Source organism: Cryptomeria japonica, chromosome 1 (assembly GCF_030272615.1).
Source record: "Cryptomeria japonica chromosome 1, Sugi_1.0, whole genome shotgun sequence".
Lineage (NCBI taxonomy): Eukaryota > Viridiplantae > Streptophyta > Pinopsida > Cupressales > Cupressaceae > Cryptomeria > Cryptomeria japonica.
In genome coordinates, this window is record NC_081405.1 from 561,678,242 (window position 1) to 561,822,420 (window position 144,179).

General features: G+C 36.1%; 1 protein-coding gene across 1 annotated transcript; it reads left to right on the forward strand.

The window, feature by feature from the left end:
• Positions 1-10,450: 10,450 nt before the first annotated feature.
• On the forward strand, positions 10,451-106,597 carry LOC131029161 (elongation factor Ts, mitochondrial). Its single transcript, XM_057959557.2, has 8 exons — positions 10,451-10,980; positions 13,020-13,192; positions 14,534-14,623; positions 19,380-19,551; positions 48,659-48,843; positions 49,179-49,304; positions 61,797-61,885; positions 106,210-106,597. Exons 1-8 carry the CDS (start codon positions 10,668-10,670, stop codon positions 106,253-106,255), a joined length of 1,194 nt encoding a protein of 397 aa, XP_057815540.2. The 5' UTR covers positions 10,451-10,667; the 3' UTR covers positions 106,256-106,597.
• The last annotated feature ends 37,582 nt before the right edge of the window (positions 106,598-144,179 follow it).

A 144,179-nucleotide genomic window follows, 5' to 3' on the forward strand; every position in this document is an offset into this window, starting at 1 on the left:
CAGATTTTTTTTCGATGAATGAATGCAAGGACTGTATGCTTTACTAATTAGATCTAAGAACTCTACATGACTTATATTACATGAATTTATGGACTTCCTAAGATGATATTGTAAATAATATCTAGCTCAATGACATATTACTAGTTTTATCATAGGATAGATTATATTTCAAGTGGTAGATGTCTTGTTCCAACTAGCAAACAACTCTTACAAGCTAAGACATGGACAAATTTTTGGTTAGTGAAATTTGTTTTGTATTTTTTCAAAAAGAGTTTTTGATTATGTACAATGAGGTTATAAATCTTCGAATATGTGGTGAGAAAATGTGCCATTCGAATAGAGTGGTTGTTATTGAAGAATTAAAATAGAAAGAAATAAATGGAGAAATGGAGGAAGGTACAATGGGATTTACACTATCGAAATTGAGATAGTAAGGGAAGACAAAATAAGTTTGTGTGATAACCCACCAAATTTGATTTCCACAAAAATTGAGTATTATTTTTTTTTCATTATGTTTTAAATTCAATTGCATACTCTGGGCATCCATCCAATTAGGATTAGGCATTCATCCATCCGGGATGAGCTTCTAACCGTACGGGTTAGGCAATTGTCCATACGGGACGTAAATTTCCATCTATCCAATACGGGATAGGCATCTACCCATACGGGGTAGGCATCCATCCAAACGGGATAGGAGATGCTCTGGCCAGAGACTTAGACTCATCGGGACCATTCGGGTCCTGAGCCACTCACTAAGTACTACACTCTTCTAACAAGAATGCACCGAGGTCGCCGTCCTTAGGAGTAATTAAAAATAACACAAGCTTGAATTCCGCCTCGGAATTTGGCTTAAAGCCTCGGGAAGTCAAGCGAATCCATACGGGATTCCTTCCGAGTATGCATTGAATTAAATTGATTATCTTATTTTTCAATTAGGATTCTTACTCAACCAAGCCTAGACCCCACCCACGAACGCCTGAGTACGAGGGACAACTCCGTCCCAAGACTGCCTACATACCCGCTTCGGCACGGGATCAAGGCGTAAAGTATGTAGTTCTATTTTCTAATCTATGGTTTGATGTAAACTGATTTGTGGGTACGCAACCCTTTCTAGGGTCAGTGTCCCAGACAGTTTCTCTGCGGTTGCTACCCACGATGGTAGCACTTAAGCGAAGGCTCAAGATGGCCTATTGCTTGTGGCCTAAAGAAAAGAAAATAACTAGGTCCTAATACTTATCATGAACGTCACCCAATTGCAAAACGCCAATATCCCTTCAAAAAAAAAAAAGAAATCAATTTCATGAGAGCTTTTAACTTGACCATCCCTAAAAGGGGTTTACTATGGTTTATCTCAACGGATGTGAAAATCATTTAAAAGTTATCTTATTAAATTATCGATCCAAGGGGGATTACCCGCCCCTTGGATTTTAACTTCCAAATGTCCCTTATTACTCCCCGACGATTTATAGGGACGATGCCACAGACGTCGTTAATGCAGCTTTATTAGGCGTTAAGTGCAGTAGTTCAACACGACGACATTACCCGTAAGCGTGACCCAGAGGCACCATATATACCGAACGCTGCTAGTTTTGGTTTTCCAACTTCCTTTGTTTAGTTTTCTAACTACGGAAAACAAAAATGAAAGCGTAAATAATTGAAATAACTACTTGAAGTGTAATTTGCATAATAATGACCATCACGAAACTTGCATAATAGTAATTGTATGAAAGATGTAATTATTCCATAAATAATTCGCATGCTATGAACCATCAATGAAAGCAATTAATCTATGAGAAATTTGCATGACGTAAGAAGATTTAACGAGTCCAAAATAACGATTAAATTTAAGCATTCGTATTAATGTAAGTTAACCTCTAAAGACCAAATCAAGTGTCCCAATGATTCTTAATGGGTTGAGTAACTTAATTTTAAGAGAATATAGCCTACAATTTTAAAACTTACTAAGGATAATTTAATCATGAACTTGCTACATATTAGCCCAATTTTTCTAAGTCGAAATACGATATCTTAAAGTTTACACTGAAAAGAAAATCATTATTTCCTAAATGCCATTACTATCCAACAACAAAAAAAATTTAACTAAATAACCAATAGTAATTAACATAGAGTATTAATTTATATATAAAAGAAAACCCCAAATTAAAATTTCAATTTACAAATTAGAAAGAAAGAAAAAAAAACTTTAATTAAATAACTGGTTTTACTTTGGGTATTATATAGGGTGCGGGGTGGGGACCACGGGTCCCATCACCCCTGCGGCCCTACATGCGCAGGTTCGCAGGGATGAGGGGATACCGCGGGCCCCTCCGTACCCCTGCGACGGTTTTGATGTAACCGATGCATGCTGCCGTCCATTTACGTTAAACGCCGTGCGTTACGGAGTTCAAGGGGGATTTTTCTTAAAGTTCGAAATGATTTCTTTTTTTGTTATTTATATATATATACATATATGTATATGTATATGTATATATATATATATATATATATATATATATATATATATATATATATATATATATATATATGTATATGTATATAAATATATATGTTCTTATATATAATATTATTATTATTATTATTTTTATACAGGAGTATTGCATTTTTAAATTATTGAAAATCACTCAGAGAAGGGTAGATAACAGGTATGTTAGAAATAATAATAATAATAATAATGTTACAGATTAAATTTCAGGGACAAAATACAATGAAGCAGTAACGAGAGAGGTTCTTCTTCTTTTTTTTAAATTTATTTCTGTTGTTCTTTACACAGGGAGATCTATTCACAGAGAAGAGAGATGATTTATTTATACACACAGGGAAAATCTTAAACGTATTTCTACAGAGGATTTAGATAACCAGAAAATGAGAAATCTTAGAGAGATTGATTACAGCAAGATCCTTTCAAATATACATTTCAGACTTTAAATCAATAACCAGAGAAAGAATACATTTCAGACTTTAATCAATAAACTAGAGGAAAGAATACATTTCAGACTTTAAATCAATAAAAAGAATACATTTCAGATTTTAAATCAATAACTAGAGAAAAGAATACATTTCAGATTTTAAATCAATAACCAGAGAAAAGAATACATTTCAGACTTTAAATCAATAACCAGAGAAAAGATTCTGGAGAAAGGAGATAAAGGTAGTTCTGAATTAGTTCTTCAAATCTAAAACTTAATAAGATATTTTAACGATTTAATCTGGATGAATCTAATTCTTATCAAAATTTGAAACGAATGGATCTAATTTTTATCATAAATCTAAAAAAACAATGAATCTAATTCTCATCAAATGACTCTAATCTCCTAAACCATTTAATCTACTTCTTATCAAAACTAAAACTAATTTTTTTTTTTTATCAAGAATCTGAAACAAATGAGTCTCATTCCCATCAACAATTTAATCTCCTTCTTATCAAAAACTGAAACTAATTCTTATCAAGAATCTGAAACAAATGAATTTCATTCTCATCCTAAATAATTTAATCAAATCTAATCTGCAACAAGAATAAGATGCACGAAACTAAATTTGAAAAGAACCTGGGTGCTTGAAAATGGTGTAGAGTCCTCTACGAATCTTCCTTGATCCTCCAAATTTGAAGAGAAATCCTCCCAAACAAAATCTTAGCTGAAATGAAAATTGACTACAAAGGAAAATTTTACTTGCAGAATTTCTTATGGAATAGCCAACCACTCTTTTTGAAACTTGTACATCTTTTATATAAAAATTTCAAATTTCCACTACCTAATTTTTAATTGAAAAAAAAAAGAGATTCTCTCCCAATTTGGCCTTCATGCAATTGATTAGACTTAGTGGGAGGAGTTACATGCAAGGTGGTGGAGAAGCCTCTAGAAGCTTCTTATTCCTCCTACAACATGTGCCTTAATTTGGGTGAGGGAATTTAAATAACCAATTAAAAAAATATACATATATATGTTTTCCATGTGTGTGTGTGATTTATTATTTTTATTCCTTTACAATATTCATTCAATAGTTTATCCAAAAGAATATAATAGAGTTTTGTATTTAAATCAAAAGGTGATAAAGGAGGGTTGTGACAGTTTGACAACAAATGAATTATTATAATTGTTTAATGTAATGACATTGAATTGACATTATAACAAGTAAGGAAGAATAATTAAAATTTGATAAAAAAATTGATTTTAGAGCTAAGATAGAACCAGAAACAAATTTGATGCATCGATTTGGAGAGAGCAAAAATATTTCAAGCCAAATGGATCAGTGTCAAGATAGATGTGGTTTTGAAAGTGAAGGCTAAAGCTATTTGAAGGTCAAATGAGGTAAAAAACAAAAGATTAGGTTCCTTTGTTAGCTTTTTTCTTAAATAAAAAATACTTTTGTCAAAGGAAAAATAGAGGAGAAAGTGCATTTAATGATTCAGTATGCATGATGGCATATAATTTTACCATGGTGGCAATAAATAGATTAATACAAGAAAAATGGTGGACAACATAAGATCTACGTGTAAAGGAAGAGTTATTGAAAAGGACACAAGGCAATAAGTACAATAAATCATAAGAAGTATTATGAGGACCTTACGATGGAGCTTAGCAAGGGTTAATGCAAAAAATATAAACAAGGAGAGTGTATTATGCGCAAACTCGTAGAGCATTAATGTCTGAAAAACTTACTAATACAAGTTGTAGACTAATTTCCAATACAAACAGGACGGGTCTAAGTCTGAAATGCTTTGCATTTATGTTAACCACATGGGGAAAAAATCACTTTTCTTGGGTTTTAGAGAAAAGACCTATAGCCTTTTCACAATGAAATCAGTTTCATGGAGTAATCATATGACAAAGTTTCCATAAATGATGACCCGGAAGTGGAGGTCTATAGGGCTAGGTGATGAACCAACAAAGGGTTATAGATAACATATAATTATATGGAAGCTAGAAAAGAGATGCATTCCTGAAAAAAGAGCGAATAACCTTAACATCGATAAACTTGACCTTAAAATCCCTGCAACTTCTGGTTATGTGGAAATCATATCATTAGGTCTGAGAACTATTACATATGCATGTTTTCATAAAAACAGATAAATGCATTCATTAAATTGATGGTTTGAAAGTTGATTCTTATGTATCACCAATTTGTCAAGAATCTTTTGAAAGACATGCCAATAATAACAAATATATTATAGAAAAAGTTTTCCACAAAAACTAGAACACAAGGAAATCAAAGGTACTGATATCCATTTATAAGAAACAAAAAGCTTATTTAGTAAAAGTTTGAATAGCTATCATAAACAGGAAGTGCAAAAGACAAATATAGGTATCAGTAGTAGCAGTGTTTGAGACATAATACTTTAAAGTAGTTAGGCATATATGTTTGTTGCATCGACAAAAAAAGAGATGAGTTTTGATTATTATTTTGTAGAATATGATTCAAAAATATAATTCTGGAAATGAAAGTCTGCACATTGTATGGCTGGAGTGAGTGGGATGCACCGTTCTTTTTCGGATCATGTTGTGCGTGCAAATTTTGTGTTAGTATTGTTAAAAAAGGAATAGTATTTTAATAAACATGATAATGTATAGAAATATGTGTTCACTAGAAGAAGGGTTTGGAAAAGTTATATTTACCTTTTTGTAGCATTTGTTGATTATTCCTCAAGATTTGTAGCATGGGTGATTGTACTGTTTTAGTTCAATGTGAAATAGCCCATGACTGTAAAGTCTTGAAGTAGATATATTATTCCTGGTTTGTGTTTGATGTAGTCTTCATTGGTCATGTTGTGGAGAGTGGATAAAAGTTGTTGTGTGATGGACTCTTTAGCAAAACAATGTATTGACTGTTTGTCATCAGTTGTGATAGTTGCATTGAGATAGAGAGTATTTGTCATTTGTACTAAAGTGATAATAATAAAAATTAAAATCAACAGTGTTTTAGAAAATACCCGCAGATGGGAAGAAGGGTTGGATATATCATTAGAACTCTTATTGGAGCTTTTACAACCCCCGAAAACACCTAGGATTCATTAATGAGGCTATAAGTTTTTTTGATTCCCAACCATCTTTCCATTGCTCTATTTCAGTTATCTTGGTCTTAGTGCAAATATTGGTTTCACAAAAGGAGTAGATTCATTTAATAAACAAGGAAAATACAAAAATACAACAAGCAGATGACCGTAACTTAATTCATACTACCTTAATAATCATACCTACCAATGTAATGCTAGTTACTATTACAAGTGCTACAAAACTCAATAATTGTTGCCACAAAACAGATTTACAATAAGCTAATGACATCATTGTCAAATTAACACGTATAATGATTCAATTTTGTAGTGATATTCAAAGTCATTTGTACTAAAGTCATTATGATAAAAAACAAATTATAGTGTTTTAGAAAGTACATGTAGATGGGAGGAAGGCTTGGATTATATCTTCAGAACTCTTATTACAACTTTTACAACACCTGCAAACACCCAAGATTCATTAACGAGACTAAATATTTTTTTGCTTCCCAACCATTGCGAAATATAAAATGGAGAGTAGAATAATATGATGTTAATAAACAATTATTATAGGAGAAGTGCGACAAATGAGAACCAAAATATTTGTTCAAGAGAATGAAGGTTATAAATATAAAAATATAGGACATAAGCATATCATTATAAGAAATAGAAAATCAGACATCTCGAGGAAATGGTAACTTGGAAAACTTTACTATAGAATATTAAAAACTTTCAAAATCTGTTTATGCATAGGGTTTTCAATATAAAAAACAACAATATTCTAACAATTCATATAAAAGGGAAAATCCAAAAGCGAAAGTAAAAATGAACATGAATTCTTGAAAAGGAATTCCAACATTTACACTTAGCCTCTTCAAAAGATAGAGTCATATTCCTCAAGCTCATAGATACAAAAAACTTCAAAACCAGAAGAAGAATGGATTTCTTCATAATAAGTTCTTAGGAATACTCACAGAAAGAAGACTAAACACCGAGCATATATCGATTAAGAATACACATTGAAACTGAATTAGCCGCCAAGGATTAAAAGTTCACCATAAATTTAAAAAAAATGTACTACTTGAGAACCAAATTGTAATTAAACATGTAAAGTCATAGAAAAATAATTAAATATTTCAAGATAATAGTTCCGGTGCACAACTGAAAGTAATCACATTCATCTGTATTATTTATTAAAAAAATATATGAAATCACATCCAAAACTTTACTTTTTAAAATAGATGTATTTAAGATATCAATTTATCACATGGAGAAACTAGTTTGAACATAGAAAATAGAGTAAGGAAAACATTATTTGTTTTATTTTTGCAAACCTATTGTTTCATGCTGAAGAGCAGACTTGAAGAGGCTGACAATTTTCTAGTTGGACAAATAGTTTCTTCCTAAGTTTATAGTGACAAATTTAACATTTAATTAAAGGATCTATTTGATATATGTAACAAAGAAAAAAAACATAAACTATGACACATAGGCCCTGGTTATCCTGTCAAAAGGAAGAAACCAAATTGAAATGGTAAATATCAGTCCTAATTGAAATCAAAACCTTCATATCAACAAACTAAATTTTAAAAACACTAATATGCTTGACCATGACCTATATTTTCACAAAGAGCTCAAAATGATCTAAATCATAAGTACCACCTCAAATTTGCGTGTGGAGAAAGTTAAATTTTGATAAGGCCATTACATTGGTGTAAATAGACATTGTGATTGCCTCGGTATTCACAAAACATGATGACTTCACTCAAACAAGAAGTCTACAACAATAATATTATGTGACAAATTCACTTATCTGGTTTTTTGAAAGCTTCAGACTAATAGATCCAGACAACAACATTCTAAAGACATTGAGTACTGCATTCCATGTCTGAAATAAAATTTTAAATGACCTCATTGATTCAATGAATTACTAACAGAGCCAAGGTCATACATTTTTGGCACCTTGAAATGTTAATATGCAATCAATATATTGGAAAGAAAGTTGTTTTAAACTCTAACTCCCTTAAGCAGTATACAGTAACATATAATTTATCATATTATAGCTAAAATTACCATTCATGTATATGAACATAAACTAGATATGCTTTTATTGCATTTTTTGCTTCACCAATATAAACACACACAAATATAAATGTTATTTTTAATAGCCATCAGAATTCATACACATGTTTCAATAATGATGATTTTCCATACCACGATACTCAAAGAATTGCTGAATATAATGCAATTTATATGGGAGCTTAACATCTAGAGCAAGGCCTGGCCAAGAAGAACCAATTGAAATGATGTCAACTATCTTAAAGTAGCTAACACAGGACAAGGGGATTCAAAAGGGAATGACAATGTTTGTCTTGGCGGTGTTGATTTACAATCCAAAAAAATTGGTTATTCTAAAGAATGGTCTGCCAAACATTTTTGTTCTTGCTTGAATTTGAGGTTTTTTTTTGTATGTATTTTGTTCCATTGGTAGGGGAAGATTTGGCTAAGAAGAAAAACAAGAAGGTTCATTTTGCTGCAGAATTGGTGGGATGTTTTAGGGAAAAGCAAGAGCACCACAAAGAGGAGACATAAAGATGCCAGCAACAGTCCAGGAGAGCAGATTTTGCAATTGATAGACAACCAGTTCAACAAAATCAAGCAAAGCATAACATTACGACCAACAAACTTACTCTTTAACAACAATTTGTTGTTTGATTTATAGTTTTTTGTGTGTTTTTGGTTTCTTTCTTTGTTGGCATTTTTCCATAAGTTTGAACAAGGCATGAACATCCATCAAATACAGATTTGGTCATGTGGAAGCACAACGTCTGAACTGTTTGATAGAAATGTCCGAAAGAAACGTTATCTCATAGAATGAAATGAATGTTGGGTATGCACGTAATATAAAGCGTTGAAATTGTTTGGAGAAATGCAAATGGCGAGCATAAATCTTAACTCCACAAAATTTGCCAATGTTTTCCCAGCTCGTGTCAAAATGGGAGCTTTGAAACAGAGTTTGGGCATCCATTCAATTGTAACGATTAAGGGAAATTTATCAGATGTTGTATTTGCGACTACCCTGGTGCCCATATCTGCAATTTATGGTAGCATGGATGTGGTACGTTAAGTGTTTGACAAAATGCCTCATCATTTGGAGGATACAAATATGATTTATTGTTTAAAAGATGAAATTCTTGACTTTTTAAAAGAATATTTCAAGTAACACAACAACTAAATCTCCACATTCAACACCCAAATTATAGATTTACAGGGTACTGCATATAAAGAAGATTAAATCTATAAGGCTATAAGGTTGTCTCAGTTCAACAAGTCCAACAGTTCCGATAGTAGCAGTTCTGAGATAGGAAGCCCTTGCAGTAAACTAATGATGAAAAATCTAAGTCTGCAAGAATATATGGAAATCCAAAACCCTAATTTTAAGTGGCCAAAAACATCATTGTCGTACAAAGATTGGCATTTGTGAGTTTCTAAAACATAACATAACAAGTTAACAACAGAGAATTCAAGAGATTTATAGTGAAAGTTCAATAAAAATGAGAAGATTCATAAATTTTGAATTAAAAGCTCAAAAAGTGAACTATTTATTGTAAACCCCCAAACACAATGAGAAATTAAAGGATTAAGTAGAAGCCCCAAAAATGAGATATATCAAGCATAACTAGTAATAGGAATTGAACAACAAGATGCAATAATAATACCATATTAAGATTAGCAAATAAATAAAGCAAAAGATAAAAAAATAAAACTTTGGAGATAGATATAAAAACAATTAACCTGGCCCATTTTGTTATGGATCTGGAAATACCGCGACCTCTGTTAGTGATAAAGATGAAATCCCAATTTTGTCTTGTATAGGAGAATCACAGAGACTAAATGATGATGAAAATAAGACATTGAAAGCTAAAAGAGAAACTGTAACCATTTAATAAGCATTCAATTCACAAAACAAATGCTCGCACAAATTTTTGTACATGGATGGATATCATTTATTTATTCTATATGTACTGTACATATTACATTTCATATATAGTTATATTGCCAACCGTCGAACACTAAAAATTTAATTAAATGTTTGTACATATCATTTATTAAATGTATAAAAAATAAGAATTTTTTATTTCGAAAATTGAATTTTCTACCTATTAATTTCAATATTGTCCAATAAAGATAAAGAAAAAAGATAGTTTTATAATTACATAAAATACAAAATAAATATGAACTGTAGAGTTGTTTAAAATTCTTAGAAAAAAGATAGTTTTATAATTACATAAAATACAAAATAAATATGAACTATAGAGTTGTTTAAAATTCTTAAATATGATTGATCAGCTCAAAAAAATAAATAACCAAGATGAATGCATAAATATCCTTACCTAAGTGAGGAACTAATAAATCCATTAGGCTAATGTAAAAATATATTTCTAACATCATTCATAATAAAATTCATTGCAATATGACATTGCACTCACGACGACTGGAAAATTCGAAACATAGTGATTAGCTGTTGTTTTAGGAATTGGTGGAATGAATGCATTTGCATCTCCTTCGAGAGCTCTGCTTTTCCAAGCTTCGTTGGGTTATACTTTAACATGAACAATCTTCTGTTGCAGTAGTTTTCAGGAGTCATAACCTATAAAAAATGGCTTGTGCAAGCAAATTCCAACGTCCGATCTCATCTATCCTGAAACAGTTCAAGATATCGCACTGTTATTATTCTTCATATGGGCTTCAATCCAATCTATATCAATCAAAACATGGCAGCGGAATCAACAGGGAAACATTCCATTCCTCACCCACATCACGCTTCATTGAATTTGACAACATGCGCAGAAGATACAGTGTGGAGGCTGGGGTATCGGAGCAAGCGAATCTGATAAAGCAGTTAAGAGAGAGAACAAGTGCACCCATGAAGGATGTCAAAGCTGCTCTTGTTACTTCCAATTGGAACCTGGGTATGTATGTCTCCTAAACCCTCTCATGCATAGATTTTGTTTATTTAATCTAGTTTTGTAAATCTTGGGCGCGGTTGTGTATGACAATAAGTTTGCACTACATTTATAAAATTTGAAAGGATTGCTACACTCATATATATCATAATCGATAGTCCACAACTTGGTTTGTTGGTGTTGTGGGCTACCTTGTTGGGATCAGGGGGATTTGAACCTGGGTTATGTTCGACTAGTGCACCTTATTACACTCCCACTCCAAATTTTATGGACCTGCTAAGGCCCCAACATAGAACCATCCCATTACTATGTGCGTCATGCTGGGTTGTTCTGCCAGTTGAGCTAGCGCTATCTCTATTGTTTGTTGTGTGGCTTGTTTGCTTCTAACAAACCTCTTAGGACTTAATCTGGTTTTTTGGAATCAGAGAAATGTATCATGATTGGACGAAGATATGTAGTGCTATAGGCCACAATAGCTGGGTCACTATTCCATTGCAAAAATTTATTTTGAAGTCATTTGGCCCAAAATGGTTAAACAAACTTGCTAAATGCTTTTTGGATCAAACTGTACAGTATGTTTAAATTCCAGAAACATGCTGTGCAGCCTCATTCAGAAACATTTAGCAAATCAAGCCACTGCAAGCAGACCACTGCCAAAGCAAAACGGTTTATAGATTCTATAGATGGATACTTTCAGATGATCGATGCTGGGCAATTTCTTCCATGTCATTCCGCTACTTTCCAAAAGATAAAACAACTTTAATCCTAGGAGATAAGCGACACCCTGTCACAAGGACAATCATCTGTGCTAGTTTTACGTTAGCCCTTTTTTTCTTTTGAAATGGGTAAAGGGCCCATTGATTACCTTGGGGCATCTTCCTTCCTACCTCAGAAGCTAACACACACTTCACGCCTCAATCAGGCTATTGGATCACTGCAAGTAAATTTATATTGGATCGCTGCAAGTAAAGTAATTCCTAATATCGTTTTTTTACAAGCTCCATTGGCATGGGCCCATGCTTGCTAGTTTCCTTTATAGCTTGGTAAGTGTTCTGTAAGTATATAGGCTGCCCTTTAACATGGCAGAGGGTAAGGTTGGATCACATCATTTATTTCTGTAAACATGGGTCAATGCTTAGTGCACTACATAATCTTTATGCTAAAGTCTTGCCACACGTTTGCTAAAGTTAGTGACTGCCTTTTTGCAGTGAGAGGGATTTGAACCCGAGTCACCCTCTTACAAGTATTTGCCATATCTGTTACAACTTGACCCCTTGCACATGCATGCCAGATTTTGAATCTGCAATGACTGTTGCGATAAATGCCACACCTTATTTCCAGACCACAGCTCAATTTAGTAGTTGTATCACAGATTTTGTTTTACTATTTTCTCTCGATGTCAGGTTGACAATTTTTTTTTTTTTTTCTAATTCGAGAGTTACTTCCAAAAGATTTTTATTTAATTGAAGAATCACCGATGGCTTGCACATGCAGACTCAACTGTTTATTGAGCATTAATTTTCTCAAAGGGTTTAGTAGCCACAATAAAGGATTTCACTACTTTTTGTTCTCAATGCATGTGAATAATCTAATATTGTTTCACAGCTACCATCTAGATATCATCTGTACCTCCATATTTTCCCAGGACTTGCACCTGGTCTAACTGTATAAGCAAGGACTTCTCCAAGATTGAAATCCTGTTGGTTGACCTAAGACTGCAACCTTCCATGAATCTCACTTTTGAATTTACACTTCACTGGCAATCATCAATGTGTTTTTCATCAGTTAAAGGATCTGTTCATTACTGCTGAATGAAGGCCTTTACTAACTTATATCAAGCCATATCAGCATGGGTGCATGGTCACTGGGCTTTGAACTTAGGTCATTTTTGCAACAAGTCCACTTTTTACCACATAAATAAATGTGCTGCTATGATCATGAGACTTAACGCTTCTAAATAATAATATTTTTTTGACATGAAAGAGTAAAAGCTGTGCAATGGGTATTTCTTAGTATTAATTTATATTTGGAATGGATTGGTGCAGAGGCTGCATACACAGAGTTGAGGAAGAAAGGAATTGCAGGTGCGTCCAAGAAGGCATCTCGTATTGCAGCTGAAGGGACATTGGCATTGGCTGAGGATGAGAAAACAGCTGCTGTTATTGAAATTAATTGCGAGACTGACTTTGTTGCTAGGAACGAAATATTCCAGTATCTGGTATGCTTTTTCTATTCTTACTTTTGAATTCATTGGCTTTACCAGATAACAATTTCATTCAAATAACTGATAGAAGTTCAATAGCTAGCACAAATCTGGGTTTCAATGTTTGTAAGAACAATTTATAAGATCTTGACATGCTTTTCAGTTTCCAATGATATGTGTTGATTGCTCTACTTATTGTGAAACAAAGGAGAAGTACTCTTGGTGCTATTTAAAACAATAATTATTTACATTTTTAATGCATTATTCCATAATAAGTGAACTCACTGATTTATAACAATTTATCCAGATTAATTGCCACTCGCCCCCCACACCAATTTTTATCTTTTAAAAATGACAATTTTTTGATTTAATCAGTCAGCCTGCTTTTTGGTGATTTTATCCAGAAAATTGCAGTTTTTAAAATTTTTTGGCTGCTCTATGTTTATCCTTGATCGTAATCCAATTTTCTCTAATTCTAACTCGATTTTTTCTCAATTAATTGAAAAAATCTTTATGTTTTGGTTTGCTGATTTATTCCTGAGAAATATTTTTGTAACTATGATGATTATTCAATCCTTTTTCCATTCTTAATCTCGAGATTAAGATATTTTTATTACTTATTCTTATTCTATCTGATAAATTGGTCAAGTTTTTATTTTTTTGATTGGTCAATAAATAGTATCACCTTGAGGGGTACCCTCGGGCTTAGATGCAATGATCAGGGGTTATGTTTTCTGTCATTTCTACTTAGAACTTGCACTTATCTCCGCTATTAGTGTACACCACAATTAGATGTGATAGTTTACCCAATTAATATTCAACATTTGTACATATGTGACATGTCTCTTGAGGATTTGAACATGTTCTCCATTAAGAAAGTTCCCATGATTTTACCACTTGAGCTCACCCCATTTGACCACCGAGTGGTCAGGGTTATTGCTGTTAACTTTGAGGTAATTGATAATAAGAGACAGATTAATTGTTTACCGGTTAAGATTGGTGCTAGATAAGGGTCCGGTCTAACTGTCTAGTTCATTTCATTCAACTGTTTATGATAGATTTTATTCTTTCACACTGTTTCTCATGGCTGTGAAATTATTTATATCTTTATTGCTGCTTATTGCTATATCCTTTCTGTGCCAAGTAAGGGTCCAGTCTAACTGTCTAGTTCATTTTATTCAACTGTTTATAATAGATTTTTATTCTTTCACACTGTTTCTCATGGCTGTTAAATTATTTATATTTTTATTGCTGCCTATTGCTATATCCTTTCTTGGTCTTTTTGCATCTCCTTTTTTGGTATCCTTGCAAATGTGTTGCAACACTTAAAGTTGATGTGGATATGTCAAATGGCAGGCACTATCTATTGCAAGATCCGTTTTGACCATGGAATCTTTACCCAAAGATTTATCACAAGCTGGGACGATAAATCCAAAAGTTTTAGAGGTAAGGCTATGCCAAAGACTCAATTTAAGTATTGTTTTGAGAGTTTTTACCTTATTTTGATTTTTGGGGGCAAAACAAATGAATTAGGATTTAGTCTTTTCTTGTCATCTGGTATGGAAAGACTGAAGTTATTTCAACATTTTGGTCTATTCTATGAGCTATTTAAATATGTATATGCAGGTTAAACATGATACGATGTGAGACATGAACCTGTGTGCTTTTTAATTCAACTCGGGCCACTGAATATTCTTATGAGAGTAGGTTCAATTAAGGTCGGTTTAGAAAAAATGAGAATCAATACAGAAAGGTATTAACCATGTTCATTGTGAATTTAACATATGGATAATAGTGCAGTTACAATCTTCAAAGCAATGAGATTTTAACGGTTACATGGTATAGACCATAAGGTAGAGCTTGGCATATTTGAATGCATGAAAATCTTGGCTTTTGAATGAATCTGAATCCCTTTACAAAGAGTGGGAACTCCAATGTGATCACTTCTCAAGCTAAGCAGTAGATACCAAGACTAAATAGTAAGATGTTCAAAGTAATTCAATTTCATTCAGAATCACAAGGAAAGTGAATATTTGTTGTAGTTTATGCAGAGGCAAAAATCCCTGTATATGATTCCATACAATATGACTTTGGGGTTTCTTACACCATGCTACTATACTGTTTGGTCTTCCACTTGCTGGCATGGTGGAAGGATGTGGACGTATAGGGAAAACTTTGAAGGATGAAATGAATGTTTTTCTGATCCTTTTATCTGATTGTATTGAAAGGAGTTTCCCATCTTTAGATTTGAAGGTGAGTTCCTAGGTTTCTGCTTATTACTATAGAAGTAGGGTTTGCCTGCAAGGGAAATTTTTCATGAATCCAATCTTATTGGTCATACTCTACAAGTATATATCTGTGCCATGCAAGTGGATATTTAAGCCATAGGAAATGATATATCTTATATACAATAAATGATAAAACTGTGGAATTTATCAGGAGAAAATGACAAATGCCAATCTGTCTAGAAATTCCTACATAAGAAAACTGGTAATATCAACACATAAGCAGGCAGTCCCTTTTCTGGAGATAAATTTAATTGTAATGATGTATCAATGTAAGTTTCCCTTTGAATGACTGTCAATTTAGAATTGGATCAAATAAGTGCAGGAAAAAATACCTGAAGGCACTTGGGAAACCTTCTTAGATTTGAGTTGTTACCCTTCCCATGCAAGCTGCTGGGTTTTAGACCTCTCCTTGTGCAAGTTGCAGATCACCTGGCTCATTTGCTTGCTCCTCCAGCAATCGAATTTCAGATCTGTTACATTTGTATGTGCAGGTTTAAAAAATGGATTTTTGAGTGAAAGATGCAGAGAATACTTTTTCCTCACAAATCGATATTTCGTTCTTATTCAAGAATCAAATTTAGCAAATTGCATTCAGTTTTCCCATAGAGGAGGAAGGGATGCACGTCTCTTCCATATTCTTCTTCCTCTAATTTGATTGGTGGGGACTCCCTTGTACTGGCCTTTACTAGCCACTGTGGCAGTAATGGTAATTGTATATTCAATAATGAAAATGGAGTTTACATATATAGGCAGTAATGCACAGAAGGCTGCCCCTTCTTTTTAGAACGCTTTGCAAAATGAGCTTGCTTCTCAGACCCTCCCTGATGCTGCAAAACTTTTGGAAATGACCAAGATAATCAAAATCCTTCCAACCTGATGTTAGGAAATAAAACCGTCCCTCCCTGTAGCCAGAGATATTGAGAACAACTTCTCAAACTGAAACCATAACTTTGAGGAGAAAATTGCCAAACCCAAACTGCCTGATTTTTAAGGAGAAAAATTAGAAAACCCAATAGTAATTTTTTGAGGAAAAAATTATAAAACCCAGAAACGATTTTTAAAGAGAAAATTGAAAAAACCCAAAAATGATTTTTGAGTAGAAAATTGAAAAAAAAAAAAACGATTTTTGAGGAGAAAAATCGATCAAAACCCAAACACTAAAACATTAGTCATGATTTTTTGTAGAAAACAATAGAAAACCCTCTTGCAGAGAAAGATCCCACAATTTTTGTGGGAAAAAATCGTGCAAGAAAGCAAAAAGCAACCATGATTTTTTAGGAGAAAATCAGGCAAAACCTAGATATAATTCTTCAGAAAAACATTATAAAAACTCAGATATAATTTTTGAGGAAAAAATAAGGAAAACCTAGATATAATTTTTGAGGAAAACATTATAAAAACCTAGATATAATTTTTGAGGAAAAAATGATAAAAACCTAGAAAAAACACCACAACCTAGAATATAGAAGTCTCAGCATGCTGAAGAGGACCCACAAAACCCTAGGTCATAGAAATGCACGGAGAAACCAGAGCTGCCACAAATCAAACCCTATTCGTGGATCTGAGGTGCCCAAATACATCGTGATTTGTTGTGAATTGCGACTCCCACGTGTTTACAAAAACCCCAAAAATGTGGGCTAAAACCTCTAGAGCTGCCACCAAACTTCTGGCCTGCGAAAAATGGTGCAATGAATAGACACGGAAAAAGCCCTAGGTTGTGCGAGTTGAAATTGCACCCAAAATTTGTCCGCACGTTGCAGGGAAAAAAGGGCTTCCTACAAAACTCGAGTAGAAACAAAATGCTGCCCAACAAAAAATGAACCAGATCGTGCCAAAAACAACCAAAAAACAAGCTGGGTTGGGCCTAGAAAACATAGCAGAATGTAGGTCATGCAGAAAAAAACATTGCAAAAAATGGCTGTGATTTTTCAAAATGGCACCAAATACCATGTAATGGTAATTGTATATTCAATAATGAAAACAGAGTTTACATATATAGGCAATTACATTACGTTGTGTCTAAACGAAACAAACGTAAAAAGAAGCCATAATTAGAAACTACCTAAACTAACTAAGATGACCATTAGAGAAACATTACATTATTTTAATAGTGGCACGTGGCTTGCGTGGTGATGTCTTAGTGTCATTTTTATGCCCCCAATGGGTTGAATTTCCAGTGTGTAGTCTTTATTTCTAATCAATACTGTCATGTATTACCTAGAACAGCATATTGGCTACAGAAGGGCTCACTATTTTAATGCATGCTGCTCTTATGCATGGTATCTCCTAAAATAGATCTTTTTCTTTTTGAGTGTCAAGATTGCCCTTTATTATCTTGAACAGAGCAACTTTGATTGGTTGTTCAATTGGGGTATGTTTATGGGTACCATAACAAAATCAGAGGAAGATATAATCCACTTTCTGAGATCCAAGAGGCTCTCTTGCTACCTTTTGGTTATAGATGTATAACTCTTCATAATGCCTTTCCTATATAGATGTCACTCGCTGGGAGAGAATAATCAACCAATTATTGCTTCGACTATACAACTTTTTACCATGATCCGGATCCCCTTTTAACTTGACCAGGAATGCTTAATAATTGTGTCATGCTGATACTCAGATGTAAGAGGATAATAGATTATATCTGTGTGAAGTTCCAAGAGGATAAGATCCGTGGGCACTAGATTCCCATATAGATGTCCCAAAATAGTGTCATTACCACAAAAGTCATCAATAAGATTCAAGTTATAGCTGGTATACTTAATCTACCTCTACCTTGCTGACACTCTTTGAAAAAATATCAGGCTATTGCCATTGAGATAAAGTGAGGTGACACTCTTTGGCAAGGAAGCTTTATGGTTTTGGATAATCATTGACAAATATTGAGACTGTAGAATTCATATTGGTTTGTAGCATTATCGTTTTAGAGGTTCAATTAATTAGATTAAATATTTTTTCCATTTTGCTTAGCTGTAGACTGATCAGAAAGTAGACACTAGAATTCATATTTGGTTGTTCAGGGGTATTAAGATGTAACGTATTAATGGCTGTCTGTGGTGGCCAGAAGCTGTTGAATCACTGTTTTGTACACACCATTCTTAGATACTACAAAAAATATTATTAGTGGTCTAATGTTTTTTTTTGATCGGTAAATGCTTTTTGACTTGAGCTATGAACCAGTGGGGCCACAATGGGGGACCCCATCCCCGAATACAATATCTTGAATGATGAGGTATTAACTCCTCCATATCTGGAATCATCTCACCTTATCACTCCATGCATGCCTTATCTCTCCACTCCTTATCTCTCCATACACCTTATATCTCCTGCTCATCTCTCCACACCATCACTCCTTATGTCTCCCCCTCCTTATCTCTCCACGTGCCATCCCTCCAATCTGACTCCTTGTCTCTCCATGTTGAACTTCTTATCACTTCATTCGGTCTTCGAGTCCAATGATCTGGCATCATTTTATTGCTCCACGGGTTCCAATTCCTCAAGCCTCCAAAGCACCAGCCTGCGTGGACATCAACATTACTGCATCGTGGTTAGAAGGTGGGTCAGGTGAGCCGGGTAGTGACCGAACTGTATCCTCCGCACTCAGCCAGGGTGACCGCCGAGAAGACCTGTAGGGACTCGAACACAGCATACCGTATCAACACGGCCTTGCAGCTACCGCTGCACTGCGGGGTGAACCCCATTAGTGGTCTAATATTTGTCCAATGTGAAAATTCCGATTTTTTCATCATTAATTCTAAGAATGAAGTTGAATATGCATACCAGTTTGTTGTTTGAGTTGGGAAGTAATGCCTTATTTGAGAAGTGTGTTCCAAGACAAAAAGATTTAGAATGCAGCACCTGAGAAATTCGCTGGCCTAATTTGTTGTTTGTAACATGATTGTGTCTTATTGCAGGAAATGAAAATAAAATTGGATCATCCTAAATTATCTGGGGAGACAACTGTTCAAAATGCTCTAATGGAAGTTGCTGCCATCATGGGAGAGAATGTGAAGCTTAGGAGAGGTTTTGCTTTGTCTTCTACAACTGGCATTGTCTCCTCATATCTTCATGCCTCTCCCCAACCAGGTTTGCACTATTTTTTAAAGGATGCATATCTTTGGGAACCTTTTATAAAAAGGGTTAAGGAATATTGAGTTCACAGTTCACACATATACGTTGATTGGATTTTAGCTTTATTGTTTTTGACATTCATAGCAGAATCAAGATTGCCGATTTACACATTTAACTTGATGTTGCAGCAGTTTCATCGATGATTGTAATCTTGTAAAATCTAGAAGCTCAAAAAATGCATGAGACTATTGGCTTGGGCTGTCTTTCTGCAGAAAAATTATTTGCAGTATCCTTGAATTCTAAATTTCTACGTATTAGTTACTGATTCTTTATCCCATTTAGTGTACCTACAAACAGAAGAGAAATGACTACACACAATATAAATATGTATTGGGGCACCGACACACCCAAATTAGTGAATTATACCTGAAAATCCAAAGAGACAATAAAGGAAATATGTGATAGAACACACATAATTGTATTTGTAATGCTTAAATTCTACCAAGGACGAAAGGGATGAAAACAAGGCTAACAATTTTTTTGCGTTAACAACTACCTATGATGCTAATGCTCTAGTTTTGTTGTCACACAAACAGCTACATGTGGAAGATATATGTAGACACACAGGTAGAGTTTAATCACCTTGATCCATGAAAGATTGTGCACATCACAATCATCACAATGTGGCACACTTATACAAATACATGTGGAAACTTAACTCAAATGAGACAACTCACATAAGGGTATGCACAGGCATACTAAACCCTAATGTAACTAGATAGGGGCGATATGCTTTCACCCTAACTTAGTGTATAGGAATTTGTGCCTTTCACTATGCTCTAAAAGAAACAAAGAAAAGTAACTATAAATAAATGATTCAGTAACCTTAATTAACAATATTCCTACTAAGAAAAAGTAAATTTAATAAGAAATTAGTATGGTTTATCACTTTTCTGTATAAACAACAAACACATGAAACTAACATAATCACAACCAGAGTTCCCAAACTCGCCGCGAGTCAGGCGAGTTCGCCGAGTTGGCGAGTCGAGCCAAGCTTGGCGAGTTTTGCTGACTCGCGACTCGGACTTGGCGAGTTTTGACCATAACTCGCCTGACTCGCGAGTCAAGCGAGTTATGGCAAAAGTTGCTGAGTCCAAGCTCCAAGACTCGGCCACAACAGGTCAATGTTTTGACTTGAAAAAAACAAAAAAAACATGAAGTTGTCTCTCCGTCAGGATTCGTATATGGAATATAACATTTAAGTATAAGTGGCATTTCTTTATGTCTTTTCTCTTTCTTATACTTTAAGTTATATTCCATATATATTGTCAAGATGATTGAGAGTGGTTTCGAACCTCCATGAGTTATAATGCAAAATCTAGTTTTTGGAGGATCCTTCAAATTTCCAGACTTAGTCAAATTTCAGGCCATTTCAGGATCAGGATGACATTCCAGACTTTTAAGGCGAGTTCACTCTGACCTTGATGTAAGGGACGAGACCTAGGAGGACACTATTTATTCAACCAAGGTTTGATTTAGCAACTTTAAGCGTGATCGGATAGTACACAAAAACCCTAGGAATGATCTAAATAACCCCTAATCACTCAACTGACCTAACCTCCTTCACTCCACCTTGAGGAGATCCACCTAACTTGATGACCTTTGAGAAACTCAATCCCTCAATGCAAAGGCTAAGACACTAAAATGACCAACAACAAAACTAAAAGAGCTAACCCTAGAAAGCAAAAAGTGGGGGTCTTCATTTGCAATGGGGCGATGTGTGAGTACCTCACAACAGGGATGTTTCTTAAAATTTTGAAAAAGGGGGTGAGTTGGGGACATTTCCTACCTATCCCCACATCCCAAAAAATCCCCCCATGGGGTACAAGGTTATTTTTGGCAAGGGACATGTCTATGAGGAGCATATTTTCAAACCCTTTTGGCCTCACAATCCCCTCTTCCATCCAACATATATATAGCCTAAAAACTAAGAGGTCCAAGAAAGACCAAGGTTAACTATAGTCCCAAGGTAAAACCTAAGTTCAACAAGCACACTATTTAATGCTACCATACACAAGCACTCCTTACAGTTTCCAAGTGAAGATGTTCATGATGTCTCATGTTGGTGCTCCCAGAATTTCAATTTGGCCAAAGAAAATACTAAACAAAAGCCCCAAACAAGTAGATACTCTACCAGCATGCCTTTCATGGCATAACAAGCTAGCACACATTATAATTGGGCTTTATTCAATAATGGGTGCATGAAACAAGTTTTAAATCGTTAAAAATCTCTTAATTTCAAGGGTTTTTTTATTTTGCCGAGTCATTGCCGAGTTGTAGCCGAGTCATAGCTGAGTCACGAGTCGAGCCGGCCTTGCCGAGTCCGAGCCAAGTCCGAGCCTGGGAACTATGATCACAACAGATTCATCCCATTACAGTTATTGATGCAAAAGTACAAGAGAGAAGGAACCTAAGTCTAACGTGACAGACTCTACATTAGTTCACTTTCTCTTCTCTTTTCAACTCAGAACCAAGACATGGCTAAGTGAGATACATAGACTAAAATATTACTACATACATATTTCAATTAATCTGTACAAGATGATATTATAAATGGAATAATGAAATCTACATTCATTTTATTGTCAACACACTAACTTTCAAAGGAGTGCAATTAACTGTAGTAAATTTGATAATTTTAACCATATTGAAAATATACTTATCTCTATGTTTAAAACAGTCTTGAATCCTGGTAAACCCTCAGGTTGGACATAGGAATAGGTTTCAATTTTCAGTCGTTCACAGAAAGACAAAGTGTTTAGCAACTTGTGAAGCATTCACCTTAATAGTGGAATTTTTGTCGCTTTCATAGAGTGTTTGCTCTAGTGAACTTGATGTTCACTAGGGCAAACATTTATTTGTTGCTGTGAATCTAATTGGCAAACCAAATCTAGTAAATTTGACTATCATAAAATAAGAAGTAGGCAGTTTGGCAAAATTTGAACCAAAATGAAAAGAATTGGTTATTCCTAATGAACCATTACAGCATAGAATTTAACCCTAAGTACTCCTAGAGTGCTAAAATGAGTGAACAAATCATAAAAATCATTTGACAACTACATTAAGGGTTTCTTGGTAAGATAGGCTTAATTCTCTATTTGTCACATAACTTATGAATCGAAAGCACCTAAAATCTACTCATAGTTTAGCTAATTAAGAATCTACTCAATCAAACATTCCTATATTAAGTTTTGTAAACAAATTTTTTGAAATTATCATAAAAAAGTACCAGTTTTACTCAAATGAATTTTAACATATTGACTATCCATTTTCTCCAAAAATATATTACAAAGGATAGTTCACAAAACTTCTAACCAATTCATAGAATACATGGTTTGATACTTTCAACAACCTCTAAATACAATTAAAGAACAATGTCATTAATTTACAACTTGTAAGTTGTGACCCATTTTCAACTTAAATGATAAATAATGAGATGAAGATTGATAGCAATTCAAGAATCAATCTCCAAGCCAATAGCAGCAAGCTATCTCTTGACCATGTGGTACCCAAAGATCCAACCCACCTTGCTTAATAGAGTGACAATATAGATATAGATACATACACATAAGAATGCATATCTTGGCAACACATACAAATTCATATAAAGATGCTCAAGCACTACTAGAATCTTTCAAGACTGTAAAGAAAGGAAGATAGATGCAGTAAAGACAATGGAGTGCCTTCCACCATGAATCTCCATATTCAATGTCGAGTTTATAAGAGAAACATCAAGAATCGCAGGATAAAATATGCATTCATTAATGGTGTAATGTCCCCTAATTATTTATACTTTAAATTAACCTAATTTTGCCCAAATCTAAAATAGGTAATTAAGTTTATGGATGTACCTTTGTATATTGTTTTCGTGCAACACAAAATTGGAGAACACATGTGAAGTGATACATATAAACTGAAACATATACTAATGAATTAGATCGAGTGATTTAAATTTTAATGTATTCATTACCCTTAGTATTGGATTTATTAGATATAGTTAGATTGTTATATTTGTTAGACAAAGTCAGAATTGTTAGACAAAATCAGATTGTAGGTTAGTTGCTGTTCTCAATTATTCAATGCCTTTGTACATTAGGGTAGGCTAGTTGGATAGGGTGTCCAAGAGATCCTCCATCCTAGGCCCAAGAGCAGATGCTACGTCCCTCTTGGCTCCATATGGCAGGTGTTAAGCATCCATCATGGAGTGGCATACCCAGTGAGGTATCCTATTGCCGTTCCCCCTCATCACAACCACCTTCCCTCTTAAGCCCAAGAGCAGATGCTTCACCCCCCTTGGCTCCATGTGGCAGGTGTTAGGCATCCACTATGGAGTGGCGTACTTAAGAGAGAGTCCCTCATTTACAATGAATCATTTATTATATTCATTCAATTCATCTCATTATGATAATCAATTATATCTGACCAATTACCATATTACATTATATTTCATTAATGCCTTATATTGATTATCATCAATGTTTCTGTTAGTATATTACCTTGTATCAGTATTAACCATTTATTGTCATTATTCCATTACAATCAATTTATTATTCCTTATATTATTATCATTAGATGAATTTGTAGACCTGCTGAATGCCATGCTGTTGAGTAGCGTCGACTCTTCCATTTGTTAGTGTTTGTTAGCTTCAGGAGATATTTTCTCCTTAATTAAAAGCGGGTCGGCCTACATATAGCAATTATTATTTTATTTTTTCTAAGGGAGGCGACCTAGATGAAAGGTCACCTAGATTGGTATATATGTAAGGTGGTGATCCTTCATTTCAATTATCAATTCAATCACGTTATTCTTACCTCCAGCAGAAGTTTGCCATTCCTTTTGCAGCAGATCAGACTTCAAGGGGAAGCATATTTATTTGTACTTAGTATCAAGGAGTGATGCTATTATTCATTGTATTAATTCAGCCTTGAGTAAGGCCAGACTTGTAAGCAGATTTCTGCTCTTATTCATTCAATATATGGAGATATATTTTGCTGGGTTTTTCTCCCTCGAGTAGGAGGGTTTTTCTAGGGTAAAAGTGCTGTGTTTATTGTTCATATGTTGCATATTCTGCTTTATGTTAAATCTAATCTTAAAACTAACACCATTCTTCTGCCAAATGCCCTTGATAATGAAGCGAGATCTAGAAAATTTTAATTGAATGCCCTCAATAAGGTTTTTGGCAGATATTTAATTGATTTTTTAATTTTTAATGAATGCCCTCGATAAAGTTTTCTGCAGATTTTTAATTGATTTTTTATCTTTTATATCTAATATGATCATTATAATGCTACATCATTATATTATAATAATAATTATTATACTATAATAATATAACAATAATATATAAATATTATAATAATTATATATATAGTATAATAATAATTATTATATTATTATACTATTATAATATCAATATATATTTTTTTGATCGGTAAACTGTATATTTATATTAATAATAAAAGAGTTTATACAATAATATTTCCAGTGAAGCAAAAATGGGGTAAACCCCAGAATCAGTCCCTGTCACATAGATCCACTGAAAACCCACATTACACCTCCCGTAGAGGAATGACTAAAAACTATTACTACCCCACCATCCCCAAAATTTGTCAACTGCCAAATACAAACTTGACCAACATAAATGTTCAACATACAAAAAATTTCATCAAAAACATAAAACTCAAAGTTTCATTTTCTTTCTACCTGGCCCGTTCATCCAAAAGTCCTCACGGTCAAAATCAGGCTTCTTTGATTCATCCTTCTTCTTTTTTGTCCTCGCCACCCACATCTCCACTTCCCTTTCTCTGATATAATCCTTCACAAATTTTCCCACCCGAGCCTTGCGTCCTCTGTCCTTGCAGCATGATCCGCACCATCATTCCATAATACAGATGACCTCACCTCCACATCCACATTGCACCTTTTCGGCATAATCCCTTCACCAAAGGGGTGTCTCAAACCCTTGTCTGTCATCGCTCTTGCCAACAAAGAAGTAAGATCACAAAGGGAATGATCTGGTATGCAGGCTTTAGCAACCCAGAGAACCTCCTCCTTTGTTCCAAATGTCAAGCCCCAAGCGACCACCATGGAGTTAATATTTGCATTAGTCCTATAATGGAATTCTGATTGAAGATAGTCTCCCCCCAGCAACACCTCCATTATTTGCAAAAAGAAGGGGTTGTCGAACTTGAAGATGCTGCCCAATCTCTTCTCAGACACCTTACAAAGAATTCAAGCTGCTATTTGATGGAATGGAGCAAGAAATTCGCTTCCATCCTTGCTTGATCTTCACACCACAAACTTCCCCCTGTCACCGTCTAAATTCTGCCACACACCACGCCACCTTGGAAAGCAACCGAGCTGCCTTTTCGTCGATTTAAATTTCTCCACCATGTCAAATTGGAGTAAATACCATAAATGCAATTTCCATCCTTGATTCCTAAATCTGCCAAGTAATCATTTTTGAAACCGCCTCACATGCCACCTTTCTCTCTATAATTAATAATCCGCCATGTCATAGAGGTGAGAAAAAACGATGGCATCCACCCAAAACGCCATCATATTGCAAGAAGGACAAGGCATGAAGCCCAAAAAAGCTTGGAAGATAGATAGCAGTACATCACGTGCCAACTCAGCCTTCCATTAGGTGACCGTAGGGACCCGTCATCATTTGGACCAAACCACCACCTTTTCTCATTACAACTTAATTCGCACCCTTTATTAGACATATTGTCAGCCTTTGCATTACTTTCTCTACGAATATATGGTATTTTAAAATCTTGAAATTTTCTTTTTCATCCCAATAATATTAATTACTTTTATAATTTTCCAGCAATGGGAGACACCTTTAGCAATGGCCTCCGTTACAATTTTCAAATCGCCTTCCAAGTGTATCTTTGTGATTGAAAGCTTCTCTGCCAGTGATATCGCAAGCAAAGTTGCTTGCACCTCCGCTTGATTGTTTGTAGCATCCTGCAATCGCTTAGCTCCCTTTGCCAAAACCACCCCCACTTCATTTCTTGCAATACAACTTGCGCTCGATATCCCAACGTTACCTCAAGAGGCACCATCAAAGTTGATCCGACCCAATCCAACTCTGATTTTTCCCAAACCACACCAATATTTTCACCAGGGGTGGGATGAATCCTACAAGGCCCATTAATGGGCTATAATATTAATATATTGTTATAATATTATAATAGTATATTCATATAATAATATATATTTTTTTGATGCCGAGGGTATCCCCGCGACCCAACGTGATGCCCATTTTTGAGGCAAGCTGAGGCGAGACTAATCCCTAAGGTGTGGGTAAGGGCCCGTATATTACACATTGTATAAACACCAGGTTTGGAGAGTCGAACTCAAGACCAATGAGGAGCGAACCCACTGCCCAAGTCAACTCTCCTACCTGTTGCGGGCTAATATAATAATATATTAGTACTATAATAATTATATATTAATATTATATTAATATAACAATTATTCAATATAATAATATTATAAAAAAAAATTGCTAAAAAATTATTATATTAATATACTAATTATAATATAATATTATATTATTCTAATAGAAATAATAATACTATAATAATAATATATTAATATAATATAGTATAATAATAATAATAACAACAATGGATTATCATAGGGAGATGGTAGAGCTAGGGTTTCGCAGAGAGGTTGGCAGAGGCAGGTTTCGAACTACAAAGGACGGAGGATCAAAGGATATCATAATGAGTGGCATCCTTTGTTTAGGGCATAAAAGGGACAGGAAAATAGACATATGTAAGCCTTGAAGGGCAGGAATGCTTTTATTTGCAGAGGAAGGGAGCGGGAGAGAAATAAATGGGGGTTCGCTTCCATACACACAGGCCCACAGGTTGACTTTAAAATGATTGAGAAGAAGTTCTGGTGGCGAAAAAGGTATGTAAAAGCCCAGAACATGCGCATGTGGTTTCTATTCTTGTTGATAATCATGAGTGGAAAGTATGAGTGCAGATTTTAAAGAGTAGAGCTTTTTTTTATGAAATGGAACGAAGAATGGACTGCATTCTCTAGAGTACGGTCATGGGTGGATGCAAACTGGGGAGAGGCTTGTGTTTTGAAAACTCTTCCGAATGGGTTCGATCTGGTTATTAGCCCTAGTGAGAAAGACAAGGAATGTATTTTAAACAATGGTCCATTTCTTAGGGGGGGAAAGGGTTTTTTATTAAGGATTGGAAATCAAATTTTGATCCTAAAAAGGAAGAGATTGGTTTAGTCCTGTTATGGATACGACTTTATAATCTCCCTCATGAATATTGGGACAATGAAACCCTAAAGATGATTTATGACAAGTTGGGAGTGTTTCTAAAGGTTGATGAGGATTTGGAGGTCAATGAGTACAGTATGTATGCCAGGATCTGCATATAGTGGCAAGCTGTACACCCACTTCTGCAATATATAGAGTTGAAGTCTGGCGAGGGATTGTGGAGGCAAACCATTGAAGTTGAGGATTTGATAGATGTATGCGCTTTGTGTAAGAAAAAAGGACATTCAGAGACAGAGTGTTAGAGCATTACTAAGGGGAAGAATCTCTGTCATAACAGGTTGTAGGACTTACTAGTACGTTTGACAGAGGCTAATGGAACGACAAAGGAAGGTTGGAAAAGTACAATTGTCAAAGATAGAAATTACCAAAGCAAGGGAACAAGTTCTAAGGAAGGCGAGAAGGAAAATGGGGTTAATCTAAATATGGCGGGTTTGGATCGTGAGGAAATTGAAACCCATATGGAAGAGGAAAATATGGTTGATAAGATGCATGGCTTTGTGGATGTTGGTAGCGATAGTTAGATTATAGAGGGAAGCTCGGGTATGAATAATATTTTGAAATTTGTAGAGTCTTTGACGGGTCATGAATCTGCAAAGGACCAACAAAAGATAGAGGAGGAGCTTGTAGATAATAGAGAGTTTCATATAGAGCAAGATGGAGAGAAGTCTCTTCATACTGAAGAAACAAGATCGGAGGGAAAAAATGGGGTTTCTCTTCAAAACAAAGCATCAGGGGTGATATGCCAGAACAGAGGATTGAATCTAAATGATCCTTTTCCTGAAGATATGAATACACATCATTTTAATGGAAGTCGAGGGGAGAGAGATGGGAAGGAGGATAAGTGTATGGACTTGGAGGATTCAAATGATGGAATATTCAAGGATATTCAAATTTCTCCCATAAGAACTTTGAACTTCATTAATGATGAAAGCAAATACATTGATTTGCCGGAAAAGGAAGGCTTGGATTCACAAGAGTCGGAGGATAAGATTAATAACATTGATAATTTAGGTTTGCAGGAGGAAGTAGGGCTGTCAAAGAAGAGATCTTTGAATCAAACTAGGTCAAAACAAGTTAAGCCAAAAATAGGAGAGAAAAAGTCTAGAGGTGCAAAATCTAACAAGGAAAAGCTTGAGATGGCTAGTACTGCAAAGGGACAAACCAAACTTAGATCGGGAAGAGCTTATGCCTCTTCTCGGAGGCAATGAGGTGTCTTTCGTGGAATGTCAAGGGTTGCAATGCCCCTGACAAACGACGCCTGATAAAGGGATGTCTTGATCAGGTGTCGCTAGACATTGTGATGATTCAAGGATCTAAGTTAAAAAGGTGACGATATTTAGGTTTTCCAACTTTGGTTTCAGAAATGGGGAGGTGTGTTCTCTGAGGCAAGTGGTGCCTTTGGAGGATTGGGGATTTTGTGGAATGAAGCTACTATAGAAATTGATCCAGTAAGAATGGAAAAACATTGGCAATGGGTGAGAGTCTTTTCGAAAGCATTGCAAAGTAATTTTGATTTGTTCAATGTGTATGGGCCAACTAGTACTCTTGAAAACAGGAGGGTATGGGAATAGTTGGCAAATATTATTGTGAACCTTGAGGGCCACATTTGTGTTTTAGGGGGAGACTTCAATGCTACTCTATCCCCTATGGAAAAGAAAGGTAAGTCTTTAAGGTTTAGCCAAGTGCAGCAAGATTTTAGTGATTTCACTATGGAAAGTGGATTGGTGGAAGTGAAGTTTTAAGGTAGGAGATTTCACTTGGACCAATAGGAGGGCTGGGGTTTCCAACATTACAGAAAAGTTGGATTGTTTTTTCCTAGCTAGCGTCTGGATGGTGAAATCGTGGGTGACTGAAGCAGCTATATTGCTAATTCATGGGTCTGATCATTATCCACTTAGCCTCCTTATTCAAGATGATATAGCTCCAATATGGTGTCCTTTTAAATTTGAAATGATGTGGTTTAGGGAAGAAGGTTTTAGAGATTTGATAGAGGACTGGTGAAGAAATTCGCCAGTCTGGTATGGTAATCATGCTTTTGTTTTCTACAAGAAGTTACAACATCTTAAAGAGTCTTGAAAAGATGGAATAGGGAAAAGTTTAAAAATGTTTTTGTTGAGAAATTATCCATTGAAAAAGGTTTGGAAGACCTTCATAATCGAGTGATTTAGAATGGCATGATAGAGTTAGAATTTGTGGAGGAGAAAAGACTTAATTAGGAATATATGGAGGTGTTAGCTAGGGAGGAGATTTTCTGGAGACAAGTCATGGGAAACATGGCTTGAAGATGGTGACAAAAATGCTAAGTTCTTTCATAGTTCTGTAAAGGTAAGAAGATCGTGCAATAAAATCTTTTCAATTCATAATAATGAAGGTGTTATCCAAGCAGAAGGATATTGAGGATGCGGCAGCAAGTTTTTTCCAGCAGTTACTTATGGAGGAGGATCCACAGAGGATGGTTGATGATAGTTTTTTGGAGATTATCCTAGAATGTATTTCAGAAATACAAAATCGCAGCTTGTTGGATAGGGTCTCTTTGGAAGAAGTAAAAAGTGCATTCTTTGATTTAGGTGGTCATAAGGCCCCGGGTCCGGATGGTTTCCCAGTGGCTTTCTTTCAAAAGTTTTATGATCTGTTTGCAAATGATTTATGGCGTATTGTGGAGGAGTCCAAAGAAGGGGGTTTCATTTTGAAAGATTTCAATGACACTTTTATTGCCCTTGTTCCTAAAAAGAATTCTATCTTCTCTTTTGATGATTTTCGTCCCATTTCTTTGTGTAATACTGTTTATAAAATTATCTCTAAGGTAATTGCGAACAGATTGAAGGTCCTGAAGTATATTATTTCTGAGGAGCAAAGCGGCTTTGCACCAAACAGGTCTATAGTGGAAGGTATTATAATTGCTCATGAGGCTATTCACTCGATTCGTATTGCAAAAACAAACAAAATGATAGTCAAACTAGATATACAAAAGGCGTATGATAAGGTGAGATGGAATTTTTTGTTTGCAATCTTGTGGAAGTTTGGGTTTTGTGATGAGTGGATTGCCTGGGTGAAGAGTTGTGTGTGTTCTCCATGATTCTCTGTGCTGGTTAATGGTAGTCCTCAGACTTGTTTTGAAGCTACTAGGGGTTTAAGACAAGGAGATCCTCTTTCTCCCTTTCTTTTTATCATTATGGCAGAAGCTTTAGGTCGTTTGATTGCAAAGAAAAGGGATGATGGAGTTTGGAAGGCGTTAGAGTAGCTTAGGGTGTGAGGGCTGTGACTCACTTACAATTTGCAGATGATACACTTCTTTTTGGGGAGGGTTATTTGAGAGAAGCACAGATGTTGAGGAGCACGCTTGACACTTATTCAAAGTGGTCAGGTCAGAAGGTTAACTGGAGGAAATCAAAAACTTATTTCTTTAACACTTCATTGGGGAAGTAGAGGGATATTTCTCAAATTCTAGGTATGCAAGTGGGAAGTCTCTCGGGGAAATATTTGGGAATCCCACTCTTTAAGTGGGGCAAGCAGATCCTCAATATGGAAGAATCTAGTGGATTGTTGTATCCAGAGAATGGATGGGTGGAAAAGTAAGTGGCTAACTCAGTTGGTTGCATTCTGATGTTGAAATCGGTTATTTTTGCTATCCCTCTTTTTTTGATGGTGTGCTTGCGAATCCCACAAAAGGTGTTGAAGGTGATTGAGCAAAAAATGAGGAAGTTTATTTAGAATGGTAATCAGGTGGAGGACAAAATACTGCTGCTGGCTTGGGAGAAAATATGCAAGCCCAAGTGACATGGCGGGGCGGGACTAAGAAACTGGCAGAAAATGAATGAGGCGATGGGGGCAAAATTGTTTGGGCTATTTTTCAGAAAGCCCCACCAACTGTGGGTTTAGATATTGAGGGCTAAGTATCTAGATCAACCAAATGACTGGAGAATTTTCACGATTGCCAACCCCCTGTCTAGGTCAGCGATATGGAATTTTATAGTCTTCTGCAGAGGTTATTACAAATCACATTTCTTGGTAGATTGGTGATGGTAGGAGTGCAGATTTCTGGATGGACTCATGAGACGGTAAGAAGCTGTCATTGGAAGTGATGAGGAAGTGGTGGAGTTAAGAAGATTGTTGAGAGGTATATGGGGAGACAAGGTTAGGGACTATTTAGAACCCAAAAATGTGGATGGGAGGGTTGAATGGGGTTGGAAATCAGTGAGAGGGGTGCTGCAAAATCCAAATCATGGAGTAATGGAGAAAATTTTCAAGGAAAGAAGAGTTTTTGTGTCGGGCTTCAAGGATGAAGTAAAGTGGTGTGGAGCGAAAAATGGTAATTATTCAGTAAAGATTGGCTACCAAATGTTGGATAGTGGTGAAGAGAGGGATGAATGGCCGACAAGTTTATGTTGGGGCAAAGAATGTCTTCTTAAGGCAGATGCGTTTGCATGGCTAGTAGTAAGAGGTAGGAATTTGACAGGGGAAAGGAGGAAACCTCTAGGGATGATAGCTCCGACAAAATGCATTATGTGTGGCAAGGAAGAAGCAAATGTTGATCACCTACTTCTCAAGTGTGAGTTTGCTTCAGCGTGCTAGAGGATGGTGTAGGGAAAGTTGGCATGGCAAGGCCCCCTTTTGGGGTTGCTAAAGGAAGTGTTTTTGAGTTGACCAAGGAGTTATAAAAAATCAGTATTCTCGTGTTTGGAAAATTAGTCCAACAATGATTGTGTGGGAAATTTGGAAGGAGAGAAATAGAAGAATTTTTTAAGACAAAACTGAGTCTTTAGAAAGGATCCTTGCTAGGATTGATACATCCATCGAGGAGGAGGTGGGGGCAGCAACGTCAAGATTTTTCAGTAAAGGGATGCTGTTTTATCAAAGGAAGACTCGCGCATTCAGGGTTGTTGGCCTTAGATTAAGTTCAGGCCCGTTCATGAGCCTAGACGAGATGATCTGTCTTTGTTGTCAGCAAATGTACATTTTAAAAATCAGTGGGAACCACCGGAGGAAGGGTGGATCAAGGCTAATTTTGACGGTGCATCAAAAGGTAACCCGAGAGATTCAGGTGCAGGGGTGGTGTTTAGGGATTGGCATGGCAATATCATAGCATGGGGAGCTAAATGACTGGAGAAGGGTACAAATAATGAAGCGGAGGTTCAAGCAGCCCTTTTGGCGGTTGAGTGGGGTTTAAAATTTGGATTTACAAAATTTCATTTGGAAGGTGATTCATTGATCATTATAAATGCAATTTTTAAAGGAGAAACACAGGCTTGGTTTTTAAATAAATATGTTAAAAAAATTAAAAATGATTTAAATTGTTTTTGAGACTTCAAAGTTTCTCATGTGCGAAGGACTCAGAACAATGTGGCCGATGTGCTGTCAAAATGGGCCACATCTTTCCAAGAAATGTAGGAATATCACCTTGAAGATCTTCGCAGTGTATCAACAGATGACGTGGTGGCAGAGAATGATTTTATGGCAACTACTAGATTTATGCAAGTACGAAGTGGTGGGAGTTGGCCAAGCTAATTGGTGTGGTATAGTGGTGGAGTTAATGCCACAACGAGTGGAATGGATTGAGGTAAAAGCTAGGACAATGCAAGCATTATAATGCATTGATGAAAATGGAAATTGCCGGCGGTGAAGGACGATAGTGTTGGGCGTGGTGGCAATGGTTTGATAGTTATATTTCTCTCTTTTGGCTTTTCATTGCTTGTCCATTATGTCTCTGTCTACTGTATTTTTGAAAGGTTGGGCTGAAGTGTGAGAAAGGCAAGTTTCCAAAGGTGGTGATATTGTAGTGATTGGGGCAATGGAGGCGAGTTTTACATTGAAAACAGAGATGAAGCTAGTGCCTTTTGTGGGCAGGGTCATAGATAGACGATTGCAGGGTCTTTTTCTGTTCAAGGATGAGAGATTAGTGCAGGTGGTGAAGCTAATTATGGGGGAAGAGATTGCACATATAGGCCATAGGTACAAGACAAATATGGAGATATACTCCCTAATTGCAGCATGGGGTTTAGAGTTTGAGAACTCGGTGGACAAGGTGAAGAGGGTTCTACGAGATTTAATATTCAAAGAGTACCTGCTGGATATGGATTCTATTTTCGAATGGGCCATCCTTGGAGTGGGCATTGATGTCTCTGAAGGTGTGGTTGTGCCGTTGAATTACTTACCTTTTGTTCGATGGCAAGAGGATGAGTTGAAGGCAAGATTCGGGGCTTTGGCAAAACGAGGTTGGGAGGCCTTGAAGACTTTTGCAGAGCTGATGAGAGTGGAAGATGTGCTAAGAGCGGTGCACGAGGGGGCCAGGGTAGAGGCAGGTCGAGAGCTGAGGCCGAGGAAGCGAACAATGGATGCGGTGATGGATATAGTGAATCTTCCAAGGCATTTCGCATCTACATTCCCGGCTAAAGGTATATTGAGGTAAGTAGGGATATCACTTTTGAAGAAAATATTGCTTTCAAGAAATTTAAAAGTTTCTCTTATTGATAATGATAAAGAAGTTAATGATAATCAAAATATGGATATTGATACTAACTCTGAGATTCAGAGGGAGTCTATTGAGCCTCCCGAACCTATTGAGCATGATGATTCTCCTGAGCCTCTAGATCCAACTGATGGACCTAGAGATATTGCAGTTAGCAAGAAATAGCCACTTTGGGTTAGGAGCACAATTCAAGATGTAGAAAAGTTTGCAGCTCCTAGTGGCACCTTCAGAGAAAGTAAGAGACCTCAAAAGTTCTCCAACAATGTTGCAATGATGTGCAACATCATTGAGACTGAACCATCCAGCATAGAAGAAGCAATGAACCAGCAAGCATGGAAATTAGCCATGGACGAAGAGTATCAATCCATCATCAAGAATGATGTTTGGGACATTGTGCCTAGACCTAAAGGTAAGACTGTTGTTTCTTCCAAATGGTTGTTTAAAATTAAACATGCTGCTGATGGTAGTATAGAGAAATATAAAGTTAGATTTGTAGCTCGTGGTTTTTCTCAAAAGGAAGGCATAGATTATGAAAAAACATTTGCTCCTGTTGCTAGATATACTTCTATCAAAACTATTATAGCTATTGCTGCAACCAAAGGTTGGAAGTTACATCAGATGGATGTAAATACTGCTTTCCTTAATGGTGTTATTGCAGAAGAAGTCTATATTGAACAACCTGAAGGTTATGAGATTCATAATAGAGAAACTTATGTGTGCAGACTGAAGAAAGCTCTCTACGGCCTCAAGCAAGCTCCTCGAGCTTGGTATGAAAGAATTGATAAGTACTTGGCTAGTTTAGGGTTTTGTAAGAATGATGCTGATCCTAACATTTACTTTAAAGTATTTAATGGTGAAATGCTAATTCTGGTTTTATATGTGGATGATTTATTCCTAACTGGTGAAGATAGTCTCATCATTAGGTGTAAGAAAGAATTAGCTATTGAATTTGAAATAAAGGATCTAGATCCAATGCATTACTTTCTAGGGTTAGAAGTGTGGCAAAGACCTAATGAAATTATTCTAAGTCAAGGAAAATATACTATTGATATATTGAAAAGATTTGGTATGATGGATTGTAAACCTATGTCTACTCCTATGGAAACTAACTTGAAGAAGTTGAGTATTTCTGCAGCTAATTCTGATTTTGTAAATCCTTCAGAGTACATGCAGTTGATTGGATCCTTGATGTATCTAGTCAACACTAGACCAGATATTTACTATGCAGTGGGTGCACTTAGCCAATTCATGAACCAGCCAAAGCATGTTCACTTGGTGGTAGCCAAGCACATCCTGAGATACTTGTGTGGAACAGTTGGTTATGGATTGAAGTATCAACACAGTGATCAATTTGGAAGGCTACTCTGATTCTGATTGGGTTGGAAGTGTTATTGACAAGAAAAGGACTTCAGGAATTTGTTTCAGCTTGGGTTCCGCTATGATCTCTTGGGCTAGTAGGAAATAGTCCTCGGTTGCATTGAGTACTGCAGAAGCTGAATACATTGCTTCAAGTATGGCAACTAGAGAAGTAGTCTGGCTTCACAAGCTCCTTGTTGGGTTGTTTGGACAACTTTGTGAATCCACTGTTATTTATTGTGATAATCAGAGTTGTATTAAAATTTCTAATAATCCCGTGTTTTATGACATATCAAAACACGTGGAAACTCATTATCACTATGTTCGTGATTATCATTATCACTATGTTCGTGATGAACAGGTTTCAGATGTTCTCACCAAGTCTTTAGCTCGAGTGAAGTTTGAGTACTTCAGCTCGAAGCTTGGAATTGTGGAGAACACATCATTGATTGAGAGGGAGTCTCAATCTTAGTGATGCAATTTAGTTTGCATCCTCCACCCTCTGCGGGCAATGCAAGGTGGAGTCACCCTCTATGGGCAATGCAAGGTGATATTGTATCCTTCTCTGGGAGAAGGCTGAGGTGTAAGACCTCTTCCACCCTCCGCGGGCAATGCAAGGTGGATCCATCCTCTGCGGGCAATGCAAGATGGACATCATGAAATGAGTTCATGATATTTATGTGTTTCATTGCAGGTATACTCTATGGATCTTATACATTCATCCTTGCGGGCAATGCAAGATGAAGGTCAAGAATGGATCATGACAAGTGGCAGACATCCTCCCTAGCTAAGAGGGAGTGTTGAAATAGTAGCTAGCTCAGATACCTGACTATTGTATTTTAATGTTGTCAATGACAATCAAAATCCACATGTATTATCTCTCATGTAATTCAAACTATTTAGGGCTGGGCCCAAACACATGTAACGTGAAAGCAAATGATGTAACTTATAAATGGCAATGTAATATAAATAAATAAATTAATTAATATGCGATCCGACTTGGGGGTTTGGCGCCAAAGGTTGGATATAAACCAAACATCAAATAAAGTCATTATTCATCATCTCATACGAATGTAATCTGCTCTCCAAATCGGCGATTTCTCCTTCACTTGTGCGAACTTGTTCAAGTCCATTGTGCAAGTTTATTAAGGCTGATTGTGGGGCGAAGTTGTCAAGATCATCCTGCGAATTTGATGAAGACTCTTAATGTGCAAATCTGGTCAAGTCTTCCTTAGTCATCTGCTGCTGATCTCCCTTAGCCATCTGCTGTTGATAAGGGCTGCAATCTTCATTGTTGTGTAAGAAGAGATTGTGATCTGCTAACTCGCTGATTGGTCAGCAATCTGAGATAAGTTCATTGCCTTGTAATTGCCTACATTTGAGATAATACATATTGAATTTTGAGGCTGGGTTTTTCACCTCCAAGAGGGAGGTTTTCCCAGGGTGTTGGTGTGTTTTGTCTTGTGTTTTCATTTCTGTTACTGTTTATCTACAGTTTGTTATAATCTGATTGCTTAAAATTAACATCTGATTGCTTAATATTAACATATTTAAGCTCCCAATCCTTACTTCTTTCCTAATCATCAACCCTAGGGGAGGATGGAGAATTACTATGTTAGGGTGCTAGAAAACTATCCTCTACAAGTAGGCCCAAGGGTTTCAGAAACACTCATCCATACCACCTCTTGGTCCCCCTAAGGGTTCGGGAACACTCGTCCATACCACCTCTTGGGGATCACCTACTTTGTGAGATATTAATACTGCCTTTCCCTAACAAAACCAAACTATCCTCATGAGGGGCAATAGAGAATGATTAAGGATTAGGTCATTAATATACTAATCTCTCATATATTATGAATGTATATGTAAATAAATGAAATTAAGCATAACTGTCATTTAAATCTGATTAACAAATATAAATCTTATTGGCATTATCTTTGTTATATGTATATATAAGAATAAATGAAACAGCTTATATCATAGGCCATGTATCTGCCCCTTATTCCTAATAAAATTCAAATATAATATTACTGCAGATAAGTATTTAGTTCATGAGTGAGATACAACATACCAATCTGCTGTTACAACAATGATTGCCAGTAATATAATATGATCTACTCCTTTGATGATCCTTAAATGGATGATGTGTTGTATAATTATCTCCTCAATGGGATGGAAGGTTATATCTTTCCCATTGGTCATCTTCCTTCCAAGGGTGACAACCCTTAGTATAGTGTCTGCTTTTGACTAGATTGTTAAATGTTATTAACTTAATAAACCCATTTCCCTAAACTCATGTCTCTTCACTAATGACCTGCAGTTGTAAACTAATGAGATTGCGGTCTTAGCCACCATAGACATCGCTGCTTCACTAAGGTTGAGATCACAGCATTGATTAATAATAAAAACGATGTCTTTGATAATAATTAGATATGCCTTGGTCAATGATTGCAGTGTGTATAACACTTCATGGAAATTGCTTTGTTCCCTGAAGACTGTCAAAAGAATAATATTATGAATGCTTAAGTCCTTATCTGTCAACCTTCATCCTTAGAAGAAAATCATGAAGTCTCATAAATGGGTCAATTTTCTGATTAATGGTAAGACCATTTCATGCGACTGGGTCATTGTCAGATCAGGGGCATGACACGTAGTGGCTCATTTTTGTATTTTTACACTCAATACACTCATCAACAAATAGGCAAAGCAACAATATCATAAGCCAAACATACACACTTAGGCAAGACATCGCATTTTATTGAATTATATCAGATCACTCATTATAACAGTGGTTTTCTAATCATAAAAATAATCAATATATAATCAATAATACTTAGGTAAAGTGACATCATTGTATGAAATATGACAGTCAAAAATAATTTAACAGCATATTCTATCTTTGGCATCTTATAGCATGAAAAAGAACAATGAACTTAAAAGATCATATCTAATCTAATCATGATGTAACATCAAAATGTTTCATAATCATCTTGGTATCAAAATGTCATCATAAGATCTACATAACATCATAAATAGTCATGATACAAAAGTATAGTGAAAGCAAAAACATGTGAAAATATGATTGGTTGATTACATAGAAATGGTTAAATCTTTATTTATAACAAAAGGGATAGCTTCCTGCACAAGCTACCTATATAAATGCATTAACTAGGTTCAACGGACCTTTTAATAGATTCTCAAATAAGCTACCTACTTCTGTTAACGATTTACCTAAAACCACCACATACCGCCTCTTACATAAATAATGTTATATGACAAATATGAGTTTTATAATAATTCTTTTACATTAAGCCAAATATGTTGTGTTTGGGAACACAATCCCCTTGGAATTTTTTTCCCCCGAAGCTTGAGGATTAACTGAAATTTTTGCTATGCATCACCTTCATCTTCCTTTTCTTTGTGCTTGACTTGGAAATGAATATTGGAAGCTAATTGAATTGATAGAATATTTGACAATGGTTTGTAATGATGAAACTGATGAATTTGATTTCAAGGAAATCATGTGAATCTTAACTCATCAAACATGTTAGAGTCCATTATCAACATGTGATCAAAACTATTATCGGCATGTATGTTCAATGAGAGTTCCAAGAAATAATCATTATCCAATGGGATTTCTAAGGGAGAGGATTAATGGCAAACACTCTCCTCCACTGCTTTCTCTTGATTGTCTATAATCTCTTTTGCTTTTCTTTCTATAAATTGACTTTATCATCATCCAATGTATCATTAATGAGATATTTATCAAAGAGAAGTATAGATATTTTCCTTACCTCATGCTCATTGTACTAGTTAGAACATAGAAGCAAATATTTTTCTTGAGAATATCTCTGCAACCAAAAGATAAATATATTCTCAATTTCTTGGGATAATATTGGGAACCCAAAAAAATGCAGAAAAATAAGAAAAGGGAAATGCTTTCAAAAAAATTTGTTACCATCCTAATTGCATAGAGTGAGAGTGAAAAGAAAGGAAAGTGCACACCATGAATTGTTGAAATATGGATTTTTCTCATTAATTTTGAAATCACCGATTATAGTGCGCACATCGTACAATGTGTGACTACATAGTTTGCTTTCAAAGTTTGAACCCTCAAAATCAATTACAAACTACAAAATACGAATTTCAAGCTATAAAGTACAAACTACAAAGAAACATAATGCAAATGGAGCCAATGAGGCTAGATGCCATGTGTAATGCCCCCTAGTGGGAGTAAGCCTGTTTCCCATAATTAAACTGTATATCACCACACTTATCATGCTTTCAGTTAGATTATTAAAACTAGAGAACAATTAATTATTCATAATACAACAAATTATTATTATATTTAGGCCCCATCCTTAACTTCTTTCCTAACCCTAATGGAGGATGGGGATTTACTATCATAGGGCGCTTGGAAACCAGTCTACAAGTAGGCTCCCTCAAGGTTTCAGGGCTCTGTCCATATCCCATCTTGGGATTACCTATCTTGTGAGGATTTACCCCACCTCTCCCAACACACACCAACCTATCCTCTCGCAGGCAATAGTAAATGATTAAAGACAAGGCCATTGATATTATAGTGTTTCATGCATTATGAATGTATAAGAAATTAAGTATAAATCTGATCTATTTGTAATGTCCCCTAATGGGACCTCTTATATTCTGACCTTGAATCACAATTTAGTGCATAGTGATTACAATAGAGGGACACTATTGTCAACTAAGCTTGGTCTGGACCCTGCACAACGGATTGGTCAACATTTCCATTGTGCCTTGATAGACTATATATTCAGCGTTCTTATATATTGCATGGTTATATGAAGGATTCAACGACCCTTTCTCTCCCTACACCAGTTCCCATTATGGAGCTCAAGGAGAATCACCCAATGTGGCTCGAGTCTATCCCTCTCCAACAAGCCGAAGAGCACCAAGGACCTCATCAACTTGGCCTCTTGGCCCACACTTGGGGTTGGCATACTTGCTGGAGCCTAGTGCGCACATATCACTATACGATCGATTATCGAAGCGCCTATCAAACTCCGCTTCCAATCGGGCACATGACCATCTAGACTATCCCTCATTCGGAAAAGCTCTTGCTTCCTTGTTTTCTCCCTCCATAATTGGATGGTGAGATTGAAAGGTATTATAGACTCCATCATATAATTTACTTAATTGTCATATGATCAGTTAGTGATAGAGAGGCATTATTAAACTGTCATACATATTGCAGTCTATATTAATATTACTATTAAATTCTGCATAAGAACATTATCGCACTTCATATGTTAAGCATACATATTCAGCTCATCCCCATGCATACCACCAAGAACCAAGATTTTACTGCCTGTAACTTAATAACAGTTCTGATCTAATCTGATCCATGGTGATGTCACCGGATGCTTTTGATTCCTTTTCTTTATATCTCTCAAATTGAGGGAGAGGTCACACCTTTTCATTATTTATGCCCTGTGGCAAGAGACATGCCCTTTCCACCATTAGCACCCTTTGAAAGAGTGCAACTCTTCATTGTATCTGCCCTTTGAAAGGGACACAACCTTTCATGATCAGATCTGCACTTATTTAAACCAGATCTGCACTTATTTAAATCAGATATGTACTTCTGATTCCACAATTATCCCCTTCTCAAATGAGATGCTCTTCTCCCTTTTATATCCCATGTTTGAGGGAGTAACAACTTTTTCTTCCGTGTCTTTTGACCATTCATAAACTCAATTAAATTTTAATTATATTATTTTATATTTTAATTTAAATATTATTTTTATTCTTTTGTATTTTAATATTATTATTTATTATTAAATTCTATTTCAAAGTGGGGACATTACACTATTATTATTATTATTATAAAATGCAATCTTACTGACAATGCTTCTTTGTATGTATAATGTATTCATAACATAATATACTATAACTTGAAGTTGATAAATACAACTTCAGAGATCCCAAGACCACCTGCAAGCAAAATATCTGTTACAAGAGAAGAATGGAGGCAAAAAAGCAATAATGGCTCTGAAGAAAAAGATTATCATTCAGAGAGGGAATGAAAAAAGAAATACAATACAATCCTTATAAAAGGATATTATGCAACCCTAAAGAAACCCTAAAGGGATGATGTGTATTTAATAATTTTAAATACCTACAATATTATTAAATGCCTAAGTTTAGCTTAAGTGTAGAGGATAATAGACTAATAATTATTAGCTAATACAAGATAACTCTAACACCCCCCCTAATATGAATTTAGGGAGTAGCTAAAAACAACTAAGGACTAAAAATGCATGTAAACAAAATGCATGAAAGTAACAATGGGTCCCGACAACTAGGCTTGATGAGGTACCCAAGTACAAATGATCTCTCACAACTGGAGAAAATGAGAAAACCTCATGGGAAAAACTCCTCTCTTAAAGAGAGAAATATAAGTGAAGGATTGAAGAAGCCTCCAAACAAGAGAATGTCCTAGAAAAAAGGAACAAAGGATGAACATGAAGAACACCACTGAAACATGAAGCTGCAAACACTGTCGAAGAATAACTATCGATCTGAAGAACCTCCATTGAAATAGAAGATGATCAGGTAGAGAAGACTGTAATCTGCATGAGGGCAACATGAGTGCCCTCAAATAACACTACTCGAATCAGATGGCAAACAAAGGCAAACAACCGAACTCGAAGATACAGATGGCAAAAACACCAAATTTTGAAGAGCTGATAAATCGAAGATGGAAGGTTGCCTCCAAAAATAGGAATGAAAGAGTGTCCATATGGTAAATGATCCATCTCATCGAAATGCATAGGTAACTAGCCACTGCATCCACCTAGTACATAGGAACAAATACTGAATACATAGCTCACTCCAACGAACCAAGGAAGCATTAGAACCAACAATCAATAGGAGAAACCCCCCATAATGCTGACAAGGGAGAGGCGATAGGTACACTGAAACTGAATGCCAAGAAAAATTGCATGATGAAGAATCAGGAACATCGAGAGTGTAGCAGAAAGTACAAACACATATAAAAGCTAGTGTCGTGGAAGGAACAAGAACACTCACTTGACACACATCATGAGGTTAATGTCATGGAAGGAACACTTGCATGACAAAGGTAGATAGCAAACAAAGGCAAACATCAAACCTCCCATGGCACTTTATAATGGAGTGCGAGTACAATAAGGCACAAGATGTGCAAGATCCCAAGCATGCAAGGCATAGTGGCATTTTATCTCAATGCATTTGCAGAAAGGAAAATGCTTACAGTTAAGGCTCAGAATGTCAAATAAAAGACACAAGACTGGAAATACATGAAGAACAGTAAAAAACAAGTCATCCCACGCAAATGAGAAGTTTTCACGACATCATATGTCCAAGTAATTCACTAGTGTGAAAACACAAAAAACTGAATAAAATATACCTGGAGTAAAATCTGGAAAAAGTGCATGGATGGCTTGAACTGAAACACTGTCCCAACGTCGCTAGAATCGCCGAAAATGGAGAAACTGGTAGAAAGATACAAGCTCGGGACTAAAAACAACACCTCTGACTTCAAATGGCTATAGAATGTACCAATAGAAAAACAAGGTGATGAAACCCACAAATTTGGAAAGTAGACGAAACCAGCTTTCCAACGATATCTTGTTTGCCAAAAAACGATATCGTATGCCCAAGTTATGTCCAAAAGAAAAAAACCCCTCTTTTAGGGCACAAAGAGGGTCTTCGGGGCTATGCAAAGCTGTTCGTATTGTTGATGTCAGCGGAATATTCCAAAAAAAAACATTTCCTCAGTCAGAAAAAATCTTCTTGCTGGCAAAAAAAACGGCCCAAAAGGTGACCGGTGGCGGGATTGGGAGCCGGTGACCGGAGGCATCGACGGAGCGGATGGGAGGCCAGAGGGCGACGATGGAGCGGATTGGAGGTTGGAGGCAAACCCAAGGCACAAGGGCCGGAGATGAGCCTTGCTGTAGGTGGTGGGGTAGGGTTCATTGCCTGCTGTGGGCCGTACGGACTTGCAGAGGCCCCCCCCCCCCAAAGTGCTTCTAAAAACTAAACTTCAAAAAAAGAAACGGTTTTTCACAATTTTTTGTATTTGGCTTGGGTATGTCGTTAAATTGCCTGCAATTTAATAATTTTTTTTGATTCTTCTCGAAATCTGTTCCCAGAAAAGGGCAAAAAACAAAAAAAAATTCCAGAGCCAAAGTTGTCCAAATTGGACAAATTTTATATGAAAATGGGGGTTTTTGGGTGATCTGAGCTCAACAGTGAGGTCTGTTTGAGCCCAAAATGTCTAGAAACAAAGAAGCACCCCAAATTCAAAATAAAAAAAAACTCTATAAATCTTGAAATCCTAGCCTCCAAAAAAATCTTCTGAAAAAAAATTAGGAACAAGTAGCAGTTGAGGTAGGCTTTGATACCATGAAGAAGTTGAGAAATACAACTTTAGAGATCCCAAGAAGACCTGCAAGGAAAATACCTGTCACGAGAATAATGGAGGCAAAAAAGCAATAATGGCTCTAAAGAAAAAAAATATCATTCAGAGAGGGAATGAAAAAAGAAACACAATACAATCCTTATAAAAGGATATTATGCAATTGTAAAGAAACCCTAAAGGGATAATGTGTATTTAATAATTAGAATGTCTACAATATTATTAAATGCCTAAGTTTAGCTTTAAGTGTAGAGGATAATAGACTAATAATTAAATAAATAATTATTAGCTAATACAAGATAACTCTAACATAACTTGTATTACATTTATATATAGAAATGCAGACATAACACAACATAAATTAACAAGTATATGATCATAAGCACAATACAACTTATTAGTCTGCTGCTCTGCTGCTGATAATATTTTAATTCTGATTTCCTCTTTATACAGACTCCACGTTTCTTATTCTTTTTCTCCTTCGATGTCCTTTTTCTGTATGTTGGGTGTGATCTTCTTATAAACCTCCATCGGGGGTGGAGAGTTATGACTTTCTCCTTGAGTTATGACCATTGAATGGGTAGTGTCCCGTAACCGTATGACTCATCATGCTTAACCTGCTCATAATATTTTATTGTTTCCTTCTAATTAATCATCCATCTTGTTCTAGAGGAGATCACTAAGGGTCATTCAAATAAATCTCATCGTCTTCATTCTACAATATCTCAACTTCTGACAACAGGCAACTGTAGCAAGTATCTACGATCCATGAAGTCTTAGTAGGACAATTATATTGGGGTGCATGACAATTATATATATTATGACCAGATTGAGGGGCATGACAATTTTATATATTATGACCAGATTGAGGGGCATGACAATTTTATATATTATGACCTTAAGTCAGCAGAAGCTCCCGAGTCCAATTCGTGGACAAATATAGGGATGTGGGGGAATTTGATCCTGACATTATATTTTATATTATAGACAGATTTCCCAAATTGATTGATTCCATCTATATTCCTAAGTTTGGTATTGATTATCTTATGCTATCGTGGACATGAATGGGAGGTGGGATGGCTGCGTGAACACCCAACTCAAACAAGGCATATCGTGTGATCTGATTGTTGCTGTTAGTGACATCTCTGTTCTGCAGAATGCTGTTCCAAGAAACACATCGATGACTCTTTTGCTAGTGTCTTTATTACATCCATCTTCCTCTGCTTCTACTCAGCTGTTGCTCTTCTTGATGTTTTCTTTGGAGGACACCCCTCTCTACTCGGTGCATATGGTTTCACTGTTTTGGTCTAGTGTCATGGTGGGGACATGATACCATGAAGTACAATCCACTAGGAAGGAGGCTATGATTTTTGATGATGAAACTTTAACATTATGCTTAGTCTTGACTTGATTCAACTGCGTTTCGTCAAATACATTGGCCATCGTAAACTTATCAAAGTCTAGCTATTAAGTAGCGAGCCATTTCTAGTCAAATTTCCATCTTGTCAAATTCAATTGGCTGGTTATCCTTGGCAGTAACTAATATAATAAAATTTAATGGCACTCCCCAATACAATTAAATTTAATGTGTTAGTTTGACAGACCAGACCCTATATTAAATAAGAATTATAATTGCAATTTGCAGGAAAGGAATAAATACAATTTACAAATGGAAAGGCACGTTCTCCTTACCTTGAAGTTTTTATCGGGAGGCAAAGTTTGTGGTGGTTAAAAACCAAATCATTCATCCGCTTTTAAGTCAAGCAGCTTGGTTTCTTAGTGTGTAAGTTTTCAAATATAGTCAAAGAACGCTCAAAGCAGATTAGCCACGCCAGTTGGCTCAAATGTGCATCACCACCAATTTTATTTTTTAGCATCTTTGCCAAAATAATTCCACAATTGGCTATGAAAAATTAAATTTTATCAACATTCCATTATGTTAGAGACTGTAAACCTCAAAACAAAGTAACCAACTTTTAATTTTGCAAGAGATGAGAAGGAAAAAGTTAATTGCACACTGCCAAGTACTTGGTTTTAAAATGGTTCAGCCTTCTACAACACAAAGAGTGGCAAAATCTATTTCCTGGCTGGTATGTGGGCAACATTGTAATGGCTGACTTTTAGCCTTTTGATTCAGGGAGAAATCTCTTGATACATTGGAAGAGGTCCTCATTCTCCTCTTCATCGAGATTTAAGGAGTCATTGTAAACAATGCTAGATTGAAGAAGTTTCCAACAAAGTGAATGACACAATGTATCTGTCTATCCTGATTTGCATCAATGACCTCCCATTTTGGCACATCCTTGGTTGTCTCATGGTCCATCTTCACATTGATAGCCTCTTTGGCCCTATACATTGGTAGTTTGTTGGGGATTTATTCCTATTGACTAGTTGCAACACTTTGACTAAAGACTTGCAAATAACACATTCTTCTCTACCTCATTTTTAACCATTTGTAATATTGACAAAGCCAATCTGACCACTCATTAGAAATAGACATTTGTTTCAAATTCATCTTTTGGCATAAAGAGTTTGCTATGTTGGGAAGTGGGTGGCAAATCTTGTGAACCCTAGATAAAGAAATTCCTTTCTATTAGTGAAGGTATGCATCATATGTTTTACCCTTATGTGATTGTAGATGAGTTTTCTGATGCTTTTAGCCTTGTTCAATATGGATTTAATCCTTTCAATTTTTTCCAATGTCCTTCAGGATTAAATTAAGAATAAAAAGCTTAAAACTATATATTGTAAAGCACATTGTCTAAATATATTCTAAAGAATATTTTAAGTTATATTTATAACTAAAAGTTCCCAAGTCATAGAATACGATGATTTTCATGGGTGAGGTTCGAATTTAATCGAATTTCAAACTTTTATAAAAAAATTGTTCAAATTCGTCCATAAATTTGGCAACTGCTAGGTCGCGGGTGTCTGTAGAAACGTTCGTGTAAAATTCGTATGGCAGAAACATTAGCATTTTTTAGGGTATATTTGTCGAGGTTTTGACGAATTTCTTAGAGGTTTGAAGGTCGCGCAATACTCACCTCTCAACCATGTCTGTCCGTTTTGAGGGTTTTTTGCTCTTTTTGTTTGTCGCGTGACTGAAGGTATATGTTTGAGCCCGCCATTGAAGCTATTTTTTCGTGCTTTGTGGGTGTGAACCCCTGCCCCATCGCCGCTGTTTCCCACGCGGTGCCGCCATCGAAGCTCTTTGTCCGTTGCAAACTCGACTAGTAATGCCTTCAACGCAAGGAGGCATATTAAATTTAGTTTTGTGATTTTGATTCTTAAGATTTCATATTAAATGTTTGTCATTTTAATTATTAATATTAAATAGATTAAAGTTTCATATTAAATTTATGTCATTTTAATTTTCTTATTATTATTAAATAGATTTAGATTTATTGATTATATTAGCATTTTTATTTTAAATAAAAATATTATATATTTAAGTTAAGATTTCACATTAAATGTATGTTATTTTAATTTACTTATTAATATTAAATAGATTAAAGATTTCATATTATATATATGTTATTTTAATTTACTCATTATTATTAAATAGATTTAGATTTATTTATTGTTTTATCATTTTTATTTATATTGAATAAAAATATTATATATTTAAAAATAATAGTAATTTATATAAGGCGAATTTATGTTTGTTGGGTCGCGGATGATGTCTCCTTAAACTTTACCAACCCAGTTTTAGCATATTTCTTGATAATATATAATTTTAGGAAGTTTAAGTATTTGCACATTATATATCTCCATTTTGTGCAATTAGGATGCTAGACTTGACACCTTGCATTTGCTATAAAATTTGTGAAATATTATCAAGAAATCCATTTTGTGCATATTATATATATTATACATATATTTAAAAATAAACAAAATTATATAAGGCGAATTTTATCCGAATTTTTTTTTTTTGAATTTTTCCAGGTCGAATTTCATCCGAATTTCATGGCTGTCGAATTTGAATTCGAATTCGAACCTTGTGACTTAGACTAAAACAAATATAATATACTTTAAAAAATTCTTTTAAGGGTTTAGGGTTAGGGCTTGAAATTTTACTTTTAAATTTTTAGTTCTTATTCTTAATTTTATCTTAGGAAACACATCCTATTATCATGAATAGTCTGTAAGATATATATATATATATATATATATATATATATATATTTTAAAGCACAAATATGTTTTTCCCATTATTTAACTAGCTTTGTTTTGGTTTAGTGAAAAAAGTTCACAGCTTTGCCATCATAAATGGCCAGGAATAGAAAAAAGTCTACATAGAATTATAGTAAGCAAAGAGATTGGTTAATGTCATTTGTGCTCCAGTGGCTATGCTTTCTGGTTCTTCCCAAGTGATTGCTTGCATTTACCTGAAGCATATTTGAAGATATGAGCTACTATCACAAGTAGTTGAACACGTCTCTTTCAAAAAATTGGTCTCTAATGATCATTGTGTTGTGGATGCAGGGCTTGGTCGTATGGCTGGCCTCTTGACATTGGAGGCTGAAAATGGGGGTGCACCATCGGATGCACTTCAAAGGGTGGGCTTAAATGTTGCCATGCACATTGTTGCATCTAGGCCTCAATTTCTCTCAAAGGATCACGTTTCAACAGAAGCTTTGGAGGCTGAGCGTGACATCCTTAAAACTCAGGTATCATACTTTGGAACCCTGATATATAAAGTGTTTTAAATGTGCTCTTTGTCATGCCCTCAAAGAATTGTGAAATATGCAAGTAGCTGATTCTCTTTTATCTAGATGCTATGAGTGAGAAGTATCGATGTGGTTTAAAGAATTCCAGGCTTTTATATTAGGAGCAAATTAAGCAAAACATTAGTTGATGCTTACATACAACATGCTTTAGTTTCACACTGAGTTTGACTTGACTTCGACTTGTATTAGTTTAAATATATTCACAACTTTTTTTTTATGGTTCTGCTCAATTATTCTAATCATTTATTTCTGGTTTTATTTCTTTGTTTTGGCAGGCTGCTGTTTCTGGAAAACCTCAGGCTGCCATAGAGAAAATGGTGGAAGGTCGGTTAAGGAAGTTTGTGGAGGATGTTGCACTTCTGGAGCAGAAGTTCGTGATGAATGATAAAGTAAATGTTAAGGTATGCAGGGAGTTTGCCTCCAAACTCTTCTTTCCTTCAGCTGTTTCCTCGGTGCCAGTCAATACTCTTCACAACTTTTGTCATCATTTAAGTTTTTGTATGTTCCATTGATTCATGGACCAGAAGCAGTTTGCTTGAAATCATGTTGTAGGTGTGTAAAGGATTGGTTGTGTTTCTTCCAAGCAGATGGATTTTAATTTTTTTCTGTTTTCAGCCATAATGGCTTTTTCTTGTGTTTGGTAAATTGAAATTCCTTCATATACATTAGCACTGGAGCTATAGTCATGGGTGTTAATGGTTCAATGTGAATGAGGTTTGAACCGTTTCACTAATGTCATTGCTTCACATACCATAACACCATGGCCCACTGGACCTGTCAGTTGTTATGTTTATATGCCAGAAGTTGGGTGGAGTTGACTGGTTATCATGAGAATTCATTAATTGCTCGGTAAAAGGGTCCATTTTCACCAACATTGCATGGTGTGTAGTATGTACAACTATAATTTTAGTGGGCTTAAATATTCTGGTTTTACAAAGATTCAAAATTCAGATTTCTTGCATTCTGGTTCTTCTATGAGAAATCATAATCTATTTTCTCTTTGTATATGGTCAATTCAAACCTTATTCACTGGCAAACTTAGAAAGTCATAACCGAGGGACCATTTAGTCAAATTTTGTACTCAGTGTACACTGCCTTTTTGCATTTCCAAACACAGGAAGGAAGACCACTGGGGTTTGAACCTGTTTAATAAACTGATCAGGTAAAAGCAGATTTAGCAACTGAAGGTTTTGAGGGCTTGCCAAAACAGAGGCACTAATAAAAGATACAGTGAGGTTTATTGAATCCAAGAGCCCTTTTACTCTGAAAATGGATCAGTCAAAATTAGTCACAAGATACTATCATGTCTTGAAAACTTTCTAATGCACTAGTCACAAGACAAGATAGATTTATGAAGGCAAAAGAACACAGGGGGTTATAGGAGTATTGAAAGTTGGAAAACCAGTTAAGAAGCTTTTCTGGATATGTCATGTCCCCTCCTTGATCGTTATATATATCACAAGACATAAATGAAATAATAATAATTATTAATTAATATAATAATTACCAAAAAATGATTATTTGAAACTTAATTATTTATTAAATATTATTATTTAAATAATATTTATTTAAATAATAATAATATTCTTGAAATATTCAAATCAAATAAATTAATATTATATTATAATCACTCGCAAATATTATAAAAGAATATTACATATTACATAAAAATTAATGTACAACAATTCAAAACAGAAATCAAGGCATATGATTCAATTAAAATCTCTAAACTTATCTTACAACCATGATAGCGCTTTATGATAGAAAAGATATTGAACAGTTCGTATGATCCATATTTAATTTCCATTAAAGAAATAAGTCCTCTAGAATGAATTCAGATTCAAGTAAGTTGCAGAAACACTAAAGACGTGAAGTAAGTTTTTACAGCCCAAAACAAAGATGTGAAACAGTATGTGCACTTGATCATCACCAGTCACAGTTTTGTTTAAACCAAATTACGAAGGATTGAATATATTGTCTTAAGAGTATATCAGGGCGATAAGAAAGTGTCATTTAATTGCTTATTAAAAACGTAAAGAGAAAAGGCTTTACTAGCATCGGTAGTAATGATATTATGATCGTGAAGTAAAGGGGCTTTATTATCGATACTAATGATATTAATCAAAACTGTTAGTAAACTTGACTTAACCGATTGTTTTGAATCGGTTTGAATAGAAGAAGATGTGATTATTATCACAACCTTTGGGTTAGAAAAGGATGCAACTCTTTCTTGCATGGGTACATAAAGGATATGTAAGGGAAATGAAATCAGTTAGACAGGGGATGGGCACATAGAAGAGGAGAATTGGAACTATTAGGCAAGCCATAGGCAGCAAACATTCTTGTTCTCGGTGGTATGCATGAGGATGGCTTAATACATATGCTTGATATATGAAGTCTGATAATGTTTATGCAGAATTTAATACCAATATTAATATAGACTGCAATAAGTATGACAGTCATATTTAATATATAGTGGTAGACCAGAGCTGACGCATGTCAGATCTGTCTGCCTTTACAGCCACCATTATACTAACAACTTATGCTTTTAGGCAGTGGTGGTATTAGTGATTTATACAAAAAGGTAATAATAAATGTATTAATAATTTATGAATTGGTAATTAATAAATATATAAATGATTTATAATATAATATAATGTATTTATTTGTTCAAATCAGAATAAAGATAATATTGATGTAATATCAATAAGAATACATATACATATACATATACATATATATACGTGTATGTATCTATAGGGCTTTAATCAGACAAATAAAAAATATTAGATTGTAAATCAGAAAGAGCTCATAAGATAATAAACAGTAAGAAAAACGTTTCTGTATATAATCCTTGCTACTGCTGTCAGTATTCAAGAAGTTGGGAATTGAGATTTTCCAAAGAGGGGCGGTCTAAATCAAATTAATACGATGAGTCCCAAGACACGGTAGGGATCAGCGACCCATAAACCTTGAGGGCATGGTCCTAAGATAGGTAAGGATTTGGATTTGTAAACTTATAATGGATGTATGATAGTTGAACAATTTACTTATTAATAAATAAATTGGTTGAACAATGGAATATGACCGATTTGATTCTTGTTAGGATAGATTTGTCTTCTAACCAATTTAGTTGAAGTCATAAGCTAAGTCACAGAAATTGGCGATTTTCAAGAATGAAGCTCGATTTTTATCGAATTCCAAACTTCTATAAAAAATTCGTTCAAATTCGGCCATAAATTCATATGGCCATGACGCCATTTTTTTTTAATTAGAGTTAAAATTTAAAAAGAGTTTTCTTAGGTTTTTGAAAAGCGCTTAGGTTTTTTTTTTAAGATTTTCAGCAGATTTTCTCTATGAGGCGCTGCTATTCTTTGTATCTGCAAGACTGCAACTGCTGGGTCGCAGGTATTCTCTGTATCTGCAACTGTTGGGTTGCGATTCGCGGGTTTTCTCTGCAACTGCTGGGTTGCACTCGTGGGTATTTTCTGCAACAGCTGGGTCGCACTCTGCAACTGCTTCATCAGCTAGTCGAATTTATTAGAAGTATACACATTTAAAAAATAAACAAAATTATATAAGGCGAATTTTATCCAATTTTTTTTTTTCGAATTTTTCTCTTGTCCAATTTTATCCGAATTTCATGGCCGTCGAATTCGAATTCGAATTCGAACCTTGTGAGTTAGGTCATAAGTATATGGAAATAGATTAATTATGGTTAAAACAGGCCTAAACCAAGTAGGGGACATTACAGGATACCATGTGGAGTTCAATATGAAAATGGCTACTTGTAATGGATGTGAGTGCTGCCAAATCCGCCACTGAGAAGAACAGCTAGAGGGGACAAGTTTGAGTGTAGTTGAACCTGTCACACGTAGAACAAAATAGCAAGGTCATATTGAAGTTGAGGTGTATAGGCATTTCTTCTTGACCTTTTGGAAATCTGAAGCATGTGGGCTTCCTTTTTGGGGCTTTTGTAACTCTAATAATTTGTATGCCTCCATTGGAAATATGTTTTGGGATTTGTCATGTCCCTTATACGCTCCATTCCAATGCTTTTGGACACTTTAACATACACTCCAACATTCTTGGTGAGTACCAGCTTTGTTCAGGAAGGTAGTCTGACAGTTGCAGAGAGTTCTTGGAACCAAGATTAGTACAAAGGTACTTTCCGTGCACGGATCTGACAGTTTGGGAGTAATCCACAGTTCTTGGAGAGGTCCATCATCTTGGGAGAATGCCATGTTTCAAATAGACATTTGTCATATTCACTTTTGCTGTTGGTGGCAAGGTCGGATATCATATTTGGTATATTTTAATATTTTATGTAACTTTGCTGGCTGTAACGAAAATTATTAAAATATTAAATAGTTAAATATTTAAGTTGTAGAAAAATGCAAAATTAAAAGACAGCTTATATTAATCATTTAAAAAGACAATTTATTAAGTTTGAGGGAAATCGTGAATTTTTTATTAAAAGTAATTTTAATTAGGTTTGGATGGAAAAGAATAAAAATGAATGTGTGGGAAAAGCAATCCATTCTATCATTGCATATTTGGAGAAACCCTTGTTTAGAGATTTGGTTCAGCATTCTTCTTGGAGAATGAAAACCCTCTTGGTTAATTGGGAATCAAGAGATGAAGCCCTCTGGTTCTTACGATTGGCTTCACCCAAAAGTCAAATTTGTGCTTAAATGAAATTACAGGTTTACAGGAACTGGTTGGGTTTTGAGGAGTCGTGGAGGTCAAAGGGTCAAAAGTAGAAGAGGCATGGTAAATAGTTGAGGGGAAAAGAAGCTATCTGCAGGGTTTTGATGGAATAAAATTAGTTGAAGTGTTTTTCTTACCAACACAGGAAATTTCATTGTATTTGTGGGGCCCAAACCGCAAGCTGCCACCCTATACATTGGATATTGTAAAAGAAAAAGAATTGCACAGTTTGGAAGGAGCTCATTTGGATGAGCTTAGATGCGGGTCCCATAGTGTAGAGGAAGATACAGTCAGCAAGTTAAAGGATATCAGACCACCCGACACTCACACTTGGCGCCATAAAAATAAGGACAAAAAGAGCTTGTGTAGTGTCTTCACATTGGGATAGACCCATTTTTGCCCAAAGTTAACAATCCCAACAATATAATTCATTTTACCAAAAGCATTAGATTTGCTCTTTAGGCATTGGAACCTGTTTGGATCACATTTGGGTAGATAGAAGTAGGACGACGAGCAATTAGTCATTATGCCCGTTGCGGCGTAAAAATGTGGTTATGTATATTTCCCGGCAAACCTATTATAACTAGACCTGCAAAATATGTATGGGTTCGGGGAAAGCTAAGGGATCTCCAGAATATTGGGTATTTGTTCGTCAAACCAGGTTGAATACTTAATGAAATAAGTGAAGTACTCATTTAAAAGTTATTGAGTTTGAGAGTTAATGGACAATTAACATCATATGAAATGATAAATAAGTTAGCTACTAGAACCTAGACCCTAGCTTATACTAGAACCTAGACCCTAGCTTATACTAGAACCTAGACCCTAGCTTATCCCCCCATAACCAACCATAGTAGAATTTGGAGAGGAAAACCATGAAAGGGCACCCGGAGACTGTTCAGCCCAATTAAGCCCAAGAGCATGAACATCCAGCTTAGACAACTCACCCCTTGGCCCACAAATGGCAGGAACATCTAACTAAGACAATTCTATCCACTTGGGGTGGCCTACTTATTTGAGGGAACTGGTCTACTGCCTCTCTCTAACATATTTCGTTCCATTGCACATATGATTGCTTGTGGGGACAATTTATTTATTAAAGAAACATAATAGATTGACAAAGCTTATTAATATCTTGGTCAAAGATATATTAAAGAGTATAGATGTATAATAACATTTACCCACATTGCATACCAAATACTTGTTAATTCGCAAGTCTGCTGTTTGCCTGAATGTCGATATCTTATATCCAATCTGATCTGATCATTCCATGCCCCTACAAATGAATTCTTCTTCTCTTGATACCTTCCAATATGAGGGAGAAGTCATGCCTCTTCATCATTTCTACTCCTTTGAAAGAGTCACAACTCTTTCTCTTGACTGCTGGCATAACTTAATTATATTTTATTAACTTCTTATTCTAGGAAAGTGCTAACTTAGAGGTAATTGCACCTTTCTACTTCTTAAATACACGTCCTTTGTCATTAGTCAAAAGGGAGTCGGCCTTAAAGTAATAAAAATTAATTTAGTTTAAACACCAAACAGGTCAGCCATAATACAGATATATATTCATCTTTATTTTGAGTCGGCTCTCTTTATGGTGCTGCAATTTGTAACCTCATGCGGGGCATGCCAGCTTGTCGTGGGAAGGAGCTGGTCAAACCATTGCTGTAAAAATTTAGTCAAATCAGCATTATGAAAAACGGAAAGTCAACTATAGGGAAGGCTAGAAGCAGCTGCAAGGAGTTATGGTTCAGAAAATTTTGAAAGACATTTTTTTTAAGGTTGTGTTGATGTGTTTTTTATGCACATGCAAACACAGAATAAAATACCGAAGTATCTTATCCTCTCTTGAACAAAGTTCCCGATTGCTGAAGATCTCGCCGAAGGATCAGTCGAGGCAACTCCAAGGTTCTTGTATGTAGGTTCTCTACTCGTGGATAAGCTCTTTGTGGTATGATGTGATTTTGCTGGAATCACAAGGGGACTTACACTTGATGACTAAACGTCTGATTTGCTTTGAATATTGCTGGAACACAGGATTTCACTAGCCTAGATTTTGAAAAAAAAGAAAAAAGGATGAGGGCGAGGAAAGGATCTAATTTTGACACTAAGAATGTAGGAGCAATGAATGATCTTTGATGAAATTCTAACTAAGTCTTGTTTTGACATCCCAGGACCATCTCCACAAGGTTAGTGCGATCTTCGGAGGAAAGCTTTATGATGTTCAGATCATCGCTACAGGCATAGACACCATTAGGTTGATGCATATCAGTGAAGAAGCGACAATTGAAGTTAGGCTTAAGCTGAATGATTCCAGTTGACTACACAAGGCAAGTCTGCAATCAACAAACTGCTAGTAGTATGGATATACAAATTTCACTATCAATCAAACACATTTCTTCCACTCATCTAATAACATGAAATCAAATCTGAGAAGTATAGAGACCATGCAAATTGTTGAATCGACCCATAGATTTGACCATTTCTTCAATGAAGTTTACAAGTCCTTTAAAACAACATCTTGGCAACAATCTTTGCCTTCTCTTTCTATTCTACTCTAACTGCTATTCTATTTGCTATTAATCATTAGCTATTCTAACCTCTATGAACTAACTATTAACCTTCTAGCTATTAATGACTAACTATTATCCTTTACAAATGAGGAGCCAGGGCTTATATAGTGCCCACAATACAATTCAATGGCTTAGATCAATTTGAGATCAGTGGCCAAGATTTTACAATGAAACCCTAATTAGGGTTTGTTACAACAAACTCAATTCTGGCCAATGAAATAATTGCATTATTTGGACACATGTCTTCTCTGGAATATTCGACCAATGGAGAACCGGGGTAGGTACATCGAAGTTTGTGCCATCTTCCATGAGTTAGGTACATTGAATCTGGACACGCTGAGGTGGACCAACCCGACTGGAGGAGTGATGACTGGGATGCCACCTTGTCTGACACTTCAAATGTTGGACTGGAAGAGGCCACCCTTGATGAGGCTGGGCTAGAGAAGGTCGTCCTTGTCCTGGCTTGGTCTTCTTTCATCTGCCAAAACAAACCAAAAGATGATTAAGGACACATGATAAATTCATTTCAACATAGCATTTTCAACTTAAATCATCAACAAAAAGATATTAACATGAAACTTGCCCAAGATTTTCTCCAGGGACAGACCCTATAAGAATTTCGCCCTGGAGCGAAATTCCAACTTTAGCTCAAAATTCACATTTTTTTGAAGGTCAAACATCTTTCCAAGGCATTCCAAATAGCTTTGCTCACCCTAGTCCAGGCTTGACTTAGCACAAAATTTGGAGAAAAGGATGGTTTTAGTGTTTTTCGCTCTGGATCCTTTGGAAGGGTCAGGAGCGAAATTCTTGCTTGTAGCTCATTTTTCATCATTTCAACTTCAATCCACCTCACAAGGCAAGGAAACACTTATCTTCTTTCATCCAGCCCAAGTTTAACTTGATTTTACAAGGCAAAATAGGTGATTGAAGGATTTTCGCCCTGGACCCTTTGGAAGGGTCAGGAGCGAAATTCTTCCTCTGGCCTAAAATCATTATTTCTGGAGACAACAATCAACTCAAGGGTAATCTCAAAGGCATCTTTCACCTTGGTCTAGGCATGGTTCAACACAAATTTGAAAGGAACAGGTAGATTTTGGGATTTTCGCTCTGGACCCTTTGGAAGGGTCAGGAGCGAAAATCCTGTTTTAGGGTTATTTCCTCATCCTTTCAACTTCAAATCACCTCCAAGACTTAGAACACCTTGCCTCCCTCCTCTCTAGGCCATAAAAATCAAAATTTTACCTTGCCTTGCAAAGAAAATAGTTGGAATTGGGATTTTTCGCTCTGGACCCTTTGGAAGGGTCAGGAGCGATTTTCATCATTTGGCTCAATTCCTTCAAACTTGATAATTATTGACCATTCAAGGACATGCCCAAGGACTTCTTCAATCATGATCCACACTAGATTTGGCATGAAACTAAGGGAAAAGATAGGCTTTAAACAATTTCGCCCTGGACCCTTTGGAAGGGTCAGGAGCGATTTTCCTTTTCTAGCCCAAAATCATCATTTTTTCAATCCCAATCTTCTTTGCAAGGTGAAATTTCATCTCTTTTCGCCTTAGTAACAAAGTTTTAAGCTCAAGCAAGGTTAAAAATATATGCTTGTAAGGAATTTTGATCTGGACCCTTTGGAAGGGTCAGGAGCGAAATTTCCTTTCTTGGCCAAAACACTCATTCCTTAACTCCTTCAAACGTCCTAAAGGCCACAACATTTTCATTCTCCCTATCAACATGCCTTGGACATCAAAATTTGGTTGAACAAGGGAGGAAATGAGTCTTAGGTAGATTTTCGCTCTGGACCCTTTGGAAGGGTTAGGAGCGAAAATCTTGAGTTAGGCTTTGATTGCTCATTCTTCAAACTTCAATCTTCTCTGGAGGCAAACATAGATCATTTTCCACCTAAGGAACAAGGTTTCAAGCCCAAACAAGGTAGCAAATGAGGTTTGTAAGGAATTTCGCTCTGGACCCTTTGGAAGGGTCAGGAGCGAAATTCTCTTTTGGGCTAAAATCTTGATCTTCCAAATCATCCCACTCCCTCTCAAGGCAAGAACATACTAATTCCTCCTTCATCATGCCAACGCCTAGCCAAAACAAGGAAGAAAACAAGAGATATAAGGATTTTCGCTCTAGACCCTTTGGAAGGGTCAGGAGCGATTTTCAAGTTTTGAGCTTGATTCTTGACTTTTCCAACTCCAATACTCTTTGAGAGGCAAGCATAGATCCTTTCTCTTGCATCTCCACCAAGATCCTGACTTTGGCTAGAGGGAAAATGAGTGCTTTCAAGAATTTCGCTCTGGATCCTTTGGAAGGGTTAGGAGCGAAATTCACTTTTTAGGTTAGAATCCTTCATTTTTTTTCACCTCCAAACACTCTCAAAGGCAAGATCACATCAAGACTCACACACAATGCCTAATAAACCAACGCCCATCCAAAAGAAGGAAGGAAAATGAGGGTTATAAGGATTTTCGCTCTGGACGCTTTGGAAGGGTCAGGAGCGAAATTCCTCTCCTAGGCTAGAATCCATCATCCCAAGGTCTAAAATCTCCTCTCCAAGGCAAAGTTGCATCAAACCTTCTCAATTATGCCTCAAAAGTCTACAAACTTGGTCAAGCTAAGGAGAAAAATAGAGGAAATAAGAATTTCGCTCTGGACCCTTTGGAAGGGTCAGGAGCGAAATTCACCTTAGGCCATGATACTGACTTCATTTTTTTGCATTTCTTCATTCAAACAAGTGCTTTTGCCTTCATTCAAGCCTGGGAATGCGTTAGTTCTAGGTTTTGGTCAAAGTAGAATGTCTTATGGAGAATTTCGCTTTGGACCCTTTGGAAGGGTTAGGAGCGAAATTTGCTTTGGACTCTTTGGAAGGGTCAGGAGTGAAATTTGACATTTTGGACTCTCCGTCAGGATCATTTTATGGAATATAACATTTAAGCATCTCTTATACTTTAAGTTATATTCCATATATACTTTCAGGATTTTTGAGAGTGGTTTCGGACCTCCAGGAGTTATATTGCAAAATCTAGTTTTTGGAGGATTCTTCAGTTTTCCAGACTTAGTCAAATTTCAGGATCAGGACATTCTAGACTTAGCCAAATTTCAGGATCAAAACATTCCAGACTTAGCCAAATTTCAAGGCATTTGAAGATCAGGATGACATTTCAGACTTCATCACTCACCAACTCGACCTAGCTCGGACCTTAAAGAATGATATCCACTCACAAAGCAAGACACAATTAGCAACGAGAGTAAAACCAGGCCCTAAGGAAGACTCTCAAAGAAACCCTAATTCTGGGGCCCTGTGGACTCACCCTGGCTCAAGCAAAGCCTGTAATCCAACGATCCCCTCGACAGCACTCATCCTGCAAAGGCTAACAGACAAAACCCTAAAAGACCTAGAAAACAAACCCTAGAAAGCATAAAGCAGGGGTCCCCATTTGCAATGGGGCGATGTGTGAATACGTCACAACAGGTTGCATACCCATACTTGCTGCCACACCTATAGTGCCAATTTTAAATTATAGCATGTCTGTATGAGGGATTGAGGAAAAGTGGTTTCAAGGCATAAGTAAGTATTTGCATTCTCTTGGGTCTGTCTACTATCTTCCTTCAATGCCACATCATCAGCTTGCCTTACAAATTAGGTTCTTTGATATTTGCATGACATGACTTGAATTTACTGTATATATTATTTGTTGCAATTTTTATTCAAATAAATGTCTTTTATGAATGGTTTATTCCAGTATAACAAAAAAAATCAGTTGGGAAGATTCTTATTCATATTTGCAAATTAAAAAAAAAATCAGATTGTCAGGAGTGCAAGGAAAAATTAATTTTTCGGGAATTAAAAAAATTGTGAAAGGAATATTTCAGGGTTCTTTTCAGTGGGATGTGATTACAATTCTACAATAATTATAGCCAAGTGGTCTTTAATATGTTGAATTGTTATGGGAGGTATAGAGAGAAATGTCAATGCTGTATGGGAGTTTGAGCACCAAGAATGTTGTGTAAGATGAAGGCCTCTTGTAGGCAGTAAACCTGTTAAATCCATAAATGAGATGGCGATTGGACGAAGTAAAAACTCACTCTTTTTATGGTTTCACTCACATTGGGTTAATCCGGGTCAATTCTTGTTATGATTGTCATGCTATGTATGTTTTTTAATTGTCTTTGGATTTGGTCAATTTTGTCTCAATTCTTATGAGATATGCTGCCAGTGCAGACTTCGCAACTGTTTAGAATATCTGGATTGAATAAAGTGGTGAAAATAAATCCTTTTTATCACAGTTCTGTACTCAGCATTTCTATATATGTTTTTTAGACCATTGCAGGTTTTCCATCCACCAGTTATTCTCTTCTGAACAATGGGAGTCCAACATAAATGATAATTGAATTCTTTGCGTAAGTATTAAGTATTAATAACACTGGATTTCTTCTAGGGGTTTGTTAGTCATATAGAAATTTAGGATAAGATAACCTTTTGGATTTAATTGTCATAACCCTGGTTTTACCAATAGGTCATAATTCTTATAATTTTTTTGGGGATTCTTGAGTTGTTAGTGGAGGTCCTCAAGAAAGAACATTGTTGTCTGCTTATAGTAGAAAGATGACAAATAAGCCCAACCATGATAAACTTGTGCATTTCTCCTCCTCTAAACATTTTTCAGTTTTGTTTTTAACAGTTGCCCAAAAGAAAAGAGTGGACACCTTTGCTTCACCCTGGTATCGCAGCTGATAGCCATTTATCATTCATTGTTGCATTTTATTTTGGCAATAACCTTTTCTTTTAGGTAAGTGTCCTATATGAATTTTATTTTTCCAAAATAAGTAACCAAATAAACATTTCTGCACTATCTATTTTTCTTGTGTTAGGCTGCTAAGGGCCTTTGACACCACTGAATTTATTTGCTTTGTGTACTTATTCTTGGAGAATTGTTTGCCTTGAATTTGTTTCTTCCTGTGGAAGTTTGTCTTCTTATTTTCATTGGATTCTTTTGATGTATAAACTATAAACATCTGAAATCAGAACCCTAGTCACAGAAAACTTGCAAAATATGCACATGGACCTAAATTATGGCAGAAATTATACAAGGAAAAGATTATTGCAGTAAACCTAAGACAAAAAAGAGTAAAAGTGAAAGGCTATTATCAAAAATGTTGACAGGGAGAGGAGAGATTAATGAGATCAAAATATCATTGATGAAATTGAAATTATTATGAAATACTTTTGATTGTCCTCATTATGGTCAATGCTTTGATGTGAATTACTTATGCAAATATCTGGTGCAGTATAGAAACTATGAAAACTAATGATTCACATAAATTTTTCAGAAGTGATCTTGAATTTATACCTTCAGAAAATTTGTAATTTATCATGCATTTACACTGGATAACTGCTGTTTGCAGTGGATGCTTCTCTTTATAACAATTAACTGAAATGTTATTGTGTATCTATACTTCTTGGATTGATCAAGTTTTATCTATAAAGAAATGGAGTTACTCATGTGATTGCTTATATAGCTCCAATTTTATTTGCAACTACAAATAAAATGGACATGGTGTTATATGTATAAATTATTCAACTAAATGCACCTTGTGTTACTCATTGTAGTCAGTACTGGATGATTTATCAAAGGAGGTAGGCCAGCAGATAAAAGTGGGCAGTTTTCTTAGGGTGGAGGTTGGTGAAGGCATCCAGAGGTAAAGTTCTGAATATATATTTTTGCATTTAAAGTATAGTGAAATATGGTTGCAAATGTATGGTCTTCAGTTGTGTGTATTCTGACTTGGCACACTTATATTATCTTTTCCAAAGTGGTCTTTTGGTTCAATTACTTGTACCATGTTAACAGTTTTCCATTTCGATGTTGTTTTTTCCTCAATACTGAAGATGGCCATCAACCTAGAGGCAATAAGAGGGCCATTATTGGTTATTTGAGGTTTTAAGAACTAATATTTGCATGATATTTACTTGAGACAATTTGGACTTGGAATGGTTCTAAGATGTTATATTTTGTTCAGATAAATTGTTTATCAATGAGAAAGTAATTTGTAATTTAGCATGACATGAGATTGAATGACTTGCTACAATTTAGTTTGGTAAGGATAGATTACACATTTTTGCTTGCATATTGATTGTTAGTTTTTGTGAAGTTGTGCTATTAAATTATTTGTTTCAAAATTGGTTATTTTTATGGTTATTCACTGTTCATTGGAGCCTATATTTTCTCAAATGGTTGTTCTATTTCTATTTAAAAGAGAGTTGAGGCATTTCATTTGAAACAGAAAAAAATGCTAAGGGATCTCAGTGTTGTAACTTGTACTTTTCTCCAAAGTTAATAAAATCTGATCCCAAGTGTTGGACTTGGAATTTGAACCTAGGATCCCACAAACCAATTCCTCTCCAACCACAAGCTTTTGACTATATGCATATTGCTTTGTGAAACTTGTTGTGAGCATGATGGAAATATTAGCAAGGGAGAAGAATACGCTTTGTATAAAAGTCCTTGCTGGAGGTTCTGGGTGTCACCAACTGCCTACTCTAGCATTCGTGAAGGTCAACAAGAACATGCAAGAATACCCTTTGTATAAATGTCATTGCTGGAGGTTCTGGGTGTCACAAACTGCCTACTCTAGCATTCGTGAAGGTCAACAAGAACATGCAGGAACACACACAACTCACAAATACATGCACACACAACTTTAGGGCAAGGAAAAAATATGAGCGTCACCAATCCCATTATCAATAGGCACCATGCAATGCTTGTTTCCATGGTTTCTTTAATTTTTTAAGGCCGATTAGAGCAAATATGGTCATCATTATATTTATCATAGATAGGCAGCATTTGATGTTTGTTGTTGTGGTTTTATTAATATCGATGAGATAAATGGCTTTAAAGTTTTTAACCATTCACAATACAATAGGAAATTATGCACTTGTGTTTAACTCAAGTCAACAGTGGTCAGCGAAGTTTTGGACCTTTGTGTACCGTTGTGCCCATCGGACTTGGTAGAAGTGCATTAAAACCTCCAATGCTCCAACAAATCCTTTATTTGTCAGGCATTGGGCCTTAAGCTTCCCTTGGATTGCTTACTGATCGGAACTAGGATGCAGGCATGCCTATGTTTGATGCCTTGACAAAGCCTTCTTGTTGGGCATCGGGTGTCGGGGATTTGCCTTATAACCTTCCATGGAAAAGGAGGACAAAAGATTCTCTAAAGGTTTGACAGAGCATTTGAGGCTTTGGGGATCGGGAAGACCATGAAACAAATGCTTAAAGAGGAAGGGGAATGACGTTAGCAGTGTTGGAAATATTGTCATTGATGTCAAAGGCACTCAGTGGAGATTGTTGGCAAAATATTGTCATTGATGTGAAAGGTATGAAGACAAAGTTGTCATTGATATTAACAAGATGAGTTCTAAGTGCATACGTCTTTGCTTGATATTTTCATAGGAGATTTTTATGATGTTAAATCACTATGGACATTCATATATATGCAACTTTGTGCAATGATATGATCTGTGACCTGCTTGACTATTGAAAAGAAATTGACCATGCACATTGGACAATGTTACACAGGACTCACACATAATATGGTACATTATATCTTCTTGCAATGAAAGAAAAAGCTGTACTATCTTCACTGATTGAAATTTGATTGTAGTATTGGTAATCAGAAATGAAAAGAGTTGACTAGATTCAGAGATGAAATATTCCTGAAGTCAAAGTCACAGTTACAGTCATAGCCAACATTATTGTAAAACAAAGTGCTAGTGCATCATGTTGAAGACTATTAAAAGTAGCAGAGATTGTTTCATTAAGAAGAGACCCTCATTAGCATTGAGAGCAGTGACTTTTTAGAGGTTTCATTTAATATCAGAGAGCAGCGACCTAAAGACAATAGAATGGCAATTGCATACACTAATGTACAGAGATTTCCATAACTAAAGGGCATTGGAAGGAATCATAGCATTAGAAATATGTTTTGCAGAAATCATTATTAATGGCAGCGATTAGCATTTGGAAAAAGCATCAATTATAGAAATGAAGACAAAAGACAAATGCCAGGCAGTAATTAATATGTTTGAGAGGGCAATTCACATAAGTCATGATTAATAAGCAGTTTACTATATGAAAATTGACTTATTAACATGCTGGCCAACTAGAGGGTTAGAGGCGACTTATTACAACAGACTTAACAAAAAGCAGCGATTCATTTATGGAAGCAAACAGCAAAAGAAAGTGATTAGTTTTTGCAAAGCAAATGGCGTGCTTTAGTTATGGTTAGTCAGCAAATACGACTTGTTAAGGAAAGTCTGTATTTACTATTTAGACAACAGTTATGTTAGAAGCAGCTATTCGTTAAGGCAATGAAATGTGGATTAATATGTTGCTATTTAATAACTTCATGCTGACCAATCATTGATTAGAGACTAATCAAAAGGTGCAATCTGTATCAAAGAGATATATGCGATTGATGAAGAGGTGTATTTTGTTTTTGCTTAAAAGAAAATAATCTATCCAAAAATGTTAGATTTGTTAAGGGAATGATTTCATCAAAAACTGTGATTATTATGAGACATGTCTTTGTAATGGCCCCTATTTATACACTGTCAATTACCAAGGGCATAACTAACTAATTCTTTATAATATAACTAACTACCTTCTATTGCTATTAATTGAGCATAACTAACTAATTCTTTGTAATATAACTTATGATGCCATTAAAAACCATGCCTAAACCCAAACTAATCTGACTCTATTCCCAGAAGAAGGCTTGGCTGCCTAGGGTGCTTGACACCATTTCCTTAATGTAACCCAGATTACCGGAAGTCATTCCATTCATCGTTGAGGCCTGTAGCCCAGATTTCAGGAGTCGTCCTTTCACCCTTGGGGCTTTCTATTGAAGTGGTTTTATTCTGCCCCTCCCTAGCAGCACTCATCTCCCTTTGGGAATAAAAAATACAGAACTGATTACGGTTTTAGGACAGTTTAAAGACATTCTATTTATGTTTCAGGAATTATCAATTGTTTATTTATCTTGTTATCTATTTTTTATGAACCTCTGATTTGTATAATTGATTAACTCTCATTTGATGTATTAGATTAATTGGTAGTCATGTTCTTTGATGAATTTATTTATTTACATTTGATGCATTTGTATCACTGTAAATCTGGTTAAGTACTGTCTAGTGTCTACTTATAATCTTCAGAATGAATTACTAATTTATTCTCGTGTATATATTCATATAATTGTTCTCCCTCTCTCTCTCTCTATATAAATTAAATTATATTATCAATTATAAATGTATGTACTAATTATCTGTTGTATAAATTATTAATACCACTGCTGGCTTAAAACATTAGTTATTAATATTTTTGTAACTGTAAAGGCAGACTAATCTGACATGCGTCAGATCTGGTCTGCTCATATATATAAAATTAATATGACTCATACGTATTGCAGTCTCTATTAATATTACTATTAAATTCTGCATACAGACATTATCAGGCTTCATATATTAGGTGTACGTATTAAGCACATTCCCTATGCATACCACCGAGAACAAGGATGTTACTACCTGTAACTTAATAACAGTTCTGATCTGATCCAAACCATGGTGATTATTCATATCTCATATATATCCGTCTTATTCCTTCCTCCTGGGAGTGGTCAGTTTATTGTATAAATATCTCTCCATTGGAATGAGAGGTCACATTCTTTCATAAAGTCACAGCCTTAAAAGACGTCCCTTCAACAGTGGACACACTCCTTTGTTAATTGCACCCTTTCACTTAATCGATGTCTTCTTATTTCCATTAACCATTTGTTTATTAATCGCTGCAATTATTAGAACCTTAAATACTTATCGGTGCCTTTGGTATTGAAGCCTAAATATTGTGATCACTTGGTGTTGTGACCATTTCACACATCGCCCCATTAGAATGGGGACCCCCTCTTTTTCGCTTTTGTTTTGCTTGTTTTTCTCTCTGCTTTTAGGGTTTTGAGTGAGTGAGTTGTCTGTCTGGGCTAGGGCTAAACCTTAGGGGTTTCTTTTGGATGTTATTCAAGCCGAGTCCAGTCAAATTTTGAAAGTTGTTAAGTGTCCTCCCGAAGAATCGAGATGATTGAAATAAGGTAAGCCTTTCAGGGAAGTCAAATGGGTCTAAGGTTAGGTTTAATCAGGGTTTTTTAGGGTAAAATCCAATTTTGACTAAGTGTTAGCATTTTGAAGGTGAAATTGTGTGTTCTTGCCTAGGTAAGTTTTGATCAAATTTTGGAAGTAAGATGATGCCTGAAACAGAGAAATCGCTCCTGACCCTTGCTGAGGGCCCAGGATGAAATTTATCCTAAGTGCAATTTCTTGTTTTTGATGGGTTTGCTAACTGGTTCCTGACCTTGAAAATGACCTGACTCTGCCTTGTGAAGTGATTGGAGACTTAAATTTTGAATAGTTTAGCCAGAAAGGGTAAAATCGCTCCTGACCCTTGCTGAGGGTCCAGGGCGAAAAAACTTATTGGAGTCATTCCTGACCTTGTTGGGTCAAATTGAGATATCAAAGGCATGGTGGAGGATGAAATGAGCGTGATAAAGTATCCAGACTTGATTGAAGATGATGAATTGAAGGAGTTTTGCCCAAGAGGAGTAGTTTCGCTCTTGACCCTCTCTAAAGGTCCAGAGCGAAATTTTCAAAAGGCACATTTTCTTGCAAAGTCAAAGTGATTTTTATAATTGGAATAAATGAAAACAAGTGTGTTTTACCCATTGAATATAACTTGGACAATCAACGAGGAAGCAATCAAGCCAGGTTTGAAAAATTGCTCCTGACCCTTGCTGAGGGCCCAGGGCGAAAAGCCTAATATTGGACATTTTTCTCCAAGTTTGGACAAATCTAAGCCTAGACACGAGCTTGAGATGATGTTTAAATTGCCTCAAAGTGAAGAAGGAATGTTAAGAATGCAATATTTGAAGGCAATTATCAGAATCGCTCCTGACCCTTGGAGAGGGTCCAGGGCGAATTTCTAAGTTTTTCTCCTTTCTTTGAAGAATTAAGACAAAATCTTGCTTGGATAGAAGGAGGACGCAATGTGTTATGCCTTAGAGGCGATTTGGAGTCTAAAGGATGAAGGGCTATGTCTAAAACCAAAAGTCGCTCTTGACCCTTGCTGAGGGTCTAGGGCGAAAATCATAAAACCAGCATAGTTCCTTCAAAATTGTACTAAGGCAAGATTGTGCTAAGGAAGAAGCCCTTCAAAAACATGATGAATGATGATTTGCCTAGAGAAGTTGATGATGCTAAGCCAGGAAGCAAAAATTGCTCCTGACCCTCTCTCAGGGTCCAAGGCGAAAATTTTGAAAACTCCCATTTTACCTTGAAACAACAAAGCCAATTTGGGTGAGATGGATAAAGCAAGGACATTGCCAGGTGATGAATAAAATTTTGATGAAAGGTGATGGAGAATTGAGCCCAATCGCTCTTGACCCTTGCTGAGGGTCTAGGGCGAAAAAACTTGAAAGAGAATTTTATTGCTTATTTTGGAGGCATTAACACGATCTAGCTTGATGAAGAGGTGTTTTGATAAGGAAATGAGGATTTATAGTCAAAAATGAAAAAATCGCTCCTGACCCTTGGAGAGGGCCCAGGGCGAAAAAACCTCAAAATCACACCTTTTCTCCAAAATTTGATAGAGCTAAGTCTGGAAGCCAGTGAGAAGATCTATTTGGAATGTCTTGAAGAGATTTTGAACGTTGACAAATGCTAATTTTGAGCAAAAAATGGAAAATCGCTCCTGACCCTTGCTGAGGGTCCAGGGCAAAATTTCCTCTAAAGACTTCATTTCCTTCAAAATTGTTGATGAATTAACTTGATAGTGCAAGGAAATAGATCTTGGAAATAACAATGAGGGTTTAACAATCAAATTTATGTGGATTTTAGCTAAAAAATGAAAAATCGCCCCTGACCCTTAGAGAGGGTCTAGGGCAAAATCTACATCTCCACCTATTTTCCTCATGCAAAGTGTCAAATTTTGAAGTACAACACCTTAACTGGATATCAATTTACCCTCCAGAATATTTTCAAATCAAGGCACAAAGTATTCAAGGCTAAAAACAAAAGTCGCTTCTGACCCTCAGAGAGGGTCCAGGGCGAAATCATCATGGAATTTCATCAAGCCTTGTTTTAAAAAATTAATATTCTCCAATTTGCATTTGATCGCCAAAATTATTAATTTTGAGGCATTTGGAAAATTAAACTTAAATTCGCATTAAATTAAGAGCATTTTGGCATTTAATAAATTAATTTTGAGCCTTGAGAAAACCGAAATTTTAATTTGGAGGCATTTAAAATTAATTTTTATTAAATTAAAGTTCAATTAATAAGCGCTCAAGGCATTATTTTGCTTTTATTTGTCAAGTCGACCACCCCTTTTGGAGATTTTTTTTATTTTTTACCTTTTATTTGTCAAGTCGGCCTAGAGGAAGCAAGGGGTAAGTGCTCTATATAATAGGGATGCTTTGATCAAGTTTAATCATTCATTCAATCATCCTTTTAAGTGCGAAATTGGAGAGCTGATTGGAGGTGCGAAATAGAGCTTATTTGAAGCGAATTTCTTCTAAGTGTTGAAGGCTAACTAAGGTGGAGTTTATTCTTTTCAAGCTAGAGGAGACGCAATTCATCCAAGAGAGGGCTTTGATCTAAACTTTGCCTAGCGAAATCCATTACTTGCATCATTTTTTTTAGTACTCAAGAGGAGGTATGGCAAAATTATCTTAGCATCCTTGTGTAAGATTTGATTTTTGGACACCTTTTTGGAGAAGTCTAAGTGTTGATTAGTTAATTAGGAAATGATAACTCTAGACTTATCATGAAGTTTCCTAATTAATATCTTTAATCTTCCTTTTGAGTCTTAATTTCTATACTTCAAGATATAATGCTTAAGAACTAATTTTGAAATGTTGTGTAGGTGTCAAGATGGCGACTCCAAAGGTAGGGGCATCTACTAGTCGCCCGACTCTCATCAAAGAAGATCAGAGGAACGATGAATTGGAGACCACGATCGTGTCCAAATGGAGTAATATCGGAGACACCAACTTAGGAAACTTCAATGTAAAAAAGTTTCGAGAAGTCCCCTACATTGGCAAGCCATCACTTGTTGCGAAGAAGATAATTGAAAGTGGCATCATCAAGGTGGCAGGTTTCCCTCCAACAGTCAAGTGTCATGAGCTAATGATCGAGTGTGCCCGCCATTATGACTCACAATCAAGATCGATCGTATCCAAGGAAGGGAACACCTTAGCTTATCTTTCAGAGGAGGCTATTAGTGAAACTCTTCATCTTCCAAAGCATAAAGATATGATTTACAAAAGTTTAGAACGAGCCAGGTCAATGTATGAAGATGATCCCAACACTTGCTTGAATCTCATCAATAAGAATTGGTTGCTCAAAAGTCCTCCTCGCCTGAGCAAGATTCCCAACACACCAAATAGGATTGACTTCCAGGAGGAGTACAGAGATTTGATAACTTTGCTCAATCGAGTTACAGGGGCTCCTCAAGCCTTCTACTTCGAAAAGTGGATGTTCTTCTTCATCCAAGTGATAGTCCAAGGAAAGGGAACGATTCATTGGGCTAGAATTATTAGCCATTGTCTGGATGTGCACTTGAGAAGACTAAGACCTACTAAATCATTCCACATGAGCTCATATGTCATATATGCCTTGATCAGGAGTTTCGAGTATGCAGGGCTACCTCACAGAGGAGTGATCGGAAGAGGACCCGGAGAGGTGAGAGTTTGTGACTCTTATGTTCATTTGCATCATCCTCCTAGAAGTGACTACAAGTTAGTCAATGACACCTTCACGATGAACATCACTAGGATATTGCAAGGTGGGATTCATAATCGACTATCTCTGGAGGCACAAGAACTTGTGAAGAAGTATGGTGCATGGTTCATCCAGTTTCAAAAGTTTACATATATCAGAGTTCATGGGTGTCCTTCACCTCCCTACATGTTGCCGAGGTATCCGACAGACAGGATAGTGCTACTTGAGGTGACCAGACAGTTGGCAGCTTATGCAAAGGCATCCAGACACAAGCATGGAAATGGAGTTCCCGTGCCCATCATATTGGGGAATTCAGTTGAGGTATGTACTAATACTCAAGCCTTGGATGATGCAGAGAAGGAATTGGCTTTATATTCATTCACATTCTTTGCCTTGAGGGAGAATTTTGATCCTCATGGTTATATGGAGGAGACAGTTGGTAAGAAGTACAAACACGAATTTCAGGTAGAGGACTTTTGGATGAATCTCTCAAGTGATTTAGAGGTTAAAAGAAAGATGCATTCCAGGCTACCCTTAGATCTCATCAGGAAATGCAAAGTTTATAGAGTAGCTGATCAAGCACAGGATAGCGGCAGACATCTCCAGTCATCTTATGACAAAGAAGACAAAGCAGTAAAGATAGATTGGAATGAACACGAGGTTTTGGATTTGAGAGCCTTGATGGCTCTTGTTTTATCATGTACTCGCAGATGGGTGGATGTACAACATCAGAAATTGAGAGAGCAGAATGTGTCAATGACTTTTACTTTGGAGGCAAGACCAGAAGAAGGAGAAGCAAGCGTGAGTGAGAACACTTCTCATCCTAGAGGTGCAAAGAGAAAAGAAAGACTTGAAAAAAGGGAGTCTTCCAAGAAGAAGCAAGAGGCCAATCGAGATCACCCATCAGGCACATCTTCTCGACATGAAAAGAAGGCAAGCCAAGGAGAAGGTCAAGGGAAGATGGTACTTGAAGTTGATGAATCTGTGGAGTCCATGGTACAAAATGATAAGCCTGAAAAGGGGCAGACACCTCAGCATTCATCAAGTCAATCTCCCCAAGTTGATGAGCTACATGAAGAGAAGAATGATGATGAAGCGACATCTCCTCTCCGAGAAGATGAACCATTGCCTAAAGAAATACAAGTGAGAGAGACAAGATCTGCCATTCCAGATTGGTTAAAAGAGAGACTAACAAGGGTGATCGTAATTGAAGAAGAAGAGGATGTGATTGACTTAGAGAGCCTTATAGGAAATTCTCAAGAGGTAACGGAGAAGAAGAAGGCCACCAAGATGTCCAAGGCGGATTGAGATTGAGACAGATGTGGACCTCCAAGAATTGGAAGAGAGAGTCAAGGTCATCTTTTGCAAAGATGAGAAGGTCATCACAGATGAGCAACGAGACCTAATGTTCACTACCATGCTCCTGATTGAGAAGATCAAAGAACTCGAACCTGGATGGGAAACGACTCTTCTCACGGCTTTTTATCAAGTCATTCACTTGGAGGAACAAATGAGGAATCTTCCTGAGATTCCTATTGCTGAGATTGAAGGAATTGTGTCCAGATTCGTTGGATATGCTAAGAAAGAGCATAGGAAGGGGAACAAAGTTCTTGAAGAAAGGTTGTTATAGGATGATGTGGCATCTTAATTCTCATTGGTCTATGTTTCCTCGACTTTTGTGCTAATTAAATATTTGGCTATGCATTTAATAATGTTCATCTAAAAGGGGAACTTTTTGTAACAAATCCTAATTAGGGTTTAGGTGTCAGATTATCAGCCATTGATCTTCTTTCGATCTGGGCCATTCATTGTAATTGAGGATGCTATATATACCCTCACTCATTTTCATTTTGTCATTAGATGATTAGCAATTAGAAGAAGATTATTAGAGATTAGAGGAGCTTAGAGAAGAAAGTTATTTTGTAGCAAGATTGAGTAGTGAAGAAAGAATTTTGAACAATTGTTGTCCATTTGGCTTTGAGATCAATAAAATATTGAAGTTATGGTGTTTTATTGCAATTCTTGTGGCTATTTTCATGGTTGTTTATCTTCTTGAATCATTCTCAGTCGAAATAGTATTTAAGTTTGAAGGACTAAGTGTTGTGCTTGATCTTTGGTGAGATTCACGTTCCAAACCACTAGCTTCTTACTGATTGTAAGGACGCCTTGTGTGGTCAACTGGAGATATTGAGATTGTTCGAACCTTCAATCATTATTGAAATATTGATATGTATCTTTATGATAGTATCTATATCTTTGATGATTTGAAAATCACTAGTCACCTTAGAAGATCGCATCAATTCCAGTAGAGTTGTAATCCCTTGGCAATACTGAAATTGGTAGAATCTTACCAAGTCTAGCCTACATTGAGTCATTCTTAGGATTAGAATAGTATCCATCCCTTGAAACCCTATCTTTTGCTATTTTTTGAGAACCTGTTAGCATTTGGGAAAACCCTGTTCCTGCAGATCGAGAATACGTAAGGCCCCTTGAAGAAACAACATTCACAATGACCACTGGTGCTTATCCACACGTAGAGATCCTACAACGAAGAACCTTGAAGTCACCCTGATTGATCCTTTTCGTGACATCTTCAGCATTCAGAGACTTTACTCAAGAGAGGATAAGATACCATCTGGGTATTTTATTCTATGTTTGGTTGTGTACAAAATACACGTCAACACTTGGTCAATTGTAATCACTGCTCCCCATAAGTTATCCTTTTTAATGACAGCGATCTGTTTTATTAATGCCTTATTAATATTTGTGAATGCTAGCTATAAGTATAACCGATCAGGTATTTGTTAATGTTAGCTATAATCAATCAGGTATTAATTCTTTCCAAATATTTAATAAATAAACAATCATCAATGAGCAAAGTATTAAATATTATTATCAGTATTATTATTAATCTAAGTATTACTGATACGGGGATATGACAGACTACCAAGTACTACTGTTTAGTTATTAAATCTTCTAATCCTAAACGCAGCTTTCTTGCCCCCTTTTATACATGTATTAGTAATTAATTGCTGCAAAGGTAGACAGATCTGACATGCGTCAGGTCTGCCACTATGTGTTTGCTCCATTGGTCACCAAATATAATTGGTGATCTTCCTCCTAAAATAATTACTGAGTTTGTTTTCTTTTTTTTCTTATTCTCTATGTTTCACTGAGAAGCTTGATAGGAAAACTGTTAAGTCTGATGGAATAAGATGTTTTTCCACAATGTCTCTATGCTACAATCAGCTAACTATTAGTACTATGTACAATTGTTAATCTGATTATTGGGTTAAGGAAGGGGACATGACAGTTTTTATGGAAGGTTATCTTCTATCCTAAGGAATGCATCCTCTCATGAAAGGGCATAAGGAAAGGTATAAAATCAAGATTGTTTGAGAGATGGAGAATGTGTGTTAAATGCTGCAAAAAAAATAAAACATATACACCAAGGGCCATTAATAAGAAGAGTATGAGAAGATAGATTGCAGATTTGATGAAAAGAGTATGAAAAGATAGTTTGCAGATTTGATGAGAAGGGCATGAGAAGATAGATTGCAGATTTGATAAGAAGAATATAAGAAGTATATAGCAAATTTACATGAGGATATTAAGGTCTTAGTCTTGGCAGAGTTATGATCAATTTATAGCAGATTTGAGAAGGAGATTATAACAGTTTGAAGACAAGAGTTATAGCAAAATTTGTGGAGAAAAAGATTATCCATCATTCATTGTAGAAGCAACATTGATAAGGTGGAAATTTGAATGAGGGTTGGTGCCTCTAGTGGGCTATTGCTCACAAATTGAATTAAGGGTCTAGTGCGCAAGTGCTCACGAATTGAATGAGGGCTTGGTGCCTCTAGCAGGTTCTTACGAAATTTGTAAGAGATAATTATATATGCAAGTAATTTGCTGTGGTTTCTCCTGTAAGGGTTTCCACATAAATGTCACGTGTTATTGTGTTTTCTCATGTGCATGATTATTGATGTTGAGTAAATGATGTTATTATTATTGATCAAGTTTTAAACGTGATATTTAGTGTGTAAAACGTAAAGATTATCATTATACTGATTCACCCCCCCATTCCCTCTTAGTATAACTTTGTGCTCATCAAGTAGAAGAAAGGCAGAGTATCATACTTTCGAATTTTCGGGCATCAATGGAAAGGTTTGAAGGCAAATAAAAATTTGAAAGTCTGAAGGACCTAGAAGAATTCGAAAAAGGGGAAGAGAAATGTCGGGGATTAGAGATACTGCTTGATGGATGCCAAAAGTGGTAGAGGAATAAGGGAATCATTGATGACCCGACAAACTAACAAATACAACACTTAGGCACATTTTTAAGGATTGGGATGAGGAGTCGGAGTTGATAGAAAGAGTATGCAAGTATGTGTGACTATGAAACATTGAAACTTTGACAATTTTCACACGTAGTCTATTTTAGGTTTTTTCAACTCGGGCAATTGATTAAACGTAAAAGGGGGCAAATTAATGCAGAAATTGGAGGCATAAGATTCATGCAAGAGAGCCCATTTAGGATCTCTTGATCGTTTCTCATCAATAGGCAATGAAGGGTCGCATGAAATGAATACATATTTGGCAACCTTTGTGAGATTTTTACCTTCTAAACATTAGGATCTAGAAGCCTTATCAGTCCATTGGGCACTGAGTCACAAGGGCCTTACAAACAAAATTGGAGAATGTCCCAGAATCAATAAATAGGGAACATCAACGTGCATACTGCAGTTTGAGGAAGATGGATAACTATAGTATACATCCTGACAGTCTTGAAAATGACTATGCAAAATTTGGTCTCTGACAACGATTTTAGTTATTTTGACTCTCTGTTGCTCTCTGTTTTCACCCTCAGGGTTTAGGGTTTTCAAGTTTATATGTTCCCGGATGAAATTTTGTTGTAAACCACAGGCCTGTTATATTCTCGCGTTACCTTTTCATTTTAAAACTTGAGGGTCTTTACCATCGTCAAAAGGGGACCGCTTTCTTTCCCTAGATGTCATTTCCTACCGACCTTTTAAGAAAACTATGTCTTTTGCATTATGATCAGGCCCCCCATTTTTATATTTATGCGGGTTCTCAATTCCCTAAGTCTGACTTTGGTTTTTGGGTTTTATTTCCTTGACTAAATGACGAGCAACTAACGGTCCCATGAATTTGCACGAGTTTCAAAAGGACGAAGATGTTTTGACTTAAACAAAAAAGATGCTCAGGGGATAACGGTGAATATTGAGCGGACTGTGTAAGCGGCGCATAATGAGCGAGCAGATCGAACAGCTCTCGCAAAACTGCGATGAAAGATGTGGGGAGGTTAAGGACTGCAACATCGTGGGATGATGCCACGTGTCCCAAGTGGACTGAGCAAGTCAAATAATAGGGTAGCTGACGAAGTAGAGATTTCAGGATGATTTGGCGATGCTTTATCAAGTTTTTAAAGGGCCCACTTGCTACGTAGGAGGGTCAATATCGACATTGACCGATGGTGATCGCGCGATGTGCCATGTTGGATAGATCTATGGTGGATATATAACAACTTTCAAAAGAGGTGAAGTAATGCCATTTTTTCCTCATTCACGTGGGAAAATAGAGATAGAGGAAGTAGGTGCGCCGACATGGAAAACAAAGACAAATTGAGACAAGTGGATGCCGACTGATTTTCAAAATGTCGTTTTAAAGGTTGTTTTTTTAAGTCGAGTCGTATTTGCAAGACAAAGCTGGCAACACTTGAGGTGCCAACAACTACATGTTTTCATTACCACCACAGAGAGAAAATCAAGTTTTTCAGAGAGATGAAAGGGGGATAAGGATATTTTTTGAGCTAGAGGCGAGATGATCAAGGAGCTGTCAACAAAATCATAGGATGCGTACTTATTAGGGATTCTCACAGTTAGACAAAAAATCAAGAAACTATTGCTGAGAAACTTTCAAAAGATAAAGACTCAGTATTCGAGAAGAGGATTCTAAGTAGAGAATTTGCAATCAAGAAATCAGAAATACGATCGTTCACGTAAGGTGAACTTGGTCAGAAAAGCAGTGAATTGGTGGTTTAAGTCTGACGATTTCTTGATTTGATGGATATAGTTTCTAGAGTCCATTTGTTGGCAGGATGAGTAGAAAAGCATTGAAAAGATGATTTTTCCATGCATAAACATCGCTAAGAGAAGTATTTACTTTATAAATACAACTCAGTGGTGTCTCCAGTTGGTAGAAAGAACAGAGAGTTCACTATTTTCTCTCAAGATTTTTAAAATGATGAAGACAATTTTTGAGCTTTGTGATACTGGATGGATTTCCTATGGAGTGAGTATGCTTATAGTCAATGGAGGCTTGAAACCAGTTTCTTATTAGAACAAGCCCTGCAAGACTCATCCTCCGTCACTCCTCTGTCACTTATTGCCAGAGGGCTATAAGAGGAGCCTTACAAAGGAAAAGGATCGGAACAAGATTGGGATTGGGATTGGGATGTCAGCTGATCATCTCAGCATGGGCATGGAAGCTGCAATGCCTTCACATCACTTTGTTTTCCTCTGAGAGCTCCTCTTTTCATTTTCTCGGATCCAGGTCATGAAGTTTGGAGATCCTCCTCTAGTTTAGGGGCGATTTTACTTCTTGGCAGGATCTAATTTCCCTTTCCGAAGGGAAATGCTCTATAGAGCAAAGAGGATGCATCTCACGATCCATTTGGAAGCATCTACAGAGATAGTGGCACAACTCAAAGGTTCCGTTTCTACCAAAATGCAGTTAGGAAACTTTGGTTCTACTTCATCATGAATGCCAGCAAGGATAGTCTTTTGGGAGACTGTGAGGAATATTTTGTAACAAAATAACAAGTGATCTTGTAAGCTTATGACAGGTTTCTCCTCTAGCCTGAAGCTTGTTGCTCCCTTGTTTCTATAAAAGGGAAATAAGGGCCATGAGATAAAGGTCGAGAAATTTGGTTCAAAAAGCTTGGAATCAAATCCTTGGTCATGTATAGTAGGTTTAGGTGAATTGAGTAGGCTGTAATAGGAATTTGCAGAGCAAATAAAATGGGTTTTGTGTCTTAGTTTGTTGCAGGGTCTTGAAAGAGTTATATGTAATGTAATTTGTAATAGAAAATAGATTATGAAATGAATGAAAATATTGTCCGAATTCATTTTCTCCAATGTATGACTCTATTATGTTTCTGAATGAGTAAGATCAAGGGTTTTTCTCATTTGTTGCATTGTTGATTCCCACCTTGTTGCATCTTGATTGGAGAGTCTTCTAGGGTGAAACCCTAATTAGGGTTTTGCATGTAATCATGGCTTGATGTAATCATGGCTTGAGGCCTATATAAAGGGGTGACCCCCCTCATTTGTAAAAAGAGGGAGCCTTGTATGAAATTGTTGCGATAAGTTTTGAGATAATAACAGTGGAACATTGTTCTTTGATGGTGTCCACTTAAGTTATTTTTTCAAGACTTGCATGGTTTCACCTTCCTCACTTAGAGTAGAATTTTATTTTCTCAGTTGTTAGTAAAGTGCTTTGATTTCAATGGAGAATGTAATGGTGTCTGATGAATTTCCATGGTTCATACTTTTTGCATCTTGCTGATTGTAAGTTGCAGTGTAAAGTTAGTCTGAGCGCCCTAAATTTGTGCTAAGTTCGATTGTGGATAGTTGTTTGGATTGCGTCGTTTTTGAGTATTCAAATGTACTTTCTCGATTTGAAAATCCTCTAGCATCTCTAGAAGATTGCACCGGTTCTTGCGGAGTTGTAGTTGATCTTGGCAAAGCAGAGCTTGGTTTATTTGGAATCTGTCCACCAAAGCACTATTCACTGTTATTACTGCCCTTAGGAGTAGATTTAGATCCTTCTAAACCCTTTCCCCTTTACTTTCAGTTCATTTTAGTCCGTTCAAAGCAACAACATCGCAAAATTGCCATATCCAATGATGGAGTTCCAGCCACAACAAAGAAGTGAAAGAATGATACAAACGTAAGGCCCCTTGGATTACCAACAAATACATCAGCCAACTGAGTCACATCCGCAGCATAAAGGAACCTTGGAGTCGATTGTCTGATCTTCCTGCAATCTTAGCACACAATCGTACTATGATCAAGAGAGAGTGAAGTGACCATTAGGCAACTTTATTCTGTGTTCGACGCTGTCATAAAAAACACGTCAACACGACCATCTGCTTGGTTTTAATGCCGCTTGCAAGTGTGGTGCGGAGATTGCAGAAGCATTAAGGGAACACCCTCCTGGGTTTTGCAGAGCCCGAAGTGTAGAAGGATAATCAGAAAATCCTTATTATATTGTTGGTTCAAGTCCCTGAGTATCCTTAACGGTCTTGAGGCTGGCCCCTCCATGCATGATTCGAGTGCTCGACTTAGTTTTTGTCCCTGGGGGCAGTGCAAAAATCCCGCCAAGTGCATTTTGGGGAACCAAGACATCCTCCTAATGAGAATGTAGAATTTTTCCCAACTTGCCTCTGTCAAAGACAAGCCTCTTGAAGGACTTGATCTCCTGTAAACCACAACTCCATACACCATCTAGCTGCAACCAATGAAATCCCTTGTTTTGCATGCATCAAACTACAAAAATGCTATACCTATCAAGATTCATTGAAGTCCCTAGAAGTCCCTTGCCCACATAGTGAAGATTCATTTCACTATCAACATTATGATTGTAGGGCAGCCATACCAAATAAATGATAGATCTATCTGATGATGCATCAAGCATATTCATAGCTGCATGGGTAAAATTTTTGGAAACAGTTCAACATCAAAAGAAACACCACTTGTGGAGGAAAAAACACCTTCCCCACACAAAGGCACATTGCTGCTATAACAGTTGACCTTGATATGTGTTGATGTGTTTTTTATGCACATGCGAACACAGAATAAAATACCAAGGTATCTTATCCTCTCTTGAACAAACTTTCCTCGAATGCTGAAGATTTCGCCTACTTGTAGATAAGCACCAGTGTTCGTTGTGTTTGCTGTTTCATCAAGGGGTCTTACGTACTTTCTATGAAAGTTGGTTCTTGCGACTACTTTATGAATGAGGAACTGGATTTTCCTAATACTAACCGATGTTTCAAAAAAGGCAAAAGATAAGGGATTCAAGAGGGCTATGCTAAACTAAGCCTAAGAATGACTAAATGGAGGGCGCTCTTAGTGAAACTCTACCAATCTCAGTATTGCCATAAAACAACAACTCTACTGGAATCAGTGCGATCTTCTAAGGGAATTCAAAGATTTTCGAATCATTAATGAACATAGATACTATCAATAGGATACATATCAGTATTCAAGTAATGATTGAACCCTAATCAATTTCAATATCTCCAGTTGACCACACAGGGCACACTTACAATCAGTAAGAAGTTAGTGGTTTGGACTATGAGCTTCACTAAAAGATCAAACACAACATTTATCATTCAATATAACTCTAACATCTAAATACTATCTTTAATAAGAGCGGTTCAAGAAGATGAACAACCATGTAAGAAGCAAAAAAGATTGCAATAAAACACCATAACTTCAATATTTCATTGATCTCATAGCAAAATATAACAACAATTGTTCAACTTTCTCTCTTCACCAAATTTGTATAACAACTCTTCTTCTCTGCTACTAATAAACTTATTCCTCTTAACTCTCACCTACAAATGAAATGAGTGAGAGCTTATATAGCATTCTCAAATACAATGTGTTGTGACGTTTTCACACATCGCCCCATTGCAAATGGAGACCCCCTACTTTTTATGCCCTCTTGGTCTTTTGGCTTGCATTTTTGGGGTCTTTTCGCAGCAGTCTTGTCAGTCTCTCTGCTTTGCAACTGTTTGAGGGCCATATTGGTCAAGTCTGCCTTTCGTTTGAGCAAATTCGGCTAAGTCTAGGACTCGTTTTGTGAATTTTAGGGTTTTTGCCTTTTGTCCTAGATTTTAGGGGTTTCTGTTAGGGTTTTGGGAAAACTGAACATACAACTATAATCAGGACCCTTCAAGGAACCTCCTAGTAAAATTTGAGCCCAAACAGAGCAACTTTCTATTTTTAGAAACTCCCTATTTTTTCGAGATTTTTTAGGGTCTCAGAATGTCGTCATTTTGCCAAAAATCAAACTTACTATTTTTAGTAATTTCTATTTTTAGTAAGTTTCTATCTATAGTAAGTCATTCCTGCACCTTGTCTAGGGGTCTAATGCTGACACTTTGATGGTTTCTATTTTTGGAAAGTCAGTACTGGCAGGGTCAGTCAAACAAGGCGACAAGGATTAGATGTTCGCAGACATTTCTAATTCCGGTAAGTCAGCCAATAGACAAAGAAAGCCAGAAATTGATCAAATGCTGGAAGCCTATGCCTAAAATGGAAAGCTTTGAAATTCACCAAGGATCGGGAAGTCTTTCCAAAATTGTAAAGCGGAAAAAAATTCCATGAATCCATGGCATAGTGGAAATTCCGCCCAAGGATGCAGTTGGGCGCCAAAATGGGTCAGGCAAGGATAGATGGACAAATTCCATGAATCCATGGCATAGTGAAAATTCCGCCCAAGGATGCAGTTGGGCGCCAAAATGGGTCAGGCAAGGATAGATGGACAAATTCCATGAATCCATGGCATAGTGAAAATTCCGCCCAAGGATGCAGTTGGGCGCCAAAATGGGTCAGGCAAGGATAGATGGACAAATTCCATGAATCCATGGCATAGTGAAAATTCCGCCCAAGGATGTAGTTGGGCGCCAAAATGGGTCAGGCAAGGATAGATGGACAAATTTCATGAATCCTCCACATAGTGAAGGAGTGCTTGGGCGCCAAAATGGTATGCCCATGGAAGGTGTAAAAAATGAAAAAATTCCAAGGCACAGTGAATTCAACGCCCAAGCTAAAAGTTGAAATTTTGCGTAAGGCATGGAATCCAAGGAGTCAAGGAGGAATAAAAAGCAAAATTTCCCTCGGGCAAATTTTTGAATTTGCTATTTTTAGACACCGAATCTCGTCGGAATGAGGAAATTGTTATAGATTCAGAATCGTGGCAGAATTCTCCATCCAATGAAACTGGCTGCTAAATTTTAGGAGGATCCCTAAAAGATAGGGATGTTGAAAAGAAGACATGGACAATTCACAAAACAATGAGTTCCTTCCTCAGGAGGAATTTCCGCCCCAGCCTTGTGGAGGGCGTTAGAATGAATAGTGCACAAAGAGATGAATTCCTTTATCGGGGAAGAATTGCACCCAAGAAGAAGAAATTCCAGGAAAGGTGAAAAATTGACCAAGTGTTTGAAATTTCTTCCTTCAGGACATAGGTCTTGGAAATCATGAAAATTGGCGAAGGTATGAAGAATTTCCTTCCTCAGGGTAAGGAACAAATTTCTTTCCAAAGGAGAATTCCTCCACAACAAGAAATCACATCCAAGGATGAATTGAAGATAAAATTTCTAAGGCAAGGAAGGAATTAGGGATGAACTAAACAAGAAATTCCACCCCCCCCCCGTAGGGAAAAATTTGAAAAATCCATTCGCAGGCATCAAATCACATCCAAATTTCAAAAGTTTTACAGATTTGGATTCGTAGGAGAATTCTCTTCCTCTTGGACTTGAAACCCTAATTTCTGCAAAATTCCAAAAAATAGATGTTGAAAAATCATTGAAAATCTTTTCCAGAGCAAGGCAAGTTCAAAAACTTCAAGAAAATACTTCCAGAGTCAGAGATTCTCCCTCTTGAAGTTTTCTCTCTCCAAGGTTTTTTCCACCAAGTGGTAGTCGAGTCAACAGACGCTGAATTAATGAAGCATCTCTTTGCATGCAGCCGTCACATTTATGGTAATATGGCAGATTCGTTCTGCATGCGGCCGTCACGTTCAAGAGATTATGGTGCATTTATGGCATCATGAGCAATTTTTGCATGAGGGCATATTCATTGCATAGTGGGCACTTTTTGAATGTAATGGTTAATTAATGCTTTATGGGCGCCATTTGTGGCAGGATTGTAATTAATTGTATATGGGCATGATGGGTTATTTATTACCGATTCCCACCTTGTTGCACCTTGAGTGGGAATCTTCTGGGGTGAACCTTAATTAGGGTTTGCATGGCCTGAGGCCTTTATAAAGGGGTGACCCCCTCATTTGTAAAGGAGGGAGACTTGTATGAAATTGTTGCAATAAGTTTTGAGATAATAACAGTGAAACATTGTTCTTTGATGGTGTCCACTTAAATTATTTTTTCAAAACTTGCATGGTTTCGCCTTCCTCACTTAAATTAGAAATAGTAAAGCGCTTTGATTCCAATGGAGAATGTAATGGTGTCTGATGAATTTCCATGGTTCATACTTTTTGCATCTTGCTGATTGTAAGTTGCATTGTAAAGTTAGTTTGAGCCCCCTAAATTTGTGCTAAGTTCGATTGTGGATAGTCGTTTGGATTGCGTCGTTTTTGGGTATTCAAATGTACTTTCTCGATTTGAAAATCCTCTAGCATCCCCAGAAGATTGCACCGGTTCTTGCGGAGTTGTAGTTGATCTTGGCGAAGCAGAGCTTGGTTTATTTGGAATTTGTCCACCAGAGCATTATTCATTGTTATCACTGCCCTTAGGAGTAGGTTTAGATCCTTCTAAACCCTTTCCCTTTTACTCTTAGTTCATTTTAGTCCGTTCGAAGCAGCAACATCGTAGAATTGCCATATCCGATGATGGAGTTCCAGCCACAACAAAGAAGTGAAAGAATGATGCAAACGTAAGGCCCCTTGGATTATCAGCAAACACATCAGCCAACTGAGTCACGTCCACGCATTGAAGGAACCTTGGAGTCGATTGTTTGAACTTCTTGCGATCTTAGCATGCAATCGCACTTTGATCAAGAGAGAGTGAATTGACCGTTAGGCAACTTTATTCTGTGTTCGACGCTATCATAAAAAACACGTCAACACAATGAATGGCTCAGATTTAAAGAAGATCAAGGGCTGAGAATTTGACACCTAAACCCTAATTAGGGTTTGCTACAAAAATAACCCTAATCAGATAAGCATTATCATAACATAGCCAATAGAAATTGGCACAAATAATGAGGAAACATCGTCCAATAAGAATTGAATTGCCACATGATTTCATAACAACTTCTCATATAGAATTTTGTTCCCGTTTTTCATGTTCCTTTTTGGCATATTCAATGAATCTGGACGTAATCCCTTCAATCATTGCAATGGGAATCTCAGGCAGGTTCTTCATTCGCTCCTCCAAATGAAGGACCTCATCAAAAGCTGAAAGAAGAGTCATCTCCCATCCATGTTCCAACTCTTTTGTCTTCTCAATCAGGAACATAGTAGTATACATCTGATCTTGCTTCTCTTCTGTGATTATGTCTTCCTCTCTACAAAAGATGACCTTGATCCTATCCTCCAATTCTTGGACGTCCACATCTGTTTCAATCTCTATCCTTCTATCAAGGATTGCACATAATGCATCAAACACTTTATCCTGAATAGGATGGATAGTGTCCTTAACTCGGCTGCACCTACTATTGATGTCCTTGAATAGAACTTCTTTCATTTGGAGCAAAGTTGACCATTGTAGGAGATTATGGGTTCCACCATCAATTATCCTTTCTTGTGCTAAAACTTGTCTTGATGTCCTTCTTACCACTTGCAATACTGGGATGACAATGTCTCTTGTGTGAGTGAATGCATTGACAGTTACCACTAGATTATGAATGATCTCAAGGACTTGGATAGCCCTATGGACTGTTTTCATCATTCTTCCTACAAATTCCTTAGCTACCATGTAGGATCTATCAATCCATGTATCCATGAGTTGGGCTAAGTTCTTCATCTTTTCTGCCTGATTCATTGACTCAAGTGGGAGTGCTTGCAAGGGTGAAATTGTTGGATCCTGTTGCCTTAATGGTTGGTTAAGGTGGGCTAAAATAATTCCTCCAAGCGTTAATCTCCTTTTCCAACCTTTTATTCTTTTCCATTTCTTCTTTTAGTTTATCATTAACTACCCTTACTGAATCAGTCGCATCTTCCATGGCTTGCTCGGAGGTAAGTGGACCAAGATCAAATGTCTCTAAATCATATTCTTCTGCCATGATCTCATCATCGTACTTGTCCACTGCTGGTGTAGCTATCTATATCTTTCTGGATCCTGTATCATTTTTGATTACTTTTAACATCTTTGTAGCTTTCTTCCTTTCAATCTCCTCTTGAGAATTGCCTAAAAGGCTCTCCAAATTAAATACCTGGTCTTCATCCTTATCCACAACTACCTTTGTAAGTCTTTCTCTAAGCCAATCTGGAATGGAAGACTTTCCTTCTCTTACTTGTACTTCCTTAGGCAATGGCTTCTCGCCTCTAAAAGGAGATATCGCTTCATCATCATTTCTTTCTCTTTGTTGCTCATTAACATCAACTTGGAGAGGAAGAGACTGACTTGATGAGTGCTGAGGTGTCCTTCCTTTGTCTTGTTTGTCATTCTGTACTATGGATTCCATAGACTCATCTATCTCATACACCTTCTGTCTTTGATCCTCTCCTTGACTTATCTCCTTTTCATGTCTAGAAGAAGCACTCGAGGGATGATCAAGATTCACCTCCTGTCTCTTCTTGGATGATTCTCTCTTTTCAAGCCCCTCCTTTCTCTTTGATCGCGTAGAATGAGAAGTGTTCTCACTTGCACTAGCCTCTCCTTCTTCCGTTCTTGTTTCTAAGATGAATGTCATAGCTATGTTTTGTTCCTTCAACTTTTGATGCTGGACATCCACCCATCTATGAGTACAACTCAGGATTGGATCCATCAATGCTCTTAAGTCTGTTACTTCTTGCTCATCCCAATCTATCTTCACTTCTTTGTCTTCTTTCTCATAGGAAGATTGAAGATATCTGCCATTGTCTTGCGCTTGATCTGCTACTCTATAAACTTTGCATTTCCTGATAAGATCTAAGGGTAATCGAGAGTGCATCTTTCTTTTTACCTCTACATCATCTTGAACATTCATCCAAAAGTCCTCTACTTGAAATACATGCTTGTACTTCTTCCCAACTGTTTCTTCCATATGACCATTAGGATCAAATTTTTCTCTCGAGGCAAAAGATGTGAATGAGTAGAGAGATAGCTCCTTTTCTGCATCTTCAGTTGCTTGAGAATTAGGACATACTTCAATTTAATTTCCAAGTGAAATAGGTATAGGGATACCATTCCCATGCTTATGTCTTGATGCCTTAGCACAAGCTGCCAGCTGTCTAGTCACCTCAAGTAGTACTATTCTATCTGTAGGATACCTTGGCAACATATAAGGAGGTGAAGGACATCCATGGATCCTGATGTAGGTGAATTTAGGAAATTGGATGAACCATGCACCATGTTTCTTCACGAGTTCTTGTGCTTCTAGAGACAAACGATGGTGAATCCCTCCTTGTAATGTCCTTGTCATATGCATTGTGAAAGTATCGTTGCCTAGCTTGTAGTAATTCTTAGGTGGATGATGAGCATAAGAATCACATACTCTTATCTCTCTGGGTCCTCTCCCAACAACTCCTCTGTGTGGTAGTCCTGCATATTCAAAGCATCTGGCTAAAGAATATATAACATATGAACTCATGTGGAATGACTTAGTAGGGACTAGCCTCCTCAACTGCATATCTAGGTTGTTACTGATAATCCTAGCCCAGTTGAACATTCCTTTCCCTTGAACAATCACTTGTATAAAGAAGAACATCCATCTGTCGAAAAAGAAGGCTTGGGAGGCACCTACAATTCGATTAAGCATGGTTATCAAGTCTTTGAATTCTTCTTGGAAATCAATTCTGTGAGGTGTATTGGGTATCTTATTTAGGCGAGGCCTACTCTTGAGTAACCAATTCTTATTGATGAAATTTAGATAGGTATCAGGATCATCTTCGTAGATAGACTTGGCTCCTTCTAGGCTTTTGTAGATCATATCTATCTGTTTTGAAAGATGAAAAGCTTCACTTATAGCTCCTTCTGAGAGATAGGCGAGGATAGTCCCATCCTTGACTACAATTGTCCTTGAATGCGAATCGTAGTGCCTGACACATTTGATCATTAGCTCATGACATTTGATTGTGGGAGGGAAGCCTGCGGCCTTGACGATCCCACTCTCATTATCTTCTTGGCTATGGGCAATGGCTTGCCGATGTAGGGTGTTTCTCAAAACTTCTTCACATTGAAGTTTCCTAAGTTGGTGTCTTCGATATTGCTCCATTTGGATACGATCCTCGTCTCCAAGTCGTCACACCTTTGATCTTCTTTAATGAGGGCTTGCCGGGTAGAGGATCCACTTGCCTTGGGGGCCGCCATTTGTTACCTATAAAAAAGGGCTTAAGTTAGATTTTAGGTATAGTAACCTAAATAGGTGATTCAAGACCTTAAAAGAACAATTTGAACTTATATAAATAAGCATTAAAATTCACAAATTGAAATTACAAATGAATTAACCTAAATCATGAAGACTTAACTCCAAAAAAATTGATATTGAATTGAATCAGATCTTCAAGACACCTTCAAAAAAATCAGATTGCACATACCTTAATCTTGATCTTTAGCTATCAACCTGAAAAAGATGGGTAAAAGGGGAAATTGCTGTTGGATTCGCCTTCTTTCCAAGTGATGTTCAAAGAAGTTTATTCTGCTAGAAGCTTCAGGTCTGCACCTCAAGTTCGCCTTTGCTGATCTTCTGAACTGTCCTTGAGAGGATCAGGTCTGAGATTTGAAAGGTTAAATCTGCCTTAACCTGTCTTTATAGGATATGTCTTTCGCCTTCTCAAACTTGAATTCGCCCACCACCTGCTGGAATTCGCTTTCTTTCTAGTTTGTTCCTTGTCTAATTCAGCTCATGAAGGCTATTAACCTTCCATCTTCAGGTCTGAAATCAGCTTCTTTGACACTTGATGAAATCTACTGATAAAATTCGCCTCCTAGGTCTTCTCCTTAAATTTGCTCTTAGAAAGAATGCGTGAATGAATGATTAATGGTTTCAAAATCCATCTCCCTTTATAGGCACTTTCACCTTTTCCTTCAAGAGACCGACTTTGTTATAATAAATAAAAAATTCATTAACTCATCCTCTTGGGCTGGCCGACTTTGCTAAAATTATACAAAAAAACTTTGGCGCCAAAGGGTAAAATTTGAATTTTAAATTTGATAAGCGTTTGGTCAAGGCAAATTTGCGTAAGTTAATCAAAACAAGGTTTGATGAGCGATTTAGGAGAGGAGTAAGGTGTATTGAAGAAATTCGCTTGTGAACACTTGGAAGGGACATGAGCGAACCTAGGAGATGTTGAAGTTTTATCAATATTTGATGAAGGCACACTTAGTCTTCATGATCATTAGAAGGTTCATGATGCGGGAAAGGCTTAAACCACCTTCAAGGAGGCTTGTCTAGATATCTCAATTAGCAAAACACCCCTCTTCAAGAAATTTTGCTCTGGATCCTTTGGAAGGGTCAGGAGCGAAAAAGTCATTGAACTCAAACCTTCACCATTTCTTTCAATTCTACTTCTAGGCTTGGCTTTTAGGTCCTCTTCCCATCTCAATCTAGCTCATCTACCCTCAAAGTGATGTCAATTTCAAAGTGTTTTGGCAAGAAATTAGGCTATCTTAGGATTTCGCTCTAGACCCTTTGGAAGGGTCAAGAGCAATTTTTGCCTTTTAGACTCAAATCTTCCACTTTCTCAACCTTCAGTTGCTTCCAAGGCAGGATAACGTCCTAACTAAGGCTCCAAGGCACAAAATTGGTCCAAATTTGAAGCAAGAAGGAGGATCTTATGAAAATTTGCTCTGGACCTTTTGGAAGGGTCAGGAGCGATTTTTACTATTTTGCTCAATTTACCTTACACTTTCATCATCTCACAACCTTGAACTTAACCTTTCAAACCTCCTCTCATCATGATCACACAACTAGCCTCCATCCTAGCTCGAAATAAGGTGAAAATAGGGAGCTCAAAGGATTTCGCTCTGGACCCTTTGGAAGGGTCAGGAGCGAAAAAAGTTATTTAGCATCAATCCCATCATTTCTTTGCTCCAAATTGCTTCTCAAGGCAAGTATATATTAATCTTCTCTCCACCAATGCCTTAGGAATCCAAATCTAGATCTCAAACATGAGCAATTTAGAGGTTTTTAAGAATTTCGCTCAGGACCCTTTGGAAGGGTCAGGAGTGAAATTCTTCCTTAGGCTCATTTTTACATTTCCTTTTCTCTCAAATCATTTCAAACTTGTCTTATCCAATCTCTCTTTACCATGATCAAGTCCATTTCTTATCAAGACAAGGTTGCCTTAGTGCACTAGGTGAAATTGGGAGCCCATCTTAAGAATTTTGCTCTGGACCCTTTGGAAGGGTCAGGAGCGAAATTGCTCTTCTAGGCTCAAATCACACTCAACTTGCCTTGGACTCGTCCCTTTGACTTTTACCTCATCATACTCAAGCCAACTTGCTCTAAGGTGATGTTCTTTTCAATGTTTTTGGTGAGGAAATGAGCTATCTTGAGGATTTCGCTTTGGACCCTTTGGAAGGGTCAGTAGCGAAATTCATGTTTTAGGCTCATTTTGACTTCATTTCCAACCTTTCCCTATCAAAACAAGTGCTTTGCCTTCAAAAATGCATGGGACAAGGATTAGTTCATAGGTTTAAGATAGAATGCCTTATGAAGGAATTTGCTCTAGACCCTTTGGAAGGGTCAGGAGCAAAATTGCTCTTCTAGGCTCAACCCTCATCCTTTTTCACTTGGCTTTGCTCTAAACTTGATCCTTGATCCCTTTCCTTCCATAATCTTGTAAATTTGCCCAACCATTCAATGACTTAGGTGATTAGGTCCTTTGGGAAATTTCGCTCAGGAGTGAAATTTTCATTTTAGCTCAAATTTCATCACTTCATTGTGTCAAATCACTTCCCAAGGACAAGTATGCATCAATCCTTTCATCCATGCCATAGGAACAAAAATCTTGGTTTCAAACATGGAGCAAAATAGAGATTTTAGAAATTTCGCTTTGGACCCTTTGGAAGGGTCAGGAGCGAAATTTGCATCCTTGGCTTAAATTCGTCACTGCCTTCGTCTCAATTCACTTCCTAAGGTAAGAATGTATCCATCCTCCTTCATCCATGTCCTGGGAGCAAAAGCTATAGCCCAAGTTAGGACCAAGGGAGGTTCTTAGTAGAATTCGCTCTGGACCCTCACATCCTTAACTGTTTCTCAAATTTTCAAGCCAACTCCCTATAATTAGATCTCTCCAAGCTTGCTCATGCTAGCATTCGCCTTTCAAGCCTACACTTTGATCACTGGCTTCATTCAATTAACTCTGACTCAACAGAAGACAAGACTCTGGCCTAACAACTCACAACCTTGACTCATCCTGACTCAAACTTTTCAACCTCTTGCAAAATAAACATTCTCCAGCTTTCTAAGGCAAGATCCTGCTAAAATCACACCAGGGCCCTAGGCACAGAACAAATGACTTTTCCCATGCTTAGGTCAATTTTAACCTTAAAAAGAACCCTAGGCAAGCTCTGTGGAGGAAACCCTAACTTACCCGACCTAGGCCACCACTAACTCACTCAAAACATCTAACAAGCAGAGAAAAGCTAGGGAAAGAGAAAACAAGACCTAAAAAACAAGAGGGGGTTCCCATTTTGATGGGGCGACGTGTGAAATGGTCACAACAATATGACATGAGCTGAAGCAAAGAGAGAAAGTCTTCATCTCACATGGTAATGCAAAATATGCTAGACTTGCTTGTTGATTTGCACAGGGAATTTCTCCCTAATGTGCATCAAACGAAAAACTTTGAAACTCTAGCATATTATCAAGTTGAGCAACATGTTGATCTTCTTTTCCCATGTGTTGCTGCTCAACATCACTGAAACTGGTATGCTGGTCCCAAGTAAAGCACTCAATTTGGGCACATCTCTATTTTCATGAATGAAGATCTCATAATTGGCCTTACCAATCTCAAGGACAAGAGATCAAATCTTCATCTTGAATGAAGACCTCATAATTGCCCTTACCAATCTCAAAGACAATAGATAACCAGCATACATAGCTATCATTCATGCTGATGCAATCTTCATCAGCATGAGAATCATCATTATGAGACACTTCAAGTGAAGATCTAAATTGTTTAGGTTGTCTTTCTATTTCAATTTCTTCTTGTTGATTGGTTGTTACACATCGAGACCTATAATGTCCTTTTTTTGGATTACCTTGTAATTTGCCATAAATTGACAAATCCAAATGAAACAAGGAACATAATATAGTTAGGGATATAACATTTACCTATGAATAAGATGAGATAAGTCTACCTTGAGACTTGCAACCAAATTAGATAATGATTTATATATAGTTCATAGAATACTTACATTTCTAGGGCTAAGGGGTATACATCTTTATAGCACATAGCAAATCTAAATGATTATATGAGGGTTCAACCATAACAAGAGTAGAATGTAACATGATAAGATACCCCATATATCACCCACTTGAGGCCCAAGGGCGGATCTTATCCCTCTTGGCCTCATGTGGTCCTTAACCGTTCTCATGAGGTGGTGTACCTAGTGTGGTTTGTATGCTTTTTCCCTCTATCATGCCATCCTTCTCTCCTCTTATGATTGAGGGTCCCTTCTAGCTCATACGAACAATTGATCAATATGGGTTCGTAGGGAAGACATGCAATAGGGTGCCCCTAAATTTACCCTCGACCCTAGGCCCACAGGCGGACCTTATCCCCCTTGTTCTCATGCGGTCCTTAATCGTTCTCACGAGGTGGCATGCCTAGTGAGGTATACCTCGATGTTCCTCCTTACATTCCCTTCCTTTTCCCCCATCATGTTTGATTATTGCAAATAGGAATTAATATATAAATATAAATGTTAGATGTAGACAATCATATCTGCATACAATCTGGTATGAATATATACATACACACATTAGACATAAAAACATATGCATATATGATATAATCATCTCCTCATACTACAATATATGAAGAAGTTATTCTAGAACCCGGTTTGCTGCATATATTATTATTTCTGCTGCTGATCAATTGATTGAATGATTGATGAGTGATTGGATGAATTCCTTTCATTGTATGATTTGCGGTATTGGTGAGTGATAATGTAATGAAGACTGGTTTGATATATTGGTGAATGATGATCGAATGGATGCTGATTTGATAGAATGATTTGCTGATTGACTGTTTTCTTGATTTGAATGATTTGAATGATGATTGATAAGTGATCATTGAATGATTGGAATGATGATTGATAAGTGATCATTGAATGATTGGAATAATCTCTGTTATACTTCATTGGTGAAAGGGTCACCACCTTTCATAAGGATTGAATCACCACCCTTCATTAGAATTGAGTCACCACCCTTCATTGCTACCTTTGAGAATAATAAATTATTTCCAAGTTGATCTCCCTTGGATGTCCTCCTCAAATGAAACCTTCTCCCCTTTATATCTTCCAATGTGAGAGAGTCACACCTTTTCATCATGCCTGCCCTTTTGCGATGGTCACAGCCTTTTACAATTATTACCTTTTGAAAGAGTCACTGCCTCATTTCCTTCCCATTCCACCTTCTATTTATCCTTCCTTAATTCCTATGTTCTATTCTTTTTTTCCTTCCTCCATATCCTCTTTCAAATGAATCTTTTCTCCCTTTTATATCTCATGTTTGAGGGAGTCGCAACTCTTCATGGCATGCCTCTTGACCTTTCATTAAACTTTAACTTGTAATTATATTACATTATATTGTACTATTATTATTTTTTTATATTTTAATTTTATTACTATTAAATCTTATTTCAAAAAGGGGACTTTACAAGACCCATGGCATGAACCATCCTTCATGCCCATTGTTGCAATAGAGTCATGGTTTGTGATTTCACCCTTAGACGCAACAACACCTTCATCAACATGGTGGCGATCACCATCGGCCACATTAAAGAACAAAAATGCTTGCTGATCGGCATCACAAAATTCACTCTCATCCCAACTCATTAAAATTGGCTTGTCTTGGAATTGCTCTTGCCTTAAAACTCCTTGACATGATACCAATTGATGTTTTGGGATTGTTGTGCATTGAACCATCAGAGCTTGGCCGAGGACCCCCTTTTGGCATGAATTTTGATTGTGGGGCTGATTACATGAACAACACCATTCATGTTCTTGAGCCAAATTTTTTTATGCTAGAAGAAGAGCCTTTGATGTTCTTGCAATAGTAAGATTTATGGTATTCAAAGGCAATTGCATAGCTTAACTGACCTTGTCCTCGTGAATTTCCTTGGCAAGGCTGCTTGTTCAGCTGATAGACATGATTATGTGGCTGATATGGCCTACTATTTTGTATCTATTGCCTCCTTAAGGCTATCAACTCATTGCCAAAGCTCTATAGTAGAGTTTTCATTTCATGTAGCTCATTGGAAGCAATAGCAAAAGCAACTAGTTGACTGATTGTTGTAGGAACAGGAGCCAAGATGGTTTGGGTGGGTGGAATTCCGGGAATAGAGGCTTTGGGGGCCTTGGGGCTATCTTCCCAGCCTATATTAAACAATTTTTTGCCCTTATTGCAATGCTATAGGCATTTGGTAATGTTGTACCTCCCATAGATTGTGTCATAACAACCACATCATTGTTTAAAGCCCTCAGGTAATACAAGAAAGTATGGTTGGTGTAAGGATTCACTAAGGCTAAGATTCTATCCCATGTCTTTTAAAATTTGAACTTGAAATCTCCTATGAACTCATGAGGGTGCCTTTTGATGGTGGTTAATTTATCAATAAGGGGGAGATGGCGACCCCATATTGAGCAAGGGTTCGGTGATGTTTTGACCCAATCCTTTACTAACTTCCACGACCTTTGCATATGCTTCATTCAAATTTGCTGGGGTGGAATTAGCTCGCACAAACATTGCTGTGAGTGTATCCAAAGCATGGTAATATATCTCTCGAGTGTCTGGGACAAGGCAAGGAGTTTGCAACCATGTGGAGGCCTTTTGGAATCGATTGTTGAATGAAGTAATAGGTTTGTGCTCTTGTCTTCTACATTCAAGAAATTGTCTATGCAACTCTGATGGAGAAATCTGGATACCAAATTGTTCAATGAATTCATCTTTCAATCTTTCCCATGTGGTGATGGATCCTGTAGGTAAATGGATAAACCAATGATAGGGTTCTTCCCCAAGGAATAGGGAAAAAGTTTGCAAGCTACATCTCCATACTCAATTGGTCTATTTCGCAAATGGTCTTCAAACATTTTGTTGTGATCTTACACAATCTAGTTCAAATCATTGGCATTTTACTTAGAGCAAAAGTTCTCCAAGTTCTTTGGCATTTCATGGATCTCATCGAATGCAAGTGGTGACGGGTTGGTGACCAATCATGTAGCACCGTTTGGAGGTGGACCTTTATTTTGATCCATTGCTTGATTATCTTCTTGAAATATAGGCTTGTTAGGACCTTGCTGATCTTCTTGATCTTGATCTTGATGTGGAGGAGTACAAAAGATATCCTCTCTTTTTAGATTGTCTTCTTGATCAAATAGTCTGTTTCTATCTGTTCCTCGACTTGATGAAGCCTCTCGCCTCCCAAATCTGGATCTAGGTATGAACCTCGACTTGTAATGTCTTCGTTCTCTAGGGGCAGATCTTAGAATTCTCTGGAATCTTTTAGGCGAAAATGAATTGATGCGATCCAGCGTGACTTGCTTATCTAGAATCAACTCAAACTTGTTGCAGTCTTTGGGCAAGTAAATCCCCTTCAATTGCAGCTTCAATTCGTCCGGCCTTCGTTTCTTCTTCGTCCAATACAAAGGTAATACCAATGCATTGAGGTGCACTCGTCTTCACTTCCCAAGCAATATTGTTCAATCCAAAAATAATATCTCCTTGATCTTCTAAATTTGGTTGATCTACTGGAAGTTCGTCTCTAATAGGTAGCACCATCGTGGTTCATGCTCAAGTGGGAAATTCTTCGACTTGTTCAATTTCTTTGCTGTCTTGTAGGAGATGGGGTCTCGCGATTGATTGCTCTAGGAACAATAACAACCGGAGGCAAATTTTCCAACTCTTCCTCTTTACCAATCATTGCTCTCATTTGTTTGAATTCAGCTGCACTTCTTTTGTTTCTCCAAGCAAGAGTGTTCAACTTTGAGATGATATCGTGTTGTTCATCTAGGATGAGTTCTTCTTCAGGCAACACCATTCCGCATCATGATCTTAGAAAAGTCCTCTTCTGCATTCAGCAAAGCAGGTCCTCCTAGCGCCAATTCTATTGATGTGTGTTTTATGCACATACGAACACATAATAAAATACCAAGGTATCTTATCGTCTCTTGAACAAAGTCTCTCATATGCAATGCTTCACGATTAAATGAGACAACTCCAAGGTTACGAAATGTCAGGTCTTGACGTGTGGATAAGCTTAATGGATGATGTCGATTGCTGTTTTCAGTTGGGGACTTAGACAATTGTTCAGATTCGTTAATCTTATCATGGATTGGAATAGGTTTTGCCAACGACCTATGATTTTGCAATATAGCTCTCGATCTAATCTAACAAGGATTTTCAAAAAAAATGCAAAAGGATGAGGGTTAGGAGTTCTATTCTAAAACCTAGAATGCAAGAAGCAATGAATGATTCAATGGAGTCCTACTAGGCAAGGTCTCAACATCAATGAACAATTTGACACAAGCTTAGTACAATCATCTAAGGTAAATTTTATAGATGTTCAAATTATCACCATCAACATCAATACCATCAAGGCAATGCATATTAATGGACCTACAATAATTGAAGTTAAGTTCAATTCCAAATTCCAGTTGACCACACAAGGTGATCCTAGAATTAGCAAGAAAGCTAGTGGTATGGACTAAACAGATTCCACACAAATGCATTCAATAACTCTTTCATTCAATCTATAACTTGAAACAAATTCTAATCTAAATTCTATTCTAAATTTTGGAGGCAATGAGAACCACAAATGCATACAAAATCCAAACACAACCACCACACTTCAATGATTTATATTCAAATTTGCAACATATAGACGACAATTCTCAAAAATCTCTCTCTTATGAATGAGAGGCAATGGGGTATATATAGAGTCTCAAATGGAAATGAACAACCAAGATTCATTTCGAATCAAGGGCCAAGATCATGCCAATACTGCCCTAATTAGGGTTTACATCAAAAAAGAAATCACCAACAGGTGACCCAATGGGATGATGCCTAGTCATCAAAGAGGGAATCTTCTAGAAGATTCCGACCTGCATCCCTCTCACTAGCAACATATTCCAAGAATCTGGCCAAGACTGAGTTGAGCTCCTCCATGGCAATGGTAGGTAAAGCCTCCCATTGTGCATCTATCACATCCAATGCATTTGAAAAAGAATCAAGTGCATTCTCCCAATCTGGCATAAAAGTGCATCTATCACATCCAACGCATTTTGGAGGCAATGAGAACCACAAATGCATACAAAATCCAAACACAACCACCACACTTAAATGATTTATATTCAAATCTGTAGCATATAGACGACAATTCTCGAAAATCTCTCTCTTACAAATGAGAGGTAATGGGGTATATATAGAGTCTCAAATGGAAATGAACAACCAAGATTCATTTTGAATCAAGGACCAAGATCATGCCAACATTGCCGTAAATTTGCCCTAATTAGGGTTTACATCAAAAAAGAAATCATCAACAGGTGACCCAATGGGATGATGCCTAGTCATCAAAGAGGGAATCTTCTAGAAGGTTTCAACCTGCATCCCTCTCACTAGCAGCATATTCCAAGAATCTTGCCAAGACCGTGTTGAGCTCCTCCATGTTAATGTTGGGTAAAGCCTCCTGTTGTGCATCTATCACATCCAACGCATTTGAGAAAGAATCAAGTGCATTCTCCCAATCTGGCATAAGCTTCTGCAAATCGCGGATGTGAACCACAAGAGAAACCAAATCATCAATTTGACTCTTCTTCAAAGATTCCAATGATTGAAGTATATGAAATCCATCTTTTCTTTCCATTCTTTTAAGTGTAAAGTGTTGGAAGCATGGACATCCATTTCCAACAAATCATCAATAGATGTAAGGATCTTGGATTGAATCTCTTGTATCGATCCTTCCATCTCTGCGCAATCTTGCCTTGCGTGATCATAAGTGGACTTCCCCATAGCTAAGGAACAATACCATCCCTGAAAATCATATACATCACCTATATGCACAACTCCCTCCCGGATCAATGTGGGCATCGAGTTCCGCTTCAATGCCTTGAGATGAGGAATTGTTTTCTCTTGCACTAGCTGGAAATCATCCCAAACTCCTTCCAAATATTGTATCCTAAATATGAGCATTGACGATTTGTCAAATGCTTGGACAAATTGAGTTAGGAAATCATCTGCTTGTTTTGTAACATCCTCAATCCACTTTCCAAATTCCACGTGTGTTCTTCGCTGCATCATGAGTAAAGGGGAACTCGCAATCAATTGCGATAGGTGAGACAAAAGTAGGATTCTCAAGCCTATGGGAATTCATCGCTTCAATGTACTCCTTGTGTCTCCGGTTCTCATTTTTAAGCATATTCTTCTTCTCAATAGTCCTATCCAATTGCGCCCTAATTGCCTGGATTGTATCATCAAGTTCCTGGAACTCTTGCTTCTTTGTAGTGGGTCCAAGGTCAATTGTAGCGATCTGATAATCCATAGGAGTAGCCGCATCTTTGGTTGCATCTCATATCGGGACTGCCACTTGTGCAATACACACACTTTTTTAATCTCTAGACACCTTAGAAAATATCTTAGCCTTCTTTTTTTCCCTTCTTGTATCAGCTCTGGCTAAGAAATCTTCAATGTCCTCTATGGGTTGTGTCTCTATCATCTTCTTCTTTTCCATGCTTTGCAACAACCAATCGGAATCACAGACATTTCCATCCCATCCTCAAGGTTCATGTCTTGATCAAGTCCCCTCAAGGCTGAAATGACATCATCATCCGTCTCTTTGTCCTTGGTTAAATCGACCACATTATTGCCCAAACTAACCTCCAACTGGATAGAGGGAGATTTGGGCTGCTCTTCATCTTCATTCGGTGGTGCTGATTGTGCTGTAGCATGCAACTCCTGATTATTCTTTGGCAAGGTTTCCGTATGGGAAATCTATTCTGATTCTCTATCCTTCTCTGGTATATTATTCTCTTTCACTAATGAGGAACTTGGGGTGGATAAAGGAGTATTAGACTTATGTTTTTTTTTGCCTTGATTGGTGGCTAATAGTCTCCTTGCCCTTTGCTTGCGATTCTCTAGGCATACCCTTCCTTCTTTTGGGAGCATGACTCTCCTCATCTTCATGTATCCTTATATCACTGGTTGTTCTTTCATCGTCATCAAGGAAGGCTCCTCGTGTTTCATCTTTTCATAGGTAAAGGTGACGTTCATTTCTCTTAACTTATTGACGTACTCGTCCACCCATTCCCTGGAGCAATCATTCACTTCTCTCATAAGCACATTCAAATCCGCCACCTCTAGCTATGTCCTACTAGGCAATAGGATAGGCTTGTCCTTTTCATTCACATACTATGGATGAGTGTGCTCAATGTCATCAACTATCTGGTCCGCAATGGAGAAGAGTTCGCACTTCGTCATGAAATCAATTGACATTTGGGACCACATCCTCTTCCTTACTGCGTGCTCATCCATGAGATTAGCCCAGTAATCCTCAATGTCAATCTTATGTAAACCTCTCTCCCTTGATCTTCACAATATTTCTGAATGGATAAAATCAATCCCTACTCTTATAAGTCCCAAGGCGATAGAACTCAAGTTCCTCAATGACTACACTTGCTGCAGCTGCGGTGTAGCATACCTCCAAAGTCTTCTCAAGTGCAATTGGGAGAGTTATCCTTGTTTTGTGTTTCTCCTTTTGGATGAAATCAGATTCCAAAAATTGTCTCACTACCTCAAGTATGATCATCTTGTTCGTCGGATACCTAGGAATTTTGTATGGTTTGGATCTAAATCCTTGAATCTGTAGGTATGTGAAGGTAGGAAACTGTATATACCACGATCCATATTTCTCAATAAGCCTTGTTGCCTCCTTGGACAACCTTTTGTGGATCTTGCCCTGCAATAGCCTTGTGATGTACATGGTGAAAGCATCGTTCACCCTTCTACAGTGTTCAATTTTGTGCATATGAAGTTGTGGATAACATTCATAAACTTGCTATTGTCCTGGCCCATTTTGGACTTCACCCTTGCATGTGAGTCCTTTGTATACAACAAATCTAGTAGGCAAGTATACAAGGCAGGAAGTCATGTTGAATGTCCTCGTCTTTTCTACATTCCTCAACTGGAAGTCTCGTTCTAAATAGGGTCTAAAAATCCTATTTTATTTTTGGTATGTTTGGTTTCGTATAATAGATACCTATCTATTTTTTGCCCTTTTAAAAAAAGTATCCACAAAAAATCTTCCTCTCTTCTGTAGGTATTATTATTAATGTTTAAATATTGCATTGTTTACTAATTAAACTCTCTCTGTAAACAGGGGAGACAAATCGTCTTCGCCTCTATCTATTCTATAAATAGGTTGTCACTTACAATCTTGGCCCAATTAATCTTGATATGTCCTCAATAAAATAGAACATCTAGTTCTCAAACAAGGCCCCTTGAGGTGTCCCCATCACTCTATTGAGTAGGAATATCATATCACTGTATTCATCTTTGAAGTCCGATGATAGAAGCCTTTTGGGTAGCTTAGAGTGGTGACACCTAGGTTCAATGATCCACTCTTTGTTGAAAAATGTCATGCATGCATCCGCCGCCTTAAAAAAAATAGCCTCATATTCATCCTTAGTTTTCTCTCGCATGTCTGCACTCCTGAGGATTCCAAACATTTCCATGATAGTATCCTTGGCAAGATATGTAAGCATTGTCCCTTTAGGTAATTTGATCAGGGATCATAGTGCTTTGCACACTCAATAATAAGTTCACTACATTGTATGGATGGTGGAAAGCCAGCCACTTGATATATCCCGCTCTTCATGATGTTGGTCGAAAGGGTGGAAGGAAGATGATTCTTCAATCCAAACATCCTTTACCGCATTTGCTCCATGTCCAGGAATTCCATGTTCGTGTTCGTGATCTTCTTCCATTGGGATGATAGCTGGGATTCCGGATAGAAACCCTCTTGCACTATCCTCAATTGTTCCTTCCTCGCAGTGATTCCTGCCTTAGACATGATACCTGTATGAAACACAAAGTCAATATCATGAAAAATAACTTAAATAACTTGTTTTCATAATTTATTAAGTTCTTTTTTTTATGATTTTGTCAAATTTAAATATCAAAAAACAGATATTTCTCTAATTTGCAACATAAATTCTGAGAACAAAACAATCTTTGAAAAGAAAACCCTCATAAAACCTCAAATTTCAGACTTATGTAAGGTCTGATAATTGAAAATAAGTCTGAAGACATGTGGGTATGCTCAGAAAATAATGGATTTGAGGCTCAAAAAGTGTACCACAAATCTGAATACACTTAGTATATAAGTCTGATTTTCAGATTCCTAAGTCTGAATACACACCTCCAATATCTGAAAATGGCCTCCAAAGTCTGAAGACACACTGAAAAGGATAGAAATCAGTGGCTGGAAGTGGTCACAGACCTGCCATATACTTGCACTCGATTTATCTCACCCTTCCAAGCTCCAAAATGGCCACACCTGGGCACAACTATGTGGCCGGAAATGAAGTTTCAGTCTGAAGACAACTTTGAAAATGATGCTTCAGACCTGCACCAGCAATGGTGTCCACACAAAATGCACCCAAATTCTTCAAAAATAGTGTCCAAACACAATTGCCTTAGTTGGAAATGAAGTTTCAGATCTGGAAATGGAAAGTTCCAGGTAAGGGCCAGCAATGGCAGCCAACTATGGTGTCACAAATATGTCCAGCTACGACAACAAACTCAGATTCTCCTCATACACCAGCAATGGCATCACATAATGCTTCCAAAAATCGCCCAAGTGTGAAGTGCCCAGCAACATACAAAATTGTGGCCTCTCCAACAATGGCACCAAACTCGAAATTGCCCAAAAATGTGGCCCAATTAGCCACAAAAATCGCTGTAACTCATCCTTTGATGAAGGCGGCTAAGTCTGATTGGGCAAAATCGCCCTCTCCAATCTACAACTCTCCCTTAATAATGGCGTCAAAATGACTCTTGGGCAAATATCGCCCCAGCTGTAACCTTCAATTTGCCTTCAACCAGCCACCCAATTGTCACATCGGCCACTTACAAAATTATTTTAATGCTAGCTGGGGCATACTTATTCAGGTTTTCACTTTGAGATTTCACCACACAAGCAATGTGGGATAAAACTTGCTCTTTCATAAAGCCCGGGGGAAAATTGATTTGCCTTGGGATTGCATTTTTATCATTAAATAATTATCGCCGGGCATTAAATAATTCGTAACAAGGCAAAAACAATTAATTTTGGGCACACTTGGCATTAAATCTTTTCACTTTCATAAAATTTGGGCCAACTGGGGAAAATTGATCCATGTTGGGACTCCAATTTTCATAAAATTTTACCATAACTCATTACAAATGGTCACTTGGGGAAAAACGGCCCCCATCAGGGCACACAAAATCCCTTCATTCATTAACTTTGTCCCAAAACTCCACTTTGGGGAAAATTGACCCCCATCAGGACACTAAAATTCATCTTTTTGTTTGCATTGTCCAGAAAAATCATCTTGGGGAAAAATGTGGGTCATCTGGACAATAAAAATCCCTTCATTTCATCAACTTGTCCACAAATTTGATCCTTGGGGAAAATCGACCACCATCTGGACACATCAATTCTATCAATGCACAACTCATTTTCATCCCTGGGGAGATTCGCACCTCATTAGGACACATATTGCAACACTTAGTCAATTTTTGGGCCTCTAGTGGAAAAACGTGGTCCATCAGGACACATAATGGGGAAAATCATGTCCCATCAGGGCAATGTCCAAAACTTAAGGGAAAAACGTCCTCCATTGGGAGAAAGGTGATTTTCACATTGAAAATGCCCAGACTTCTTAAATTTCATCATTTCACATCGGGACTTACTTTATTTTAACTAGGGGAAAATAAGGGTCCATCGGGACAATGTGCAAATCTGACTTAGTTTACCTCCTAGGAGCAAGAAAATGACTCCTATAGGGTCCCTTGATGCTTGAGCACAAAAATAACCCTAATTCGCAACACTCACATTTCTTCATGTTTAAAACCTGTTGCAAGCCCTAGACTTGGACAGAAATTAGGATCACAACAGTTTTGACATTTTGAAGCATTGGATTCTACTCAAAATTTGAAACCCTAATTGCACCTTAGGCATGATCACTTCAAAATTGAGACTTGGGCATTGAAAGCTCAAAATTTGCCACCTAACTACCAAAACCCTAAACTAACAAGATGCAGAAAGCAAGAAAGAGGGGGTCCTTGTTTGCAATGGGGCGATGTGTGAAAAGGTCACAACAAGGCCTAATCCTATCCTATTGATTTTGCAAAGATAAGGGGAAGAAGGAATGCATGAAAGGGAAAGGGTGTTGATACGTCTAGATTTGAGTGAGTTCCTTCTTGCCCATGATAGCATTGAGGACAAACAGAATTACCGTAACTCACACAAGTCTCCATTTAATGACTCCTACAAGTAGTTATGGAGGTAAGGGATTTGACACATACTATATTGGATGAAATCAACAACTAATTCTCGCAATTCATTTATACACAACAGCGTCTGCAAAATGTAGTAAAATCATTCATGTATAAATGTAAGAGGAAATCACACAACATATAGGAACTGAGAAGAGGTAAAAATAAGGTAATTTTTATCGTTTCAAAGGCATGGAGCCTGTTTACAATAGCAGAGTTGTAGAGCATGCAAGTCTTTGGTAAGATATTGAAGGAGGAACTTGTACAAAATGAGGACGGCAAGGCTTTTATTTTGGAAGAGGTGCCAAACTAAAGACAATGTGGTAGACTAGAGAGAAATCCTAGCTACTATCTTAGCCAACGAAATGCAGACATGTGTACACTTCATATGATTGGCTGAGGCATGGAGAAAACTTTCTTTTATTAATGTCCTATTAGTAGATCAAATCTGCCCAAGGAATCCGTTGAAAAATGTCTTGGGGAATGGTGTTTCTGAGAAGGGGTGTCTACAACATTAAATGAAGCATGGGTGCCATCTTTTTCCTCTTGGATTTGTGCCAAATTGCATTAAAAGCCTTTTTGGAGCTTCCTCTGATCACGATCTGGTAGTTGCGAGCATTAATGGCATTGTAGAGTTGTTGGTGAGAGAAAACATGTTGTCTAGAGTGTCCTTGTTGCTATCAATAGATTTTCGGACCTTTGCATATTGTTGTGCCCAATGGATTTGGTAGAAGTGCATTAAAACCTCCAATGCCTTGACAAAACGTTTATCCATTAGGCATCGAGTCTTGGGGTTCCCTCCTTGGATTGCTTACTGATCGAGTCTGGGATGCAGGCACACCTATGTTCGATGCCTCAACAAAGCCTTCTTGTCAAGCATCAAGCATTGGGGATCCACCTTGCTGCTTGCCATGGAAAAGCAGGGGAAGAGATACTCTAAACATCTGATGGAGTATTCCAGGCTTCAAGGACTGGATTGACCATAGAAGGGATGCTTAAAGAGGAAGGGGAATGATGTCAGTAGAAGGAAGGTGGAGTTTTAGACTTTTGGGCATGGATGGAAAGGTATGAAGGCAAGGAAAAGTTCAAAAGTCCAAAGGACTTGGAAGAATCTGAAAAAGGGGAAGAGAAATGTTGAGCATCAGGGATCAGAGATACTGCTTATAGATGCCAAAAGTGGTAGAGGAATAAGGGTACCACTGATGACTCAACGAATTGACAAATGTAACAGTTAATTGCATTTTGAAGGATTGGGGAGAGGAGTTGAAGCTGATAGGAAGAGTATGCAAGTATGAGTGACTGAAACATTGAAACTCTGACAACTTTTACACTTAGTCAATTTTAGGTTTTTTCAACTTGGGCAATTGACTAAAACATGAAAAGAGGGGGAATTAATACTACAACTAGAGGCACAATATTCATGCAAGATAGCCCATTTAGGATCTCGTGGATCAGTTCTCATCAATGGGCAATGAAAGGTGGCATGAAATGATAATGTGTATCACACATCCTCTAGAAGAGTCTGCATTACCACATTTGGCTGATCTACTACCATCTTCAGCTGACCAAACATCTCATCATTTTGTTGGTTCATTAACCTTTCAAATCTGAACACCCCATTCTTAAAAAGATCAATTGTCTTTTCTTCTTGCCTCATCAAGACTTTCTAAACTGGGAACTATATCTCTACCTCTAACAAACAACCCTCTGGTTTGTATCTTGTTAGCGTGATCCACCAAGTTACTTTTTAGCTTAGATAATCTTTTACAAGCAATTTAATTCTTTGATGCTCTATGGACAACCTCAACCCAACATTGTAGTGCCAAGATACCTTCTTCCTCTGAGCCACCTCCTTGATGGATCACTTGTAGTGGGACACATACACAAGGTTTCCATGAACCACTCTTTACATGAATCACTTACAATATGATACATGCACAAGATCTTCTATAAGCAGAATCTATAGATCACCTTGATGCACCCATAACAAGTATTTGTGAGCCATTCTTTTGGATGGATCATTTGTGGTGTAACATACATAAGTATTTGTGAGCCTCTCCTCTAGATGTATCATCTACAATATGACACAGGAATCTGTTGTGGGTTATCACTCACTCAAGCAATGAACTTTGCTCTAATACCATTTGATGTAGTCGCAAAGGAGGGTCTAATGAAAGATTGTCCAACCATGCAAGCTACTTCTAGATATAAGTAACAAATACCAAATTCTAATCAAATAATATAACAATTCAATGTACACAACATAATGAATAGAGAAAATAATGTATTTATTTCATCCATGATAATTACACCAAGCTCCAATGCATTACAATCAGGCCTTCAACCTTACAACAATTACTGAATGGTCTTATTATCAAATATAATAGACTTCACTAGGAACTCTTTCATAGTTTCTAGCTATAAATAATTTTGGAACGAGTAATACTGCAAATCTGCAGTCCGTTGCCTACACTGCAAGCAATGGAGAGTCAGATCCTCACTAATGCGCTACTAGACTTTTGATCTTAGTTACTCAGGTTACTACTTGGAAATAGGCCTTCTGTCTTAAATCTTCGATTCAACTCTTAGTTTCCTGTCCAAGCTTCATCTTTTCAACTCCAACCTTGTTGCTCAAAGAGTCTCAAACCTCCAGCTTCCTGATTCAACCTACTCTAAATTCTAAAACGAAAACAAGCCTGCTAATATGAACACTGTACAATTTATTTGGATAAAATAAATAAGCAAGCTTAGCCTGTTTGTTTTGATTTCAGAAGTTAGAGCGTGGGACTTTGAGGAACTTTTATCCTCATCAATGAATTTTCTCAATATGACAGCTAGAACATAAAAGAGAATACTATCCAAGGATTAGAACAGAGATCCTTGGAGTTGTATCAATGATTAATTTGCTCTTGAAGAAAATGTGACACATGGAAATAACAACACCTAGAAGGAAATTGGATGAAGACGATGAACTATCGCTAAACATTTAAAGCTGCTTTACGTATTTGAACATTGATGTCACACAAAATTAGCATGGATCTTCTAATAATTTGATTTTTACTTGAATGATTACAAAACTTATGGGGATTGGGCTTGAATGGAAATCTTGGCAGCATAAGCAAGCTTCAACATCATATTCTTTACACACAAACTTAAACAATCTAATCTAACTTCGAACTTGAATGACAACTTTTGCAGGATAAGTTTGGCATCAACTCTTATATATTGTATGTGTAAATGACACATTTATAGTATTCAAGCTACAGCTTGTTGAAGCTTCAAAAATATTAAAAATGATTGCTTTGCAAGCAATTCTATCCTCATTTTCTGAAAATAATATAAAAGATTACTTTCTATTTCTACTTTGCATCCATCTATATTAAGGGCTTTGATCTCCTGATTTTGTCTTGAATGGATCCTAAATCTTTGCTTGGGCTTCACTTTGAACCAAGGGCTTAGATTCATCTCATTTTCTCTTTTATTTCACTTTATTTTCCTTCCAATCTTCTTGAGTGCATATACTAACTTGGCTGCCACATTTTCTTTGTTTCTATCTTCATTTTGGCAAGAAAAGCGTACCTTTTATGTGTTTAGAAGAGCTTCGGTACTCAATTATTTTTTATTTTATTTATATGATTCTCATCATGAATTTGCTTATATGGATGCCAATAATGAACAAGGCATAGGTGCTTGGAGTGCTTTTTGATGAGTTTTTGAAAGATTTTATGGAAATATTTTATCTTTCATTAAAAGTGCTCTTTTTTTCCGTTCTTGAAGGCTACACCATAAAACCTCAAACTTAAACAAGTTTTCCATCATTTTCTTGCCTCTTAAAACCATTTTAGTTTGATAAAGCTTGAATCTATATGATTAACCCTCTAACTTTGCCATCTATTGTTTTTCATCGAAAAAGAAAAAACGAATTTCTTAAAATAGAAAGTTGTGATTTTTGTGCTCATCTCTTCAAGTCCAAACAACAAAAAATCAAAAAGCAAAAAGGTAACTTTTTTCCAAAAATAGAAACTTTCAAAAAATAAAAGGTTTGATTCTAGGACTTCATGTAAACTACTTGTCTTGAGTATTGGTTTCTCAAGAGTGACTACTTTATGTTTTGAAGATGATCCTCATATATGATGTTGTCTCAATGTGTCGGAGAAGTTTTGTCTTAGCTTGAATCCTTCCTACCTGCACTTGGTATTTGCTGTCATAGTCTTTCGTTGAACTTCACCTTTTCTTTTCTTTGTTGGTGCTGAATTTGAAGCCTCCTTCAGGATTCCTAGTTTGATAATTTTCGTGATGAGCAATTTGCATACATTGTTAGTAGACCAAGACAAACCACAATCTAAGGATTTAACTTCTGGGATAGGAAAGATAACATAGTTGACATTGATATGACAAGAATGCCCTGACATTTGGCTATATGTCCATATTTGTGCATGGTCCATTGTTTCTACTTTCCTTGAGTTTAACTATCCTTCGTATTATTTGGGAAACTGATCCTTCGTAAACATTCTCTATATGCAGGAAAGAGACTGATTTTGCTAGTGAAGTAGCAGCTCAAGTTGGATGATGCAGTTACTTTTGTTAAATATTTATTCGCTGTATGGAATCGCCATACAATGTTTTTGGAAACATGAAATCTTGAAGATTTTTGGAAATGTATATTGGCATCTGTTCATTGATGCATGCCAAGGGATTTTCCAAATCCATTTGCAATTTTGTTAGTTTTGATTTTAGGATGTTCAATGATCTTGAAAGCATGATGGTAGTTTTGTTTCTTCAATGGTAATCATAGATATTGTTTCGCATTGAACATGGGAGAGGAAATTGTAGAAATGGAGGCAAAACTAATAATTCAATTTCTCCTAAAATTGTAATATAACAATTCAATATATAATAAATTTGCAATGCCCAGGACAGCACAATATTAAAAAAAACAAGAACTCAACATGATATATATATTTTTAAAAATTATAACTAAGTTTTATGTAATTTTAATTTAATGATTTTTTCTTAAAATTACAAATTTATAGTCATTGAATTTGATTACAATTTTTAATTTTTATTTCATTGTCAAATTTAATCCGATTTTTTCTGTGTAATTCGAACATGAACAGAAACCTTGTGAGATAGATTTATGTAAATAATAATATTTTAGTGCTTTCATTGTAGTAGATTATGCATTTATCAGACAAGTGTTTTTTCAGCTATAGAATAGAAGGTTTTTAATGTCTAGGAGGCTAAAACTGTCTAAAGGACATCCGACTCAAGCTATTTTAGTTTTTTACATTATTGATTTATTTATTTTGATGATGAACTCCCTTATTTTTTGGACCATCTTTTTTTTTAGATTATGCATTTATCAGACAAGTGTTTTTTCAGCTATAGAATAGGTGGTTTTTAATGTCTAAAGGACATCGGACTCAAGTTATTTTAGTTTTTTACATTATTGGTTTATTTATTTTGATGATGAACTCCCTTATTTTTTGGACCATCTGCTGATAAATTATTTGTTTATTTGATCCAAATGTCACTGCAAATTTCACTCTAAAATAAAATGTTTTTTCGAGTCAACTGTTCCAACTGTACAAAAGGTACATACCCTTTTCCACTCTTCGTCATTTATCCACCTTCATGTACCTCTTCCATATATGTTTTCATGGTGCATAGGTTGCTAGGTTTCTTATATAATTATTCTCTCATTATATTCTGAAAATAACAATTCCTTGTAATGCCCAACTAAATGTTCAACATGTTAATAATTATATAAGAAAGCCAACATCCTATGCACCATGAAAAACATATTTAGAAGACGTAGATGAAGGTTAAATGAAGAATGGATACATACCTTCTTCCACCATTCTTCATTAACCTTCTCCATCTACCTCTTCCATATATATTTTTCATGGTACATAGGATGCTAGATTTCTTTTATATATATATATATATTATTTTGAGAATAAAATTATAGTATGAGGTTTCATTTGTGCATACAAGGAACTTTACAAATCATCATATTTGTATTGTTCAACTTTGTAGCCTTATACTATTTTTTAAGTTAGGAGTTTGGATTTAGTTCTTTGTTCTCCTTGATATGACCAAGTCCAAGGTATAAGTCTACAACATCAAAAACTCATTGGGGTTCAAAACTTGGTTTGTATCCCTAGATTTCTTGCTAATAGTGATGATAAAAAAGAAATTCTAATTTATCCATGACTAATTGAAGACTTTTGGTTGCTTGTTTTAAAATTATGTAGTATATCTTGGGACTATACTATCTTCAAGGTTTGAGATTGTTTGGATTTTAATTTGATTAAAATTAAAATTTATTTATTATCTGGTTGGTATAAACTCAACTTTGATGGTGCCTCTAGAGGTAATCTCAAGATTGTTGGGATATGATGTATCATACTTCATTGAGATGGCTCCATCTGTGTCAAATTAGCCAAACTAATAGGTATGGCCTCAAAAACTTAGTTGAAATGGAAGCACTAATTGAAGAGTTATTGTTAAGCAAAGATCTATGTATCAATAAATTGGCCATAGAAGGTGATTCCCAAGTAATTATAACACCATCATGACTAAGAAAACTCCGAATTGGAAACTAAACTCAAGACTGGGGAGAGTGTTGGAATTACTAAGATTATTTTGAAGACACACAAATTAATCATATATTTAGAGAAGGAAACAAGGAGGCAGACAATCTTGCTAACTTGGGAGTCGATGAAATTATAATTAAGGTAGTAGGGTGTGGAGAGTAGGAAAAGATGGCTGGTACAAATTTGAATTTATGAAGACCAAGGACAAAATTTGGAACGAGAGTTGAATTATTTAAGGTATTGAGGCATGATTAAGTTAGATGGGTTAGTGTATATATATATATATATATATATAACAAGGTCTCAATATTATTATAGTTTTAATAGAATAAAATTTAATTAAGATTATATATATTAGCTCTAAGTAGCAAGCCATCTCATCTCAATACTATAGAGTATATCAACCTGTCAAAATTTAATTTATAGCTGTTGAATTTTAGTGGGCATTTAGACAAGGTGAGATGGTCTTAGGAAATGTTGAGTGGACATCTTATCGACGTATCATCTGGTAAGCAATGATGTAAGCAGATTATGGGACCTAAGGAAAAATCTAGAATATTTCTAAGCATTTAAGAAAAGTTTGAAAGCATGTATTTCTTGGCATGTTCGCTTCTCAAAGAGTCAATGATAGACTCTTCACATGAGCTGCAGCCTGCGAAGATGCTTTTTTTCGGTTTCCCTTGAGTAATAATCATCTCAAAAGAAGTGGGTATTAATTAGGTTTATGTGAAACACAAATGTATTAGCCTAAATCTTGAAAGAGTGACATGGCACTTTCAGAGAGAAGAGTATGGAGTTGAATTTGCAGTTGGTGCTTGTAGATGATAACAAACTAATTGCATTTAGTGGAGAAGTTAAACATGAAAGATGGAGAAGGATAACGAACGATTTGGATGATTTGGCAAGCCGAGCATTAAGGGAGATCATGGGCGAGGAACTTATTTACAATGAGTTCCGTTTCGGGGTAAATTGCGATATCCCAACTACTTTTGTTTCTATCTTGTTAGTTATGGGTACTCAAAAAGAAGCCATACAATTGTGTAGAAGTATTTTTAAGAAGGATTTACTGGGGAATTTAGATATAGCTATGGAAAGTGTCGATGAAAATCTGATGATCCCTTACCTAGAGGACTACTTCATAGCACCAGGGCCAAGGGAGGTTCGAAATCCTAACAAAGTAGTAGTTAAGCGACCCTTACTAATTTTAAAAGATATTAATGACTTCGAGAATAGGAAACTGGATATAGCTAGAAAAATCGATTTCCTTTTGAAGTGGCTTCACACGAGGGCAACTCCTGAAACGTATGGTGGGTAGAATATCTTATAGTAGAGGGTTTTCAACCTCTTGAGACCTTGCCAAATGTGGAGGTGGAAAGATTTCAAATATTACCATTGGTGGTGATAAGGGCAGGTAGGGAATGGGGTGGTTTGAGGAAGAAAGACAATGCTTCAAAAAAGAAAACAACTTCAGCTAAAGATGACGCAGGGCCATCTTCTTTTGCTGTTGTCAATGTGGACTGCGATTATGTTGATCAAAGCCTTATGGAGGAATGAGATAAGTGCTCTAAGGGTTGCATTTGGTTTAAGGTCTTAGTTAATATTACCTTGGTAGGATTACCTTGTTATCTTGAAGTCTATGGGTCATGTTTATGCTGTATATATTTCAAGACTGATAAGTAATATCGTATTAGAAGTAGATATGATAAGGACTCTATATAGAATGGGCTTTAATCTTCTCATATAAGAATTACAGGGGTGGCTTTTACGAACACCCTATTTTGATACTAGATATCTTTGCGAGAACTATAGTTGGATTCATGAATGTTTTAACTGATATACTCTTAATGAATATATATTTTATTAGTAGATTTATCCTTTTGTTTATCACTATATCTGTAATCTGGTATGGTTTTTACAATAGTAATTTGATATATGTTGTAGCCTCTAAGTGTTATACAGTTTTCTGAAAATGCATTGGCTATATGGGTTTGTGGTTAGATTGCGCCAATAGATGGAAGGTTAGAGGATAATTCTTTTGTCTTTTTATTTGATAGCATATTAAGTTTTTTGTTATATATCTATGGATTTAGACTAAGGTGTTTTAGCTACGTATTGCAGCTTTATTTTAGTCTTTGCTAAATATAGTTGTTTTACTTATATTATGGTACAACTATAATAATTGCTTATCAGATTAGCAATTTTTAGGATTATTTAGTCAGTATAGTTAAACTTTGCTAGCATCCTTTTCTAGCATAGCAGCAATTTGCAGTATATTTGATCTACATCTAGATTTTAAGTTATGACAAAATATTTGAAGAACTATGCAGGTATTACAAGGGTTTTTAGGTAATTTTAATTTGTATAATTCCTTTTCAATTATGACCTCGGCTTGTTATTAATAAAAAAAAATTAAACTTATTATCCTAAAATGGTCAAAATATCTTGGGACTATGTCCATTCTTAGGGTTTGAGATTGTTTGGATTTTATTCTGATTAAAATTAAAATTTATTGTCTTAAAATAGTCAAATACAATGGGAGGAGAAAGCCTTTTCATATTTGTTATTAGAAAACTTTTGCTTAGCCAATTTTTAACAACATTATCTTTTTCGATAATATATTCAATATTACAATTAAACCAGTTAAAATATTCCTACTAATGAACAATATTTTCCTTTTCTCCACTTGTTACCATAGTCTATTTCTTTAAATGTTAGAAACCGTGTGCAATCTATTTTTATCAAGAAATATTTTTAAATGCATTAGTTTGAGGAAGAATTTCTTAGCATTTCTTAACATTATAAATTTCTTTGTCAAAAGAATTCCATATATCAACATCTTTTTTGAAGACTCCATGGACATATTCAGTAACAAATTTCTATCTATCTTTAAAGAAGCAAAAAGTACCTTGCTACACATAACCAAGAGTCTCGATATATAAATTAAAATTATCTCTAATGGAACATGTAGAACATGAAGATTACTTATCTTTTGCTTGATATTGTTGATGACATCTGTATGTTTAGGCTTCCCTATATACTTGTTTTTGTTTAGAAGCTATTGTAGGATTTCTCGATCATATCTAGAGCCAAGAGAAAAACTATTTACATAATTGAATATGCCAAATAAGTCTTACAACTATTTCTTGCTAAATGGACACCCAAACCTTAAGAATTTATCTTTTATGTGTAGTTTGACTTTGAGGATTCCATTATTGACTACCATATTTAAAATATTACAACTATTTTTACACAACTATATCTTATATATAGATAATACCATAGTCTTTTGCTAATTTATAAAATATTTTTAGTTGATTGTAGTGATCATATAGAGTTTGAGTAAATACAATATGATGCAAGAGAAAACAACTCTTCCCTACAACACTCAATTCAACAACACAAAATAATAGACTATAATATCAATTTAACATATGGTCTGGAACAATAAAGCAAATATAGATTTTCAATAACTTTGCAAACAACTACAATTGTGGCCATTCATTGGCCTCTCTCTCACTTTCTCTGTATCATACCCTCTTAAATAGATCTCAATCTGTTCTTGCCTTCACAAAAAGCCTCAATACTGTCTTTACTCCCCATAATTCCTTCAGTTCTCACAAATTTCTCTATAGCTTGGTCACACCTTTGTCTTTTGATCGATTCTACTCCCAAAGCTCTCGAAGGCCCAAGCCCACACTTGACTTTGCACACGTCTCCACAACCCATCACCAAGCCAATACCCACAAACAATATTTATGCTAACTTTCATTTCATTTTATATCTACAACTTAGGATATGTAATTGGGCCCCTCAGTCATTCCGCTCTTTTGCATTGTCTCTTTCCCTTCATTTCATTGTGTTATTCATATTCTCCTCTAACATGTGTTCATTCCTTAACCATGCCTTCTCATTTATCTCTGAAGGATGGCCAATTATTTCTTCATTTGTATGGCTTGAACCTCCTTACCTCTCTCTAATTTCCTTTCCCTCCCTCCCCATGTCTATATCTTGTTCCCTCTTAACTTATCTCTATTTCCCCATCTCTCTCTCTACCTACTTATTTCTCCCTCCCTGCTATATTTATCTACATCTCTTTATCTCTTTGTCTCTTTCTCTCTCTGTCTCTCTCTCTACTTATCTCTACCTCTCCTCTCTATCTCAATCTCTCTCCTTCCCTCTCTACTTATCTCTATCTCTATCTTCCTCCCTACTTCTATTTCTCTCCCTCCCTCCTTCCCTTGCCATTTCTATATCACCCCTCTCTTCATTCTCTCCCCTCTCTCCCTCCCTACCTCCTCTACGTCTCTCTACATCTCTGTCTCTGTCTCTCTCTCCTTTATTCTCTACTTCTCTATCTCCCATTTCCCTCTCTCTACATCACTCTTCCTCCCTCCTTCCCTCTCCACTTCTCCATCTCAACTAAAGAGAGAGAGGATGGATAGACAAATAAATAGAGTAGGGAGTGAGGGAGAGGCAAGTAGATAGAGAGGGAAGGAGAGAGAGTGTGAAGGGGAGAGAGAGTTGAGGTATAGAGAGAATTGGAGATGGAAGGAGGGAGACAAGGAGAGGTATGTAGAAAGATAGGGAAAGGCAAGATAGAGATAGGTAGAGAGGGGGGAGGGAGTAAGAGAGAGGTAGGTAGAGATATATGTATGGAGGGATAGAGAGGTAAGAGATAGGTACAAAAGAGAGTGAGGGAGGAAAGAGGGGAAAGAGAGATAAGCGGTGAGGGAAGGAGGGATGAAGAGAGGGAGAGAGAGAGAGAGAGGAGGGAGGGAGAGATGCATAGAGAGGGAGAGAGAGAGGTAGGGAGGAAGAGAGGGGAGAGAGAGATGAGATAGAGAGAAGTGGTGAGGAAGAAGAGAGGGAGGTAGGTGAGGTATGTACATATCTTTCCCTAGTTACGTCTCTCTTGCTCCCTCTCTCCTTTTTCCCTTTATCCTTCCATATCTCCCCCTTGAGAGATACCCTTGTCTCTAAATTCCTTTCCCTCCCTCCCTCCCTTTCTCCCTCCTCCCCTCTCCAATTTTCTCTATAACTCTCTCTTGTTCAATCTTCCTCTCTAGTTATCTAGAGCTCCCCTCCCCCTCTCCCTCCCTACTTCTATTTCCGTCTCCCTCCCTCTCTCCCCCTCTCTATATATCTCTCTCCTTCATTACTTATCTCTACCTCCCCTCTACCCCTCTCTCTACATATTTCTCTCTCCCTCCCTCTCCCTCCCTCTCCCTCATTCCGTCCTTCCCTCTTTACTTCTATCTATCTCATAAAGAGAGAGAGATAAAGAAAGAGAGGAGGGGGGTGGGAGAGGTATATAGAGATAGTTAGTGAGTGAGAGAGGGAAGAGAGAGGCGAGATAGAGAGAAGTGGAGAGGGAAAGGAGGGATGGGGAGGGAAAGAGAGAAAGGGACGAAGGAAGAGGTATGTAGAAAGAGGGATATTATGAGAGATAGAGATAAGTAGAGAGGGAGGAGGGAGGCAAGGAGGGAGAGGGAGGTAGGAAGTGAGAGAGAGGAAAGATAGGTGAGATAGAGGGACGTAGTGAGGGAAAGAGGGAGAGGGGAGATAGAGATAAGTAGAGAGGGAAAACGAGGAGGTAGACTTAGGGAAGGAGAGAGAGGTAGAGAGGGGAAGGAGAGAGAGGTAGAGAGGGGAAGGGTGAGAGGAGAGAGGGGAAGAAAGAGAGGAGAGAGGGAGATACATGTAAAGAGAGAAAGAGAGAAAGGTAGAGAGGGAAAGAGGGAGGTAGGGTGAGGTATGTACATACCTCTCTCATGCTCCCTCTCCTCCCCCCCTTTTTCCTTTTCTATGTCCTTAAGAGATACCATTGTCTCTACATACCTTGTAAGATCTGGTTGAAAAGCCACCCAAGAACACGAATGAATGAAGGAAAAAACATAAATAAGATATGAGTTAAATAAACTGTATTCAACTCAAGATAATGCAAAGCATTTCCCCAATTAAGAATGCTCATATGAGAGCGCTGAGTAAGTGTATATAAGACTTACCACCCACGAGAGTAAAAGCACTACCAATATGGGATAAAGTGAAAAAGTTCCTAAGTAAACTTAACTAAGTGTGAAGAGAGCTATTGTAGAGAACTAGCTAATAAAGAACTAGATAGCTAAAGAACCCTATTCACACTAACACCTCCCCTTAAGTGCAACTTAGGGAGAAATGTAGACAAATAAGCAAAGATGGGTCCCAACAACTAGTCCTAATGAGGTACCCATGTACAAAATATCTTCTCAAACAGAAAAGGAAGGAGAAAACCTAGTGGGAAAAAACTCCCCCCATGAGAGAAGTTGAGAGACAATATAGCCCCACAATGCAGAAAATACACCAATGGTAGATGCTCGAAACTAGATGTAGAAGATGGTCCATTGTTTTCGAACAATGTTCCTTCCCTTAGGAAGAAACAAAACCAAAGGTGTATGAATTATGTCTTCCCATTCCTGAAAGGAAGATGTAGGAAGAAATCTCATGATGTATAGAGTCTTTGAAAGTTGTTTATCTAGTGAAGATTAATGTAGAACAAAGTTGTTTAGGATAGAGGGAGAGGGGAGATAGATATAAGTAGATAGAGGTGAGATAGAGAGAGAAAGAGAGAGTCAAAGATAACTAAAGAGGGAATGAGGGAGGGTTGGACAAAAGGACTAAGACACATACAAAGAAATAGAGTAGGGAGGGAGTGAGAGAAAGAGAAAGAGAGATGAGTAGGTAGAAATAGAGGTATGGATGGAGAGAAAGAGGCAGGAGGGAGGGAGAGGTATGTAGAGAGGGAGAGGTATGTAGAGATGGAGAGAGAGAGAGAGGTAGGAAGGGAGAGAGAGTAGAGAGGTGAGATAGAGAGTAGTGAGAGAAAGAGGGAAGGAAAGAGAAATGGAGAGAGAGAGGTATGTAGAGAGAGAAAGAGAGGGGAGATGGAGATATGCAGAGAGAGGATAGAGATAAATGGAGAGGGAAGACAAGAGGGGGGGAGGGAAGAGATATGGTGATGGAGGGAGAGGTAGGGAGATAAAGAGAGAGATAAGTAGAGAAGTACAGAGAGGGAGAGAGAGAGATAGAAGGAAGGGAGGATGAAGTATATAGAGAGAGGAAGGGGGAGAGGTATGTAGAGAGATAGATGTAGAGGGAAGAAAGAAATAAGTAGAGAGGGAAGGAGAGAGAGATAGAGAGAAGTGAAGAAGGAAGGAGGAAGGGGGAAGTATGTAGAGAGGGGGAGATGAGTAGTTAGGGAAGAAGAGTGAGAGAGAGGTAGAGATATTTAGAGGGGGGGAGAGAAAGGTGAGATAAAGATAAATGTCTCCTTCATGTGTTTCCATTGTGCTTCTTTCTCATTCAAATGGATGTGGCTGCCACCTACAAAGCAAGTGTGTTGCAAGAAAGATAATGATGAAATGACAGAAAATTGTACAGCGTAAGGATACTAGAAGCATGGTTGATTCTGATGAGAAATGCATCCAATTTATAGAAAAATTGGAGAGAGGACAACAATTAGCAAGAAATTGATATTAGATGCAATTGGATTCAATAATGGGAAAAATCAGATTTAGAAAGAAATGCCATTGCAAATTTTCCATGCAAGAGGATAAGACTAGCCATCAAATCTAATGTTAGGATAAGATGCCCTATCCAAACTCATGACAAATAAGGAAATATGCTTCCAAATTAAAGCACAAAAATAGGAGCCACTTGAGAGAGATAATGAGTTGGAAATTAGGATTTAGCAATTAGGAAATTAGGTGGAAATGATGAATTAGAAATTAGGAAATTAATAAATTAGATGAATTAATTAATAAGTTTTCATTCATTAATTAATTCACAAAAGAGGGAGAATTAATTAACCAATTAAATAAATATTTAATTGTGACAAGAAGACTTAGGATAAATGAATAAATTATTTAACCTAGAGGGAAAATGAAAAATATGATTAAATGATTAAATCACAAAACCCTAGGAGATGAATTAGAAATGCAAGGATGATAATTAGGTCATGACAAAAGATAATCGGTATAGGGTCGATTTGATCATGATTTAATGACGAAAATTGGATAATTGATAAAGTGTCGATGTTGATTGATAAAGATCAATGATAAATTGATCAAGATTGACAAGGATGAAATTGATAGATGCCAATTGACGAGGACCAATGACTAATCGATCCAAATTGACAAGAAATAATGATTGATTGAGATCAATGACAAATCGATCAAAGATTGATAAAAGGTCAACTTGATGAGGGTCAAATGACCAAAGACCAATGACAAATCAGTCGCAAATTGATAAGAGATTGATAAATTGATGATTATTCAGGACAAAACCCTAATTTGACATTGAGAAGGGTTGACGATGTCCAATTGACATGATAATATTGATAATGATCAAAGGTCACAATTGATAATGATAATGTTGATAAGACCTAATTGAAAATGCAAAAAATGCAAGGAACACAAAAGAATGGCAAAATATTGACAAATAATAAGGATCAAGTGTCTGACATAGAAGAAATGATAATAGGATGCACCCTAAAATAAGGTCATGCAGACATGTTAAAGTATGACACCGCAAGCGTTGACCATTTTTAGATGCCTACATTTTGCCCCTCTTTGAGACAATGCGATTATGAGCGTTGTTTCAAAGAACTATCAAGAAATATGTCCCAAACAATGACAACATATATGGATGCCCCCTCGAGGAATTGGCCAGAAGAATCCAGAAAAGAGGCCAATTTACCGAAAATAATACCAGGACTAGACCAAGATGACTGTAATGATCGATAGAATAAATGTTTGTTAGAGGAAATTAGATGGAGAAGAGTTAGTGGTGAAGAAAAATCTTTCTTTCAAAAATGCACAAGGAGTAGGTGAGAAAGTTTATTTAATGATAAACTCATTAAAAGCAAGAAGAGAAAGGGTATGGGTAAACAAACTCAGAGGACCAAGAAAAACCGTAAGGGGATAAACAAGGTGAAAAGGCAGATTCTTATCTCTTCTTATGAGGATGCCGAGGTGGATAAAACTGATAATATGAAGGGTAAGGAGGAAGATGAAATGCTGGATGGGGATCATGGGGAGAACATGAGTACACAAAGAGTGTAGAATGAGGGTCAGGAGAACAAAATGGGAAATCAAAGTGATTGTCATGGTGGGAATGACAGCATCAAGGGAATTTGTGAGACCATTAGCAAAATGGCGAAAGAGATTAGTGACCTGAAGACTAACCTCAATGTGATAAAAAATGCTACTATGGGCAAGAAGCCTCTCTGAAAACATAAAAGAATGAATGGTTGCTATTAACAATGCTGAAGCAATTGAGGCTATGGTTGGTAAAATTCTAGAAACAAAAAAGAAGGTGAAGGAGCTGGAAGGGAACAAAGATGCTAAGGGCTTGGATTCAAACATGAACAATGTGGTCAACAGAGTGGATAGGATGGAACTAACTGTGAAGAGGATTTCTAAGCAAAACTTCCAGATCCTTAAGGCCACTTTGGATAATATGAACATTCTGATTAACATATTTGATCAGATTAAATACGAGGGTGATAAAGATCAGATGGAGAAGAAGGGCCACGAAAAAAGAACAAGGGCCAACACCAAGAAACAGGTTGATATCAAGGAAAGAGAGCTGGAAGAAATGAAAAATTATGCAATCAATATGAAGCAGATGGTGGTGCATGCTGAAGATCTTATGAAAAATATTTAGTTGTCTTTGTCCTCGTGTTGTCCTTGTGCTATCCTTTGGTTGTTTAGTGCGGCTTTCTTTGTCTTGTGTTCCCTTTTTGTTTTGGTTGGGAACTGTTTTTTGTGTGGGTGATCAGGCACTGTGGTTTTTTGCCTCTTTTATGCTATATCTTTCTCCTGCTTTGTAACAAGGTTCTGGGTTCCTTTCAAAAACCTATTTTTAATTAATCAAAACTTTATATAATATTGTAAAACGGATGCAGCGTATCATGACATTGAAGGCCAAAGCGATAATGCAATCCCTTTGCGTAAAATAGACACATTGCAAACAAGGAATGAGTAAAAAACTGCCTAAGACAATATGTGTGTCAAAGGTCGAGGTTTGTGCAGTGTTCATAAAGTGAACGTACTTATCACAAACACCGAAGACATACGTGCCCCCAAAATTTATGAAACACTCCGCAAACAGAGAAGAAAAAAAACAAAAATGATCATGAACCATCCCGACCACTCTAAATCATTCAGTGACATCATCGAGTGACATAGGAACATGATCAAAGATAAATCAATGAAAGATAAGACTCACAAATCTAAGTAAGTCAAAAAAACATTCTGATCTTCATTGCCAAAAGGTGATAATGTTGTAGTGAAAGGACAATCATACTATCTGGTTTCAGGGAACGCAATATCCTATCTAAGACAAGACATAGTCTGGTTTCGAGTATACCACACCTGCATAAGACCCATGATAATGTTGACAAAGGACTGATTATGTTGATATTGTTGATTGATAGGACAAGTTTGATCAGTATGAATGCTTGGTTGGTTGAACAGTTCATCTGTGGATGCATGATTTGTGAAGCACAATGTTTTATGTGTTTTCTGTCTGATGTCTACGCAGATGTCTATTTATGTACAAAAGGGACATTTTATTGGTGAAATGAAACAAAAGCGTTTGTTTTTGGATTTTTCATGTTTTCCAATTTTTAGGGTTTTTGAATGTTTTATTTTTTGTGCTTTTTCAGGACATTTTATGATTTTTGGGGGATTATTTCAGGTCATTTTTCAATTTTTTTTATTGATTTTTTCAAGACTTTATTTGATTTTTATGGATTTTTTTTTATTTTTATTTTTCACGATCATATGTGATTTTTTTTTTGAAATTTTTTTAGGATCATATTTGATTTTTAGTGATTTTTTTCTTCAGGACATTATTTGATTTTTTTTGGGATTTTTCATGACTTTATTTGATTTTTTTGAAATTTTATATGATTTTGTCCCCATTGTCTAGCAAGGCAAGGAATATGGACAGATGGACAAAGAAGATTTGCTGAAATTTTGGTGGATAAGGGACTTGATAGAGGCCATTTTTTATGGAGAAATCAAATTCAATTCCTAAAGACTAGTGCATGATGGGATAAGGGACTAGATGTGACAATGTAAGAGCAATGGAAGGTCATGAGGGACATGTCAAGAGTTTTTTTGAAACCATGTTTCTGCATTTTTACGTCCTTATATTTGATCAAGATCAAGGGACGAAATTGGACTGGACGATGATAGGATATGGATAGGATAAGAAAGATCAAGAATGGATGAGGGATATGGACTGAAGGTTGTGATAGTCTAAAGGATAATGATAGAAAGTTATAATAGGTCAAGGAATATGGATGAAAGGTTATAACAAGCAAGTGGATAAAGACCAAAAGCTATGATAGACTGAAAGCTACGAACATGATGCATGATGTTCATTAAGATCCTCAACCTTGTCAAAATCAAAGGTGGAAAAGGGGAAATGGACATGAGGGACGATAGGACAAGGAAGGGCTATGACAGGATAATGAAGGGCAATAGGATATGAAGGGCGGAACTTGCCCCCACGTGTGTTGTGCAAGAAGTTTATAAATTAAGCATGATGCATGTTTGCCAGGTTTTCATCATGGTAATTTCCCAAGGCACCTGTTTGCCAGGTTTTCACTAGAGGACGAATTATTTTTCTTCTCTTTTTTTTTCTTTTTTTCTAATTTTTTTTTTGTATTTTGACTTTTTCAATTTTTTTGAATTTTTGACTTTTTGGAAGAAAATGGACACTTGATCGGGGATGGAAGAAGGACTCAAGAATATTGTTGTTTGGATAGTATCCTTGAAAAATGGACCATGACGTTGGTAGGATAATGACATGGAAATGATATGGGACTAAGGTAAGGATTTATGCAAAAGATTGGATAGGATGGATGAAAGGATATAAAATATGCATTGGATAATGGATAGGGTATTGGAAGAATTGTGCTTGAGTGGATGGAAATGTTGGCAAGATCAACATTGGTACACACCTCGATGGGTGATGAACTGATGGAGGAAAAATGGATTTTGGATATTGAGATTTTGATGGAGGAAAGGCTAGGGATTTTGGGACATAATAACCCAAAATGGATGATGGAGGAATAGATTTGAAAGGTTTGGATGGAGGAATAGAAATTTTGGAATAGACTATTGTGCTTCAAGGATCTCTATCTCACCTCTCTATCCCTCCCTCCCTACCTCTATATCTACTTAGCTCTATCTTCCCTCTCCCTCTCTCTTCATATCTATCTCCCCTCTCCCCTATCTCTATATACCTCTCTCTCCCTCCCTACCTCTATTTCTCCACATACATATCTCTCCCTTCTTCTCTCTTTCTCCCTCACTCCACTCCTTCCCTCTCCATCTATCTATCTTGCCTCTCTTTCCCTCTCTACCTCTCCATCCCTTCCTCTTCCCTTTCCATCTCTCTGTTGGAATCAAGGAACACTGAGGGGGGCGTGAATCAATGTTCTGCAAATTTTAACTTTATTAATTTGTTCTTTCAACCACCTAATACATTGAACCAAAAGAAAGATGCAAGAACACAAAGAAATCAACCACAACACCATAACACAAAGATTTTATACGTGGAAAAACCAGTCAAGGGAAAAACCACAGTGGGGATGAGACCCACAAATGAGTATACTCAAATATATAATTTTACAATGGAATGCACATGCATTTAGGCACACTGCCTAGAGCTTACTGCTCACAAAAAAGGGCTACAACCCTTGGAAGACTCATTGTCTTACAAATGAGTTACATAAGATTACTGGAGTACATGAACTAAATACTAGAATCTACAAATGCCTGATTATAGTTCTGGTTAAGCACATTACACAAACTCTTTATATTTTTCCTTATACTGCTCTGTTTCATGGTTCTGCTCTGATATGGAGCATAAATCTCTATTCTATGCACATGTAACTGCGCACAATCGATCACAAACACCTTTTGCATTCATCACACATACTAAAATTATCAAACACATCTCTTATATATATCCACAACAAGATATTAGATCAACCACATGTCACCTTCAAGAACACTTAGCATATTATGAAACGTGTACATACTGTCGGCTAAATCTGAAATCAAAATACCAATGCAGACCAAAACAATTAACCACACACTACCAAAACCATCAGACTAATCACTTGGACCACAAAAATAATAACCAAAATTGATCCATATAATCTACATAAGGATTATCCACACAAGTTGATTGTCCTACACTAATAAACTGAAAACCGATACACCGGAGCTTGTAACTCGAACACTAATCATCACTAAAGGCTACAAATATGGAATAAGGTTGTCCAGACATCCATCAACCTACAACAAGATACACAACACAAGATGATAACCAAAAAGTATGTATCATCCAAAATGCACAACACTGTGAGGTGCTCTGTTCTAGCTTGTCAGACTTGAATCAATTTTGAATCAGACTTTCGGTAGGATCTCATATAGTAATGAGGATGGGTGCAATGACTTGGGTTGCCATCAATGATAACACCGAATAACCTATGTAGTGTCTCTTGCCAAAACTCTCTATCTTTCCTCTCTTTCCCTCTCCATCCCTCCCTCCTTCCCTCTCTCCCACTCTTACAAGTTTCCATATTTCTCTTTAATTTTCTCTATGTCCTTTATTTATCTCTCTTTATCTCTCTTCTCTCTTTCTATTTATCTATTCTATCTCTTCTCTTACTCCCTCTTTGCATTCTCTCTCCCTCTCTCTACCTACTTTTCTCTCCCTTTATCCTAATTATATATCTCATCTCTCTACCTCATTCCCTTCATTCCGTAGACATCTAAAAATGGTCAATGCTTGCGGTGTCATACTTTACCATGTCCACGTGACCTTATTTTAGGGTTTTCACATCCTATTAACATTTGTTCTATGTCGCACACTTGATCTTTATTATTTGTTGATATTTTGTCATTCTTCTGCGTTCCTTGCATTTGTCGCATTTTCAACTAGGTCTTGTCAACATTATCATTATCAATTGTGATCTTTGATCATTATCAATATTATCATGTCAAGAGAGAGAGGTATGTAGAGATAGAGGAGAGGGGAGATAGGGGAGAAGGGAGATAGATATGAAGAGAGAGGGAGAGGGAAGATAGAGCTAAGTAGATATAGAGGTAGGGATGGAGGAAGAGAGAGGTGAGATAGAGACAAGAGAGTGTGTGGTAATTGTAAAGAGAGGGAGAGGGTATATAGAGAGTGGAGAGTGAAGGGTGAGAGAAAGGTAGAGAGATAGGTCTATATCTTTGAGGAGATAGGAGAGAGGAGAGAGTGAGATAAAGAGAGGTAGAGAGAGTAGGAGAGGGAGAGCGATAAGGAGGAAGATAGACTTAGAGCTTTGAGGAGACAAAGAGAATGAGATAGAGAGAGATAAAATAATGATAGGAGCCTTCTGAGATAGAGAGAGAGGTAGATAGAGAGGACATGATAGGGAGAGTGATAGATAGAGAGATAGGTCTAGAGCTCGAGGGAGATAAATAGAGAAAGATAGAGAGTGAGAGAATGCTAATATTAGCCTGCTAATTACTACAATTTGACAGTCTAAAAATTCATAAGATCTTCTAAAACCTATAATCCACATTATAACTCCTAGAGATATGAAACCATTGTCAAACATCCTGCCAATATATACATGACATATAGCTTATAAGAAAGGAAAAAGACATATTGAAATGTGACTAATGACTTAATTGTTATATTCCATCTATATATACTGATCACGATATTAAATTTGAGATCAAGTGATTGAGGGAAATATGAGAAGCTAGACAAAATTTCTACATATTTAAAATGTGCTTACTTTTTGGCCATGATTATTTCATAACATGAGCATGTTATAATGTTCTTGTATTTTGACCATTACCAAGCTTGATAACTAGCAAGCTATAGCATGAGCACGAATACCAAGGTATAATGTGAGTGCAAATACCAAGACAAAAGATTCCTGTACTATGACTTAAATGAGATAAAAAAGTGGAGTGGCCACGTTTTGGTCCCCCATCTTGGTGCAAATGCCCATAAAACTAGTCATTTTTATAAATAATGCAAGGAGAAGAAGAAAAAGAAAGGTAAAAAGAGCTTCTCTAATTTAGATTAAGATAAATCCTCTTAGGATGATGGTGAAGCATTTGTTGCAACCTTTACAACACATGCATCAAAATGTGTGGCTAATATATTTGAGTGTATCTTTTCACATGACCTCACATAGGGGTTGGTTTACTAAAATATGAATAATATTATGGTGGGAGGTGTATCTTAGTGATGAATCTCATCTTAAGATCATTTTCCATGGAAGTGCCAAGATTAGATTCCTTGATAGTAGAGTGAAGGGGATCGATGATGTTTTGCATATTGTGGGTTTGGCATAAAAACTAATTTCTATAAATAAATTGAATGATGCATGTGAAGCTTGTTTTATGGAAAAGAGACTACAAGGTGACTAGAGGAGCTATGGTGCTCGCTAAGGGTGTTTAAATTGGTACCTTGTATAAGCTGGATGTATGCATAGTTCAATGCAATAGTTATTTTGTGAATCCAAAGAAGAGAGCTTCGACTTCTTCATCCTCATTATTAGATCAAGCTATCAAAAAATCTATTGCTTCTACATTTTATGGTCATGATTTCTAGGTACTTAAGGGTGCCAATTATTTAAAAATTAAACTTATAGTAGAAAAGATAATGTTGTGGCATCAAATACTTCATCACATTAGTGAGAAAGCTCTTAGAATCCTAAAAATAAATGCCTTGTTGAGTGGGCTTGATTAATGTAATCTTGAGTTTGACATTTTAGAACATTGTATTTATGTTAAAAAACTATGATCAATTTTATTCAAGTTCTCATATGTCTTCTAGGTTGTTGGATTTGGTACATTTTGATATTTTTGGTCTCATAAATATTCTTTTAATTTCTAGATCTATGTATTGTTTCATTTCTTGATTATAGTGAGACATTTGTTTATTTTCTTAGAAGTAAAGCTAAAGTCTTTAGTTAGTTTAAGGAGTTTAAGGATCTTGTTGAAAACTATACTAGTAGAAAGATTAAGTGTTTGAGGATTGACAGTTTGGAAGAATTCAATAGGTTCTATAAGGACCATGGGATTGAGAGGCATAAGACAAATCCATACACCCCTTAGGAAAATGGAGTTGTGGAGTGGATGAAAAGGTTGTTGATGGAGAAATCTAGGAATATGGTTCATGGTACTAGTCTTGAACAAAAGTTTTGGGTTGAATATATAACCACTGTGTTATTTTCTAAATAGATATCCATCATCAACACTTGCTAATAAGAAATCCTTGGAGGCATGATATGGAAATAAGCCTTCTATGCAACATCTTATTCATTGTTAGATTCTAGTTGTATTTTTTTTTCGATTGTGTAATGCCCCTCCCTTGATCAGACTCTATTTAACCTAGTTTGACTTTGGTTGGACTTTTGTTGACCATTTTAGTTTCTTATGTTGGGTGTGCTCTTTATCTCTATGGGTGATTAGATGTTAGATTTTTTTTTTATGTGTATTGACCCATGGACTGACATATTTATGAGATGTATCATGTACTAGATTTCATGTTATGTGTGTGATTCTGTATGGGGTGCAAGGGGATGATCTTTTGTCACTTACTTCGGAGACACAAAATGTCACGATTTTCCTCCACCGGTGTGCCTGTAAATGTTGGATATATGCATATGTATTTGGAAACGTTTGGTGTTATGTAGGTTGCAGGTACAAGGCATCGACTCCACCTGGTTCTCAGGTCTGAGCGTGCCTACATAATCCCGATGGAAGTTGTGGGAGATAGCATAAAGCCTGATGTCCTTACCCTTATCCCTGCTCGGTCGGATTGCTGCATAGGCACTCATCTGATATCTTTGGTATACAGTGTATGTGTCTTTGTTGGTGTTCTTGTAGGTTTTATTATTTTATTACATCAATAGATTTTAATTGTAAGTGTTTACTTTAAAGTTTTATTTATATTGGAGTTAAGTTTATTGTAAGGTATTATTTATATTTAATATAAGATTATTTGATTACTCTTTCTCTTTAAAAAAATAATAAAATAAAATTAAATATGTGTATACACACACACATATGTATATGTGTGTGTATATGTATATGTATATATACATATATGTATATTATATGTACATGTATATGTATACACACACACACACATATACACACACATATATGTATGTGTGTGTGTGTGTGTGTGTGTGTGTGTGTGTGTGTGTATTGGAATATTAATACCTTTATATTTTAATTAATAAAATCAATATTAATGTTTTAACTAAATGAATTAATATTAATGATTTGTAAATAAAATTAAAATATACATTTTGTTGGCTAATAAACTAATGATAATTCTTTTAATAAGTTAATTTAATATTAGTGCTTTAAGTTAATAAAGAAAAATAAAAAGGCTTTATTGTTATACTAATTCCTCCCCGAAACTTTGGGAAAATTGGGATTTTGTAATTCCATCTTCTGGGGAGGAATTCGAGGAGAACATTTGTGGGTTGTGCGCTATGAGAGAGAAACTTCTGTGTATTTTGTGTTTTGGTTTGGAATTTGGATTTTCAGGCTGGCTTGCTGCTGGAAATTGGGTTGACTTGGTTCGCGATTTTGATTGGATTTTGTGCTTCTTGATCTTTCATTTCTGGTGCAAAATCGAGGTAGCATATCATTTGCGATTTGTCACAACCCTCCTTTATCACTTTTGGATTTAAATTACAACTCCATTATATTTTTTTTTGATAAACTATTTAAATGATTGAATGAATATTATAAAAGGATAAAATAGTAACACACACACACACACACACATGGAAAATATACATTTTTCTTATTTATTTATTTAGTTTTCCACATCCAATTATGGCACATGTTGTAGGAAGAATAAGAAGCTTCTAGAGGATTCTCCACCACCTTGCATGTAACTCCTCCACTAAGTCTAATCAATTTGCATGAAGTCTAAAATTGGGAAAGAATCTCTTTTTTTAATTAAATTTTCAAGATAGTGGAATAGAGGGATTTTTCTTATAAATGATATGCAAGTTTTCAAAAAGAGGAGTTGGTCATTCCTTGAAGAAATTCTTTTCTCAAAAAAAATTGTTTTGGTAGTCATATTTTATTTTGGAGAATAGCTTAGGTTGCTTTGGAGAAATTTTCCCAAGCTTGAAGGATCAAGGGAAGCTAATTGAAGGATTCATAGGGGATTCTACATCAATTACAAGTATCCAGGTTTTTTCTTCTTATTTAGTTTTATTTTATTTTGAATCATGCATCGTATTTTTGCTGTGAATTAGATTAGATCAATCTTGGTTCAATGCATTGCTGAAAATAGTTTTGAAGAATAAAATCTTGTTTTCAACTCCTTGCTGTAATTTGGATTAGTTTAATAAAATCTTGTTGTGAATTAGTTTTGAAGATTTAAAATCTTGTTTTCAACTCCTTGCTGTAATTTGGATTAATTTAATAAAATCTTGTTGTGAATTAGTTTTGAAGATTTAAAATTTTGTTTTCAACTCGTTGTAATTTGGATTAATTTAATAAAATCTTGTTGTGAATTAGTTTTGAAGAATTTAAATCTTGTTTTCAACTCCTTGCTATAATTTGGATTATTTTAATAAAATCTTGTTGTGAATTAGTTTTGAAGAATTTAAATCTTGTTTTCAACTCCTTGCTGTAAATTGGATTAATCTTATTTTATATACACACTGTGAATTAAATTCAAGGAATAAAATCTTGTTCTTTTTTTCTTGCTATGAATGAATCAAATCTTCCTATAGGAATAAGTTAACTTCTTTGTAAACCTCAGTATACTCATTATTCTCTGAGGAAGTGAAATATAAGTCTGTCTCTGTAAATTTTAGATTGAAAAATAGATTATAAATTCACCTGTATGAGCTTGCATTTCTCAGTATAATCATCTATCTTTCAATCATCTGTACATTGCTGGGAATGATTTAATCTCCCTGGATTGTTTTATCTCTGTGAATAACTCTCTGGGTTATTCACTCCTGAATGAACCCTTATTGTTTACTTTAATATTTTATCCCTATTATTTAAAATCTACTCTCTATGTCTAATTAAATTAAACTGGAAACCATATATATATACCTAAGTTGATTAAACTATCGCATGAGAAAATAATACAAAGGAAAATGATGTTGCAACGCAGTACGAAAAAATGTATTGCGAATGGTTGCATGGGGTAACGACTCACAAGCGGAGTTAATAACTCCGCAGGGGGAGTGGTACCGTTACGGTACCCTCCACTAGCCTGCAGTCATTGCTGCGGCAGTGGCCACATGGTAGTGGAGGGGACCGTGGGGTCCCCCTCCCACTTGGCCCCTTAATTGCTATGAGCAAACAGTACTTTATTCGCGCGGGTAGACTATAATATATTATTTTTATATTTTAAATTTTTTTTAATGGAATTCATTTGTAGTTAAGATTTTTAATTGTTAATAATTGATAATAAATTTTTAGTTAATTGTTAATAATTATTAATAAATTTTAGTTTAATTGCTAATAATTGTTAATAAATGTTAAAATGGGTAAAGTAAACTTAGGAAAAATTTAATAATTAATAGGGATTGTTGTATAACAGATTATTGTGAAAGAATGGGATCTCTCAATCCATTGAGGATTTAATTGATTCCTTGGGCGATAATTTTAGGCTTACTTAAATCTTTAAGTCTTATTAATATGATTGATCCAAATTGCCAAAAGTATAAACTAATTGCCAGTAACTCTATAATTAATTATTCTCACGATAGGAGTAAACACTTCTTCATTTTGTATGCAAATGACACTATTTTGCATTACTTTTATATTAAATCGCATTCATTATCTTCATGCAATTGCACGTAAGTTCACAATTACCATTATCATGCCAATACATGTATTAATTTGTTTAGTTGTAGAAGAACGATATTTCTCTTTATCAAATAGTATTTAAGTGTCATCAAAGTTCGCAATGTTTAGGTTATGTACATTCATTTCATAATTATATTTCAAGCATGATGTTTTCATAAGCTCTTAGTTAAGAAAACTAAACAAAGGAAGTTGGAAAACCAAAACCTAGCAGTGTTCGGTATATACAGTGCCTCTGGGTCACGCTTACGGATAATGCCGTCGTGTTGAACTACTGCACTTAACGCCTAATAAAGCTGCATCAACGACGTCTGTGGCATCGTCCCTATAAATCGTCAGGGAGTAATAAGGGACACTTGGAAGTTAAAATCCAAGGGGCGGGTAATCCCCCTTGGATCGATAATTTAATAAGATAATCCTTAAATGATTTTTCATCCGTTGAGTTAAACCATAGTAAACCCTGTTAGGGTTAGTTGAATGAAATGCTTTTTATGAAATTGATTTATCTTGAAGGAATTTTGGTGATTGACAATTTGGTCAAGGGTGACGCTCATGATAGGTGTTAGGATGTAGTTGTTAGGCCACAAACAATAGGCCATCTTGAGCCTTTGTTTAAAGTGCTACCACCGTGGGTAGCAACCACAAAGAAACTGTCTGGGACATTGACCCTAGAAAGGGTTGCGTACCCACTAATCAGTTTACATCAAACCATAGAATATAAAATAGAACTACATACTTTACGCCTTGATCTCGTGCCGAAGCGGGTATGTAGGCAGTCTTGGGACGGAGTTGTCCCTCGTACTCAGGCATTCGTGGGTGGGGTCTAGGCTTGGTAAAGGAAGGATTGAGTAAGAATCCTATTTTGAAATATAAAGATAATTAAATTGGAAAAAAGTAATTCAATGCATACTTGGAAGGAGTCCCGTATGGATTCGCTTGACTTCCCGAGGCTTTAAGCCAAATTCCGAGGTGGAATTCAAGCTTGTATTATGTTATTTAATTACTCCTAAGGACGGTGACCTTGGTGCACTTCTATTGGAAGAGTGTAGTACTTAGTGAGTGGCTCAGGACCCAAATTGTCCCGATGAGCCTAAGTCTCTGGCCAAAGCACCTCCTATCCCGATTGGATAGATGCCTACCCTGTATGGGTAGATGCCTATCCCGTATTGGATAGATGAAATCTTATGTCCCGGATGGACAAATGCCTAACCCGTATGTTTAGATGCTCATCCCGAATGGATGAATGCCTAATCCAAATGGATGGATGCCCAGAGTATGCAATTGAATAAAACATAATGGTTAAATTAAACACACAAAGAAAAAAAAAGAATACTCAATTTTGTTGAGTTTATTATGGTGGGTTACTATACCATTGTTTGTTATGGTGTTGGAAAAAGGAATTATCTCTGTAATATGAGTTTTGGTTTTTGAGTTTTGTATTCAGATTATGTGTAATGCCCCGCCAAGAAACCCCTAAGGGTTTAAGTTAAAAACACTCGAATAGAGTGTAAATATATATTTTTTTAAATAATAATTAAGAGCGTTAATGAAAAGTTACAACATTAAAATAATTTGGAGTTATCTGAAAACTTAGATAACACAGCAGAAGACTACATGAACCTAAGGAGTTTCCCAACGCGATTACGTAACCAATCACCTAACTCAACTCGCGACAATTGATCCAATTAAGCTGGATATCTTAATTGCTTGTTAATGCATAAGACATGATTATATATATGTTCAATGATATGACATCTTAGAATTTTAGGAAGCGTTCATTTACTTTGGGTGGTTAGAAGGCCATCGTGAGGTTATTTACTCAATGCACATTAACACCTAATTAATTTAAGAGGCCTTCCTTAAGGTTCAATGTGATAAATATAACAAAGTTCATTCATTGGGTTTAAGGTATCCATTCACAATTGATATCTTCCTTTAATATTAAAAGTATGGCTAATAAGATGAGATTCGTTCATTAAGGATCAAACTTCCATTAATAGAGTGAGGTTCCTTCATTTGAATTCAAGCATAACCAACTAATGAGTCATAGTTATTTTATGGAGGATAGAGTGCTAGTGGCCATAGAGTTCATTCATGAAGTTGTAATAATGCTAATAGAAGGACTAAATTCATTAAGGTGGAATTGTATTAAGAACACCTGAGTTATTCCTTTAAATTAAAATATAGTTAGCAAGATGATATTCAACATTATAGGATTAAAATACAAGTTCATAGTGATGTTCTTTCTTTAGGATTAGAATATAACCATCTTATTGCATGTCACTCCTTTTAGTTAAATGAAGTTAATATGAAAGGTACATTTACTAAGATGGAGATATAAACAACTATACAAATACTTCCCATTTTAGTTCAATTTTAGCAATCATAAAGGGATTCTTTTAGTAGGGTTATAATGATGGACATATAGTTGAGTCCACCCGATTATCAAGATAATTTTGGTAAGGATTATTTGTTAAGATTAAAACATAAATAACTAAACAATTTTATCCAATATAGTGAAGTATGATTAACATGGCGATACTCATATACCAAGATAAAAAGGTAAATACCTATATGATGTTCATCCTTTAGATTTCAACTTAGAAATTACAACATTAATTCTAACTTTGTCTTTCATTCACATTCGTTCAATTTACATGCTTAATCACAAGTTAATCCAATGATGTAACCTAGCGAGATTCTTTCCACTATTACTACTTTTAATTAACCTTAGCAAAATCCTTTTTCATAATCTCAATTACAATCTTTTATGAACCTGATTACTACATTTATCAAGACGAGAATAATTTTATGCACTTAGATTTAAATTCATTAAATTCACACCATACACTTATACAAGATATCCACCATACATGATAACTTAAAGCATGAGACAAAGGAAGCTAAATCATCACATAACACAGATATGATCTCGGAGTTCACCCCTAAAGGGCTACATCTCTGAGTCTGCTCAACTGCAAGACCCCTTTGGTATTATATCGTTAGGAATACATAATTTATAAGTCTTTTACATCCTTGCCTCTTAGGTGAACACAACCAATATACAATAGACACCTCGGTCAGAATTTACAAAATGATCCCTTCTAAAGCGGATCCAACTGAAACACTTCAAAGCAAATACAGGTTCTAATGACTGACGATACTTTGACTAGGGGCATAATCCGGCTATGACCAACACAAGTAACTAGATGATAGGGTCTGGAACAAATACATCAAGGTTTTTCGCCACTCTAAACAAGGCAAATACAGAACTTAAACTTACAACTTTTTTTTTTTTTTTTTAAAAACATTACGTTATCAAAATTTACATGCATCCTACTAGCATTTCGTTGAAGTAATAACAAAATATACGAAGATAAATTTAGATTCATATTCCAAGAAAACTTCTCATTAACATGTATTACCAAACGTTAACCAGAGTATAATTATTTCAAAGATCTCCAACTAAGACCATATTTAATCTTTGTTCCAAAGAATACTCCCCGATTAGATTTGGTCCCCAAAATTTAATGTTAACTAATATAAGTCTAAAAATCCATGATCAATGAATACCCCATTTTTTATCCACAAATTTAAATATACACAACTATGTATTTGATGTGTATATATATATATATATATATATATATATATATATATATATATATATTTGACATTTAAAATCTAATTTCAATAAAATGGGTCTTCCTACAAATTTACTACAACTTCTTTTATACTTTCCATAACATTTGTTTCTTTCATTTTATAATTGTCAATATTATATATATATTTTTTAACAAAAAAAAATATATATAAAAAAATAAAATTAAAACAAACTTTATGTTTTCTTTTTTTTTTGTAAACCCTAATCCTTAACGCAGGACCCTATGACCCACAATGTGGACGCAGGTTCTGCGAGCCACAGTGTGGACGCAGCCTGCGACCCACATTGTGGACGCAGGTTCTGCGAGCCACAGTGTGGACGCAGGTCTGCGGGCTACGGCGGCACTGCGGGGAAGGGGACGGGTTGAGCTTCGGCTCCCCCCCCACCCCTAAATTTTATATATTTTTTTTGGATATAAATTTTTTAAATACAGTCCAGCTCGACTCAAGCAAATTTAAAAAAAAAAAACAAAAAAAAAAAATGAAATAACTAAAATATCATAAATCCTCCATTTACCATTTATCACAGATCCATTCATTTTCCAGATTTTACCAAAAAACTTCATTATGGGAAAAATATATTTCCTCATCAAGATTAAAGCCACAAAATCTATTAGGAACAAAAGTTTGATTCAAGAACAACCAAGCTTAAAAGAAACCTGAAACTAAACCTCAAAACATTCATGGGTAATACCATTTTTTTTGTATTCAACAAATAAATAAAGGAGTAGGTTCGAATCCTACCTTATAACGCATTCCGGGCAAGAATTTTGATGAAGAGATCCACCTGCAACTCAAAGCCAATCTCCCATTTTCCAAAATTTTCCCCCATCTCCATTTTTTTTTCCAAAAAAAAGCTCTCAAGAAAGAACCCCAAAAAACATTCCAAAACTAGGTTAAAATGAGAATCCCTATTTTTGCCCTAATTTTCAATTTCGAATTTAAGCATTTTTTTTTTTTTTTTGAAAATAAAAGGAACATAAAAGTGGAAATCATTATTTTCCACTACTCAACAAATCTAACTTGTTTTATTCTAATTAAAATTTACATGCTTCTATTTCTTATTTAATTCTAATTTTCATCTCTCTAAATATCAATTTAGGCCTACATTTATATTTTGAACTATTAACAAGGGTGAGGTATTTAAATTAATTTAAATTTCAAAAATCAATCCTTTATACTATATCAATTTTGCAAGTAAAAAGAATAATTTCCTTTTAAATAATAAAATCTACCCTTTCTATTCCAAAATGCGAAAATGATAAATTTTATTTCTATTTCCCAAATGATTTTAAATCTTTCCTTTCTAACACGCATAACTCATTAGATTCGTTATTATTAAAATTAGCTATTAAATTGACTCGCTATAACATAATAAGCAACCTTTTTAAATAAATGACTAATCTAATGAAAGAGTCCTATTTATTCTAATTTCTCAACTACAAATGCATAAATGAGCACATTAATCCAAGTTAAATACCTTAAGCTTGCTACAATAATGATTAAAGTGATCTCTTTAAATTAACGATTAATCATATAAAAGAAAACTACATATTTTAAATTTTCTACATTACTAATGCGTACATCCACACATTAAATTGAATTGAATATTTAGGATAACAAACTCCACTTACCCCGCACAAGGCACACAAATCGAGGAAGTCCACCAAATCACACGACACGCAACCCAACAAAAAGAAAGCCCCACGAACCACACACGACGCTCACCTGACAATGGCTACGGCAAGACGAGAGTTTTATGACCACCAAATCCGAATTCTAAGGATGAAGGAGGTATACTCAACCCTGCAAATCCCAAAGAAGATGAACCTCGCCCTAGGCGGTGTTGTACTTGCAATCTCCTGCACCCATGAATTCATGCAAGCATACATATACATATACATATTCAATGAAGGCATTAGCTCGAGATTTATCACAAGAGTTAGGAAACAATTACATTTACACAAGAATCGATGCAAGAGCACAATAATAGGTATGCACGATTATTTATATTATCTAAACTACCCATTGCATCACGGTTAACCTACCATTCAAAAATGCCACATAGGAAGTCAATCAAGGTCAAACGGGTTTTACAAGTCCGACTAGGGTAGGGGCATTACATTCTCCCCCCCTAGGCTCCGACTTACTCCTAGAAGTCACAAGGCTTAACGGAGGTCATCCAACACACATTAGCCCTTAAACTCAATTAACAATTATCAATTTGCACAACCTACTATTTTGCCATCCTCTTAGAACATTATTCATAAATCCTCTACGAATGTCATTATCCATTAGTAGAAGGCATCTAACATCATTCACATCTTAAAATATTCTAGAATTTACACACAATCATAGTAGAGAAACGAGAATTTTTCCCTTTTTATTACACCAAATTTAATGCAATTAAAATATATAGGCACAGTTATCATACTCATTTATCAAACATGACAAGTACATATGCTCTGAAGGTCAATTTATTTCACCAATTCATCTCTTTCACAAAACTTTATCGCATAGAACTAGCTTCAAATATCAATTTCTACCACCAAGTTAACTTTTCAGCAAATAAGAGCAACGTAAGAACTCAATTGTTTACACTTTTCAGACACACAAGAACCTTTCCAATGACTATGCCCCATAACATAGTGACAAGTTAATACCATTTATTCCATGATTGCACATAATATCCATCCACAAGACTGGTTTGCACAACACAAAAGGCCACATGTGAGCATGTCTAATGCTCGGTCAAAGGTAACATATATGATCAACATCTCTATGCCTGCTCTCAGAACAAATACATGATCAACAAATATCCAACATCTCACTCAAGGGCTTGTTGGTGCTAGGGTACACCATAGCGGTGCTACCTTCCATACAAGTCCCTCGTGAATATCCCTTGTTGTGTAAGGTGTTTATCCTCCAAGAGATAGTCACCACTCATAGGTAGGTAGTGGATCCTAGCTGTCTCACAGCCTCACATACCTCCATCCTCAAGGTTCCCTACGTCTACTTCCTTGTATACACTCATCCAAGCCCGTCTCCTATGTTCTTGGAGAGGAATTCACATTACAACACAAGACCAGCATACAAAAACAACAAGGATAAACTAGTTTAGCCACCAAAGTACAAGAGAATAAGATAATAATTGTCAATTCCAACAATAAGACAAGAAAATAATTTCCGGATTTTGCAACATCAAATCAAGTAAAATCAAGATTGCAAGATCGTGGCTAAACTGTTAGGGTCAAAGTTAAATAAATTGCTGGCCCACCAGGAAATAAATAAATCAATAAAAGAAATTCATAAGTGCACATTACATCACTACGTGACTAGTAGCTAGCCACCAACGAGGAAGGAAGGAACAATCGTCTAGCTATCCTAGTAGCTCATCATGTGGTGTGGCCAAGTCACACATCCGCATGGCATGGTAGTGTGCACCTCGACATCACCTCGCATCATGTCGTCACGTGGCATGGCTCTACCCTATACCTATCGGTAGGCCGCATGGAAATGTCTACTACATCCCGCATCGTGTCTCAACACGGCATGGCAATACTCCAAGCGGACTGGGCACGCAATGGACGTATCCCGCATGGCAGTGTACCCCACGGATAAGGCACGCGCCGGTCACACTCCGCATAGCGATGTTCCTCTCAGGATACTCGCCGTAAGCCAGAGGTATACATGGCTAAGGTCTACCCACAAGTCTACCAACACTAGTCAGTTGGCAACTTATGTAAGAAAATAATATGCCTCTCATGAAGACAAGGCAACAAATGCTCCAATAGAATCCATCAATATGCTCAAAAACTGTCATCTATATGCTCAAAGTAAAGGATAGGAATTAGGCTGGCACACATGAACCTCGTGAATCGATTCATCACAAGGGGAAGTATTGAGTACACCTATGTTATAGTTTCATTATAAAACTATATTTTTCCTCAAAATAGGGAAGCTAAAGTCGCTTCGCGTCGACATTACTCGTACGCTTTTCATACTATTCAAGGAATGGTGACTTCTACTACTACCCCTTCACATACTGACTTATCAACAACCCGTGGGTTGGCACTCAGTAAGGAAACAATTAAGCAACATCACATAGATAGGTATGGTTTCCCATACTCATAAGCAAACATATCCCCTATGGTTGATTACTTCACCATCCCATGGGCACACAAAACAAGTACGGGTTTTCTCACAACACACACAGAATAGCACCATTACTAGTTTAGTCACATTTACGGGGAGTACTTTACATTATGGTAACATATACTTAAGGGAAGTTTTAATTATGCTTTACACATGAATCACCAAACAAAGTTTACTCTAGATACACATTCTGAAATTCTCAACAATTCAAATTTACACAAGGAAATTACATCATTCTGATATCTTTCTCAAATCTCACTAAGCATTTTCATTCACATTACTAACTATGCAATTTCCCTTTCCAAGATGAAAAACTTTCCCCTTTCAATTAGAAGCCCAAAGCAACATACAATTTCATCTGCGTTATAAGAATTCCTTTAAATCACTGCATTCTAAATAGTATTTCAAAAACAACAATTCCTATATGTTAGACAAGAGGAGGAAGAGAGTTGGAAATCAACTATTTCCTACGAATACACAAGAACTTCAAGATCACACCATATGCTCGGACATAAGTCTATCATTTTAGTTGCACGGTTTTCATTTCACTATCTTTTAGGAAGGTGCCAAAGCATCCTAACATGACATTTCTAATCATTATTGTTGCACTAAATTGTTCTAGTTTTCCGAACCAGAATTCAAGACAATCAAATGTTCTTTTGTAATACAAGTCTTCTTGAGCACAATCACTATTCGTAATACAATACAATACAATAACACATCAAATTTAACATTGAAAATTCATAATACGACAAGGAGGTAAATGAAGAGCTATCTACTAGATATTACACACTTAATGCATACAATTCCACAAGTCTTTCATTTACTCTTTCTTAAACACAATAAGGCAATTATCTAAATCCAAAGCAAGATAAATGGTGCGTCACTTAATAGGTCCTAAATCACACTAGTTGAATAAGCACATAAAACAATCTTTCGAGGAGCACAATAATACACTCCTAAAGCTACTACGACATGTCCTCTTTTGGTATTCCCTTCACATCAAGCAATTTTCACAAAATCACTATGCACATTTTAATGCACCTTACTTAAGATGGAATTTAATTATATTACTCCTACCAAGCACATGGAGAACCCTTTAATGCAAACATACCATTTTCTATCATTAACCAAAATTTAACTCCCAAACCAAATCCCTTTCACAATTCTAAAACACAAAAACGTTATAAGGCTCACACAAGGCTCAAGAAATATCATCCTTTCTCTTGCAATAAGAAAACTTAAATAAGAGATAACTACACGTATCAATTCCTTTTAATTTACTAGAGAGAGAGAAGGAGACGAGTCATAATCACTCAATGTACTATGTAATAAGCATTAACAGTTGCCATACTAGTCTTTCAAGTGGACAATCATTAAAATCGATCAATACCATAAACAAGCACATACCGTACTTTTAGATTCAAGATATTAACAACCAACCCAGATGGATTAATCAAAAGAGTAAAATAAATTGAAAATGAAGATACATTCGACTCCCTTTTAAAGTAAGAGAAATCGTAGACCAGGACCTCAATAAGCAAACAAAACACCTACAATTATTCCCAAAACACCCACATCAATAAGGTGAAAACAAGGTGTGAACACACACGTTACACACAAGTAGGGTTTGTTAAATCACACCCTCACATCAAGGTGGACAAGCATACAACATAAGGTAGACACACACACACACCAACTAAGGGCACACGCGAAACCAGAGATCCCAGTGTTGCAACATGGGCTCTGATACCAAGTGTAATGCCCCGCCAGGAAACCCCTAAGGGTTTAAGTTAAAAACACTCAAATAGAGTGTAAATATTTTTTTTTTTAAATAATAATTAAGAGCGTTAATGAAAAGTTACAACATTAAAATAATTTGGAGTTATCTGAAAACTTAGATAACACAGCAGAAGACTAAATGAACCTAAGGAGTTTCCCAACGCGATTACGTAACCAATCACCTAACTCAACTCACGACAATTGATCCAATTAAGCTGGATATCTTAATTGCGTGTTAATGCATACGACATGATTATATATATGTTCAATGATATGACATCTTAGAATTTTAGGAAGCGTTCATTTACTTTGGGTGGTTAGGAGGCCATCGTGAGGTTATTTACTCAATGCACATTAACACCTAATTAATTTAAGAGGCCTTCCTTAAGGTTCAATGTGATAAATATAACAAAGTTCATTCATTGGGTTTAAGGTATCCATTCACAATTGATATCTTCCTTTAATATTAAAAGTATGGCTAATAAGATGAGATTCGTTCATTAAGGATCAAACTTCCATTAATAGAGTGAGGTTCCTTCATTTGAATTCAAGCATAACCAACTAATGAGTCATAGTTATTTTATGGAGGATAGAGTGCTAGTGGCCATAGAGTTCATTCATGAAGTTGTAATAATGCTAATAGAAGGACTAAATTCATTAAGGTGGAATTGTATTAAGAACACCTGAGTTATTCCTTTAAATTAAAATATAGTTAGCAAGATGATATTCAACATTATAGGATTAAAATACAAGTTCATAGTGACGTTCTTTCTTTAGGATTAGAATATAACCATCTTATTGCATGTCACTCCTTTTAGTTAAATGAAGTTAATATGAAAGGTACATTTACTAAGATGGAGATATAAACAACTATACAAATACTTCCCATTTTAGTTCAATTTTAGCAATCATAAAGGGATTCTTTTAGTAGGGTTATAATGATGGACATATAGTTGAGTCCACCCAATTATCAAGATAATTTTGGTAAGGATTATTTGTTAAGATTAAAACATAAATAACTAAACAATTTTATCCAATATAGTGAAGTATGATTAACATGGCGATACTCATATACCAAGATAAAAAGGTAAATACCTATATGATGTTCATCCTTTAGATTTCAACTTAGAAATTACAACATTAATTCTAACTTTGTCTTTCATTCACATTCATTCAATTTACATGCTTAATCACAAGTTAATCCAATGATGTAAACCAACGAGATTCTTTCCACTATTACTACTTTTAATTAACCTTAGCAAAATCCTTTTTCATAATCTCAATTACACTCTTTTTGAACCTGATTACTACATTTATCAAGACGAGAATAATTTTATGCACTTAGATTTAAATTCATTAAATTCACACCATACACTTATACAAGATATCCACCATACATGATAACTTAAAGCATGAGACAAAGGAAGCTAAATCATCGCATAACACAGATATGATCTCGGAGTTCACCCCTAAAGGGCTACATCTCCGGGTCTGCTCAACTGCAAGACCCCTTTGGTATTATATCGTTAGGAATACATAATTTATAAGTCTTTTACATCCTTGCCTCTTAGGCGAACACAACCAATATACAATAGACACCTCGGTCGGAATTTACAAAATGATCCCTTCTAAAGCGGATCCAACTGAAACACTTCAAAGCAAATACAGGTTCTAATGACTGACGATACTCTGACTAGGGGCATAATCTGGCTATGACCAACACAAGTAACTAGATGACAGGGTCTGGAACAAATACATCAAGGTTTGCCGCCACTCTAAACAAGGTAAATACGGAGCTTAAACTTACAACATTTTAAAAAAAACAAAAAACGTTACGTTATCAAACTTTACATGCATCTTACTAGCATTTCGTTGAAGTAATAACAAAATATACAAAGATAAATTTAGATTCATATTCCAAGAAAACTTCTCATTAACATGTATTACCAAACGTTAACCAGAGTATAATTATTTCAAAGATCTCCAACTAAGACCATATTTAATCTTTGTTCCAAAGAATACTCCCCGATTAGATTTGGTCCCCAAAATTTAATGTTAACTAATATAAGTCTAAAAATCCATGATCAATGAATACCCCCCTTTTTATCCACAAATTTAAATATACGCAACTATGTATTTGATGTGTATATATATATATTTGACATTTAAAATCTACTTTCAATAAAATGGGTCTTCCTACAAATTTACTACAACTTCTTTTATACTTTCCATAACATTTATTTCTTTCATTTTATAATTGTCAATATTATATATATATATTTTTAACAACAAAAAAAATATATAAAAAAATAAAATTAAAACAAACTTTATGTTTTCTTTTTTTTTGTAAACCCTAATCCTTAACGCAGGACCTTGCGACCCACAATGTGGACGCAGGTTCTGCGAGCCACAGTGTGGACGCAGCCTGCGGCCCACATTGTGGACGCAGGTTCTGCGAGCCATAGTGTGGACGCAGGTCTGCGGGCTACGGCGGCATTGCGGGGAAGGGGGCGGGTTGAGCTTCGGCTCCCCCCCCGAAACCCCTAAATTTTTTTTTTTTTTTTTTTGTTTATTTTTTTTTTTTGGATATAAATTTTTTAAATACAGTCCAGCTCGACTCAAGCAAATTTATAAAAGAAAAAAAAAAAAAAAAGAAAAAAAAAAAACGCAAAACGAAATAACTAAAATATCATAAATCCTCCATTAACCATTTATCACAGATCCATTCATTTTCCAGATTTTACCAAAAAACTTCATTGTGGGAAAAATATATTTCCTTATCAAGATTAAAGCCACAAAATCTATTAGGAACAAAAGTTTGATTCAAGAACAACCAAACTTAAAAGAAAGCTGAAACTAAACCTCAAAACATTCATGGGTAATACCATTTTTTTTGTATTCAACAAATAAATAAAGGAGTAGATTCGAATCCTACCTTATAACGCATTCCAGGCAAGAATTTTGATGAAGAGATCCACCTGCAACTCAAAGCCAATCTCCCATTTTCCAAAATTTTCTCCTATCTCCATTTTTTTTTCCAAAAAAAAGCTCTCAAGAAAAAACCCCCAAAAACATTCCAAAACTAGGTTAAAATGAGAAACCCTATTTTTGCCCTAATTTTCAATTTCGAATTTAAGCATTTATTTTTTTTTTTTTTGAAAATAAAAGGAACAGGAAAGTGGAAATCATTATTTTCCACTACTCAACAAATCTAACTTGTTTTATTCTAATTAAAATTTACATGCTTCTATTTCTTATTTAATTCTAATTTTCATCTCTCTAAATATCAATTTAGGCCTACATTTATATTTTGAACTGTTAACAAGGGTGAGGTATTTAAATTAATTTAAATTTCAAAAATCAATCCTTTATACTATATCAATTTTGCAAGTAAAAAGAATAATTTCCTTTTAAATAATAAAATCTACCCTTTCTATTCCAAAATGCGAAAATGATAAATTTTATTTCTATTTCCCAAATGATTTTAAATCTTTCCTTTCTAACACGCATAACTCATTAAATTCGTTATTATTAAAATTAGCTATTAAATTGACTCGCTATAACATAATAAGCGACCTTTTTAAATAAATGACTAATCTAATAAAAGAGTCCTATTTATTCTAATTTCTCAACTAAAAATACGTAAATGAGCACATTAATCCAAGTTAAATACCTTAAGCTTGCTACAATAATGATTAAAGCGATCTCTTTAAATTAACGATTAATCATATAAAAGAAAACTACCTATTTTAAATTTTCTACATTACTAATGCGTACATCCACACATTAAATTGAATTGAATATTTAGGATAACAAACTCCACTTACCCCGCACAAGGCACACAAATCGAGGAAGTCCACCAAATCACACGACACGCAACCCAACGAAAAGAAAGCCCCACGAACCACACACGACGCTCACCTGACAATGGCTACGGCAAGACGAGAGTTTTATGACCACCAAATCCGAATTCTAAGGATGAAGGAGGTATACTCAACCCTGCAAATCCCAAAGAAGATGAACCTCGCCCTAGGCAGTGTTGTACCTGCAATCTCCTGCACCCATGAATTCATGCAAGCATACATATACATATACATATTCAATGAAGGCATTAGCTCGAGATTTATCACAAGAGTTAGGAAACAATTACATTTACACAAGAATCGATGCAAGAGCACAATAATAGGTATGCACGATTATTTATATTATCTAAACTACCCATTGCATCACGGTTAACCTACCATTCAAAAATGCCACATAGGAAGTCAATCAAGGTCAAACGGGTTTTACAAGTCCGACTAGGGTAGGGGCATTACATTATGGAATGAACCCATCTTGTGAATTCGGAGTTTGTTCTGTGTGAAAATTGACTGTAGATGGTTGTGATTTCAATGGGGTAAGGTATTTTATTTTATTCACCTCTAATATTTGGGGGTTTGACTAATTATGTCTCTGCAATTTAGAAAAAAAAAAAGTGATTATTTCTTTGTATTTATTTATTTTTCATCCTACTGTATAATTTATTTGTAAACTGCGATTTTAATTTACTTTAATATTAATTTGTTTAAAATCCATTTTATAAATTTATTTTTCTGCAAACTTACATTATGAGCGCTGTGTATGTATGTGGGCGCTCTGGTTTTAAATGAGCATTATATCTGGAATAATGGGGGGGGAGGCAACTCTCCACCCACGAGTGTGGGGAGGCACCTTCCCATTACTTTCTTTTCCCTTTCAAAAAAAACATTAGGATGTCTTCTTAACTTGCTTTTCCATATATATACCTTTGACTTCAAATTTATTATTAAAATAACTTCAAAAGAATTCACGATAAATTGGTTTTAAATAAGGTTAAGCTTAAGCTTTAATGCAAAAAGCTATTTTTTAGTTTTCTTATATTTTATGTTTATGGTATTAGAATATTCATTAATTGTGGATTCTAAATAATCAATAGTTAGAAATTAAGACTTTTTATATAGTATAGCATTCATATATTATGTTGTTAGTCATTAAATTGATATTAAAATTAAGGATGATAGTCTTTGAGATATAGAGGAAGTACGATTAGAGAGTTGATATTTTATTAATATTTGGTATATGGGCGTTTGATTTTTAGATGAAATATTTTGGTTCTGGAATAAATTTTAGCCTCGGGTTATTAACCTTTCCTATAATATGTGTTTCTTATCGAATCTTTATTTATTTATTTTGATTTTAGTGTATTCCCTTTTTGGAAGTAAAAATTTGGGTGATCTAAGATTATATTATTTTATTAATCATTGTTTTATAATTCGCAATAGTTAGTTAATTTATTTAATGATTGAATAATGCAGTTTTGTGATTTATTTGCATAGATATAGTGTTAAAAGAAATAATTATCAATATTTTAATCATCTTGATTAAACATTTATGAAATGGACTTAAAATTATTTTTGTTGCTTCGTCACATACTTATGTCATCTTAACTGAAAACTTCATATATAGTTAGAAAATAATTATTATTAGTACTATAAATTGCTTTTCTCTTGGTTGTTGTCTAAATGTAAACCTTATACCTGCGACATTAATGTTATTGTCTTTAGAGTTGTTTTGATGTTTGATTAAACCAAATCCTTGACCTTTAATGATATAGTAACCTAAACCAACAAGGGTTAGGGTTTTGTGTCTTGGTTGTTGTTTTGGCTTGTATGTCTTTTTAGGGGGGCTCTAGAGGATTGGTCATTGAATGTATCTTTATTGTCAAGATTTGATGTTCTTATTTATGTGTGGGCTTTACTTTTGGATGGCTATGGTGGCATATCAGTTCTTGGTGTTATTGCAATGCTTTCTTTATGGGATTGAGCCATGTGGTGCTCTTGTTGGAAGCTCTTGTAGTTGATGTTTACATGGATGAGTTGTGATGTAACTCTAGTCTTGGTTGAAACTCATTTTATGATCTATGGTACTTATGATCTTTTTATGAGACTCATGAGAACATTTTATGATGATTTGTTTGGTAATGGTTGATTTTGAGTATGTTTGTGTCATAAGAGGGAGTGGCTTCCAAGTGGGGGCTGAGGCCCAAAGTGGTTGCTAGGATAACCCATTGGAAGTATCCTTAATAAGTGATAACCTAATTAATGTATCATGGGGTTGGGTAGCTAACCACATTAAACAAGATAATTGATTGCCCTGCTCATGGCTTGAGTGCTCATTTAGATTTAAGATGAGGTGTGGAAGGTCTGGAATGGCAATACTAACTACCTTGTCCTCATGAAAGGTTGTTGGGTTTGCATGAGTCTTGTATGGGGGTCGAGGGTCGAGAGAGGTTGCCAAGATAACCCAGGATGGGGGTCGAGACCTATGGAGTCCTGCCAGGATAACCCAT

Excerpts from the sequence above, each read along its gene's own strand:
- LOC131029161 (XM_057959557.2), top strand. The coding sequence starts at position 10,668 with ATGGCTTGTGCAAGCAAATTCCAACGTCCGATCTCATCTATCCTGAAA. Across the intron at positions 13,193-14,533 it reads ACGAAATATTCCAGTATCTG|GCACTATCTATTGCAAGATC; the intron begins GTATGCTTTTTC and ends GTCAAATGGCAG. Across the intron at positions 48,844-49,178 it reads GTGACATCCTTAAAACTCAG|GCTGCTGTTTCTGGAAAACC; the intron begins GTATCATACTTT and ends TTGTTTTGGCAG.